The following is a 144,179-nucleotide window of genomic DNA, read 5'->3' as shown; positions in this document are numbered from 1 at the left end:
ATAGATTCCTCTTTGAGTCTAGTTTCTATATAAACAAACGGCATCAGTATTGAAGCCCTGTATAGGGAGATATCCAAGTTCTAATGCGCGAAGGTCAGTGTAGTCGATCCCTGTAACAGGGGAGACTTTAACTAATAAACTGTACTAATTGGCCTGACCAAAAATTCTAGAAAAAAATATATAGATGGAAATATGAGTCTACTCTCAGGAAAAATTTACAAAACTGATTTCTGAGTTTTTAAACTCAAGATATGAATTTTAAGGCGACAGTGATGCAGTAACCAGCTAGTCTGGAAAATTTTTTTAAAGGGACTGTGGAAATAATTAAGTTAAGTCTGTTAGCACCTCGTATTCGACTCCGACCACGGTCGCGGGTACGGGGTGTTACAGATCAGATCGATATTTACGGAGCATTGAAACATGGAATACATTGTGGATCTTTTCTAACTCAGGTGGCAACAATAATCTGTAAGCAACAGGTCTGATACGTTCTATAATCTCATACGACCCAATGAACCTTGAACTTAATTTGCCATTATGACCGAATCTGAGTATTTTCTTCGACGGTGAGACTTTCAAAAACACTCTATCCTCGATCTGAAGCTCTATATCTTTACGTTTCAAGTCCGCATATGATTTCTGATGATATGATGCTGCTTTTAGACTTTCATGAATCACTTCCACTTTCTGTTCAATTTTTCTGATCAAATCAACCTCGTGTATCTTGTTTTCACTGAGTTCAGTCCAATACAATGGTGTACGGCATTTACGGCCGTATAAAGCCTCGTAAAGTGCCATTTTGATACTCGATTGAAAGCTATTATTGTACGTAAATTCAATCAGAGGTAGGTATCATTCCCACGTACCTTCAAACTCGAGAATGCAACATCTCAACATATCCTCAAGTATCTGAATGATTCACTTGGACTGACCATCTGTCTGGGGATGAAAAGTAGTGCTAAAATGCAGTTTAGTACCTAATGCATCTTGCAGTTTCTTCTAAAACCGCGATGTAAACCTCAGATCTATATTCGACAGAATAGAAATAGGTACTCCGTGTAGTCTCACAATCTGAGAAACATATAACTCAGCAATTTTATCAAGTGAATAATCTGTACGAATCAAAACAAAGTGAGCCAAATTAGTCAATCTATCCACAATAACCCAGATTGCATCTTTCTTACTCGGTGCCATTGGTAAACCGGATACAAAACCCATCGTAACTCTATCCTATTTCCATTCAGGTATCATGATCGGCTGTAGCAATCTAGAAAGTACCTGATGCTCGACTTTTACTTGCTGACAGGCTAAACATTTCAATACAAAGTTAGAAATTTCTCATTTCATACTTTGCCACCAATAGTGTTGTTTCAGATCATTATACATCTTCGTACTACCCGGGTGAACAGATAGTCGACTGTTATGAGCTTCGTTCAAAATCATCTGAATCAACTCTGTATTTCTCAGATCACATATTCGGTTTCTAAATCTGAAACAGTCATCAGCATCAACTCGAAACTCTAAATCAGCATTTAAATCACATTGAGCTCGTTTTGTTATCAACTCATTATCAATCTTCTGGGCATCACAAACTTGTTGAACAAATAACAGTCTTGCTTTCAATTCAACTATTATTGAACCATCATCAAACATAGCCATAAGCACATTCATTACATGCAAAGCAAATAGTGATTTTCGGCTTAAAGCATTAGCAACAACATTAGCCTTTCCCGGGTGATAGTCAATCACAAGCTCGTAGTCTTTTAACAATTCTAACCATCGGCGTTGTCTCAAATTCAGATCTTTCTGAGTCATCAAGTATTTCAGACTTTTGTGATCAAAATAGACATGAGATTTCTCACCGAACAGATAGTGGCGCCATATTTTTAATGCAAACACAATAGCTGCCAATTGTAAATCGTGTGTCTGATAGTTTCTTTCATGTGGCTTCAACTGTCTCGAAGCATAAGCTATAACTTTGCCTTCCTAAATCAGTACACAACCCAAACCATTTAAAGATGCATCACTATAGATAACAAATTCTTTACCCGATTCTGGCTAAACTAACATTGGAGCTTCGATCAAAAGGGCTTTCAACTGATCAAAGCTTTTTTGGCACTTTTCTGACCATTTGAATTTAACATCTTTCTATAATAGCTTTGTCATCGGGGTTGCAATCATAGATAAACCTTTCACGAATCGTCTATAGTAACCAGTAAGTCCCAGAAAACTTCGGACTTCAGAAACGTTTCTCGGAGGTTTCCAGTCAAGTATTGCTGAAATTTTACTCGGATCAACCCAAATACCAGATGCTGAAACAACATGTCCTAGAAAGCTAACTTTGTGTAACCAGAACTCATATTTACTAAACTTTGCATACAACTATATTTCTCACAAAGTATGTAACACAAGTCTCAAATGCTCGGCATGTTTGGTTTCATCACGAGAGTAGATCAATATATCATCAATGAACACGACCAAAAACTGATCTAAATACTGCCTGAAGGTCCGATTCATCAAATCCATAAAAACAGCAGGTGCATTAGTAAGTCCGAACGGCATAACAAGAAACTAATAGTGTCTGTACCTTATTCGAAAAGCAGTTTTCGGTACATCGGAGTGTTTCAGTCGCAACTGATAATAGTCAGATCTCAAATCTATCTTTGAAAACACTGTAGCCCCTTTCAACTGATCAAACAAATCATCAATCCGTGGCAATGGATATTTATTCTTTATGGTCACCTTATTGAGCTGTCTATAATCGATGCACATTCTCACAGTTCCGTCTTTCTTTTTCACAAATAGAACAAGAACACCCCATGGACAGAAACTCGGTCGTGCAAAACCTCTATCAGTTAACTCTTGCAACTGTGCTTCCAACTCTTTTAATTCAGTAGGTGCCATCTGGTACGGAGCTATTGAAATCGGAGTCGTCCCTGGTACTAACTCAATACCAATCTCTAACTCTCGGATAGGTGGCAAACCAGGCAATTCTTTAGTAAACACATCCGGATACTCGCACACAACTGGTACAGATTCAATCTTCCTTTCAGTCACTTTACTATCAAGTACATAAGCATAGTAAGCTTCACAACCTTTTCTCACATACTTCCGAGCTAACATTGAAGATATTACTTTTGGTAAACCACTTAAATCATTAGATTCAATCTAAATAATCCTGTTGTTCTGACATCTCAAATCAATAGTCTTTCTTTTGCAATTAGCAACAGCATTATGCAAAGTCAGCCAATCCAATGCCAAAATTATATCGAACTCGTCAAAAGGTAACAACATCAAATCAGTTAAAAAGCATGAATCTCGAATCATCAACGGGCAATTTTTACACACTTTGTCAACTAGAACACACCGGACTAGGGCGTTTGATACTTGAATCACAAACTCAGTAGACTCAACAGGCAATGTCTTACTGGATACTAATGTCTCATACACATATAGCATATGCTCTAGCAGGTGCACAAGCCTCAGATCAAACTACTATATCTTTCGTCCCTCTCTGACTACCACTTACATTACCCAAATGCCTGGGTGGTCTGCCTCGCACTGACATATTACTTGGTCTCGTGTTCTGAACAGTGTTTTGCTTGGCTAACATCTAACAATTTTGAATAAAATGATCCATCGATCCACATTTAAAACAAGACCGATCATGCAATCTGCAATCTCCAGAATGCCATTTACCACAATGCTTGCACTCAACTCTATTCTGTCGAACATTACCAACACTAGCTATCAAAGTGGCTTGTGAACTCACAGGGGGCCGATCTCGATCTCGTTTAGAAAAGCCTATAGTATCCTTAGATCGACAAGAATCATCTCTGAACTTCTTCGATGCTGATTGAAAAGTCTTACCCGATGATCTTTTGCAAAAATCTCTGGCTTCAAAATCAGCTTTTCTTTTCTCTTTCTCGAGTTCTTTGGTTTTGAAAGCTCGCTCAACAAGTACTACGAACTCTTTGATTTCAAGTATACCAACCAGCAATTTAACGTCTTCATTCAAACCGTCTTCGAATCTGTAACACCCCTATCCCGTAACCGTTGTCGGAATAGGAAAGGGGTATTACCAGACTTGTAACTCATGTCAGAACAGTAAAATTTTAAACTTTTTCTTGAAATAAAGATCATTCATTTAGATAAATGCTAAATACATGTGACAGCCTAAAATTGACCCTAGTCGGGATGTGGTTTCGGGACCACAAAACCGAGGCATAAAAATAATTTAAAATTTATTTTGATGCCTATGATATGTGTTAAATTGTGTGTGATATTTTTGATGATTTGATTTAGTGTTATAAATGTGAATTTCACTAGAAAGGGCCTAGTAGTAAACTTTGAAAGTATGATGGGAAGATGTGGGATGACTAGTTGATCATGCATGCAAAAATAAGGGATTTGTATGTCAAATTTCCCCAAAAGAAGCATAGTGGCCGGCCAAGGTAGGTGTTGATGGGCAAGGGAAACATGTTTCCAACATGTTTGGTTAGTGAGTTATGTATGAAGAAATAAAATAAGAATTAGCATTAAAGAAATGAACAAAAAAAAGATGAGCATGGATGCCCCCTTGCCGTGAGTTGTAGAGAAAGAAAGAAAAAATTTTGTTCATCCATTTTTCACTTCTTTGGCCGAAAATACTAAGGAAAAGGGAGGATTTTTGCTCCATTTTTGGTTTAGAAGAGATCTAGAAGGAGATTTGGCTATATTTGCATCAAGATTAAGGTATGTATGAGGTTGTGTCATGAGATTCATGCATGTTTTAGTTGCTAACTTGATGTTCATGCTAGCCATGGTTCAAATCCTTGTTATGCCATAGAAATGGTATTTGGCCAAGGTTGATATTGTGTTGAAGCCATTGCATGCTAAATGTGAAGCTTGCTAATGATGCATGTAATGATGGATTGACTACTCTTGAAATTTCTTTTTAGTATTCTTGAGTAGGGCATTGAGTCCTTTGTTTAACCATGACCAAAAATTTAAAAGGAGTATGGTGTGTGAGGTATTCGCCATGGCATGCTCATGAGCATGGTTTATGTTTCTTGCATGTTAGTTAAAATTTGTGTTTTGGATGGTTATGAACACCTTGAAATTGCCTTGCACCTATATGTGTATATGTGTTTGCACATGATGATTTGGTTATGAAGTAAATGATAAATATGTTTGTTTAAAGAAGAAATGGTTGAAGAATGTTTGTGAAACTTGCATGTATATTCGCCTAGTACTTATATGGTGTGAAAATCTCAAATTTATTGTTGATTTGTGCAAGTATGACTAAGTATAATCGGCCATATGAGTGCTTGATGCTATGTTATAATTATTGAGCTTAAGTATGTGGATGTAAGTGTGCGGCCTTATAAGGGCTAAGTACCTTGGATTCCCCTTTTGATATTCAAAACGATTAAATCAATTTATTTGTTAACATTAAGCTCAAGAGCAAAGGGGAACTAGCTCCAATAAAGGAAAAGAAAAGGTGATTGAATAGCCGTTGGAAGCGCTCGATAATCTCCAAGGTAAGTTTTCGAGTATCGAAACTTAGATTTTGATTCGATTGAACGAAGTAATAAGCAATCGAAATTGTGCCCTTGTATGTGGCCATTGAGCCGAAATGATATTCTTGATTAAGTAAATTGTGCATAAAAGTTTGTTATGAAATTGAAACAAAGATGCGTATGAATGTGCGATTGTGATATCGGGCTAAGCCCAAGGCAATTGTGCGAGTTGTGATATCGGGCTAAGTTCAAGGCAATGGTGCGAGCTATGATATCGGGCTAAGCCCAAGGCAATTGTGCGAGTTGTGATATCCGGGTTAAGTCCCGAAGGCATTTGTGCGGGTTACCATAACCGGGCTATGTCCCGAAGGCGTTTGAACGAGTAGCTATATCCGGTTAAACTCCGAAGGTATGTGATTTGAAAATTATAAGCTTGCTGGAAAATTTTCAGTTAATGCACTTGTGAAATTCCCAACAACAAGGTATGTGTTGTGTGTGCTTTGCACACTAGGAGTAAGTGCGTATGAATATTTGCTCCAATGATAAACGAGTTATCGGCCTTAACTAAGCCGTTATTTGTGTATGAATATAAGAGTTAGGATTGTGAAGTAAGCATGTCATTGAGAAATTGTGCATATGAATTATTGTTTAGCTACTTGAATGCTATGCTTTGGTTGTGTGTAAATTATGGCTCAAACTTACTAAGCATAAATTGCTTACTCCGTTCCTTTGTTTCTCTGTTTTATAGATTTTGCTCGTTAGCGATCGGATTCGGGATCATTGAAGTGAAGTCATCCACACTATCAAACCCCCTTTTTGGTACTCTTTTGGTTGAACTTTGGATATGGCATGTATAGGACTACCCTCGATTGTTTTTAAGTTCTTTATGATGTATATGTGTACAGCCATGCGAAAATGGTTCGTAAAAGTGGAGGATGGAATTTGACCATTTGTGCTTTGTAATTATATTTGGTTTCATGATGTGATTATGGTTTGGAATGAGAGTGTTGGTCACATGATCAGCCATTGGAATGGCTAAATATGATCATATGTGGACCTATGTATGTCAAAATTTCAGTTGGCCCATGGAAACCACAAGATAGGTAAAGTTTACCTTGAAAATAGATGCTGGCAGCAGCAGTGGTGCGGATTTGAAAAATCGCCAAAATTTGTAGGATTGGTATTAAATAGTGAATAAGTTATGTAAACGAACCTTGACGAGTCTATTTTCATATGAAAGTAACGAAATGATCATATGAACAGTATACCGAGAGATATTAAAGTTCTCGTGAGACAGGGCCAGGACGGTTTCTGGGTCCCCTGTCGCAACTTTGAAAATTTACTATAAATTATCCAGAAAGAATTAGAAGTCATGCCTTATATGTGCAGATTCCATTTTGAGTCTAATTGCATTAGAAATAAACGAGACCAGTATTAAAGCCCTGTACAGAGAGATATTCAAGTTGTAATGCGCGAAGGTCAGTGTAGTCGACCCCTGTAACATGGGTGACTTTAACTAATAAACTGTACCAATTGGCCCTACCAAAAATTCTATAAATAAATCCATGGATGGATATATGAGTCTAAATTCAGGGAAAATTTATGGAATCAGTTTCCGAGTTTTGAAACTCGAGATATGATTTTTAAGGCGACAGTGACGCAGTTTTCCAGCCTGTCTGGAAAGGCCAAATTGGTCGGCACTTTAAGAGGATTTGTCTCGTTAACCCCTCGTGTCCGACACCGGCGATGGTCTCGGGTTTGGGGTGTTACAATTTTATTGGTATCATTGGTACGGTTTAGTCGATTCTAGGACTACCGTGATATGTTTGGGGTCTAGCTATACATGCCATTAAGTGATAATTGATAGTGTGGTGATTTCTGACATTCTGAATTTGTGTTTGTTTATAGCAATGGATCCCGATCCCAACCGAGTAATAGCTGATGATGTGGAGAGTGTGGCGCCTGCTCCCGTGCAAGGGATAGCGCCGGTGGACTCTCAACCTATGGCCAGCAATCCGAATGATGAGGCTAGGCAAGCCTTTTATAGCGTGATGAATGATTGGTTCAACCAATACATTCGAACTAACACGGCTGTTCCACAACCTCCATTCCCGACTAACGCAACCCCCGCACCTACAATACCTCCAGTAACTGACCAAATAAGGTCAAGTAAGCCCCCAGTCGACAGGATTCGAAAACATGGGGCCATTGAATTTAAAGCTACGGATGACGACGATGCCGAGCAAGCTGAATTTTGGTTGGACAACACTATCCGGGTGCTCGATGAGCTATCTTGTACACCCGATGAGTGCTTAAAGTGTACTATCTCCTTGCTACGCGATTCCGCCTACTATTGGTGGAGTACTCGACTTCGGTTATGCCTAGGAGCAAGTAACTTGGGAGTTTTTCCAAACCGAGTTCCAAAAGAAGTATATCATCGAGATTCATCGACCAAAACGAAAGGAATTTCTTGATCTTAAGCAAGGCTCTATGTCCGATTATCGACTACGAGCGAAAATTTGTTAGACTCAGAGATACGCCGAATGTGTTTCGTCCGAAGCTATTATGTGTAAACGCTTCGAGGATGGGCTGAATGATGATATAAGGATGTTTGTTGGCATTCTCGAAATACGAGAGTTCGTAGTACTTGTTGAGCGAGCTTGTAAAGCCGAAGAGCTTAGAAAGGAGAATCAAAAAGTTGATGTGGGAACCGGAGAATTTGAAAAGGTCTCGGAAAGTCTCTTCAACAGGCATCGAAGAGATTTTGAGAAGATGTGAGCCGGTCTAGAGGCGCTTCGGGCCTTTTTAGACGAGATCGTGATCGACCCCCTGTGGGTATACGAGGTACTTCGGTCTCCGGTGTTGGGAATGATCGTCGAAACCGAATGGAGTGCCAGCATTGCAGCAAATGGCATTCGGGGAGCTGTAGGTTCCGTGATCGCTCCTGCTATAAGTGTGGATCGGCCGACCACTTTATCAAGGATTGCCCGAGGTTGCTTGAACAAAATGTAAGTCAGAGTGGAAACCCGGGTGCTACCACTGCTCGAAGTAGGCCATCCAGAAATACGGGCAATGCTAGTGGCGGTCAGAGAGGGTCGAGAGATGCTACAACAAGACCCGAGGCTCGTGCTCCTGCTAGGACTATGCCATACGCGCACGCGAGGATGCTGCGTCACCAGATGTCATTACCGGTACTTTCACTCTTTTCGATACTAATGTGATTGCTTTGATTGACCCTGGTTCTACTCATTCTTATATATGCGAAACCTTAGCATCCAAAGAAGACTTTGCCTATTGAGTCTCTCGAGTTTGTAATTCGGTGTCAAACCCTTGGGTCATTACGTGCTTGTCAACAAAGTGTGTAAGAAAAGTCCCTAGTATTTCGAGGTTCTTGTTTTCGGCGGACTTGATGCTTTTACCGTTCGATGAATTGACGTTATTCTTGGTTTGGATTGGTTGACCATGCACGATCTTTGTTGTAAATTGCAAAAGCAAGACTATCGATCGAGGTGCGCGAATAACGAGATAATTCGGGTTGAGTCTACGGACTTAAAGGGGTTGCCGGTGTAATATCGCAATGTTGGCCCGAAATATGTAAGAAAAGGGTGCGGCGTACCTTGCATATGTGCTCGATGACAAGGAGTCGAAAAGAAACCCGAATCTGTGCGCTGGTTTGTGAATACCCGGATGTTTTCCTCGAAGAATTGCGGGTTTACCACTGTTCGGAAATAGAGTTTGGCATCGAATTGGTACTGGTACCACTCCAATTTCGATAGCTCCGTATCGTATGGCACCAACGGAATTAAAGGAGTTGAAAGCTCAGTTGCAAGAATTGGTGGATAGAGGTTTTGCTCGTCCGAGTTTTTTCACCTTGGGGTGCGCCGGTGTGTTTGTGAAAAAGAAGGATGGAACCATGAGGCTGTGCATCGACTATCGTCGACTTAATAAAGCGGCGATAAAGAACAAATATCCGCTATCTGCGATCGACGATTTGTTCGATCAACTGAAGGAGCCTCGGTGTTCTCGAAAATAGATTTGAGATCGGGCTATTATCAGTTGCGAATTCGAGATTCGGACGTACCCAAGACTGCCTTCAGAACGAGATATGGTCACTACGAGTTCCTAGTGATGCCGTTTGGGCTTACTAATGCCCCTGCGGTATTTATGGATTTGATGAATCGGATCTTCAGACCATATTTGGATCGGTTCGTAGTCGTGTTCATTGATGACATCTTGGTCTATTCAAGAAATGAGACCGAACATTTGAACACCGAGGTTAGTCTTGCAAATTTTACGGGATAAGCAATTATATGCTAAGTTCAGCAAGTGTGAGTTCTGGTTAAGAGAGGTTAGCTTCTTGGGGCATGTGGTATCTGCATCGGGTATTCGAGTCGACCCGAACAAAATTTCAGCCATACTTAACTGGAAGCCTCCGAGAAATATTACCGAGGTTCGGAGCTTTTTGGGCTTGCTTAGGTTATTACCGACGATTTGTAAAGGTTTCTCAACGATATCCACGCCAATGACGGCTTACTCCAAAAGGATGTTAAGTTCGAATGGACGGAGAAATGTCGAAAAGTTTCGATCAATCGAAAACTTATTTGATTGAAGCCCCAATTCTAGTGCAACCCGAATCGGCAAAGAGTTTGTCATCTATAGTGACGCCTCCCTACTTGGGTTAGGTTGCGTATTGATGCCGAAGGTCGAGTTGTGGCCTATGCATCGAGGCAATTAAAGCCACATGAGAAAAATTATCCGACCCATGATCTCGAATTGGTCGCCATCGTATTCGCTTTAAAGATATGGCGACAATACTTAGTTGGTGAGAAGTGCCATGTGTATTCGGATCATAAAGTCTCAAATATTTGATGACTCAAAGAGACTTAAATCTGCGACAAAGACGTTGGCTCGAGCTGTTAAAGGATTATGAGCTGGTCATTGACTATCACCGGGAAAGGCGAATGTGGTTGCAGATGCCTTAAGTCGTAAATCATTATTCGCTTACTGAGCGATGAATGTGCACTTGTCCGCTCGATCCGACAATGTGTTAGTAGCTGAATTGAAAGCCAAACCATTATTGATACATCAAATTTGTGAAGCTCAAAAATTGACGATGAGTTGGTTGCAAACGAAATGAGTGTGTTTGAACAAGGAATCGAGTTTCGGATCAATGATGACGATTGTTTGAGGTTCAGGGGTCGTCGGTGTGTTCCAAAGAATTCGGAACTTATTTCGATAATTCTGAACGAAGCCCATTGTAGCCGAATGGCAATCCACCCGGGGAGTACGAAGATGTACAACGATTTGAAACGTCGGTTTTGGTGGCACGGTATGAAACGAGACATCTCTGACTTTGTTTCGAGATGTTTAATATGTCAACAAGTGAAAGCGGAACATCACGTGCCTTCAGGATTACTTCAGCCGATCACGATACCCGAGTGGAAATGGGATCGAGTCACAATGGACTTTGTATCCGGACTGCCATTGTCAGCAAGTAAGAAGGATGCGGTTTGGGTCGTGGTAGATAGATTGACTAAGTCGGCTCACTTTGTCCCCGTACGTACGGATTTTTCAATGGACAAACTAGACTAATTGTACGTTTCTCAGATTGTGAGATTACACGGGGTGCCTATTTCCATCGTGTCGGATAGAGATCCGAGATTTACCTCTCGATTTTGGAAGAAGTTGCAAGAAGCTTTGGGTACCAAGTTGCATTTCAGCATCGCCTTTCACCCCCAAACCGATGGTCAATCCGAGCGGATAATTCAAATACTTGAGGATATGTTGAGATGTTGCATCCTCGAGTTCAGTGGTTCATGGGAACGGTATTTGCCTTTGATTGAATTCGCTTACAACAATAGTTTTCAATCAAGTATTAAGATGGCACCCTACGAGGCTTTGTACGGTCGTAAATGCCGTACACCATTGTTTTGGACTGAGCTCGGTGAAAGCAAAATTTTTGGGGTGGATTTGATTAGAGATCTGAGCAGAAGTGAAAGTAATCCGTGAAAGTCTCGAAGATAGCCTTCGACCGTCGAAGTCGTGACGCGGATCTGAAGCGTAAAGACATCGAGCATCGTGGGGATAAAGTGTTTCTCAAGGTTTCGCCTTGGAAAAGATACTCGATTCGGTACCGTAAGGGCAAGTTGAGCCCGAGGTTCATTGGGCCATATGAGATATCCAAGCGAGTCGGTCCGATTGCATATCGCTTGATTTTGCCCCGAACTCGAAAAGATTCACGATGTCTTTCATGTTTCGATGCTTCGACGCTATAGATCTGATCCATCGCACGTGATTAGTCCATCAGAGGTTGAAATTCAAGCCAATATGAGTTATGAGGAAGAACCAATTCGTATCCTATCACGTGAAGTGAAAGAGTTGCGAAACAAGCGGGTTCCGCTAGTGAAAGTGTTATGGCTCAAACACGGGATAGAAGAAGCTACTTGGGAAACCGAGAACTCTATGAAAGAGCGATACCCAACCCTATTTACCGGTAAGATTTTCGGGGATGAAAATTTCTTAAGTGGGGGAGAGTTGTGACAGCCCAAAATTGACCCTAGTCGGGATGTGGTTTTGGGACCACAAAATCGAGGCATAAAAATAATTTAAAATTTATTTTGATGCCTATGATATGTGTTAAATTGTGTGTGACATTTTTGATGATTTGATTTAGTGTTATAAATGTGAATTTCACTAGAAAGGGCCTAGTAGTAAACTTTGAAAGTACGATGGGAAGATGTGGGATGACTAGTTGATCATGCATGCAAAAAAAGGATTTGCATGTCAAATTTCCCCAAAAGAAGCATAGTGGCCGGCCAAGGTAGGTGTTGATGGGCAAGGAAACATGTTTCCAACATGTTTGGTTAGTGAGTTATGTATGAAGAAATAAAATAAGAATTAGCATTAAAGAAATGAACAAAAAAAAAAGATGAGCATGGATGCCCCCTTGCCGTGAGTTGTAGAGAAAGAAAGAAAAAATTTTGTTCATCCATTTTTCACTTCTTTGGCCGAAAATACTAAGGAAAAGGGAGGATTTTTGCTCCATTTTTGGTTTAGAAGAGATCTAGAAGGAGATTTGGCTATACTTGAATCAAGATTAAGGTATGTATGAGGTTGTGTCATAAGATTCATGCATGTTTTAGTTGCTAACTTGATGTTCATGCTAGCCATGGTTCAAATCCTTGTTATGCCATAGAAATGGTATTTGGCCAAGGTTGATATTGTGTTGAAGCCATTGCATGCTAAATGTGAAGCTTGCTAATGATGCATGTAATGATGGATTGACTACTCTTGAAATTTCTTTTTAGTATTCTTGAGTAGGGCATTGAGTCCTTTGTTTAACCATGACCAAAAATTTAAAAGGAGTATGGTGTGTGAGGTATTCGCCATGGCATGCTCATGAGCATGGTTTATGTTTCTTGCATGTTAGTTAAAATTTGTGTTTTGGATGGTTATGAACACCTTGAAATTGACCTTGCACCTATATGTGTATATGTGTTTGCACATGATGATTTGGTTATGAAGTAAATGATAAATATGTTTGTTTAAAGAAGAAATGGTTGAAGAATGTTTGTGAAACTTGCATGTATATTCGGCCTAGTACTTATATGGTGTGAAAATCTCAAATTTATTGTTGATTTGTGCAAGTATGACTAAGTATAATCGGCCATATGAGTGCTTGATGCTATGTTATAATTATTGAGCTTAAGTATGTGGATGTAAGTGTGTGCGGCCTTATAAGGGCTAAGTACCTTGGATTCCCTTTTGATATTCAAAACGATTAAATCAATTTATTTGTTAACATTAAGCTCAAGAGCAAAGGGAACTAGCTCCAATAAAGGAAAAGAAAAGGTGATTGAATAGCCGTTGGAAGCGCCGATAATCTCCAAGGTAAGTTTTGAGTATCGAAACTTAGATATTGATTCGATTGAACGAAGTAATAAGCAATCGAAATTGTGCCCTTGTATGTGGCCATTGAGCCGAAATGATATTCTTGATTAAGTAAATTGTGCATAAAAGTTTGTTATGAAATTGAAACAAAGATGCGTATGAATGTGCGATTGTGATACGGGCTAAGCCGAAGGCAATTGTGTGAGTTGTGATATCCGGTAAGCCCAAGGCAATGGTGCGAGCTATGATATCGGGCTAAGCCTCAAGGCAATTGTGCGAGTTGTGATATCCGGTTAAGTCCGAAGGCATTTGTGCGGGTTACCATAACGGGCTATGTCCCAAGGCGTTTGAACGAGTAGCTATATCCGGTTAAACTCAAGGTATGTGATTTGAAAATTATAAGCTTGCTGGAAAATTTTCAGTTAATGCACTTGTGAAATTCCCAACAACAAGGTATGTGTTGTGTGTGCTTTGCACACTAGGAGTAAGTGCGTATGAATATTTGCTCCAATGATAAACGAGTTATCGGCCTTAACTAAGCCGTTATTTGTGTATGAATATAAGAGTTGGGATTGTGAAGTAAGCATGTCATTGAGAAATTGTGCATATGAATTATTGTTTAGCTACTTGAATGCTATGCTTTGGTTGTGTGTAAATTATGGCTCAAACTTACTAAGCATAAATTGCTTACTCCGTTCCTTTGTTTCTCTGTTTTATAGATTTTGCTCGTTAGCGATCGGATTCGGGATCATTGAAGTGAAGTCATCCACACTATCAAACCCCTTTTGGTACTCTTTTGGTTGAACTTTGGATATGGCATGTATAGGACTACCTCGATTGTTTTTAAGTTCTTTGTGATGTATATGTGTACGGCCATGCGAAAATGGTACGTAAAAGTGGAGGATGGAATTTGACCATTTGTGCTTTGTAATTATATTTGGTTTCATGATGTGATTATGGTTTGAATGAGAGTGTTGGTCACATGATCAGCCATTGGAATGGCTAAATATGATCATATGTGGACCTATGTATGTCAAAATTTCGGTTGGCCCATGGAAACCACAAGATAGGTAAAGTTTACCTTGAAAATAGATGTTGGCAGAAGAAGTGGTGCGAATTTGAAAAATCGTCAAAATTTGTAGGATTGGTATTAAATAGTGAATAAGTTATGTAAACGAACCTTGACGAGTCTATTTTCATATGAAAGTAACGAAATGATCATATGAACAGTATACCGAGAGATATTAAAGTTCTCGTGAGACAGGACCAGGACAGTTTCGGGTCCCCTGTCGCGACTTTGAAAATTTACTATAAATTATCCGAAAGAATTAGAAGTCATGCCTTATATGTGCAGATTCCATTTTGAGTCTAGTTTCATTACAAACGGGACCAGATTAAAGCCTGCACAGAGAGATATTCAAGTTGTAACGCTGAAGGTCGGTGTAGTCGACCCTCGTAACATGGGTGACTTTAACTAATAAACTGTACCAATTGGCCCGACCAAAAGTTCTAGAAATAAATCCATGGATGGATATATGAGTCTAAATTGTGGAAAATTTACGGAATCGGTTTCGAGTTTTGAAACTTGAGATATGATTTTTAAGGCGACAGTGACGCAGCTTTTCCACTGTCTCGAAAGGCCAAATTGGTCGGCACTTTAAGAGGATTTGTCTCGTTAACCCCTCGTGTCCGACACCGGCGATGGTCTCGGGTTCGGGGTGTTACAATACAGCCAGGGATAAAATTAAACTTCTATAAGTACACATTCAAAAGATGCCATTTTCGCATGGCTTATATACATTAACCAGAATATTATTCCGCTACTAGTCTATTTTAGACATGCCATAAAATAATCCAAAACATAGCAGTACCAAACAGTGGATAGTGATAGTGTGACGAGTTGTTGATGATCCCCGAGCAAAGGCCAAATTTGATAATCTATAAAACAGAGAAACGTAACAACAGAGTAAGCTTTCAAGGCTTAGTAAGTCTTAAGTAAAACAATTAACTTTGCTGGATTAAATACATTTATAACTTACACAAAATCCAAGTGAAGTCTCGATGGGCTTAATAAGCCTACACAAGTACATAATACATACCTGGCCAACTTAATGTGCTGAACATCCGTAATTGTTGATTTATTACTAAGTCGCTTAAGATTAGGCCTTACACAAATCACGTTTTGAAATGTCAAGATATATCACCATTCGGTCAAATAGATTAAACCCTATGTATGCACATGTAATTCATCTATTTCATCCCAATTTAAGAGTATATAACCCTTCGCATTTATAAACATCAATGCTACTTTTAGTTTAATCAGTCGAACTAAAACATAACACTATAATCACATTCGGTTTCCATATTTGGAAGCACATATTCATGTTTTCATCTTACATAAACAATTTGATAGAGTCAATACTCATTGAATATAACTTATAACCATCTCATAAGTGATTCCCCTAGTACATTTGTAATACAAACGAAATCGAGTTCACATAGCAAGTAAGTATCACTTACCATATACTTAACCTTTGTACACTTACCGTTTCCATAGTTACCAATTACCATACCAATTCAATCTTTCAATACCTCTAACAACTTAATCATATGCACTCATTTCGTGCACATACATAAATGTATATATGTATTTAGGAGCTTAGTTCTTTAGTTCATATTCACATTAATATTTCAAATAATCAAATCATGACAAGTATTAAAGTTTCGTATATGTATATAAAGGACCAAACATATTCCTTATCACATATACATAAATGACCAAACGCAATCCATACCTTGTATTTGCACATCCTGCCGAATACAACTCAAATTAGTAAATTTTTATGAAACTAATTAAATCCTTGTCTTAAAGATATACAAATGGTCTTCGGTTTGAAATAATTCAAGGCACTTAGCCATAGTCTGCTAGGTTTAAAAAAAAATCCGAATCTAGTTACCAGTACCAAGCCTGCGGGACTTTAAGCCCAGATATATCATCATAGTTAATTCACAAAGTTGTATACACATCAATTCACATACCTTCGATCTTTCCAACACGGAAACACATTAATAAGGTATCACTTCATTCGAACTTATTCGCATCTCAATATAGCTAGTCTCATTTCACAAGAGCCATTAGGCCACATCACGTAGTCAGCAAGTCTTAACCCGGATACTTTCCAAATTCCATGTATATTTAATCACATGTTACCACATTTCACACAAACTATCACCATTGTAATTCATTAACCTCATTCGAATATAAGCATATAGCATGTACCTTAACTTCATGTCATAATATCATTCGACTTTAATACATATTTATATATATATATATATATATATATATATATATATATATATATCCCTTTCAATAAACTTCCAACTAAATAAGAAAATACACACATGACTTACATTCTTCTCATGACAACCATTCGGCTAAACAACATATAAGTCACTACACCTTCAATTTATAAAACTATCAACACATATTACATATACATTACTTACGTTTATAAAATAGCCATTTGGATAACTTGCACACATTTAAATTTTAGCCATTTTGGCCTCACCACCTATATATTTATCTTGTACATCAATTCAGCAATAGCTTATAAGCAACTCAATTATTTTCATCAATGTTTACAACAAAATCACAGATTCACTACAAGCTGTTTTCTTGAGCAACAATCATTAAATTATTTGTAACTGGAGCTACGAAACTCCAAATGAAGTACCATAAATTTCCCCAAAAATAGACTCATATATCTTCTATCCATAAAATTTTCAGGATTTTTGGCTTGGCCAATCAAAACCAGAATTTTCTTAAAGTTTCCCCTATTTCACTGTTTGACTATACTGACCACTCTTCACTACGAATCAAATTTCTCATTGTGCAGATTTCAAAATATGTTCTTGTTTATTGCATTTGAAACCAGACTCATTAAGGAGTCTAAGAATATAAATTTTATCTTATAAAAATTTTTGTACTATTTATAATGATTTTCTAAAAACAGAACAGGGGATTTTAGATTCATTCCGACACTATCACACACAACTTTAAATATCTCTCTATAGGAAATTCCTTTGCTTGCAGTGTTTATTTTATAAGAAACTAGACTCATTGAGCTTTGATTACATATTTTATTCAGTCTCTAATTCCACTCCAACAATTTATGGTGATTTTCAAAAATCACGCTACTGTTGCTGTCCTAAGCAGATTATTACAATTTGCTCTTAAATTTCCAAGTCCAAACACTTAAGAACTTACCATTTGAGTTTAAAACATATCATCATATATAAGTACTTCTTATTATCACATACAAATCATAATTTAAATATCACTTTTCTAATAACCAATCGGCTAAGGCTCATAGAAGTAACTTATTCCTTATCATTTTACTATAGGTAATTACACCAATTCATAGTCCCATCTTTACCCGTATTCCATATCATTCTTCATTATAACTAAACTTATATGCTAGAAACTTACCTTAAGAGTTGTCGACGACTATAATTCTACGGCTATTTGCTTAGTTTTGCCTTCCCTTTTTCTGACTTTTGTCCTTGATGCTCTTGAGCTAATGATTAACAAATTTACAAATTAAAAAATTCTACCATGACAATTATAGCCGAATAACATAGACTAAGAAATTAATGTACATATAAAATGTATACATATATAATTAGCTCAACCTTCAATAATTCAATTTGCTAATTAAAATATAGAAATTTATAACCAATTCAAAATTCCTTAACAATGGCCAAATATCAAAAGGGCTATCAAAGGACATCATCAACTAACTAACAAGCTTCAATTGTAATTCAAAACTTAAGTTCACATTCGGCCATTATAAGCAAAACAACCATTCAAAGCTCACTTGAATTATTTAACAAATAATAATAATGTTTAATACTATCTCCCAATTTGGTATGAGTTACCGAATGAAATTAAACTCCTAATTCATGCACTAAAATCACATTCGGCACAAGCAAACTTCATTTCAATTATGCCACTCTTAAACTTATCCATAATACCCTAAGTTCATTTAGTAGCTAGGCAACAATTAGACAAAAACAACAAGCATTTAACAACAATGTACTTAACCAATTCCTTAAGCATACATTCGGCAATATATATATATTAATGACTAAAACACTTAGGCCGATTCTAAAACATCCATAAATCTTCATAATAGCACATGTAACTAGCTCAAATCTCAAACCATCTAATATACTATCAAAATATATATAATATTACAACCAATTTACCATTCCTTAATATGATCGAAGGTAAGCTTTACATGAACTTTGAAAATCCTTACAAACATCACTTATTTCTTAAAATTAAAACTCAATTCTACCAATTCAAAACTCCCTTCAGCAATTAAACATGAATTACGAGCTTTAAAAAAAAATTTCCACATTTCTCTTAAATGGTCGAATGCCCTATGATCACTTAATCTAGAATTAAAATCATTTGTTATCTACCACATGTCATTAACAACCAAATTTCATAATCAATTTGACAAAAATCACATTACATACCTTTAGAATTAGATCTATGCATATGGCCGATTATTTGAGCTTCACTCCCTTATTCTTTCTTTACCACGACAATGAAGAAGAAGAATGAACCAAACTTTGTTTTTTTTTTCACCCCAAAATATTTTATTTATCTTTTTCTTTATAAATTAAGGCCATATAATATTAATATACTTACTTAAATTCATTTTCTATGCACCCTAATCATTATGGCCGGCCACTACTTCTCAAAATGGGGTATTTGACATGCAAGTCCCCATTTTGAGAATCATGCACTAATTAGTCTTCAAATTAATTCATCACTTTTTTTTTTGTTTCTCACATAAGCCCTTTGACTAAAATTCACATTCAACTAACAGAACTTAAGCATCAAAATTTCACACATGCACTATCACACATAGTAGATATGAATTTTAATATTTAATAAATTTTATAACTCGATTTTGTGGTCCCAAAACCACATCTCGACTAGGGTCAAATTAGGGATGTCACAGAATCTTTTACACATGATAGCTTAAGTTGAAACACACTCATAGGCATATCGAATGAGTCTCAGAAATTTTCGCTCATACTCTGTCACAGTCATACGACCCTGTTTTAATTCGAGAAATTCCTTGCACTTCTGATCAATAAATCTCTGGCTGATATATTTCTTACGAAACTCAGTCTGAAAGAATTCCTAGGTCATTCGCTCTTTCAGAACCACCGATACTAGTGTATTCCACCAGTGATATACGGTGTCTCGTAGCAGAGATATGGCACATTTTAATCACTCATCCGGGGTACAAGTTAACTCATCAAACACACAAATAGTATTATCAAGCCAGAATTCAGATCGCTCAGCATTATCATCATCAGTAGCTCTGAATCCTTCAACCCTGTGTTTTCTGATTTTATCAACAGGAGGCTTGTTAAATCTCATCGGATCAATCATCGGAGGTACCACATGTATCGGAGATGGATTTTTCGGGGCTGGAGGTTGTTGTGTAGCTGGGTTAGTTCTGATATATTGAGTAAACCAATCGCTCATCATTTGGTAAAAGGCTTGCTTAGCCTTTCCCTCTTTGTTACTCGAGGTCGGTCAAGAATCAATCGGTGCTGTCCCTTATGTGGGAGCAGGCAATATGCTCTTGACATCATCATCTACAGCTCTGTCGGGATCCATATACTATACGAAAACACATTTTCAAATGTTAGAAGTCATCACACTATCGCAGTATATATTATGGCATGTATAGTTAGACTCACACATGCTACTTTAGTCCTAGAATCGACTAAACCGTAGCTCTAATACCAATAAAATATAACACCCCTAACTCGTATCCGTCGACGGAAAGGGGTTACGAGGTATTACCAAACAAAACACAAGTTTCAGACATTTATGGATATACATAGAAATTAATTATCTTAATACATCACATTTGAATAAATACTAAATCAAACTAAATTTTACAGGTTACACATAAATTAAATAACATTCCATCATAATCGTTTTTAAAAGGTCGAATATAAGCAAAGGGATTAAAATATCTCATTAAAAACCTAAGTTACTATTTATATTGTCATTTATTAAAACTATAGCCAAATATATATATATATAGATAGATAGATAACATGCAAAAATACATATGCCTTATTTGATGTCAACTTCCATTATACTCTATCGCTTTACACGCATAAAACATTTCCAAGAACTAAACCAAATAATCACACATATTATTATCACTTATCAATCAAAGTAACAGTAGTAATGTTCCAAAACTAATTCAACATTCACATATTCGGCTAAATATATATATATGTATCCATATATCCAAAATAATCCACTTTTAATATCAAATACATGTTATCCCGATTTATCTAACATCCATCGAAGACTAATTCACCTTATTCTGAATCAAAACATGGTTGTTTCAAATGCTATTCACACACTTAAAGTCATATTTAAAATCAATGATTAAAGACATATATATATATATATATATATCCTTACCTACTTCATCACATAACCAAATATCAATACTTCAAATCATAGCCATTTACCTAATATATCCCATTATTATATATCAAGCATATTATTCAACAAAATATCCAACCACAATTTCACATCAAACCAATTATATCAATCACATATAATTTGGCATAACTTTATCAACATTAACAATATATTAACCATGGTTCACATATAAACACATATAATAACCCCAACATCAAAACCACAATCAAACATGTCCATAGCATATTCAAAACTCAAAACCAAACTTATCATGAATAAACAAGCCATTTTCTCATGGCTTATATACATACAAACCAAAATCCAACATTTAAAAAGTATGTTCCAGCCTATACATGCCATAGTTCAAGTTCAACTATATAAATACCGAAGCAGTGGATAGTGTGATGAACTTTACTAACGATCCCGGAGCTTGTAACTTGAATCCAAAATCTATAAAACAGAGTAAATGAAAATACACAGAGTAAGCTAACTTAGCTTAGTAAGCCTTAAGCAAATTAAACAATTAATGCATAATATCATCTCAATACTAAATCATTTCAATCAAATAATTCAACTTATACATTTGTAATCACATTTAATTTTAAGCTTTTAATTCCATACATATATAACATATAATTTCATGGAACAAATCCTCCTTGACCGAATGCTCATATGATCAAAATAATTAATTATCATCCAACCTTTAGAATCAAGATGTCAATATATAACTAAATATACATACACTCATATACACAAGCTCAGAAATCGTAATATAACATCACGTACACGAACTATTCATATGGTCGAATATACATGGTCTTGTATACACATATTCAAAGACCAAATCCATAATATTCATATCATTCATTATAAGACTGAATACACATACCATAATCACATATATACTTCATTTGCATCACACATGATTTGTAACAAATAATCAAGTTACTTACTTACCTTATTTTAAATAGGTAACAAGTTAATTCATACCCGGCCATTTAGCTCGTTTAACGTATTCAAATACCACATCAGCATGAAGTCTTTTAGGCATAACCTTATAAGTAATCATCGGCATAAAGCCTACTAGGCATAACCTTGTATTTTACACTGGCACAAGGCCTGCTAAACTCAAGGTTTGATTTTATACACTGGCAAGAAGCCTACTAGGCATAAAGCCCGATTTAATTCACTAGCATAAGGCTTGCTAGGCTCAAAGCCCGAATATCACTATTATAAAGTTGTCTCATAAACAATTTATATATAAAAAATTCTAAATATGCTATATAGTTCATACAGACTTTCAAATGTTATAACTAAGTCAAATTAGCTCAAATACATTATTTTCATGCTTAATCGTATTCGACTAACTCTACTATAAATCTATAAATTCCAAATCATTATATTAAATCATACATAATTAGAATTAAAAATATCTATTTGCTTATAGATTTACCTCGGACGATGAAAAATCGGTACGGATTGGCTAGTCGACAACTTTATTTTTTCCCCGATCTAAATCTGATTTTCTCTTTTCTTGATCTAAATTAATATAAATTAAACTTATTAAATCAAATATTCGACCAATTCATCCAAAAACACACAAATGGGCAAATTACACTTTTACCCCTAATATTTCACATTTTTCACAATTTAGTCCCTGTTGCATAAAACACAAAATATGCATAATCTCACAATAACATAGTTAGGCCGAATATTCCTTATACTCATACTAGTTCATATTTTTCATTTATTTCACATTTTGTCTCTCAATTTATTATTTTTACAATTTAGTCCTAATTACTCAAAATCATCAAAAACTCCAATACAAAACATGTTAATCTAAAACATATCTTTAATATTTCATCATCAAACATCACAAAAACAAATATTCATCAATGGCATAACTTAAAACATTCATCAAAATCAGAAATTCTAGCATGGTCGGATAGTATTTGAAGCAATGATCTGAAAATCGTGAAAATTATCAAAAATCGAGTTAAACTCATACCTTAATTTGAACTTCAAGTTGCCGAACTTAAAACCACAACCTAAGCTTTCTTTCCTTTTTCTTTTAGTTTTGACACTAACCAAGAATTATGAAAGCTTATTTTAATTTTTATATTATATAATTACATATATTATTACATGTTTTACTAAATTAACCTTTATAATAATATATAAAACCTTTATAATTCATGGTCATTACTATCCATTCTATAACCATTTAGTCAAATTGCAACATAAATGCTTCAACTTACAAAGCCCATTAACAATTTGGCCCTTATGCTTTTAACTATCAAGTTTTTAATGTACGCAATTAAGTCCATTTATTTAATCGGACACCCAAACAATAAAATTAAATTACGAAAATTTCACGAATATAAATTCACACAAAATAAACATAGAAAATAATTTTTTTAAAAAAATTTTGACTCGGATTCGTGGTCCCGAAACCACTATTCCGATTAGGGTCTAAATCGGGTTGTTACACTTCTAGTCAACCGAGATAAAATAAATTTCATTGCCTACACAAAGACTCAAACACAAGACCTCCAACACTCCAACACTCCACTTAACCACCAGACCTGCAAGCCCATTCTGTTATAAACTTATTAATAATTAAATAAAAGCCTATTGACCAACGATTAGGCTTTATGCATAAAAATACTCAAATTTTCCCAAGTCATGACTTGAACTTGGGACCTCTTACACACACCCAGAACACTTAACCACTAAAGCAGATACAAACTTGTGTCACATTCGTAAAACAACAATTTAAAATTTGGGGCATTACACACTGAGCTCGTGTAGCTCACCCCTTTAGTTTATCCCTTCACAAGTACCCTCATTTTTTGTAGCTGGACTTAGCATGCCGGAGGTCTCGAAGTGATTTGTTTTATGCCGGACTAATACAACGACTTTTCAGATTTATAAATTTGTGATCTGTTTTGAACTATAAACCTCTATAAAGATTGTGGAACAATTTGATTTGGGATTTTCGAAAACAGTTTTGTTTTGAATTCTATAAACTTTGGAACTTTATTTCCGAGAGCTTTCAATGTGACTTGAGTTTTCTATTTTGAATCATAAAAGGGCTAAATGGTTTAGTTCATTTTTAATAATTGTGTTCGAATTCGATGATAAATGTAACCTCCGAGATTCAGTCTAAACTTCTAGGCTGGGTTATGGGGCGTTATAGGAAATGTCTAAATCAATGTGAAGTCTATAATGCCACTAAGTCAATAAATATAATTTTCAAATAACTATATGCAATATGCGCTTCAGGGAATATGTGAAAATCTTCAAATGTAAGGCATTTGGTCTAGTGGTATGATTCTCTCTTTGGATGCGAGAAGTCCCGAGTTCAATTCAAAATACTTTTAAAACCCTTTTAATAAGTGTTTTGCATAATCAATTAACTACCAAAAATAACTACCTAGGTCATGTATAGAAACAAGCCTATACTAAATATATAAATAAATGTCACATCTCAATCATAAAAATATGACATAATGAAAACTAGCATTTTTTTTTCATAATGATCTATGAAATTTAATTTAAAATCCAGCCATTTAAGCTCATAAAACTTTCCATTTACATTTCCTCATCTTATTTCTCTAAATAATTAACATATGGAATAATACTGAACAACTACTACCTTTAACAGTTCTTTGAATTAAATCAAATTTGAATAACCATAAACTTCATTGGTTTGTTAACATAAATTTGCATCTTGAATATGTTTTAATCAAATATATTTCTTAATTATAAAACCTACTATAGCAATATAAATAAATCAATTAATATTAATTTTCATAAACAAATAAGATGCTTAAAACAATATGTAACACATGTAATCAAAACTTAAAAAGAAGATCATCTAAAATATTTAAGTTATATATCAAATTGATTTAATATTTAAAGACGTACCTTTTTTTTGTCCTACATTGAGTCTTGACGATAAAAAGTAACAAATTAAACTTTTGTAATGGACTTTGAATCCAATCAAAATGTATTAATAACAAATTTTAAAAGTGGATCTTATTTTCCAAGTGTGCAATATGTACATAACCAATGACTCTTCATAAATAAATTGTCTCTCTTCTTAAAAAGTTCTCCGAAATTCGCGTTCTTTTCTTACTTTCTTCATTTTTCCACTTTTGGAGGTGAGAAAATTTATTTCAACAATCCCAATTTATTACATATTATTATATTCTCTTCAGGGAATGGTTAGGTTTCGTGGTTAAAAATTTTTGTTCAATCATAAGTAATTTTTTTCATGATATTGCTACTGTAGGAGCACATTTGAATAATGAAAAGTTGAATAAGTTCTCTATTGCAAGGTTCTTATTAGTAATATTTTTTCACGTAATTTAATTGAGAACTTATTCTGAATACTGTAGAGTTATACTCATAGTTTTTAAAAAAACTTGCAACTTCAGGTTCATCCAACCATAACGAGCTTTAGATAGTTTACCATATTCTATTGCTCATAAGTAGATCTTTCACAGTCAAATATTTTGTTTTCAACCCTTTAACGGGGATGATGACAAAAGAAGATCACAAAGATAGTCACGATCAATTAACAAGAGTAATAAATATAAATTAATAACTCAATCCTCTTTTGATTTATATGAAATATAATTTTTTCTCCATTCACAATCCCAATATGATATCCATTATAATGAATATCTTTTAAAACTAATGCATTAACCATGACAAATTTTGTGTTTTTAGATATTGATATATTAGTTCTTTTAGAGCTTTCAACAAATTTTGTACTACCAAATATTGAAATAATATTTGTTTGTTTTAGTACCAAATAAAATAAATATTTTCTATCTGTAATGATAGAATTCATTACTACATTCTCATATCCTTCCTCAAAGAATATTAACAAAAACAAAATATTTGGGCATATCTACATATGTGGCCAATAATCATTCATATTACATTGATAACATATGTTATCTTTACCCTTGGAAGAGTTATCTTGAGAACTCTCTTGTTCTCTTATTTCTTACTATGTTCTCACTTTTAGTGATCCATGATTATATCATTTATTTTCTTTACTTTTGCATTCACTTTAAGAATGCAACAAATCTAGTAGGACAGACTTCTAAATGCCTCCATTGATTGTTTATTTCATAATCACCATCGCAAAACATGATTGAATTTCAAATCAAAATCTATCTATTCATGTTGTCATGATTAGTCTCCAATTATAGTAATCATGATATAATAAATAAATCATAGTAAATTATACCTGAGATTATTTAATGTGATTGTTATCACCCTGGCTATTGTCAAGAACACTATTACAAGTAGTAAAACAACTTTGTTTTCGTAATAACATTTATAATCTAATAGTAAAAATAACCATTTAATAAACAAAATAAAAATTTTTAACCTCTCTAACTTGGCCTAAGCATTATGGCTATATTGAGAAGGCTACATTAGCCATCGAAACGGCTAAACTAACTTACATTACTTTTGAAGACCTTAAGTAAACTCATTTTTAGAGAAAACCATAGTTACACTTTGAGTTAGCTTAAAAGTATTCATTCATTAGGTCGTGTATACTTAGGATTCATTTTATTGTTGATAGTGTTGTTTTAGAAATATTGTTTGCTTGTCGTTATTCTGTAAAAAAAACTCGATGTTAAACTAATGTAGTGGAAAAAACAATTTTTCAAGTCATTTTGGAAACTTAATTACCTTATCGATTTGTTTTTAAAAAATGGTTCATTTGCAATGCAGTAGAAATTAGGGAACAATGTCAAAATTTACTTAAGCCCGATATCATGTATTATTCAGTTATTATACTTGAGTAATCCATGCATGCAAAAATAAAAGTTACCAAGCCATAGACCAGAAGTCATTAAAAACTAAAAACCAAAACCAATAGAGACTGATTAATACTTTTTAAAAATAGTTTGAGGTCCAAGGTGATTCTTTGAATGCCGAGTCTGATCCTAATTTTGAGGTTTACCTAAAAAGTTAAACACTATTGGGGGTGAGCTTATGAAAAGCTCAGTGTGAGTCGAACTATTATTTAAACGGAATCAAATACAGTGAAACATATTAGCATTAACAGAATAACATAGAACCATCATAGGAATTTCATATCATTTCATAGCCATTATCAAATTGATGTCAAACGATGTATGAGCATGGGACATCATTCATTCAAGTAACAATCATTAATTTCAATACCATTCAATACAACACAATATGTAGCACCCCAATCCCGGCTAGGACGTTATGGCTAAATCTGGCAATGTCACATGGAATGGAACTTGAAATTGAATATATCAAGTTAAAACCGTTTCCGTTTATTAGCTTTTATTTATATTTCGTCACTTCCAAAATTATTTTCTCATTAATTTGATTCGTTTAAAAACATATTCTATAGCAGAAGCTTTTAAAATCGTGATATTTAAAGAAAATTGTTCGCATTAGGAAAAACGCTGTATTTAATAAAATTGAGTTTTCGTTGAGTTTGTAGTTTAAATTCCATTTAAACAGTTAAAATCCAAAGTAAGGGCAAACAGTCCAAAAGTCCAACTTACATCATAAATACTCAAAAAATAATAGGAATTAAAAACCTTAAGTGGAATTAAATCAGTTTAATAGTCATGTGGTCACTGTTGAGTCCTCCACAGCACTGATCCGTCTAGGTCTGGGGGTTACTTGTACAGATAAACAAAAAGGGGTGAGTTTACATAAACTCAGTGTGTAATCCCTACAGAAGACATGCATACAGTCAAACAACAGTTATCAGTCAAATGCAGTCTAGGCCTAAGCCCATTACAGATACAGTCTTAGATATAAATTAGGGCCTTAGCCCATCTCAGATATCGTATGCATACAATAACAAAAAAACAGTATCCTACCCACCAGCCTCTACACCCCATCACTGACCATCCCTACACACTATGTGGGGTTTAAAACACCCACCCAGCCCTACACTCCAAGTCATACCGAATGCGGCACTTATTAGTAATATTACAGTTGAGCTACCAGATAATAGGCATGAAAGCGTTTCTGTAACACCCCGTACCCGAGTCCGTTACCGGAGTCGAACACAAGGTGCACACAGACTTAACTTAACTATTTTCACAGTCCATTTAAAATTTTCCAGACAAGCTGGTTACTGCATCACTGTCGCCTTAAAAATCATATCTTGAGTTTCAAAGCTCGAAAATCAGTTTCGTAATTTTTCCCTGAAATTAGACTCATATGTCCATCTACATATTTTTTTCTAGAATTTTTGGTCAGGCCAATTAGTACAGTTTATTAGTTATATTCTCCCCTATTACAGGGATCGACTACACTAACCTTCGCTCATTACGACTTGGATATCTCCCTGTACAGGGCTTCAATACTGATGTCGTTGGTTTCTATAGAAACTAGACTCAAAGAGGAATCTATACATATATAGGAAGACTCCTAATTATCTCTGATTAAGTTATAATGAATTTCCAAAGTTGGAACAGGGGATCCAGAAACCGTTCTGGCCCTGTTTCTCGAGAACTTTAATATCTCTTAACATATAACTCATATGACCGTTTCGTTTCTTCCATATGAAAGTAGATTCATCAAGGTTCATTTAAATAATTTATTCACTATTTAATTTCATTCCTACAATTTTTAGTGATTTTTCAAATCCACACCACTGCTGCTGTCAGCATCTGTTTTCAAGGTAAACTTTACCTATTTCGTGGTTTCCATGGACCAACTAGAGTTTTGTCATACATAGGTCCACATATAATCATATTTAGCCATTCCAATGGCTGATCATTTGCCCAACACTTCCATTCCAGTCCATAGTCACATCATGAAACCATACATATATACATAAACACAAATGGTCTAATGCCATACTCCACTTTTACGAGCCATTTTCGCATGGCTGTACACACATACATCACAAAACATACTTGAAAAAAAAAACAGCAAAGGGTAGTCCTATACATGCCATATCCAGAGTTCAACTAAAAGAGTACCAAAAGGGCTTTGATAGTGTGGATGACTTGACTTGATGATCCCGAATCCGATGGTGACGAACCAAAATCTATAAAAAGAGATTCAAAGAACGGAGTAAGCATTTAATGCTTAGTAAGTTTTAAGCAAAACAAAGTGTTCTCAATCACTATCATTGGTCATTCATTTCATCTGTTCGATGAAGTTAATCTAGAGCTTCATCTCGATCTATAATATCATTAAACGCAACACTTGGCTGCCACATATATACTTTCGAATAATAATGACCTAGATGGTCAAATATTTCCAAAGCACATTCTTCATCGATTTTCAACTTTCAATAATCCATTCCACTTGTTCATAATCACATCCATACTTTTAAGTATTTCAACATGACAAGTACTAAATTACCATAGGCACATAAAGAACCAAACATATTCCTTATCACATATACGTAAGCTTACCAATTATAATCCTTACCTTGTACTGGCACATCTAGCTCAACCCAACCCATACTTAAATCATAAGGCTTTTGGGCAGAATATGCACTAATACATAAGAATATTTCATCGCATACTTTATTATACAAACATACCATTACCAATTAGATCATTCTCATATTTGGAGTTATAATATTAATCACATTTACCTACCTCTTTGATCTCGATAATTCACCTCGAAATCACTCCACCGATGAGTAAGTAATACGTACCTGAACATCTTAAATACATAATACTTACTTGATGGTAACTTAATGCAGATACTCAATATCAAAGTCTTACTTGAATCCTAGCATTTAGCCGTTGGGTCTTTAAAGCTCGATTATAGTACGAGCATGAAGCCTACGGACATTAATCAGGATAATATTCTCGCATAAAGCCTGCGGGGTTTTAACCCGGATATAGTACTGACACAAATGCCCTTCGGGACTTATCACACATATGCACTTTCACATTCATCACATATGCCCTTCGGGACTTATCACACATATGCACTTTCACATTCATCACATCGGCTATTAGGCCTTATCACATATATACACTTTCACATCCATCACATTGGCCGTTCGGCCTTACCACACATATACACTTTCACATTCATCACATGGGCCATTAGGCCTTATCACATATATACACTTTCACATCCATCACATTGGCCGTTCGGCCTTATCACACATATACACTTTCACATTCATCACATGGGCCATTAGGCCTTATCACATATATACACTTTCACATCCATCACATTGGCCGTTCGGCCTTATCACACATATACACTTTCACATTCATCACATGGGCCATTAGGCCTTATCACATATATACACTTTCACATTCATCACATTGGCCATTCGGCCTTATCACACATATATGTATATCATACATATTTCATATTTTCTTGTACCTCAATTTCAGCAATAGCTTGTAAGCAACTCAAATAGTTTCATCAAAGTTTACATCAAAATCACATATTCACTACAAGCAGTTTTCCTGAACAACAGTCACTAAATTGTTTATAACTGGAGCTTCAAAACTCAAAATCAATTGCCGTTAATTTTCCCCGAATGTAGACTCATGTATCTTTCATCCATAAAATTTTCAGAATTTTAGGTGTGGCCAATCAATACCAGATTTTTCTTAAAGTTTTCCCCTGTTTCACTATTCGACTAATCTGACCACTCCTCACTACGAATCAAATTTCTCATTGTACCGAATTCAAAATGTGTTATATTCAATTTGTTTTGAAACTAGACTCATTAAGGAGTCTAAGCATATACATTTTACCTTATAACCATTTTTGTTCAAATCATAACGATTTTCTAAAAAGCGAGCAGGGATTTGAGTCATTCGACACCGTCTCACACAACTTTAAATATCTCTTTATAGGAAATTTCTTTGCTCACACGGCCTCTTTTATAAGGAACTAGACTAATTAGGCTATGATTACATATTTTATTCAGCCTATAATTCCACACCAACAATTTATGGTGATTTTCTAAAATCACGTTACTGCTCTTGTCCTAAGCAAATTATTACAATTTGCTCTTAAATTTCAAGTCCAAACACTTATGAACTTACCATTTGAGTTTTAAACATATCATGACCACATCATATCTTATTAAATCAACTCATTATGTCCTATTTGATTGAATTTACTCAACGTTTGATCACTTAAAACTTACCTCGGAAGTGGTCGACGATTAGGTATCCACGGCTATTCGTTTACATTCTCTTTTTCCCTTATCCGACTTTGATCCTCTTTGCTCTTAAGCTAAAGCCGCAGAGCACTTTCGAACACCATCACTCAGCTTGGATTGAAGCATCGGATACAAAAACTTTAACCTTCATGTACAATTAATTTCGGCATTCAATCCCCTTAAATTTCAGCTTCTAAAGCAAATAAATAGCAGTTTTAGACATCATAGTCTTCACCCATTTAGACAACATTCTTTAACATCTAAATAGCTCATTTATATCATCTACTTAATATTTCATAACTTATCATGCTAGCTGAATATTATTTATTCAAGTTCATCATCTTCATATTCGGCATTAGCATCAAATATAATAGCCCATTTCTTCCCACTTTGAATCTATGCATCCATTTAATCATAGTTTGTTCAAGCACTCATACAACAAAATTCATCCAATTTAACAAGAAACAAAACTTACTTCCTTCATAGCCACAATGGCCGAAAGATCTAGACATCTCAATACCGAAATTTCTAACATGGGTTGCCTAAAGAATTTGGTAGGGAGTTCAAATTTATCCAACATTTCAAGTAACTTAACACATCCACATAGCTAACATGCTAGTAGTATCAAGGCATCAACTAAAATTTTGAAGCCTCTTAGCCGAATCCTAACTCTCCAACAACTCCAATTTCATCCATGAGATAAATAGAAGTAGGCTAACCCTCCAAAGGATGTGTAAACCTCCAAAAGCAACATTGAACATACCTTAATCTCAAGAACCACCTTGGCCGAACTTCCCCTCTTCTTCCTCCTTCAATTCACGGCCAAGAAGAACCAATTTCTTCTTTTCTTTCTTTCTCAAGTCACGGTAATGGGGGAACATGGATGAGACAACTTTGTTCTCATCACCCTCCCTTTTCATTTCTTTATTACTAACCCTTTATTTCATTCTTTCTCCCATAACCCACTAACACAACATGTTTCCAACATGTTTCACCCTATAACATTTTGTCCATTCTCATGCTCATGGCGGCCACTACTAATTAGGGGAAATTGACATGCAAGTCCACCCTTTTATTTCATGCACTAATAGATCCTTATGTTTTGACCTATCACATTTCAAAAGTGTCACACATAAGTCCTATTGACTAAATTCACATGCAATTTACTAAATCAAAGCTTAAAACTTTCACACATTCGTATTCACATATAATAGTCATAAAATATGATGGCTAATTATTTTTATGACTCGATTTTGTGGTACCGAAACCACTTTTCGACTAGGGTCAAATTAGGGGTGTCACAACTCTTCCCCCCCTTTAGGGATTTTCGTCCCCGAAAATTTCTACCGATGCATAGTTTAGGATAACGTCCTCTTATTGAATTATATTCATATAAACATTAGCTCATCGATAGCAATTGTAATTCATTATTGATTTTGCATCGATCTATAAAATCATTTTCTTATCTTAAAACAAATACATAAACATTTCTACAAGTATGCACATATATCTCATTTTCTTGATTTCATAAGCAATAATCACTTAATTTAATTCACAAATGCATTTCAAACACATATTAAGCACATATTAACATGTATAATTCACATCATCAACCCACATATTTGTAACCCACATTTTCATTCATGTATAAGCTGTAACCTGACCGAAAGTACACATATACTCAAACATCCCAATAAATATCCTTTATAACTCCATCATATCTCACTATTCAACTTAACCTATTTCCAACAGAAAATCATCTTCCATATACCTGAACATTGAATTCATTTAGCACATTTAATCACCGTTAACGATACCCGTTGAATCATTCGAAATCATTACGGATACTCATCAAGCACATATAGCTCTTACAATGCCATATCCTAGATATGGTCTTACATATACTCACATATCGAGCAGATGCCATGTCCCAGACATGGTCTTACACACTATCTCAAATCAATGCCTTCGTCCCAGACGAGGTCTTACATGAATTCCACTTCACACACTTAGTGCCCATTGACCGATCTCGCACTCATAGTGCTCGATTAAAGGAATTCGCACACACACAGTGCCTCTAATCATTCACACACATAGTGCTCTTATTCATTCGTTATTACACATTGAAATGACTTAACCAAGTCTATGAACATCATGTATGTACACTTTTAAACATATCATCTCATTTAAATTTGAATTCGTATAGTAATGAATACTTAAACTTTGCTCAAATTACCGGCACGAAGCCTACTAGGCACGAAGGCCCGAATACACGTCACCAGCATGATTGCTCTTCGGGACCTAGCCCGGATATAACACCAGCACGAATGCTCTTCGAGGTTTAGCACGGATATATCACTAGCACGAATGCTCTTCGGGACTTAGCCCGGACACATCACTAGCATGAATGCTCTTCGGGACTTAGCCCGGATACATCACTAGCATGAATGCTCTTCGGGACTTAGCCCGGATATATCACTAGTACGAATGCTCTTCGGGACTTAGCCCGGACACATCACTAGCATGAATGCTCTTCGGGACTTAGCCCGGACACATCACTAGCATGAATGCTCTTCAGGACTTAGCTCGGATATATCACTAGCATGAATGCTCTTCGGGACTTAGCCCGGATACATCACTAGCATGAATGCTCTTCGGGACTTAGCCCGGATATATCACTAGCATGAATGCTCTTCGGGACTTAGCCTGGATACATCGTCAAGACCTTTAGCTCGGATGAAATCTCCACACAAAGCCAGCGAATTTTAATCCGGACATAATCTCTGTACATAGCCATCGGGTCTTTACCCGGTCATAATCTCTTCATATAGTCAGCGGGTCTTTAAACTCGAATTCACATTACTGAGTCTCATACATATTTATTCACATGTTATCATGTTTCACATGGCACAAATCACATTTATAATTTAATCAATTCATTCACATGTAAACATATAACATGATTCTTGACTTTAAGTCGTAAATATCATTCAAATCTAATACATGTATGCTTCTTTTACTAAACTTTCAGCTCAATAAGCAATCACACAAAAGCATATATCCCCAATCTCTTCCTTTGTTCATTTCTCTAATAACCTTATTATGATAAGGACAATGGGACATCATTCATCTATCATACATGTATATCATGGCATTTTAAATTAAATACCAAATTCAATTACTCAAAACTTACTTATGTTATACCCTTCTCAATATTGACACATCATAAGCATGTCTCGATCCTCTCAATACCATCTGCACATTTCGATTGGGATCGAATTCATTACAATAAATAAACACATTTTCAATTGTCGAAATCACCACACTATTAAATAATCACATAATGGCATGTATAGCTAGACCCAAACGTATTACGGTAGTCCTAGAATCGACTAAACCGTAGCTCGATACCAATAAAATTGTAACACCCGTGCACTGAGTCCGTTCATCGAGTCGAACACAAGGTGCACACAGACTTAACTTAACTATTTTCACAGTCCATTTAAAATTTTCCAGACAAGTTGGTTACTGCATCACTGTCGCCTTAAAAATCATATCTTGAGTTTCAAAGCTCGAAAATCAGTTTCGTAATTTTTCCCTGAAATTAGACTCATATGTCCATCTACATATCTTTTCTAGAATTTTTGATCAGGCCAATTAGTACAGTTTATTAGTTAAAGTCTCCCCTGTTACAAGGATCGACTACACTGACCTTCTCTCATTACGACTTGGATATCTCCCTGTACAGGGCTTCAATACTGATACCGTTTGTTTCTATAGAAACTAGACTCAAAGAGGAATCTATACATATATAGTACGACTCCTAATTATCTCTGATTAATTTATAATGAATTTCCAAAGTTGGAACAGGGGATCCAGAAACCGTTCTGGCCCTGTTTCTCGAGAACTTTAATATCTCTTAACATATAACTCATATGACCGTTTCATTTCTTCCATATGAAAGTAGATTCATCAAGGTTCATTTAAATAATTTATTCACTATTTAATTTCATTCCTACAATTTTTAGTGATTTTTCAAAATCACGTTACTGCTGCTATCCTAAGCAAATTATTACAATTTGCTCTTAAATTTCCAAGTCCAAACACTTATGAACTTACCATTTGAGTTTTAAACATATCATGACCACATCATATCTTATTAAATCAACTCATTATGTCCTATTTGATTGAATTTACTCAACGTTTGATCACTTAAAACTTACCTCGGAAGTGGTCGACGATTAGGTATCCACGGCTATTCGTTTACATTCTCTTTTTCCCTTATCCGACTTTGATCCTCTTTGCTCTTAAGCTAAAGCCGCAGAGCACTTTCGAACACCATCACTCAGCTTGGATTAAAGCATCGGATACAAAAACTTTAACCTTCATGTACAATTAATTTGCATTCAATCCCTTAAATTTCAAACTTCTAAAGCAAATAAATAGCGTTTTAGACATCATAGTCTTCACCCATTTAGACAACATTCTTTAACATCTAAATAGCTCATTTATATCATCTACTTAATATTTCATAACTTATCATGCTAGCTGAATATTATTTATTCAAGTTCATCATCTTCATATTCGGCATTAGCATCAAATATAATAGCCCATTTCTTCCCACTTTGAATCTATGCATCCATTTAATCATAGTTTGTTCAAGCACTCATACAACAAAATTCATCCAATTTAACAAGAAACAAAACTTACTTCCTCCATAGCCACAATGGCGAAAGATCTAGACATCTCAATACCGAAATTTCTAACATGGGTTGCCTAAAGAATTTGGTAGGGAGTTCAAATTTATCCAACATTTCAAGTAACTTAACACATCCACATAGCTAACATGCTAGTAGTATCAAGGCATCAACTAAAATTTTGAAGCCTCTTAGCCGAATCCTAACTCTCCAACAACTCCAATTTCATCCATGAGATAAATAAAAGTAGGCTAACCCTCCAAAGGATGTGTAAACCTCCAAAAGCAACATTGAACATACCTTAATCTCAAGAACCACCTTGGCCGAACTTCCCCTCTTCTTCCTCCTTCAATTCACGGCCAAGAAGAACCAATTTCTTCTTTTCTTTCTTTCGAAGTCACGGCAATGGGGGAACATGGATGAGACAACTTTGTTCTCATCACCCTCCCTTTTCATTTCTTTATTACTAACCCTTTATTTCATTCTTTCTCCCATAACCCACTAACACAACATGTTTCCAACATGTTTCACCCCATAACATTTTGTCCATTCTCATGCTCATGGTAGGCCACTACTAATTAGGGGAAATTGACATGCAAGTCCACCCTTTTATTTCATGCACTAATAGATCCTTATGTTTTGACCTATCACAATTCAAAAGTGTCACACATAAGTCCTATTGACTAAATTCACATGCAATTTACTAAATCAAAGCTTAAAACTTTCACACATTCGTATTCACATATAATAGTCATAAAATATGACGGCTAATTATTTTTATGACTCGATTTTGTGGTCCCGAAACCACTTTTTGACTAGGGTCAAATTAGGGGTGTCACAGTTTCAGTACACTTCCTCCAATTATCAACAATCCCACCCCAATGCAAATGCAACTAAACATGCTCAATGTAGATATACAGAAGTACATGCTTACATGCTAATATTCAGTTACCAATCATACATACAAATTAGTAAACATGCATAAATTTAACATGCTCAATACATATATTGTATGCTAAGTTAACATGATTTAGGGTCTAAGTAGCATTTATCGACACTACAGTAGGTTCACAGTCGACTCAGGTGACCCATGCAACCCTAGGAAACATTTTAGCTAAATGGGCCCACACTCCCATGTGGTTTGCTCATGTGGGCCCCTACACCCGTGTGACCCACATGCCCATATTGGTCTTGGCCCGTATGGATCACATGGCCTAGCCCAAATTTTGCATGCCCATGTGGATTACCCGTGTGGACCCATAGGCCCAGTTCGGTTTAGCCCGTGTGGCCCATACGGCCATACCCCGGCCATCACACGGCTGTATCTTGGCACACCCTAATCTTCTTCGATCACACGGCCGTGCTGTCGCACATGGCCTACCACACGGGTGACTACACGCCTGTGTGGTGTCGACAATAGGGTTTTTTGGCTTTTACTGAATCTCGCTTTCTTCATTTTCGAGTATACACCTGGTATCAATTCGATGCGAAATCACTCCTGAGCCTTCTAAAGCCTAAATATTGTCATAATAACACTCAAATTCAGTAACATCTTTGAAACCTTAACGAAAAAATTCCACGAATAGGAACTCACAACATCAATAACGTATTCGTAAACTCACCGGTAATGAACAAAAACCTTTAACGATCAAGTCACTGCAGGAGTCCTCCCAAAATCTTGACTTTCACCTAATCCAAGAGAACCAAACACAAACCACTTTTAGAAAACTATCCACAAAACAAAGAGATAAATGGAAAACAGTTAGTTACCAACGAGCGACACAACTATTGAACAAAGAGGAAACAATTTGGACAACCGAATAAGAAGCGGAAAAAGCATAGAAATTTCAACAGGGAAAGGAGAAGCAAAATGTTAAAAGATGGAGAAAATTCGGGGAAATTGAAAATAAAATTAAAAATAAAAAAATTAAAAGTCTAAATAAAATATGATCACATCCTTTGATTTTCTCCACTAATCCACTCCTCAGACTTTTAGTTGAACCGAAATTTTGTTTGATAATCGAGCAAAAAATACCCACGCTCGTGCAGGGATTCGAACACAAAACCTCTAGCCAACTAACTCTCAACCTAACCACCAGACCAGCAGGCCCATTCTAATATGATTTTACCAATAATTATATATAAGCCTACTCCTTAAACACAAGGCTTAGATAAAAAAATTATCAAGATTTTCCAAAGGCAGGGCTTGAACTTAGGACCGCTGAAACACACCCAGAAGACTTAACCTCTGAAGCAAATACAGATTTGTGTCACATTTTAATAGAAACAAAAATAAAAAATTTGGGGCGTTACAACTCTACCCCCTAAAAGAAAATTTCGGCCTCGAAATTTAATTGATCAGAATAGATGAGGATATTGCTAATGCATTGCAACTTCAAGCTCTCACGTAGCCTCCTCAGTGCTATGATTCCATCACAGCACCATCACTAAAGGGATAGACTTCTTCTGAAGAACCTTTGGATCGTGATCCAGAATCTGAACAGGCTCCTCCTCGAAGGTCAAATCTAGCCTAACCTCAATCTCCTCAATAGGGACAATATGAGTAGGACCAGAGCTGTAACGCCTCAACATCGAGACATGGAATACGTAATGAATATGATCTAGCTCTAGAGGTAACTCCAACTGATAAGCGACCGGTCCCACTCGCTTCTAGATTCGATAAGGCCTAATAAACCTAAGGCTCAACTTGCCCTTGCGACTGAACCTCAAAACCTTCTTTCATGGGGAGACCTTAAGAAACACGAGGTCCCCTACGGAATAATCAATATCACACCTCCTAAGATCAGCATAAGACTTCTGTTTATCAGAAGTAGCCTTCAGACTATCCCGAATTAGTAAAACCTTATCCTCAGTCTCAAAAACCAACCCAGGACCCAAAACTTGACGTTCGCCGAACTCAGTCCGACACAAAGGAGTACGAAACTTACGACCATACAGAGCCTCGTAAGGTGCCATGTACATACTAGACTGGAAACTGTTATTGTAAGTGAACTCGGCTAACAAAAGATAATCCACCCAGCTACCTCGAAAATCGATAACACAACTCCTCAACATATCCTCCAGTTTCTGAATTACCCTTTCAGCTTGACCATCGGTCTGAGGATGAAACACAGTACTGAAGTCCAATCTCAAACCCAGAGCCTCATGTAACTTTTTCCAGAAATGAGACGTGAAACAAGGATCCTTATCAGTAATGATTGAGACTGGTACCCATGCTGTCTCACTATCTCAGAAATGTAAAGCTTCACCAACTTCTGAAAAGAATAGTCGGTCCTAACCGGAATGAAGTATGCAGACTTGGTCAATCGATCCACGATGACCCAAACAGAATTCTTCTTTGTGGGTGTTAAGGGTAACTTACTAACGAAGTCCATCGTTACTTGCTCCCACTTTCACAGCGGAATCTTAACCGGCTGCAGCAAACCCAAAGGTAACTGATGCTCAGCCTTAACCTGCTGGCATGTTAGACATCATGCCACAAAGTTAGTAACCTCTCGTTTCAATCTCGGTCACTAGTACAGTTCTCGATGATCTCGGTACATCTTATTCCCACTGGATGTATAGCATAAGGGCTACTATGCACCTCTCTCAGAATAGACTACCTATGATCAGTATCATTTGGTACACAAATCTGACCATGAAAATATCATTATTCAGCCCAAAGTCCGTAATACTGCCACTCTCAACCTAACAGAATTGAAGACCTAACGATTCATCCTTTAACTACCAATCGCGAATCTGTTCTATCCAAGTCAGTTTAACCTGCAACTCAGCTAACACACTTCCATTGTTGAACAAACTAAGTCAAGTGAACATCACTATCAGATCAGTCCTCACCCTGCTGCTCAACGCATCAGCCACCACATTGGCCTTGCCAGGATGGTACTCAATAGTACAGTCATAATCCTTAAGTAGATCAATCCATCTACGCTGTCTAAGATTCAAATCCTTCTGAGTCAGGAAGTACCTAAGACTTTCGTGATCAGTGTAGATAGTACACTTCTCACTGTACAGGTAGTGCCTCCAGATCTTCAAAACGAAAACTAAGGCTTTTTTTATCAGTGTAGATGGTGCACTTCTCATCGTACAGGTAGTGCCTCCAAATTTTTAAATTGAAAACTACAGCGGCCAATTCCAAATCATGTTTCGGATAGTTTGCCTCATGTGTCTTAAGCTGACGAGACGCATAAGCCACAACCTTACCATCCTGCATCAGAACACAACCCAAACCCATATGCAATGCGTCACTGTAAACCACAAACTCCTTTCTAAGTTCAGGCTGTATCAGAATACGAGCCTCAATCAGAATAGACTTGAGCTTCTCGAAACTCTCCTGCTGCTCATCAGTCCAAACAAATAAAACACCTTTATGTAGCAGCTTAGTTAATGGCGTTGCAATTAGTGAGAAACCTTCCACAAACTGTCGATAATAACCCGCTAGACCCAGAAAACTGTAGATTTTAGAAACATTCTTAGGCTATTTCTAATCTAGTACAGCCTCGATCTTTCAAGGATCAACTTGAATCCAGTCAGCAGAAACTACGTGCCTCTGGAAAGTGACTTCACGAAGCCGGAACTCACACTTACTGAATTTAGCGTAGAGTTGTTTTTTACGTAGAATTTGAAGCACAGCTCTAAGATGCTCATCATGCTCATCTTCAGTCTTAAAGTATACCAGAATATTGTCAATGAAAACGAGGATGAACTGATCCAGATAAGGCTGAAATACTCTGTTCATCAGGTCCATGAATGTAGCTGAAGCATTAGCCAACCCGAAAGGCATGACTAGGAACTCGTAATGTCCATAACAAGTTCTAAATGTCGTCTTATGCATATCCACATCCTTAACCCTCAACTGGTGATACCCTGAACAAAGATCAATCTTAAAGAACACAGAAGCTACTTGGAATTGATCAAATAAGTCATCGATCCTAAGAAGCGAATACTTGTTCTTAATGGTCAGCTTGTTCAACTGGCGATAGTCTATGCACATCATCATGGTCCCATTCTTTTTCTTAATGAACAATACTGGTGCTCTCTACGGAGACACACTCGGACAGATGAAACCACTGTCTAAAAGTTCCTGTAGTTAAGCTTTAAGCCTTGTAAGCTCTTTCGGTGCCATACGATAGGGGGCGATAGACATCGGAGCTGTACTAGGAAGAAGCTCAATCCCAAATTCCATTTCTCGATTCGGAGGTAAACCCGGTAGGTCCTCAGGAAAAAGTTTGAAAAATCCCTTACAGTTCTGATATCCTTTACAGTGAAGTCCTCAAAAATGGAAATGCTAATATAGGCCAAGAACACTTTATATCCCTTACGAACTAGTTTCTCAAGCACCAGCGCAAAGATCATATTAGCCAAATAATTTCGATGTTCTCCAATCATAACTACCTTATTATCCCCCTTAGTTCTCAAGACGACCCTCTTAGTCGTACAGTCCAGACTGACACAGTGCTTGACCAACCAATCCATACCCAGAATTAGGTCGAACTCCCCAAACGGTAGCTCCATCAGATTAGCAAAAAATATCGACCCTTGAACCTCTAGCAAAACATCTCTATACAGTTTGCTAACCTGAACCGATTGCCCCAGTGGACTCAGTACCATCACCTTACTAGAAGTACTCTTAACCAAAATCCCCAAGTTTCCAAACACAGTGCTAGCTACACAGGAATGTGTGAAACCTATGTCTATCAAAGCAAAGTAAGGTAAATCATAAATTAAGGGCGTATCTGTAATGACGTCTGGAGCATTTATGTCCTCTTGGCGAAGAGCAGCATCAACAAGAGCAAGCTGCCTCGCCTCAGTCTATTCAGGACCTCTGCCTGGTGCCCTCTATCCACGGCCCATACCATTACCACCCCTAGCTTGACTACGGCCCCTCGGTGGCTGCTGAACTACCCTCTGTGGCTGTGTAGTACCAGAACCTAGAGCTTGCACTTGATCAGCCCTCAGCAGACACTCTCGAATTTGGTGTTTTAATGACCCACATCTCAAACATGCCACAGTCCTCCTTCAACACTCGTCTTGATGGCGTCTACCACAATCTCCACATGGCTGCAGTCTAGTAGGAGCAACAGTGGGCCCAGCTCTATCTGGACCAACAATCTTGACCTTTTTCTTAGGCCTTTATATTGAGCTCGAGTCCTCCGAATCCCTCTTGTTCTTACCTCACTCACGGTCTCTATTTTGACGCCAGCGCGCTTAACCTCTTCAGTGATCTTCGCCTTTTTTACCAGAACGGAGAACTCTCGCTTCCTCTGAGGAGCTATCAACACCCTCAGATTATCCCTAAGGCCGTCCTCAAAACGGACACATCTCTCATATTCAGACGCCACCATACCTCGCGCATAGTGGCTCAGTCTCAGAAATTCAGCCTCATACTCAACCACTGATCAGTCTTCCTAAGTGAGATTCAGAAACTCATGCCTACGAGCATCGATGTAACTTGCTCCCACATACTTCTCTTGGAAGGTAAACCAAAAGAACTCCCAAGATAGATGATCGAACTGAGTGCCCTCCTTAACGGTCAGCCACCACTAATAAGCCTCATCGCGAAGCAACGAGACTACAGCCTTCAATTTCTGCTCAGGGATATAGTCTAAATCATCTATTATCCTCTCAGTAGCCTCCATCCAGTACTCAGCCACATTAGGGGCGACTCCAGTGACACCCCTAGAAAGTTCAGCTCTATTGGACCGAAGTTGTTCCGTAACCGATCCTCGGCCCCTAGATCTAGTGTTGGACCCAACGAACCTCTCCAGTATCCTTAACATAGCCTGAGACAATGCGTGATCCCCAGCCAAGCGATCTTGAGACTCAGTCTCAGTAGTAGGTGACACTGGTGTCTCACTCGTATCCAGGTTCGGCATGCTTCCTAAAGAAGAGGACTCAAGTCGAGCCCCCCACGGCCTCTACCTCAACCTATAGTACCATGTCCATAAATACCTCGTGCACTCATGTCTATTCGGATTTATCTGTATTACGAATTTTATGAATCACTTACAATTTCAGTATTTATTAACAGATGTTTTATATAAAGCAGTATCATAAATTCAGAGTTGTTTTTCGCAAGTGCAGTCTCTATCAGTTTCAATTTCACTATAGTTTTAGTATACACTAAATAGAATGTTTTCAGGATAGACTACCTATAATACCATAATAGTTTTGTCAGAATACTTACAGGATCAACGCTGGAGACTCCGTATACCACATTCTCAGTCAAATCATTTCAAGTCTTTTGAAAATCAACACTTAAAAACCAAGTTTTAAAAACCCAAAATCCACAGGCGAGTTTTGTAACCTGACTCTAATACCACTAAATGTAACACCCTAAACCCGGCCTAGACGTTATAACCAAATCTGGCGATGTCACATGGAATGAAATTTGAAATTAAGTTTATCAAGTTAAAACCATTATCATTTATTAGCTTTTATTTATCTTTCGTCAATTCCAAAACTATTTTCTCATTAATTTGATTCGTTTAAAAACATATTCTGCAGCGGAAGTTTTTAAAACTGTGATATTTAAAGAAAATCTTTCACATTAGGAAAAACATTGTATTTAATAAAACTGAGTTTTCGTTGAGTTTGCAGTTTAAATTCCATGTAAATAGTTAAAATCCAAAGTAAGGGCAATGTGACAGCCCTAAAGTGCCCTAGTCGGAAAGCGGTTTCGGGACCGCTAAACCGAGTCACTAAATTATTTGAATATGATATTTATTGCCTAAAATATGTGAATATGAATGTGTGAAAGTTTTAAGCTTCGATTTAGTAAATTGCATGTGAATTTAGTCAATAGGACTTATGTGTGACACTTTTGAAATGTGATAGGTTAATCTATAAGGATCAATTAGTGCATGAAATCAAAAGGGTGGACTTGCATGTCAATTTCCCCCCTAATTAGTACTGGCCGACCATGAGCATGAGGGTGGACAAAATGTTATGGCTAAAACATGTCATAAACATGTTGGGTTAATGCTTTATGTTAGGAATAATAAAATAAAGAACGTGGGCAATAAAATATTAGTGTTAGTAGTAGGAGAAACAAAAAAAATTGTGTGTGGTTGTTCCCCCGTTGTGCTGTACCTAGAAGAAAAAAAAAAGAGAAAAAAAAAAGGCTTCATCCTCATTGTCCTTCTTGACCGGAAAATCAAAGGAAGAAGAAAGGAGTCTTCTTGCTTCATGTTCGGTTGGTTGGTGTTTTAGGAGGAGGTATGTTTGATGTTGTTCCATGAGATTCATGCATGTTTTTAGTTGTTAGCTTGAGTTCTACCTAGCCCATGGTTTAAATCTTTGCTATGTGATGAAGATGAGCTAAGTTTCGGCTAAGGTGAATTTGTGTTGATGTCATTTGCATGTTAAATGTGAAGCTTTGTAATGATACAAGTGATAGTGGATTTATGACTCTTGGATTTTCTTTTTAGTATTTTTTTTTTGAGTTAGACATTAAGTTCTTTGTTTAAACCATGACCAAAATTGAAATGGTATGGTGTCTTGATGCATTCGCCATGGTAGGAAGTAGAAGAGAAAATGGTTGTTGCTCATGTTATTTGGATGAGAAATGGTAGTAAGGTGAAGTGCAAATGTTAGTATTTGATTACTAATGCATATATGTGTATAAGCGAGTTTTGAATTTGAAACAAAATGGTATGTAGTCAATACAAGTAACCATATTTGTAGGAAGTATTAAGCATATATTGGCCTCAACATAGACATGCATATTCGCCACATGAGATAGATTGGTGTTGCATGTATTCGGTTAGGGCAAGCATATTGATGCTTTTATCTTGACTTAGATAATCGGCTCAAGGAGAATTTGTTAAGTGCTTAGTTAATTGATATTAGGTCAATGATGTGTGTATTCGGTCATAAAAGTGCACATGAGGAAATGTTAGATTAATTGTATTAAATTGCTCAATGTGATTAAAAATGCGTATGATCATTTTGTATTTGAGCTAAAGGTGGCCATATGACCTATCAAATTCATTGTCATATTCGGCCATAAGCTAGCATAATGAGACTTTAATAAGTTAAATTTGTTTGAATTAGCTCAGGACCAAAGTTGGATAAGGGAAAGGAAAAAGTGATCGAATAGCCGTCGAAATCGTTCGACAACATCCGAGGTAAGTTTTCGAGTAATGAAACTTAGATTATGATTCGATTAGATTATGTTATAAGCAAATCAAAATCATGCCCTTTGTATGTAGCTTTTGAGCTGAAAATGATAATGCTTGATAAGTGACTTGTGTTTAAATTCTAGTTATGAAAATGAAATATCGATGTGTCATGATTTATTGATATGTGCATGGATATTCGGATTGATAACCGGGCTAAGCCCGAAGGCATTTGTGTGAGTTACTATATCCGGGCTAAGTCCCGAAGGCATTTGTGCGAGTTACTATAACCGGGCCAAGTCCCGAAGGCAATTGTGCGAGTTACTATAACCGGCTAAGTCCCAAGGCAATTGTGCGAGTTACTATAACGGGCTAAGTCCCGAAGGCATTTGAGCGAGTAGCTATATCCGGCTAAACCCCGAAGGTACTTGGTTTGGGAATGAGCGATCTTGCTGTAATAATTTCAATTAATACACTCGTAAAATCCCAACGATTTGGTACGTTTCGTATATGCATTGTGTAACACCCCTTACCCGTTACCGTCGCTGGAACAGGATATAAGGTATTACCAGAACATAACACATACCATTAAACATAATCGAGATGTAAATATGTCATCCAATTTGATAGTGCATCGTATAACATATGTCTTGAACAATATTAGCCCACTTTAATGGCTTGTACAAAGTATCTGGTCGAGTACTGTAACTAATATTTCAACCTAGACAAATATGACACGTAACAAAATAATTAAGCCTACTATACATGCCATAATTCAAAACGTTTAGTTCAAATACCCTAAAGTATGATAGTGCGGATAGATCTTCACGATCCTTAACTCCCGAGCAAGTCAAGAACACTATAAGACAAAAGAGAGAAACAAAGTAAGCTTATAGCTTAGTAAGTAAGTATGTAAATACTAATTAAAGAATCTAACATGTTTACACAACAATTCAAGTTTATCTACTTTAACTTCACTATTCATTCCACTTTGATTTAGCTGTCTCTACTGCATCATATTCACTAAATAAATCATAACTCGGGTTACAAAACTCGAAATTCAAATCCGTAAAATTTCCTTGAATCTAGACTCATAAAGCTTTTTGCTAAATTTTTTCTATAATTTTTGGTTCAGCCGATTAGTACAGTTTATTAGTTAAAGTTTCCCCTGTTACACAGCTCGACTGATCTGACCTCTGTTCACTACGAATTAAATATCTCTCAGTACACAATTCAAACAACCCTGAGGTCTGTTTCATTTAAAACTAGTCTCAATAAGGAATTTAGGCATGTAAACTATATTTCTTAATTTTCCTTGTACAATTTTTAATGATTTTTCAAAGTTGGAACAGGGGATCACGTATTCATCCTGAGCAAGTCACATACAATTGTAAATATCTCAAAATATAGGACTCCTTTGCTTGCTCTGTTTCTTTTATATGAAAGTAGACTCATTAAACTTTAATTTCACATCTCATTCAACCTCTAATTATATTCCTCCTATTTTTGGTGATTTTTCAAAATCACGTCACTGCTACCATCTAAAAACAATTTTAATGCTAATTTCACTCTTTCACACATTCTTTATGCTAACCTCATTTTATCTTATATATGTATATACCACAAATCATTTTCACCACATTTCATTCACCATAAGTGTAGGTCCAAACCACAATATCACCACAAAACCATCCCGTTGAACAATTCGGATCAATCCTCGATATTTAATGGTTTCAGCACACAGCTCCACCATCATACTTCGTTTAGTTCGGCTCTCTTGTACACATGGTGAACACTTAGTACCACTCATGCGACCCAACCGATTTGTCTCGTAGCTCTCTTGTGTACATGGTGTCCTTCACTTGGAATCACGCATGCGACCTAGCTACATTTATCTTTCACGTAGCTCTCTTGTCTACATGGGATACATCTCAGATCGCACATGTGACCTAGCTACTACAGGTGTCTCGTAGCTTTCTTGTACACATGATGTGCACTCAAAGATCATACATGTGACACAGCTACGCCCTCTATTTCATTCGATCTCTCCAATGTTCAACCGGATCTCTCTCTATATTTATTTCCATTCTTCCAATAGTCGATTTATATTTTAACATCAGCTAGTATATTTATATAATAGGCTGAAATATAAGAATGTACATGAAATTATTGTAATATTTACATACAAACTTACCTTGGTGCAAAATGTGGAAATTTTGCAATTTAGTCCAAAACTTTTTCCTTCCCTGCTCGAGATCAATTCGCGTCTTTCTTGATCTATAATAACACATTTAGCTCATTTAATACTCATACTATTTATTTCAATCCAAAATCACATCATGGAAAAATTACATTTTGCCCCTAACTTTTCAAAATTACAATTTTGCCCCTAGGCTCGGAATTTAATTTCATCCCTTATTCTTATATTTTATGATATGCTGAACATTTTCTCTTCTACAACAACATCAAATTCTCACTCTATCATATAGTTATGAATAATAGGTATTTTTACCGATTATCTTGCTTTTACTCGTTTTCACTTAAAACCGAGTAGCACAAGTTATTTAACATAATTTAAAACCTCATATTCTATCATAAAACATCAAAATACACAAATTTCACCTATGGGTATTTTTCCAAATGTGAACCCTAGGTTAAATTATTACTAGCATAAGCTTAATCGAGCTTCCGGATTCCAAAAACGTAAAGAACATTAAAAGCGGGCTTGGAATCACTTACTATGGAGCTTGAAAGTTGAAGAAACCCTAGCTATGGAGAGAGGGAGAATTCGGCAGCAACTAAGGAGGATGATGACCAATTTTGTGTTATTTTTCCCATTTTATTTCATTTAATATCCAAATGACCAAAATGCCCTCCTTACTAAACTTTCAAAAATTCCTTCCATGTCCTAATTTTGTCCATGAACTTAAAATTGGTCAAATTGCTATTTAAGACCTCCTAATTAATATTCCAAAACAATTTCATACTAAAACTTCGGGATGCAAATTTTGCAACTTATTCGATTTAGTCCCTACTTTCAATTTAAGCACTTTAGGCATAGAATTTCATTACGAAATTTTCACACAATCATGCAATCATATCATAAACCCCAAAATAATTATAAAACAATTATTTCTATCTCGGATTTGTGGTCACGAAACCACTATTCCGATTAGGCCCTAATTCGGGTTGTCACAATTCTCCCCCTTTTGAGATTTTCGTCCCGAAAATCTTATCGATAAAGAGGTTTGGGTCTTGTTTCCTCATAGCTTCCTCAGTTCCCACGTAGCCTCTTCTATCCCATGTCGTGCCACAATACTTTCACTAAAGCTATACTTTTATTTCTTAACTGTTTAACCTCTCGAGCCAAAATCTTTATTGGTTCCTCCTCATAGGTCATATCCGATCGAATCTCAATTTCGTTGGAGAAATCACATGTGAAGGATCGAACGATAACGCCGCAACATTGATACATGAAACACGTTATGAATTCTTTCTAACTCTGCCGTAAGGCCAACCGATATGCCATCTGGTCCAATTCTCTCAAGAATCTCAGACGCCCAATAAAACGCGGACTCAACTTGCCTTTCCGACTAAATTTCAGAATCTTTTTCCATGGTGACACCTTCAAGAACACTTTATCACCCACCGAAATTCAATCTCTTTTCTTTTTAAATCGATATGACTTTTGTCGATCCAAGCGACTTTTAAGCATTCGAATTACTTTTATTTTCTCTTCGGTTTCTTTAACTAGATCAACTCCATGAATCTGCTTTCTCACTAAGCTCGGTCCAATATAAATGAGTCCGACACTTACGACCATACAAGGCTTCAGACGGTGCCATTTGTATACTTGATTGATAACTGTTATTGTAGGCAAACTCAATCAAAGATAGATATTTCTCCCAACTACCTCCAAATTCTAAAACACAAGATCTAAGCATATCTTCGAGTACCGGATTACTCTTTCTGTTTGACCATCTGTTTGTGGATGAAATGCGGTACTAAAGTTCAATTTTGTACCCAAAGCTTCTTGTAACTTTTTCCAAAATCTCGAGGTAAATCTTGGATCTCTATCGATATTATAGACATAGGTACTCGTGCAACTTCACAATTTCAGCAACATATAATTCGCTAATTTATCAAGTGAGTAATCAGACGTCATTGGTATAAAGTGGGCTGACTTTGTTAATCTATCAACCACTACCCAAACAAAGCATCCTTCTTTTTAGGAGTTAAAGGCAAACCGGTTACAAAATCCATGGTAATCTTGTCCCATTTCCACTCGTGCACCATTCTTGGTTGAAGTAATCTCAAGGCACTTGATGTTCAGCTTTTACTTGTTGATGATCAAACACTTGGTTACAAATTCGAAATGTCCTTTTCATACCGCCACCAATCTGACTTCTTTAAATCATTATACATTTTGTGCTACCAGATGAACTGATAAACAGCCATTGTGCGCCTCATGTAATATTTTCGAATCAATTTATCGCTTTTTCGGACACATATCCCGTCTCGAAACATCAAACAATCATCCGGTCCAACTCGAAAATCTGAGTCGTAACTCGATTCGCATTGAGTTCTCTTGATCCGCAACTCACTATCATTCTTTTGAGCATCACAAATTAATCGGAGAAATAACGGTTTAGCTCTCATTTTCGCTAAGATTGACCCATCATCGACAATGCTAACCCCGCTCATGGCTCTCAAAGTAAAATAAATTTTTCGCTTCAAGGCGCCAAGAACTACATTTGCTTTTCCGGATGATAATCAATCACTAGATCATAATCCTTTAATAATTCAAGCCATCTTCGCCGTCGCAGATTCAGATCCTTTTGATTCATCAAGTACTTCAAACTTTTGTGATCAAGAAAATTCGGCATTTTTCACCGTACAAATAATGTCGCCAAATCTTCAAGGCAAAAACAACAATGCCGCCCAAATCATGTGTAGGATAGTTCTTCTCATGCGGTTTTAACTGTCTCAAGCATAAGCTACCACTTTACCCTCTTGCATCAACACACATCCAAGGCACATCAATGATGCATCACTATAAATTACGAACTCCTTTCCGACTCAAAAGTTGTACTAAAATTGGTGCTTGATCAATCGTGCTTTCAATTTTTCAAAACTTTGTTGACATTTATCAGTCCATTCAAACTTAACATTCTTTTGCAACAACTTAGTCATAGGAGAGGCAATCATCGAAAATCCTTCGACAAAACGTCTATAATACCGGCTAAGCCTAAAAGCTTCTAACCTCGGATACATTCTTGGCGGTTTCAATCAACGATCGCAGAAATCTTGCTTGGATCCACCGAATACCATCACCGAGACTATATGCCCCAAAAATCCGACTTCACGAAGCCGAACTCACTTTTACTAAACTTGGCAAACAGTTTCTTTTCTCTCAAGATTTGCAATATAGTTCTCAAGTGTTCGCATGTTCAGACTCATCTCGAGAATAAATTAAAATGTCATCTATAAACACTACTACAAACTTATCCAAATATGGCTGGAAGATCCGATTCATTAAGTCCATAAATATAGTGGAGCATTTGTTAAGTCGAAAGGCATCACAAGAAACTCATAATGTCCATACCTTGTCCTAAAGGCGGTTTTCGACATCGACTCCTTAACTCTCAATGGTAGTAACAGACCTCAAATCAATCTTTGAAAACACTGTGGCCCCTTTAACCGATCGAATAAATCATCAATCCTCGAACGGGTACTTGTTCTTTATAGTCACCTTATTAAGTCGACGGTAATCAATGCAAAGTCTCATTGAACCATCCTTCTTCTTTACGAATAATACAGAGCACCCAGGAGAGAAACTCGGTCTCACAAATCCCTTGTCCGTTAACTCCTGAATCGAGCCTTCAATTCTTTTAATTCAATGAGCCATTCTACATGGAGCAATCGAGATCGGTGCAAAGGTTCGGCAACAAATCAATGGCAAAATCTATCTCTCTTCGGAGGCAACCTGTGCAATTCCTCAGAAATACATCCGAAACTCACAGACTATCAGATCGATTCAAATTTCAGTTGAGGCAACTCAATATTCATTACATAAGCGAGATAAGCTTCACACCCTTTTCTCATGTATTTACGTGCGGACATGTGCGAAATCACCATAGGCAATTTATTTGATTCATCTGTTTCAACCCACGTAATTTCTCCATTTTCACATTTCAACTCTAGTGTCTTTTGTTTACAATCTACCTTAGCATCATACAATGTTAACGGTCCATTCCCAAGATAACGTCAAACTCACCAAATGGTAACAAAGATCAAGTTGGCGGAAAACAAGTGACCTTGAATCATTAATGGGCAATTCTTGCAAACCTTGTCAACTAGCACATATTGGCCTAAGGGTTCGACACTTTAATCGTAAACTCAAGAAATTCAACAGCAACTTTTTATTGGATACTAAATTCATGCAAATATAGGAATGAGTGGACCCGGATCAATCAATGCAATAACAATAGTATCATAGAGAAAATGTACCGAGAATAACATCGGAGATGATGCATCTTCTCGCACGATAGCATAAGCTCTAGAAGGTGCTCTAGCTTCGATCTTGCCGTTAAATCTTTCATCACGCTTTTACTACTAGTCCCACCTCTAGTATTTCTCGGTGGTCTACCTCTACTAGCGGTGGTATTCATCTAGCACTCAAATCTTTCTTCTTTAACTTTCTCCGACAATCTCTAATAAAATGCTCATGAGAACAAGACTTTTGAAACAAGCTCGCTCGGTCCCCCAACACTCACCATAATGTTGCTCGCCACATTGTCGACACTCGGGCTTTCTAGGTCGCACATTACCCACACTTGCCACCAAGTAGCTTGAGCTTTAGACCCGAATATGCTCTATCACGATCTCTGTGTGAATCCCCAATTGAAACTGCTCATTCGAGGGTTTGTCTCTTTGGACCTCTTTGGTTGAGATTGAAATGGCTTGCTTATCTGTCTTTTTCGACATCTCGGGCCTCAATAGCGACTTTTCTTCTTTCTTTGTTCAATTCTTGACTTTAAGAGCTCGATCAACCAATACTACAAATTCTTTCAACTCCAAAATTCCTACAAGCACTTTAATGTCCTCATTCAGCCCATCTTCAAATCTTCTACACATAATGGCCTCGGTGGACACACATTCTCGGGCATACTTGTTGAGTCTTACAAATTCGCGTTCATACTCTGCTATGAGACATTTTCCCCGCTTCAATTCAAGGAACTCCTTCCGCTTTTGATCAATAAATCGCCGACTTATGTATTTCTTTCTAAATTCTTCTGGAAGAAATCCCAAGTAACTTTTTCTTTTGGCACCACTTGCAACCAAAGTCTTCCACCGGTGGTAAGTCAATCTCTCAAAAGTGATACAAAGACACTTTAAGCATTCCTCGGGTGTACATGAGAGCTCATCAAATACACGGGTAGAATTTTCAAGCCGTAATTCCGCTTTCCGGGATCATCATCGACCTTTGCTCTAAACTCTTCTACCCTTGTTTTCGAATCTTGTCAACCGGAGGCTTGTTCATTCTTACCAAATCTATACCTTGAGCGACTACAGAATCGCTCGAGGTATAGGAGGGGTGGAGGAGGTTGAGCATTTGGATTTGCTCGAATAAAGTCAAGATACCAATTGTTCATCATTTGGAGAAAGGCATCCCGAGCCTCATCTCCTTGTCTCAATGTCTCGTGTCTATTTTCCACAGTAGCGGTCCTCAAAGGGAGCGGCGCATTACTAAAGATCATTAGTCATAGTTCCTTCGGGATCCATTACTATATTAAAACAAGACACGCTTTAGAATAATCAGAGTCACCACACTATCACAATATTTTTATGGCATGTATAGCTAGACCTTTACACACACTTTATTAGTCCGAGAACCGAATAAACCATAGCTCGATACCACTAAATGTAACACCCTTACCCGTTATCGTCATTTAACAGATATAAGGTATTACCGAACATAACACATACCATTAAACATAATCGAGATGTAAATATGTCATCCAATTTGATAGTGCATCGTATAACATATGTCTTGAACAATATTAGCCCACTTTAATGGCTTGTACAAAGTATCCGGTCGAAATCAGAACTAATATTTCAACCTAGACAAATATGACACGTAACAAAATAATTAAGCCTACTATACATGCCATAATTCAAAACGTTTAGTTCAAATACCCTAAAGTATGATAGTGCGGATAGATCTTCACGATCCTTAACTCCCGAGCAAGTCAAGAACACTATAAGACAAAAGAGAGAAACAAAGTAAGCTTATAGCTTAGTAAGTAAGTATGTAAATACTAATTAAAGAATCTAACATGTTTACACAACAATTCAAGTTTATCTACTTTAACTTCACTATTCATTCCACTTTGATTTAGCTGTCTCTACTGCATCATATTCACTAAATAAATCATAACTCGGGTTACAAAACTCGAAATTCAAATCCGTAAAATTTCCCTGAATCTAGACTCATAAAGCTTTTTGCTAAATGTTTTCTATAATTTTTGGTTCAGCAGATTAGTACAGTTTATTAGTTAAAGTTTCCCCTGTTACACAGCTCGACTGATCTGACCTCTGTTCACTACGAATTAAATATCTCTCAGTACACAATTCAAACAACCCTGAGGTCTGTTTCATTTAAAACTAGTCTCAATAAGGAATTTAGGCATGTAAACTATATTTCTTAATTTTCCTTGTACAATTTTTAATGATTTTTCAAAGTTGGAACAGGGGATCACGTATTCATCCTGAGCAAGTCACATACAATTGTAAATATCTCAAAATATAGGACTCCTTTGCTTGCTCTGTTTCTTTTATATGAAAGTAGACTCATTAAACTTTAATTTCACATCTCATTCAACCTCTAATTATATTCCTCCTATTTTGGTGATTTTTCAAAATCACGTCACTACTACCATCTAAAAACAGTTTTAATGCTAATTTCACTCTTTCACACATTCTTTATGCTAACCTCATTTTATCTTATATATGTATATACCACAAATCATTTTCACCACATTTCATTCACCATAAGTGTAGGTCCAAACCACAATATCACCACAAAACCATCCCGTTGAACAATTCGGATCAATCCTCGATATTTAATGGTTTCAAAGACACAGCTCCACCATCATACTTCGCTTAGTTCGGCTCTCTTGTACACATGGTGAACACTTAGTACCACTCATGCGACCCAACCGATTTGTCTCGTAGCTCTCTTGTCTACATGGTGTCCTTCACTTGGAATCACGCATGCACCTAGCTACATTTATCTTTCACGTAGCTCTCTTGTCTACATGGTGTCCTTCACTTGGAATCACGCATGCGACCTAGCTACATTTATCTTTCACATAGCTCTCTTGTCTACATGGGATACATCTCGTATCACACATGTGACCTAGCTACTACAGGTGTCTCGTAGCTTTCTTGTACACATGATGTGCACTCAAGATCATACATGTGACCTAGCTACGTTCCTCTATTTCATTCGATCTCCAGAATGTTCAACCGGATCTCTCTATATTTATTTCCATTCTTCCAATAGTCGATTTATATTTTAACATCAGCTAGTATATTTATATAATAGGCTGAAATATAAGAATGTACATGAAATTATTGTAATATTTACATACAAACTTACCTTGGTGCAAAATGTGGAAATTTTGCAATTTAGTCCAAAACTTTTCCTTCCCTGCTCGAGATCAATTCGCCTTTCTTGATCTATAATAACACATTTAGCTCATTTAATACTCATACTATTTATTTCAATCCAAAAATCACATCATGGAAAAATTACATTTTTGCCCCTAACTTTTCAAAATTACAATTTTGCCCCTAGGCTCTGGAATTTAATTTCAGCCCTTATTCTTATATTTTATGATATGCTGAACATTTTCTCTTCTAAAACAACATCAAATTCTCACTCTATCATATAGTTATGAACAATAGGTATTTTTACCGATTATCTTGCTTTTACTGCTTTTCACTTAAAACCGAGTAGCACAAGTTATTTAACATAATTTAAAACCTCATATTCTATCATAAAACATCAAAATACACAAATTTCACCTATGGGTATTTTTCCAAATGTGAACCCTAGGTTAAATTATTACTAGCATAAGCTTAATCGAGCTTCCGGATTCCAAAAACGTAAAGAACATTAAAACGGGCTTGGAATCACTTACTATGGAGCTTGAAAGTTGAAGAAACCCTAGCTATGGAGAGAGGGAGAATTCGCAGCAACTAAGGAGGATGATGACCAATTTTGTGTTATTTTTCCCATTTTATTTCATTTAATATCCAAATGACCAAAATGCCCTCCTTACTAAACTTTCAAAATTCCTTCCATGTCCTAATTTTGTCCATGAACTTAAAATTGGTCAAATTGCTATTTAAGACCTCCTAATTAATATTCCAAAACAATTTCATACTAAAACTTCGGGATGCAAATTTTGCAACTTATTCGATTTAGTCCCTACTTTCAATTTAAGCACTTTAGGCATAGAATTTCATCACGAAATTTTCACACAATCATGCAATCATATCATAAACCCCAAAATAATTATAAAACAATTATTTCTATCTCGGATTTGTGGTCACGAAACCACTATTCCGATTAGGCCCTAATTCGGGTTGTCACACATTGGAGTAGTGATTTCGTTTAAATATTATCCGCTCAGTCGATTAGTGAGCTTTCAGGCCTTTGGTTAAGTTGATCCCTTATGTATGAATATAAGGGTTGGAAATGTGAAGTAGGACTGATTTTTGAGAATATGTGTATATGAAATTATCCGTTTAGTTATATGAATGCTATACTTCAGTTGTGCCAAATTTTATTGCTCAAAACTTACTAAGCATTAAATGCTTACTCCGTTCTTTGAATCTCTGCTTTATAGATTTTGTTTCGTCACCATCGGACTCGGGATTATCGAATTCAAGTCGTCCACACTATCAAAGCCCTTTTGGTACACTTTTGGTTGAACTCGAAAATGGCATGTATAGGACTACCCTTTTGTTGTTGGTCATGTACCCTTTGGTTTTGTATAAATTTGGATAGCCATGCGAAAATGGCTTATATACACTTTGAGCATAGCATTATAATCATCTTGTATGTTGCTCATTGAGAGGTATGGAAATGTTTGGTAACGATTAGCCATTGGGAATGGTTAATTATGATTATTTTGATGCTATGTATGACAAACTCTAGTTGATTCATGGAAAACCATGAAATAGGTAAGGTTTACCTTAAAAACAGATGCTAACAGCAGCAGTGGTGTGGATTTGAAAAATCACTAAAAATAGTAAGAATGGAATTAAATAGTGAATAAATTATGTAATTTAACCTTGATGAATCTATTTTCATAGGGAAGTAATGAAACGATCATATGAATAGTATTTTATGAGATTTTAAAGTTTTCGTGAAACAGGGCCAGAGCAATTTCTGGATTCCCTGTTCGGACTTAGGAAATTCATTATAAATTAACCAGAGATAGTTATAAGTCATGCCATATATTTATAGATTTCTTTTCAAGTCTAGTTTCTTTAGAAACAAACGGCATAAGTACTGAAGCCCTGTACAGGGAGATATATAAGTCGTAATGCATGAAGGTCAGAGCAGTCAAACCCTGAAATAGGGGAGACTTTAACTAATAAACTGTACTAATTGGCCCAACTAAAAATTCTAGAAAACAATTTTTAGATGTATACATGAGTCTAGTTTCAGGGAAAATTTACGAAACTGATTTTCGAGTTTTGGAACTCAAGATATGATTTTTAAAGTGACAGTGACGCAGTTAACCAGCTAGTCTGGAAATTTTTAAAATGGACTGTAAAAATAAGGGAATTAAGTCTGTTAACCCCTCGTGTCCGACTCCGGAAACGGTCTTGCACGGGTGTTACAATTTTATTGGTATCGAGCTACGGTTTAGTCGATTCTAGGACTACCGTAATACGTTTGGGTCTAGCTATACATGCCATTTTGTGATTATTTGATAGTATGGTGATTTCGACATTTGCAAATGTGTTTATTTATAGTAATGGATCCCGATCCCGACCGAAGCGGTAGTGATGATCTTGAGAGTGTAGCGCTGCTCCAAGACAAGGGACAATGGCCGGCGGACTCTCAACCTATTGCTAGCAATCCGAATGATGAGGCTAGGCAAGCTTTTTATAGCGTGATGAATGATTGGTTTAACCAATACATTCGAACTAATACTACTGTTCCACAACCTCCATTCCCGACTAATACCACCCCTCAAGACCTACAATACCTCCCAGAATCGACCAAATAAGGTCAAATAAGCCCCAGTTGATGAATCGAAAACACAGACGCATGCGAGAATGCATTTCTTTAGAAGCTGTGATGTGTAAACGTTTCGAAGATGGACTGAATGATGATATAAAGCTGTATGTTGGCATTCTAGAAATCTTAGAATTTATGGTACTTTTCGAGCGAGCTTGCAAAGCCGAGGAGCTCAGTAAGGAGAAAAGGAAAGCTGATATGGGAGTAAAGGAGTTTCGTAAGAGATATTCGGGAAAGCCCTTCCAACAGTCATCGAAGAAATTTAGAGATGACTTAGGCCGGTCTAGAGACGCTTCGGGTTTTGCTAGACGAGATCGTGACCGACCCCCTGTGAGTACACGAGTCACTTCGGTCGCCAGTATTGGAAACGATCGTCGAGACAGAACGGAGTGCCAGTATTGTGGTAAATGGCATTCGGGGAGTTGTAGATTCCATGACCGCTCTTGTTATAAATGCGAATCAGCTGACCATTTTATCAAAGATTGCCCGAGACTGTCTGAGCAAAATGTAAATCAGAGTGGGAAACCAGGGGCTACTACTGCTCGGGGTAGACCGTCTAGAAACACGGGCAATGCTAGTGGCGGTCAGAGAGGATCTAGAGATGCTACAACCAGATCTGAGGCTCGTGTGCCTGCTAGAGCTTATGCTATACGTGCACGCGAGGATGCTTCTTCGCCTGATGTTATTACCAGTACTTTTACTCTCTTTGATACTAGTGTGATTGCTTTGATTGACCCTGGCTCTACTCATTCTTATATATGTGAAACCTTAGCAACCAAGAAGACTTTACCGTTGAGTCTCATCGAGTTCGTAATTCGGTGTCAAATCCTTGGGTCGTTATGTGCTTGTCGACAAAGTATGTAAGAAATGTCCCTTAGAAATCGAGGTTCCTACTTTCGTGCCAATTTGATGCTTTTACCGCTTGATGAATTTAATGTTATCCTCGGTATGGATTGGCTAACCGCTCACGATGCGATTGTGAATTGCAAAAGAAAAACTATCGATTTGAGGTGTGCAAATAATGAGATGATTCGAGTTGAGTCTCATCGACTTGAAGGGTCGCCATTGTAATATCATCGATGTTGGCTCGTAAATATGTAAGAAAGGGGTGCGAAGCATACCTTGCGTATGTACTTGATGACAAAGAGTTAGAAAAGAAGCCTGAATCGTGCTGTGGTTTGTGAATACCGGATGTTTTTCCGATGAATTACTGGGTTTACCACTGCTCGGAGGTAGAGTTTGGTATCGAGCTTGTACCAGGACTACACCGATTTCGATAGCTCCGTATCGTATGGCACCAACGAATTAAAGGAATTGAAAGCTCGGTTGCAAGAGTTGACGGATAGAGGTTTCGCTCGACCAAGTTTCTCACCTTGGGTGCACCAAAGATTGTTTGTGAAAAGAAGGACGGAACCATGAGGTTGTGCATCGACTATCGTCGGTGAATAAGGTGACAATAAAGAATAAATATCCGATACCGCGCATTGATGATTTGTTTGATCAACTAAAGGGAGCCTCAGTGTTTTCAAAGATAGGTTTGAGATCGGGTTATTATCAGTTGCGAATTCGAGATTCGGATATACCCAAAACTGCTTTCAGAATGAGATACGGTCACTACAAGTTCTTAGTGATGCCGTTTGGGCTCACTAATGCCCCTGCGGTATTTATGGATTTGATGAATCGGATCTTTAGACTGTATTTGGATCGGTTTGTAGTTGTGTTTATTGATGACATCTTGGTCTACTCAAGAGACGAAACCGAGCATGCTGAGCACCTGAGATTAGTGTTGCAGATTTTACGAGATAAGCAATTATATGCTAAGTTCAGTAAGTGTGAGTTCTGGTTAAGAGAGGTGAGCTTCTTGGGTCATGTGGTATCCGCATCGGGTATTCGAGTTGATCCGAACAAAATTTCGGCCATACTTAACTAGAAGCCTCCGAGAAATATTACTGAAGTTTGGAGCTTTTTGGGACTTACCGATTACTACCGACGGTTTGTAAAAGGTTTCTCGATGATAGACACACCAATGACGAAACTACTTCAGGAAGATGTTAAGTTTGAATGGACAGAAAAGTGTTAGAAAAGTTTCGATCAATTGAAAACTCATTTGACGGAAGCTCCAAGAGTGCGGCCGAATCGTGCAAGGAGTTCGTCATTTACAAGTGATGCATCCTTACTTGGGTTGGGTTGTGTATTGATGCAAGAAGGTCGAGTTGTAGCTTATGCGTCGAGGCAACTGAAGCCACATGAGAAAAATTATCCAACCCATGATCTCGAATTAGCTGCCATCGTATTCGCTTTGAAAATATGGCGACATTACTTATTTGGTGAGAAGTGCCATGTATTTTCGGATCACAAAAGTCTCAAATATTTGATGACTCAAAGAGACTTGAATCTGCGACAAAGGCGTTGGCTTGAGTTGTTGAAAGATTATGAGCTTGTCATTGATTATCACCCGGGAAAGGCTAATGTGGTTGCGGATGCCTTAAGTCGTAAATCACTGTTTGCTTTACGAGCGATGAATGTACACTTGTCTGTTCTACCCGACAATGTGTTAGTAGCTGAATTGAAGGCCAAACCGTTATTGATTCATTAAATTCGTGAAGCTTAGAAAGTCGATGATGAATTGGTTGCAAAACGGGCTGAATGTGTTTCGAACATGGAATCAGAGTTTCAAATTGACGATGACGATTGTTTGAGGTTCAGAAGTCGTTTGTGTGTCCCAAGAAATTCAGAACTTATTATGATGATTCTGAACGAATCTCATTGTAGCCGAATGACAATTCACCCGGGGAGTACGAAAATGTACAACGACCTGAGACGTCAGTTTTGGTGGCATGGTATGAAACGAGACATTTTCGATTTTGTTTCGAAGTGTTTAATATGTCAGCAAGTGAAGGCGGAACATCAAGTGCCTACGGGTTTACTCCAGCCGATCATGGTACCTGAATGGAAATAGGATCGAGTCACGATGGATTTTGTGTCTGGGTTGCCATTGTCGACAAGTAAGAAAGATGCGATTTGGGTTATTGTCGATAGACTGACTAAGTCGTCTCATTTTATTCCCGTGCGTATGGATTTTTCATTGGATAAACTAGCTAAATTGTATGTTTCTCAGATTGTGAGATTACACGGGGTGCCCATTTCTATTGTGTCGAATAGAGATCCGAGATTCACCTCGCGATTTTGAAAGAAATTGCAAGAAGCTTTGGGTACCAAGTTGCATTTTAGCACCGCTTTTCATCCCCAAACCGATGGTCAATCCGAGCGGATAATTCGGATACTCAAGATATGTTGAGATGTTGCATCCTTGAGTTTAGTGGTTCATGGGAACGGTATCTACCTTTGATTGAGTTCGCCACAATAATAGTTTTCAATCAAGCATTAAGATGGCGCCTTACGAGGCTTTGTACGGTCGAAAATGCCGTACACCATTGTTTTGGACCGAGCTCGGTGAAAGAAAAAATTTCGGAGTTGATTTGATTAAAGATGATGAGCAGAAAGTAAAAATAATTCGTGAAAGTCTGAAGGCAAGATCGATCGTCAAGAAGTCGTACGCGGATTTGAAACAAAAGGACATTGAGTATCAGGTGGGAGATAAAGTGTTTCTTAAAGTTTCACCTTGGAAAAAGATACTCGATTTGGGCGTAAGGGCAAGTTGAGTCCGAGATTCATTGGGCGTATGAAATCTCCGAACGAGTTGGTCCATTGCATATAGGTTGCTTTACCCCCGAACAGATTTTCGGGACGAAAATTTCTTAAGTGGGAGAAAGTTGTGACAACCCTAAAGTGACCCTAGTCGGAAAACGGTTTGGACCGCTAAACCGAGTCACCAAATTATTTGAATATGATATTTATTGTCTAAAATATGTGAATATGAATGTGTGAAAGTTTTAAGCTTCGATTTAGTAAATTGCATGTGAATTTAGTCAATAGGACTTATGTGTGACACTTTTGAAATGTGATAGGTTAATCTATAAGGATCAATTAGTGCATGAAATCAAAAGGGTGGACTTGCATGTCAATTTCCCCTAATTAGTAGTGGCGGCCATGAGCATGAGGGTGGACAAAATGTTATGGCTAAAAAACATGTCATGAACATGTTGGGTTAATGCTTTATGTTAGGAAAAATAACGTGGGCAATAAAATATTAGTGTTAGTAGTAGGAGAAAAAAAAAAATGTGTGGTTGGTAAATGATGATCTAGAAGAAAAAAAAAACTAAAAAAAAGGCTTCATCCTGTTGTCCTCTTTGACCGAAAAATCAAAGGAAGAAGAAAGGAGTCTTTTACTTCATGTCAGCTTGGTTGGTTTTTTAGGAGGAGGTATGTTTGATTTTGTTCCATGAGATTCATGCATGTTTTAGTTGTTAGCTTGAGTTCTACCTAGCCCATGGTTTAAATCTTTGCTATGTGATGAAGATGAGCTAATTTGGCTAAGGTGAATTTGTGTTGATGTCATTTGCATGCTAAATGTGAAGCTTTGTAATGATACATGTGATAGTGGATTTATGACTCTTGGATTTTCTTTTTAGCATTTTTTTTGAGTTAGACATTAAGTTCTTTGTTTAAACCATGACCAAAATTGAAATGGTATGGTGTCTTAATGCATTCGCCATGGTAGGAAGTAGAAGAGAAAAATGGTTGTTGCTCATGTTATTTGGATGAGAAATGGTAGTAAGGTGAAGTGCAAATGTTAGTGTTTGATTACTAATGCATATAGTTGTACTAACCGAGTTTTGAATTTGAAAACAAAATGGTATGTAGTCAATACAAGTAACCATATTCATAGTCAGTTATATGATATATTGGCCTCAACATATACATGCATGAATAAGATGCCACATGAATAGATAGATTGGTGTTGCATGTATTCGGTTATAGGTAAGCATGATGATGAATCTATCTTGACTTAGATAATAGGCTCAAGGAGAATTTGTTAAGTGCTTAGTTAATTGATATTAGGTTAATGATGTGTGTATTCGGTCATAAAGGTGCACATGAGGAAATATTAGATTAATTGTATTAAAATACTCAATGTGATTAAAATGCGTATGATCATTTTGTATTTGAGCTAAAGGTGGCCATATGACCTATCAAACTCATTGTCATATTCGCCATAAGCTAGCATAATGAGACTTTAATAAGTTAAATTTGTTTGAATTTCAAGAGCTAGAGGACCAAAGTTGGATAAGGGAAAGGAAAAAGTGATCGAATAGCCGTCAAATCGCTCGACAACATCCGAGGTAAGTTTTCGAGTAATGAAACTTAGATTATGATTCGATTAGATTATGTTATAAGCAAATCAAAATCATGCCCTTTGTATGTAGCTTTTGAGCTGAAAATGTTAATGCTTGATAAGTGACTTGTGTTTGAATTCTAGTTATGAAAATGAAATATCGATGTGTCATGATTTATTGATATGTGCATGGATATTCGGATTGATAACGGGCTAAGCCCAAGGCATTTGTGTGAGTTACTATATCCGGGCTAAGTCCCAAGGCATTTGTGCGAAGTTACTATAACGGGCCAAGTCCCAAGGCAATTGTGCGAGTTACTATAACCGGCTAAGTCCCAAGGCAATTGTGGAGTTACTATAACCGGCTAAGTCCCAAGGCAAGAATTGTGCGAAGGCTATAACCGGCTAAGTCCCAAGGCATTTGAGCGAGTAGCTATATCCGCTAAACCTCAAGGTACTTGGTTTGGGAATGAGCGATCTTGCTGTAATAATTTCAATTAATACGCTCGTAAAATCCCAACGATAAGGTACGTTTCAGATATGCATTGGAGTAGTGATTTCGTTTAAATATTATCCGCCAATCGATTAGTGAGCTTTGGCCTTTGGTTAAGTTGATCCTTTATGTATGAATATAAGGGTTGGAAATGTGAAGTAGGACTGATTTTTGAGAATACGTGTATATGAAATTATCCGCTTAGTTATATGAATGCTATACTTGATTGTGCCAAATTTTATTGCTCAAAACTTACTAAGCATTAAATGCTTACTCCGTTATTTGAATCTCATTTTATAGATTTTAGTTCGTTAGCTATCGGACTCGGGATTGTCAAGTCGAAGTCGTCCACACTATCAAAGACCTTTTGGTACACTTTTGGTTGAACTCGAAAATGGCATGTATAGGACTACCCTTTTGTTGTTGGTCATGTACCCTTTGGTTTTGTATAAATTTGGATAGCCATGCGAAAATGGCTTATATACACTTTGAGCATAGCATTATAATCGTCTTGTATGTTGTTCATTGAGAGGTATGGAAATGTTTGGTAACGATTAGCCATTGGGAATGGTTAATTATGATTATTTTGATGCTATGTATGACAAACTCTAGTTGATTCATGGAAAACCTTGAAATAGGTAAGGTTTACCTTAAAAACAGATCTTGACAAAGCAGCAGTGGTGTGGATTTGAAAAATCACTAAAAATAGTAAGAATGGAATTAAATAGTGAATAAATTATGTAATTGAACCTTGATGAATCTATTTTCATAGGGAAGTAATGAAACGATCATATGAACAGTATTTTATGAGATTTTAAAGTTTTCGTGAAACAGGGCCAGAGCGGTTTCTGAATTCCCTATTTGAACTTAGGAAATTCATTATAAATTAACCAGAGATATTTAGAAGTCATGCCATATATGTATAGATTCCTTTTCGAGTGTAGTTTCTTTAGAAATAAACTTCATAAGTATTGAAGCCCTGTACAGGGAGATATATAAGTCGTAATGCATGAAGGTCAGAGCAGTTGAACCCTGAAATAGGGGAGACTTTAACTAATAACTGTACTAATTGACCTGACCAAAAATTCTAGAAAAAAATTTGAGATGGATACATGAGTCTAGTTTCAGGAAAAATTTATGAAACTGATTTTCGAGTTTTGGAACTCAAGATATGATTTTTAAGGTGACAAGTGATGCAGCTTAGCCACTAGTCTGGAAATTTTTAAATGGACTGTAAAAATAAGAGAATTAAGTCTGTTAACCCTCGTGTCCGACTCCAAGCAATGGTCTCTGCACGGGGTGTTACAATTTTATTGGTATCAGAGCTACGGTTTAGTCAATTCTAGGACTACCGTAATACGTTTGGGTCTAGCTATACATGCCATTTTGTGATTATTTGATAGTGTGATGATTTCTGACATTTGCAAATGTGTTTATTTATAGTAATGGATCCCGATCCCGACCGAAGCGGTAGTGATGATCTTGAGAGTGTAGCGCGCTCCCAAGACAAGGGACAGCCACGGCGGACTCTCAACCTATTGCTAGCAATCCGAATGATGAGGCTAGGCAAGCTTTTTATAGCGTGATGAATGATTGGTTTAACCAATACATTCGAACTAATACGGCTGTTCCACAACCTCCATTCCCGACTAATGCCACCCCCACACCTACAATACCTCCGGCAACCGACCAAATAAGGTCAAATAAGCCCCAGTTGACAAAATCCAAAAACACGGCTATCAATTTAAAGCTACGACAATGATGATGCCGAGCAAGCTAAATTTTGGTTGGACAACACTATTCGCACTCGATGAGCTATCTTGCACACCGATGAGTGCCTAAAGTGTACTATCTCCTTGCTACGTGATTTCGCCTACTATTGGTGGAACACGTTGATTTCACAGCCCAAAGATCAAGTAACTTGGGAGTTTTTCCAAACCGAGTTTCAAAAAGTATATCATCGAGATTCATGGATCAAAAACGGAAGGAATTTCTTGAACTTAAACAAGGTTCCATGTCGGTACATCGACTATGAACGAAAGTTTGTAAGGCTTAGCCGGTACGCTTGAGAATGCATTTCTTCAAAAGCCGTAATGTGTAAACGTTTGAGGATGGATGAATGATGATATAAAGTCAGTATGTTGGCATTTTAGAAATCCAAGAATTTGTGGTACTTGTCGAGTGAGCTTGCAAAGCCGAGGAGCTCAAGATGGAGAAAAGGAAAGGCGATATGGGAGCAAAGGAGTTTCAGAAGAGATCTTGGAAAGCCCTTCCAACATCATCGAAGAAATTTAGAGATGATTTGGGCCGATCTAGAGATACTTTGGGTTTTGCTAGACGAGATCGTGATCGACCCCTATGAGTGCACGAGTCACTTTGATCGCCGATGTTGGAAATGATCGTCGAGACGAACGAGTGTCCGATTGTGGTAAATGGCATTCGGGAGTTGTAGATTCCATGATCGCTCTTGTTATAAATACGGATCGTTGACCACTTTATTAAAGATTGCCCGAGGTTGTCTCGAACAAAATGTAAATCGAGTGGGAAACCGGGGCTACTATTGCTCGGGTAGACCATCTAGGAATACGAGCAATGCTAGTGGCGGTCGAGAGGATCTAGAGATGCTACAACCAGATCTCGAGGCTCGTGCTCTGCTAGAGCTTATGCTATACGTGCACGCGAGGATGCTTCCTCTCCGATGTTATTATCGGTACTTTTACTCTCTTTGATACTAATGTGATTGCTTTGATTGACCCCGGTTCTACTCATTCTTATATATGTGAAACCTTAGCAACCAAGAAGACTTTACCGTTGAGTCTATCGAGTTCATAATTTGGGTGTCAAATCCTTGGGTCGTTATGTGCTTGTCGACAAAGTGTGTAAGAAATGTCCCTTAGAAATCGAGGTTCTCGCTTCGCCAATTTGATGCTTTTACCGCTTGATGAATTTGATATTATCCTCGGTATGGATTGGCTAATCGCTCACGATGCGATTGTGAATTGCAAAAGAAAAACTATCGATTTGAGGTGTGCAAATAATGAGATGATTCGAGTTGAGTCTCATCGACTTGAAGGGTTGCCACCGTAATATCATCGATGTTGGCTCGTAAATATGTAAGAAAGGGTGCGAAGCATACCTTGCGTATGTACTTGATGACAAAGAGTTAGAAAAGAAGCTCGAATCGTGCGGTGGTTTGTGAATACCGGATGTTTTTCCGAAGAATTACCGGGTTTACCACTGCTTGGGAGGTAGAGTTTGGCATCGAGCTTGTACAGGACTACACCGATTTTGATAGCTCCGTATCGTATGGCACCAACGAAATTAAAGGAATTGAAAGCTCGGTTGCAAGAGTTGACGGATAGAGGTTTCGCCGACCAAGTTTCTCACCTTGGGTGCACCAAGATTGTTTGTGAAAAGAAGGACGGAACCATGAGGTTGTGCATCGACTATCGTCAGCTGAATAAGGTGACAATAAAAAATAAATATCCGATACCGCGCATTGATGATTTGTTTGATCAACTAAAGGGAGCCTCAGTGTTTTCAAAGATAGATTTGAGATCGGGTTATTATCAGTTGCAAATTCGAGATTCGGATATACCCAAAACTACTTTCAAAACGAGATACGGTCATTACGAGTTCTTAATGATGCCGTTTGGGCTCACTGATGCCCCTGCGGTATTTATGGATTTGATGAATCGGATCTTTAGACTGTATTTGGACCGGTTTGTAGTTGTGTTTATTGATGACATCTTGGTCTACTCAAGAGACGAAACCGAGCATGCTGAGCACCTGAGATTAGTGTTGCGATTTTACGAGATAAGCAATTATATGCTAAGTTCAAGAAGTGTGAGTTCGGTAAGAGAGGTGAGCTTCTTGGGTCATGTGGTATCCGTGATCGGTATTCGAGTTGATCCAAACAAAATTTCGCCATACTTAACTGGAAGCCTCCGAGAAATATTATCGAGGTTCGAGCTTTTTGGGACTTACGGTTACATTACCGACGATTTGTAAAAGGTTTCTCGATGATAGCCACACCAATGACAAAACTACTTCAGAAAGATGTTAAGTTTGAATAGACAGAAAAGTGTCAGAAAAGTTTTGATCAATTGAAAGCTCATTTGACGGAAACTCCAGTACTAGTGCAGCCCGAATCAGGCAAGGAGTTCGTCATTTACAGTGATGCATCCTTACTTGGGTTGGGTTGTGTATTGATGAAAGAAGGTCGAGTTGTTGCTTATGCGTCGAGGCAACTGAAGCCACATGAGAAAAATTATCCAACCCATGATCTCGAATTAGCTGCCATCGTATTCGCTTTGAAAATATGGCGACATTACTTATTTGGTGAGAAGTGCCATGTATTTTCGGATTACAAAAGTCTCAAATATTTGATGACTCAAAGACACTTGAATCTGCGACAAAGGCGTTGGCTTGAGTTGTTGAAAGATTATGAGCTTGTCATTGATAATGTGGTTGCGGATGCCTTAAGTCGTAAATCACTGTTTGCTTTACGAGCGATGAATGTACACTTGTCTGTTCTATCCGACAATGTGTTAGTGGCAGAATTAAAGACCAAACCATTATTGATTCATCAAATTCATGAAGCCCAGAAAGTCGATGATGAATTGGCTGCAAAACAGGCTGAATGTGTTCCGAATATGGAATCAGAGTTTCAAATTGATGATGACGATTGTTTGAGGTTCAGAAGTCGGTTGTGTGTTCCAAGAAATTCAGGACTCATTTCGATGATTCTGAGCGAAGCACATTGTAGCCGAATGTCAATTCACCCGGGGAGTACGAAAATGTACAATGATCTGAGACGTCAGTTTTGGTGGCATGGTATGAAACGAGACATTTCTGATTTTGTTTCGAAGTGTTTAATATGTCAGCAAATGAAGGAGGAACATCAAGTGCCTACGGGTTTACTTCAGCCGATTATGATACCTGAATGGAAATGGGATCGAGTCACGATGGATTTTGTATCTGGGTTGCCATTGTCGGCAAGTAAGAAAGATGCAATTTAGGTTGTCGTGGATAGACTGACTAAGTCGACTCACTTTATCCCCGTACGCACGGATTTTTCATTGGATAAACTAGCTGAATTGTATGTTTCTCAGATTGTGAGATTACACGGGGTGCCCATTTCTATTGTGTCGGATAGAGATCCGAGATTCACCTCGCGATTTTGGAAGAAATTACAATAAGCTTTGGGTACCAAGTTGCATTTTAGCACCGCTTTTCATCCCCAAACTGATGGTCAATCCGAGCGGATAATTCAGATACTCGAGGATATGTTGAGATGCTGCATCCTTGAGTTTAGTGGTTCGTGGGAACGGTATCTACCTTTGATTGAGTTTGCTTACAACAATAGTTTTCAGTCAAGCATTAAGATGGCGCCTTACGAGGCTTTGTACGGTCGAAAATGCCGTACACCATTGTTTTGGACCGAGCTCGGTGAAAGAAAAATTTTCGGAGTTGACTTGATTAAAGATGTTGAGCAAAAAGTAAAAATAATTCGTGAAAGTCTGAAGGCAACATCAGATCGTCAGAAGTCGTAAGCGGATTTGAAACGAAAGGACATTGAGTATCAAGTGGGAGATAAAGTGTTTCTTAAAGTTTCACCTTGGAAAAAGATACTCAGATTTGGGCGTAAGGGCAAGTTGAGTCCGAGATTCATTGAGCCGTATGAAATCTCCGAACGAGTTGGTCCAGTTGCATATAGGTTGCTTTTACCCCCTGAACTCGAAAGGATCCACAACATTTTTCATGTTTCGATGCTTCGACGTTACAGATCTAATCCTTCGCACATAATAAGTCCCTCCGAGGTTGAAATTCAAGCCGATATGAGTTATGAAGAAGAACCAATTCGTATCCTAGCTCGTGAAGTGAAAGAGTTGCAAAACAAAAAGGTTCCTTTAGTAAAAGTGTTATGGCTCAAACACGGGATGGAAGAAGCTACTTGGGAACCCGAGAACTCTATGAAAGAACGATACCCAAACTCTTTTACGGTAAGATTTTCGGGATGAAAATTTCTTAAGTGGGGAGAGTTGTGATGACCCTAAAGTGACCCTAGTCGAAAGTGGTTTCGGACCGCTAAATCGAGTCACCAAATTATTTGAATATGATATTTATTGTCTAAAATATGTGAATATGAATGTGTGAAAGTTTTAAGCTTCGATTTAGTAAATTGCATGTGAATTTAGTCAATAGGACTTATGTGTGACACTTTTGAAATGTGATAGGTTAATCTATAAGGATCAATTAGTGCATGAAATCAAAAGGGTGGACTTGATGTCAATTTCCCCCCCTAAATAGTAGTGGCCGCCATGAGCATGAGGGTGGACAAAATGTTATGGCTAAAACATGTCATGAACATGTTGGGTTAATGTTAGGAATAATAAAATAAAGAGTATGGGCAATAAAATAATAGTAGTTAGTAAATGATGATGAAAAAGAAAAAAAAATGTGTGTCTCATGTTGTTCATTGTGCCGAATAGAAGAAAAAAAAGAAAGAAAGAAAAAAAGCTCTCATGTTGTTCTTCTTGAATAGAAGATCAAAGGAAGGAAAAGAGCTTTGAGGAAATCAGCTATGGTGGTTTGCTAGACTAAGGTATGTTTGATGATGTTCCATGAGATGCATGCATGTTTTAGTTGTTAGCTTGAGTTCTACCTAGCCCATGGTTCAAATCTTTGCTATGTCATGGAGATGATATTCGGCTAAGGTGGATTAGTGTTGATGTCATTTGCATGCTAAAAGTGAAGCTTTGTAAGGATACATGTGATAGTGGATTGATGACTTTTGAATTTTCTTTTTAGCATTTTTTTTGAGTGAGACACTAAGTTCTTTGTTTAACCATGACCAAAATTGAAATGGTATGGTGTTTTGATGCATTCGCCATGGTAGGAAGTAGAAGAGAAATATGGTTGTTGTTCACGTTATTTGGATGAGAAATGGTAGTAAGGTGAAGTGCAATTGTTAGTGTTTGATTTACTAGTGCATATAGTTGTACTAGCCGAGTTTTGAAATTGAAAGGGCTTGAGCAAATGGTATGTAGTCAATTTGAGTAAACATAGTCATTTATATGATGAATTGGTTGTATATATACATGCTTGACATAACATGCACGCATGAATGAATAGATGGATTGGTGTTGCATGTGTTCGGTTATAGGTAAGCATGATGATGAATTTATCTTGACTTAGATAATAGGCTCAAGGAGAATTTGCTAAAGTGCTTAGTTAATTGATATTAGGTCAATGATGTGTGTATTCGGTCATAAAAGTGCACATGAGGAAATGTTAGATTAATTGTATTAAATTGCTCAATGTGATTAAAATGCGTATGACCATTTTGTATTTGAGCTAAAAGTGGCCATATGACCTATCAAATTCATTGTCATATTCGCCATAAGCTAGCATAATGAGACTTTAATAAGTTAAATTTGTTTGAATTAGCTCAAGAGCTTAGAGGACCAAAGTTGGATAAGGAAAGGAAAAAGTGATCGAATAGTCGAAATCGCTCAACAACATCCGAGGTAAGTTTTCGAGTAATGAAACTTAGATTATGATTCGATTAGATTATGTTATAAGCAAATCAAAATCATGCCCTTTGTATGTAGCTTTTGAGCTGAAAATGTTAATGCTTGATAAGTGACTTGTGTTTGAATTCTAGTTACGAAAATGAAATATCGATGTGTCATGATTTATTGATATGTGCATGGATATTCGGATTGATAATCGGGCTAAGCCGAAGGCATTTGTGCGAGTTACTATATCCGGCTAAGTCTCAAGGCATTTGTGCAAGTTACTATAATCGGGCCAAGTCCCAAGGCAATTGTGGAGTTACTATAACCGGCTAAGTCCCAAGGCAATTGTGCGAGTTACTATAACCGGCTAAGTCCCAAGGCATTTGAGCGAGTAGCTATATCCGCTAAACCTCAAGGTACTTGGTTTGGGAATGAGCGATCTTGTTGTAATAATTTCAATTAATACGCTCGTAAAATCCCAACGACAAGGTTCGTTTCAGAAATGCATTGGAGTAGTGATTTCGTTTAAATATTATCCGCTCAATCGATTAGTGAGCTTTGGCCTTTGGTTGTTGATCCTTATGTATGAATATAAGGGTTGGAAATGTGAAGTAGGACTGATTTTTGAGAATATGTGTATATGAAATTATCCGCTTAGTTATATGAATGCTATACTTGCTTGTGCCAAATTTTATTGCTCAAAACTTACTAAGCATTAAATGCTTACTCCATTCTTTGAATCTCTTTTATAGATTTTGGTTCATCAGCTATCGGACTCTGGATTGTCAAGTCAAGTCGTCCACACTATCAAAGCCCTTTTGGTACACTTTTGGTTGAACTCGAAAATGGCATGTATAGGACTACCCTTTTGTTGTTGGTCATGTACCCTTTGGTTTTGTATAAATTTGGATAGTCATGGCTTATATACACTTTGAGCATAGCATTATAATACACTTTGAGAGGTATGGAAATGTTTGGTAACGATTAGCCATTGGGAATGGTTAATTATGATTATTTTGATGCTATGTATGACAAACTCTAGTTGATTCATGGAAAACCATGAAATAGGTAAGGTTTACCTTAAAACAGATGCTGACAGTAGCAGTGGTGTGGATTTGAAAAATCACTAAAATAGTAAGAATGGAATTAAATAGTGAATAAATTATTTAATTTAACCTTGATGAATCTATTTTCATAGGGAAGTAATGAAACGATCATATGGACAGTATTTTATGAGATTTTAAAGTTTTCGTGAAACAGGGCCAGAGCAGTTTCTGGATTCCCTGTTCGGACTTAGGAAATTCATTATAAATTAACCAGAGATAGTTATAAGTCATGCCATATATGTATAGATTCCTTTTCGAGTATAGTTTCTTTAGCAACAAACGGAATAAGTATTGAAGCCCTGTATAGGGAGATATATAAGTCGTAATGCATGAAGGTCAGAGCAGTCGAACCCTAAAATAGGGTAGACTTTAACTAATTATCTGTACTAATTGGCCCAACAAAAAATTCTAGAAGAGCATTTGCAGATGGATACATGAGTCTAGTTTCAAGGAAAATTTACAAAACTGATTTTCAAGTTTTGGAACTCAAGATATGATTTTTAAGGTGACAGTGATGCAGTTAGCCAACTAGTCTGGAAATTTTTAGAATGGACTGTAAAAATAAGGGAATTAAGTCTGTTAACCCCTCGTGTCCGACTCCGGCAACGGTCTCGTGTACGGGGTGTTACAGGAAAACAGTCCAAATGTCCAACTTACATCATAAATACCCCAAAAATAATAGGAATGAAAAACCTTAAATGGAATTAAATTAGCTCAATAGTCATGTGGTCACCGTTGAGTCCTCTGCCGCATCGATCCGTCAGGTCTAGGGGTTACATGTACAGAAATGTGACAGCCCAAAATTTACCCTAGTCGGAAGGTGGTCTCGGGACCACAAAACCGAGGCATAAAAATAATTAAAAATTTATTTTGATGCCTATAATATGTGTGTGCTCATGTATGACATTTTATGATGATTGATTTAGTGTTATAAGGGTGAATTCCACAAGAAAGGACTTAGTAATGAACTTTGAAAGTATGATAGGAAATGTGTGATGACTAATTAAAGCATGCATGCAAAATAATGGACTTGCATGTCAAATTCCCCTTTATAGGTGGTGGCGGCCATGACAAGGAGGATGGGCTAAACATGTCATGAAACATGTTTTGTTGGTGCATTAGGGTGAAATAATAAACAAAGGTGTATGGGTGATAAAAAATGAAAAAAAAAATGTGTGTGAGTGTGGTAATCCCCCCATTGCCGTGAGTTGTAGAGAAGGAAAGAAAAATTTTGTTCATCCTTTCTTTGAGCCAAAACTAAGGAAGAAGGAGGATTTTTGCTTCATGCTTGGTTTGGAAGAGATCTAGAAGGAGATTTGGCTAAGTTTGCATCAAGATTAAGGTATGTATGAGGTTGTGTTAGGAGTTTCATGCATGTTTTGGTTGCTAACTTGATGTGCATGTTAGCCATGGCTCAAATCTTTGTTAAGCCATGGAAATGGTATTTGGCCAAAGTTGTTATGGTGATAAAGCCATTGCATGCTAAGTGTGAAGCTTGATGATGATGCATGCAATGATGGATTGTCTACTCTTGAGTAAGATTTTGAGCTTTCTTTTGTTTTATCATGATTGAAGTTGAAAAGGAGCATGATTGTCATATTCGCCATGATGCATTCATGAGCATGGTTCATGCTTCTTGCATGTTAGTTAAAATTTGTGTTTTGGATGGTATGGACACCTTGAAATTCGCCATGCTCATATATGTATATATATGTTTGCACATGATGTTTTGGTTATGAAGGAAGTGATGAATAAGTTTGTTTAAAGAAGAAGATGTTGAAGAATAATTGTGAAATTGTAAGCACATTCGGCCTAGCACACATATGAGTGCTTGATGCTATATTGTAAGTTTTGAGCTACAATATGCAAAGCATTAACTAGTAAAATGCATGCTGTTTTGTGTGGTATTAATGCATAATTGGCCTCAACATGGACAAGTATATTCGGCCTTGGGTAGCCTATTGAAGGCCTTAGCTTTTCCTTGATGCTCGAATAAATTGTATTGAATTGCTTGATGTAGTATAAAATGTGCATGACCATTGTGTATTCAAGCTAAAGGGTGGCCATATGACCATTTAAATTCCTTGTCATATTCGCCATAAGCTAGCACAATGAGGTTTTGATAAATTGAATTTGTTTGAATTAGCTCAAGAGCTAAGAGGGCCACAATTGGACAAGGGAAGGGAAAAGTAATCGAATAGCCGTAAAAGCCGCTCGACAACATCCGAGGTAAGTCCTCAAGAAGTGACCTTACTTGAATTATGTGGAATGAAATATGGATGTATTGATTATTGATTTATGTGTGTATGAGTATTCGAATGATACCCGGGCTAAGTCCCGAAGGCGATTATGTTAGTGATTATAATTGTGTTTGAGCCTTAGTAACGAAAATAAATATGTATGTCCAATGATTATTGATGTATGTGTGCATGAGAAATTGAATGATATCCGGGCTAAGCCTCAAGACAATTATGCTGGAAATTATAACCGGTTAAGACCAAGGCAATTGTGCTAGTGGCTACATCCGGCTAAGACCAAGGCATTCGTGCGAAGTCATTCTATCCGAGCTAAGACCAAGGCATTTGTGCAAATCGTGATATCCGGTTAAGTCCCGTAGGCCTTGGTGCGGGTTACCATAACAGGGCTATGTCCCAAGGCGATTGATCGAGTAGCGACATCCGGTTAAACTCAAGGTATGTGATTTGAAAATTATAAGCTTGCTGGAAAATTTCAGCTAATGCACTTGTGAAATTTCCCAATGACAAGGTAAGTGCGGTGTGTGCTTTATGCGCTAGGAGTAAGCGTGTGAATATCCGCTCCTATGATGGAACGAGTTATCGGCCTTAATGAAGCCGTTATTTGTGTATGAACATAAGAGTTGGGATGGTGAAGTAAGTATGATTATGTGAATGTGCATTAATGAAATGATGCATTTAACTATGTGAATGTATTGCTGTAATTAGAGTTGATTATATTCCTTGAGACTTACTAAGCACAAAAATGCTTACTCCGCTACTTTGGCTCTCAGTTTTCTAGATTTCGCTCGATAGCAATCGGATTCGGGATCGTTGAAGTCGAAGCCATCCACACTATCAAGCCCCCATTTTGGTATAAATTCTTGGTTGAACTTGAAATGGCATGTATAGGACTACCCCTTGTTGGTTTAAATATGTTATGATGTATATGTGTACGGCCATGCGAAAATGGCTCGTAATAGTGAAGTATCAACTTAAACTATTTGCGGTTTGTATATATATATGGTGTCATGATGTGACTATGAATTGAAATGGAATGTTGGTCACATGATCAGCCATTGGCATGGTTAAAATGATCATATGTGGACCTATGTAAGGCAAGACTAGTTGGTTCATGGAGACTACAAAATAGGTAAGACCTACCTTAAAAACAGATGCTGCCAGCTGCAGTAACGTGAATGTGAAAAATCACCAAAATTTGTAGGAATGGTATTAAATAGTGAATCAGCTATGTAAATTAACATTGATGAGTCTATTTTCATATGGAAGAAACGAAATGGTCATAGGAGTTACATGTTAAGAGATATTAAAGCTATTGTAAGACAGGGCCAGAACGGTTTCTGGGTTCCCTATTGCAACTTTAAAAAATTTACTATAAATTATCCAGAAAGAATTAGGAGACATACCTTATATGTACAGATTCCATTTTGAGTCTAGTTTCATTAGAAACAAACGGCACCAGCATTAAAGCTCTGTACAGAGAGATATTCAAGTTATACCGCGCGAAGGTCAGAGCAGTCGATCCCTGTAACATGGGTGACTTTAACTAATAAACTGTACCAATTGGCCCGACCAAAATTCTAGAAATAAATCCATGGATGGATATATGAGTCTAAATTCAGGAAAATTTACGAAACCAGTTTCCGAGTTTTGAAACTCGAGATATGATTTTAAGGCGACAGTGACGCAACATTTCCAGCCTGACCGAAATGTCCAATGGATGGGCAAAACAAGTGAACTTGGCTTGCTAACCCTCGTGTCCGACAACGGCGATGGTCTCGGGTTCGGGTGTTACAATTTTATTGGTATCGAGCCACGGTTTAGTCGATTCTAGGACTACCGTGAGGTGTTTGGGGTCTAGCTATACATGCCATTAAATGATGAATCGATAGTGTGGTGATTTCGACAATTTGACTTTGAGTTTGTTTATAGCAATGGATCCCGATCCCAACCGAGCAATAGCTGATGATGTGGAGAGTGTGGCGCTGCTCCCGACAAGGGACAGCGCCGGTGGACTCTCAACCTATGGCCAACAATCCGAATGATGAGGCTAGGCAAGCCTTTTATAGTGTGATGAACGAATGGTTTAATCAATACATTCGAACTAACACTACTGTCCCACAACCTCCATTCCCGACAAATGCAACCCCGCACCTACAATACCTCCGTAACCGACCAAATAAGGTCAAGTAAGCCCCCATCGATAGGATTCAAAACATGGGGCCACTAAATTTAAAGCTACGGATGATGATGATGCCGAACGAGCTGAATTATGGTTGGACAACACTATCCCGGTGCTCGATGAGCTATCTTGTACACCCGATGAGTGCTTAAAGTGTACCATCTCCTTGCTACGTGATTCCACCTACTATTGGTGGAGTACTCTGACTTCTGTGGTACCTAGAGAGCAAGTGACTTGGGAATTCTTTCAAACCAAGTTCGAAAAAAAAAAAGTATATCAGTCAGAGATTCATCGACCAAAAGCGAAGGGAATTTCTTGATCTTAAGCAAGGTTCTATGTCGGTTACCGACTATGAATGAAAATTTGTGAGGCTTAGCCGATACACGCGAGAATGCATTTCGTCCGAAGCTATTATGTGTAAACGCTCGAGGATGGGCTGAATGATGATATAAGGATGTTCGTTGGCATTCTCGAAATACGAGATCGTAGTACTTGTTGAGCGAGCTTGTAAAGTCGAAGAGCTTAGAAAGGAGAAACAAAAAGCTGATGTGGGAACCGGAGAATTCGAAGAGGTCCTCGAGAAAGTCTCTTCAACAGCAATCAAGAGATTTCGAGATGATGTGAACCTGTCTAGAGGCGCTTTGGGCTTTTCTAGACGAGGACGCGATCGACCCTGTGACCACACGAGTCACTTCGATCGCATGATGGTGGAAATGATCGCGAGAGAGAGGGCGGAGTGTCAACATTGTGGCAAATGGCATTCGGGAGCTGTTGGTTTCGTGATCGCTCTCGCTATAAGTGTGGATCGGCCGACCACTTTAGGAAGGATTGCCCGAGGATGCTTGAGCAGAATGTGAGTCGAGTGGAAACTCGGGTGCTACCATCGCCGAGGTAGGCCACCTAGAAATATGGGCAATGTCATTGGCGGTCGAGAGGATCTAGAGATGCTACCATCGATCCGAGGCTCGTGCTCCTGCGAGGACTTATGCCATACGCGCACGCCGAGGATGCCGCCTCTCCGGATGTCATTACGGTGCTTTCACTCTTTTCAATACTAATGTGATTGCTTTGATTGACCCCGGTTCTACTCAATCTTATATATGTGAAACCTTAGCATCCAAAGAAGACTTTGCCTATTGAGTCTCTCGAGTTTGTAATTCGGTGTCAAACCCTTGGGTCATTACGTGCTTGTCAACAAAGTGTGTAAGAAAAGTCCCCTAGTGTTCCGAGGTTCTTGTTTCCGGCGGACTTGATGCTTTTGCCGTTCGATGAATTGACGTTATTCTTGGTTTGGATGGGTTGACCATGCACGATGCGGTCGTAAATTGCAAAAGCAAGACTATCGATTTGAGGTGCACGAATAACGAGATAATTCGGGTTAAGTCTACGGACTTAAAGGGGTTGGCGGTGTAATATCGCAATGTTGGCCCGAAAATATGTAAGAAAAGAGTGCGAAGCGTACCTTGCGACGTGCTTTCGATGACAAGGAATTAGAAAAGAAACCCGAATCTGTGCGTGGTTTGTGAATACCCGGATGTTTTCCTCAAGAATTGCGGGTTTACCATTGTTCGGAAATAGAATTTGGCATCGAATTGGTACCGGTAACACTCCAATTTCGATAGCTCCGTGATCGTATGGCACCAACGGAATTAAAGGAGTTGGAAGCTCAGTTGCAAGAATTGGTGGATAGAGGTTTTGCTCGCCCGAGTTTTTCGCCTTAGGGTGCGCCAGTGTTGTTCGTGAAAAAGAAGGATGGAACCATGCGGCTGTGCATCGATTATCGTCAGCTTAATAAAGCGACAATAAAGAACAAATATCCGCTGCCACGATCGATGACTTGTTCGATCAACTAAAGGAGCCTCGGTGTTCTCGAAAATAGATTTGAGATCGGGCTATTATCAATTGCGAATCCGAGATTCGGACGTACCCAAGACTGCCTTCAGAACGAGATATGGTCACTATGAGTTCCTAGTGATGCCGTTTGGGCTCACTAATGCCCTGCGGTATTTATGGATTTAATGAATCGGATCTTTAGACCATATTTGGATCGATTCAGTAGTCGTGTTCATTGATGACATCTTGGTCTATTCAAGAAATGAGACCGAACATCTTGAACACCTGCGGTTAGTCTTTGCAAATTTTACGGATAAGCAATTATATGCTAAGTTCAGCAAGTGTGAGTTCGTTAAGAGAGGTTAGCTTCTTGGGTCATGTGGTATTCAGATCGGTATTCGAGTCGGCCGAATAAAATTTCAGCCATACTTAATTGGAAGCCTCGAGAAATATTACTGAGGTTCGAGCTTTTGGGGCTTGCTTATTACCGACGATTTGTAAAGGCTTCTCAACGATAGCCACGCCGATGACGGCTACTCCAAAAGGATGTTAAGTTCGAATGGACGGAGAAATGCCAAAAAGTTTCGATCAACGAAAACTTATTTGACTGAAGCCCCAATTCTAGTGCAACCCGAGTCCCAAGAAAGAGCTTGTCATCTATAGCGACGCCTCTCTACTTGGGTTAGGTTATGATTAATGCAAGAAGGTCGAGTTGTGGCCTGCGCGTCGAGGCAATTAAAGCCACATGAGAAAAATTATCCGACTCATGATCTCGAATTGCCGCCATCGTATTCGCCTTTAAAGATTTGGCGACATTACTTATTTGGTGAAAGGTGCCATGTATACTCGGATCACAAAAGTCTCAAATATTTGATGATCCAAAGAGACTTAAATCTGCGACAAAGACGTTGGCTCGAGCTGTTAAAGGATTACGAGCTGGTCATTGACTATCACCCGGGAAAGGCGAATGTGGTTGCGGATGCCTTGAGTCGTAAATCATTATTCGCTTTACGAGCGATGAAGCGTGCACTTGTGCATTCGATCCGATAGTGTGTTAGTAGCTGAATTGAAAGCCAAACCACTATTGATACATCAAATTCGAGAAGCTCGTAAAGTCGACGACGAGTTGGGCGCAAAACGGGCCGAGTGTGTTCCAAACAAGGATTCGAGTTTCAAATCGATGATGACGATTGTTTGAGGTTCAAAAGTCGTCTGTGTGTTCCAAAGAATTCAAACTCATTTCGATAATTCAATGAAGCCCATTGTAGCGAATGGCAATCCACCCGGGGAGTACGAAGATGTACAATGATTTGAAACGTCGGTTTTGGTGGCATGGTATGAAGCGAGACATCTCCGACTTTGTTTCGAGATGTTTAATATGTCAACAAGTGAAAGCGGAACATCAGGTGCCTTCAGGATTACTTCAGCCAATCACGATACCCGAGTGGAAATGGGATCGAGTCACAATGGACTTTGTATCCGGACTGCCATTGTCGCAAGTAAGAAGGATGCGGTTTGGGTCGTGGTAGATCGATTGACTAAGTCGGCCCACTTTTGTCCCCGTACGTACGGATTTTTCAATTGACAAATTAGCTGAATTGTACGTTTTCAGATTGTGAGATTACACGGGGTGCCTATTTCCATCGTGTCGGATAGAGATCCGAGATTTACCTCGCGATTTTGGAAAAAGTTGCAAGAAGCTTTGGGTACCAAGTTGCATTTCAGCACCGCCTTTCACCCCCAAACCGATGGTCAATCCGAGCGGATAATTCAGATACTTGAGGATATGTTAAGATGTTGCGTCCTCGAGTTTAGTGGTTTATGGGAACGGTATTTGCCGTTGATTGAATTCGCCACAACAACAAATTTTCAATCAAGTATTAAGATGGCACCCTACGAGGCCTTGTACGGTCGTAAATGCCGTACACCATTGTTTTGACCGAGCTCGGTGAAAGCAAGATTTTCGGTGGATTTGATTAGGGATGCTGAATGAAAGTGAAAGTAATCCGTGAAAGTCTCAAGATAGCCTCCGATCGCCGAAGTCGACGCGGACTGAAGCGTAAGGATATCGAGTATCGTGGGTGATAAAGTGTTTCTCAAGGTATCGCCTTGGAAAAAGATACTCGATTCTACCGTAAGGGCAAGTTGAGCCCGAGGTTCGTTGGGCCATATGAGATATCCGAAGCGAGTCGATCCAAGGGCATATCGCTTGATTTTGCCCCGAACTCGAAAAGGTTCACGATGTCTTTCACGCTTCAATGCTTCGACGCTATAGATCCGATCCATCGCACGTGATTAGTCCATCAGAAATTGAAATTCAAGCTAATATGAGTTATGAGGAAGAATCAATTCGTATCCTATCACGAGAAGTGAAAGAGTTGTGAAACAAGCGGGTTCCGCTAGTAAAAGTGTTATGGCTCAAGCACGGGATAGAAGAAGCTACTTGAGAGACCGAGAACTCTATGAAAGAGTGATATCCAAACCTATTTACCGGTAAGATTTTCGGGGACGAAAATTTCTTAAGTGGGGGAGAGTTGTGACAGCCCAAAATTGACCCTAGTCGGAAGGTGGTCTCGGGACCACAAAACCGAGGCATAAAAATAATTAAAAATTTATTTTGATGCCTATAATATGTGTGTGCTCATGTATGACATTTTATGATGATTGATTTAGTGTTATAAGGGTGAATTCCACAAGAAAGGACTTAGTAATGAACTTTGAAAGTATGATAGGAAATGTGTGATGACTAATTAAAGCATGCATGCAAAATAATGGACTTGCATGTCAAATTCCCCTTTATAGGTGGTGGCGGCCATGACAAGGAGGATGGGCTAAACATGTCATGAAACATGTTTTGTTGGTGCATTAGGGTGAAATAATAAACAAAGGTGTATGGGTGATAAAAAATGAAAAAAAAAATGTGTGTGAGTGTGGTAATCCCCCATTGCCGTGAGTTGTAGAGAAGGAAAGAAAAATTTTGTTCATCCTTTCTTTGAGCCAAAACTAAGGAAGAAGGAGGATTTTTGCTTCATGCTTGGTTTGGAAGAGATCTAGAAGGAGATTTGGCTAAGTTTGCATCAAGATTAAGGTATGTATGAGGTTGTGTTAGGAGTTTCATGCATGTTTTGGTTGCTAACTTGATGTGCATGTTAGCCATGGCTCAAATCTTTGTTAAGCCATGGAAATGGTATTTGGCCAAAGTTGTTATGGTGATAAAGCCATTGCATGCTAAGTGTGAAGCTTGATGATGATGCATGCAATGATGGATTGTCTACTCTTGAGTAAGATTTTGAGCTTTCTTTTGTTTTATCATGATTGAAGTTGAAAAGGAGCATGATTGTCATATTCGCCATGATGCATTCATGAGCATGGTTCATGCTTCTTGCATGTTAGTTAAAATTTGTGTTTTGGATGGTATGGACACCTTGAAATTCGCCATGCTCATATATGTATATATATGTTTGCACATGATGTTTTGGTTATGAAGGAAGTGATGAATAAGTTTGTTTAAAGAAGAAGATGTTGAAGAATAATTGTGAAATTGTAAGCACATTCGGCCTAGCACACATATGAGTGCTTGATGCTATATTGTAAGTTTTGAGCTACAATATGCAAAGCATTAACTAGTAAAATGCATGCTGTTTTGTGTGGTATTAAGTGCATAATTGGCCTCAACATGGACAAGTATATTCGGCCTTGGGTAGCCTATTGAAGGCCTTAGCTTTTCCTTGATGCTCGAATAAATTGTATTGAATTGCTTGATGTAGTATAAAATGTGCATGACCATTGTGTATTCAAGCTAAAGGGTGGCCATATGACCATTTAAATTCCTTGTCATATTCGCCATAAGCTAGCACAATGAGGTTTTGATAAATTGAATTTGTTTGAATTAGCTCAAGAGCTAAGAGGGCCACAATTGGACAAGGGAAGGAAAAGTAATCGAATAGCCGTAAAAGCCGCTCGACAACATCCGAGGTAAGTCCTCAAGAAGTGACCTTACTTGAATTATGTGGAATGAAATATGGATGTATTGATTATTGATTTATGTGTGTATGAGTATTCGAATGATACCCGGCTAAGTCCCAAGGCGATTATGTTAGTGATTATAATTGTGTTTGAGCCTTAGTAACGAAAATAAATATGTATGTCCAATGATTATTGATGTATGTGTGCATGAGAAATTGAATGATATCCGGGCTAAGCCCCAAGACAATTATGCTGGAAATTATAACCGGTTAAGACCAAGGCAATTGTGCTAGTGGCTACATCCGGCTAAGACCAAGGCATTCGTGCGAGTCATTCTATCCGAGCTAAGACCAAGGCATTTGTGCAAATCGTGATATCCGGTTAAGTCCCGTAGGCCTTGGTGCGGGTTACCATAACCGGGCTATGTCCCAAGGCGATTGATCGAGTAGCGACATCCGGTTAAACTCAAGGTATGTGATTTGAAAATTATAAGCTTGCTGGAAAATTTCAGCTAATGCACTTGTGAAATTTCCCAATGACAAGGTAAGTGCGTGTGTGTTTGCTGCGCTAGGAGTAAGAGCGTGTGAATATCCGCTCCTATGATGGAACGAGTTATCGGCCTTAATGAAGCCGTTATTTGTGTATGAACATAAGAGTTGGGATGGTGAAGTAAGTATGATTATGTGAATGTGCATTAATGAAATGATGCATTTAACTATGTGAATGTATTGCTGTAATTAGAGTTGATTATATTCCTTGAGACTTACTAAGCACAAAAATGCTTACTCCGCCGCTTTGGCTCTCGTTTTCTAGATTTCGCCGATAGCAATCGGATTCGGGATCGTTGAAGTCGAAGCCATCCACACTATCAAGCCCCCATTTTGGTATAAATTCTTGGTTGAACTTGAAATGGCATGTATAGGACTACCCCTTGTTGGTTTAAATATGTTATGATGTATATGTGTACGGCCATGCGAAAATGGCTCGTAATAGTGAAGTATCAACTTAAACTATTTGCGGTTTGTATATATATATGGTGTCATGATGTGACTATGAATTGAAATGGGAATGTTGGTCACATGATCAGCCATTGGCATGGTTAAAATGATCATATGTGGACCTATGTAAGGCAAGACTAGTTGGTTCATGGAGACTACAAAATAGGTAAGACCTACCTTAAAAACAGATGCTGCCAGCTGCAGTAACGTGAATGTGAAAAATCACCAAAATTTGTAGGAATGGTATTAAATAGTGAATCAGCTATGTAAATTAACATTGATGAGTCTATTTTCATATGGAAGAAACGAAATGGTCATAGGAGTTACATGTTAAGAGATATTAAAGCTATTGTAAGACAGGGCCAGAACGGTTTCTGGGTTCCCTATTGCAACTTTAAAAATTTACTATAAATTATCCAGAAAGAATTAGGAGACATACCTTATATGTACAGATTCCATTTTGAGTCTAGTTTCATTAGAAACAAACGGCACCAGCATTAAAGCTCTGTACAGAGAGATATTCAAGTTATACCGCGCGAAGGTCAGAGCAGTCGATCCCTGTAACATGGGTGACTTTAACTAATAAACTGTACCAATTGGCCCGACCAAAAATTCTAGAAATAAATCCATGGATGGATATATGAGTCTAAATTCAGGGAAAATTTACGAAACCAGTTTCCGAGTTTTGAAACTCGAGATATGATTTTTAAGGCGACAGTGACGCAGTTTTTCCAGCCTGACTGGAAATGTCCAATGGATGGGCAAAACAAGTGAACTTGGCTTGCTAACCCCTCGTGTCCGACACCGGCGATGGTCTCGGGTTCGGGGTGTTACAAGAAAAATGAAAAAGGGTGAGTTTACGTAAACTCAGTGTGGAATCCCTACAGAAGACATGCATACAGTCAAACAACAGTTATCAATTAAATGTAGTCTAGGCCTAAGCTCATTACAGATACAGTCTCAGATATAAATTAGGGCCTTAGCCCATCTCAGATACAGTATGCATACAGTAATAGAAAACAATATCCTACCTACCAGCCTCTACACACCATCTCTGACCATCCCTACACACCATGTGGGGTTTGAAACACCCACCCAGCCCTACAGTCCAAGTCGTACCGAATGCAGCACTTATCAGTAATATTGCAGCTAAGCTGCCAGATAATAGGCATAAAAGCCTTTCAGTACACTTCCTCCAATAATCAACTATCCCACCTCAATGCAGATGCAACTAAACATGCTTAATGCAGATATAAAGAAGTACATGCTTACATGCTAATAATTAGTAATTAGTCATACATACAGAGCAGTAAACATGCATAAATTTAACATGCTCAATACATACATTGTATGTTCAGTTCACACGATTTAAGGTCTAACTAGCCTTTACTGACCCTACAGTAGGTTCACAGTCGACTTGGGTGACCCATGCAACCCTACGAAAAATTTTAGCTAAATGGGCTCACATGCCTATGTGGTTTGCCTGTATTGGCCCACACGCCCAGATTGGCCTTGGGCCGTGTGGATTACATGGCCTGGCCCAAATTTCACACACTTGTGTGGGCCCACATGCCTAGTTCGATTTCGCTCGTGTGGCCCACACGGCCACAACCCGACTATCACATGGTTGTGTCTTGCGCACAGCCTGGCCTTCATTGATCACAATGCTGTGTTGTCGCACACAACCTACCACACGGGCGACCACATGCCAGTGACAATGGGGCTTTTTTAACATTCGTCAAATCTTGTTTTCTGTGTTTTCGGGTGCACACCTGGTATCGATTCGATATGAAATTACTCCCGAGCCTTCCAAAGCCTAAATATTGTCATAATAACACTCAATTTCAGTAACATCTTTGAAACCTTAACAGAAAAATTCCACGAATGGGAACTTACAACATCAATAAAGTATTTGTAAACTTACCGATAATGAACAGAAACCTTTAACGCTCAAATTACTGTAGGAGTACCCCCGTAATCTTGACCTTCGCCTAATCCAAGAGAACCAAACACACACCCCTTTTAGAAAACTATCCATGAAACAAAGATAGAGATGGAAAATAGTTACTTACCAACGGGTGCACACATCCATTGAATAATGAGGAAACAATTTGGACAACCGAAGAAGAGGGGAAAAAGCATAGAAATTTTGGCAGGGAAAGGAGAAGAAAAACCTCAAAAGATGGAGAAAATTCTGAAAATAAAAAATAAAAGTCTAAATAAAATATGATCACATCCCTTGATTTTCTCCCACTAATCCACTCCTCAAACTTTTAGTTCAACCGAAATTTTGTTTGATAACCAAGCAAAAATAATAATCACGCTCTTGTAGGGATTCGAACACAGGACCTCCAGCCAACTAACACTCAAAGCAGGCCTATTCTAATATGATTCTACCAATAATTAAATATAAGCCTACTCCCTAAACATAAGGCTTAGATCAAAAAATTATCAATATTTGCCAAAGGCAGGGCTTGAACTTGGGACCTCTCACACAAACCCAGAACACTTAATCACTGAAGTAGATACAGATTTGTGTTGCATTTTAACAGAAACAAAAATAAAAATTTTGTGGCGTTACAACTCTACCCCCTAGAAGAAAATTTCGGCCTTGAAATTTACCTGATAAGAATAGATGAGGATACTGATGACGCATCAAATCCTTAGGCTCCCATGTGGCCTCCTCAGTACTATGATTCGACCACAACACCTTCACTAAAGGGATAGAATTCTTTCGAAGAACCTTTATATAGCGATCCAGAATCTGAACCGGCCCCTCCTCGAAGGTCAAATCTAGCCTAACCTCAATCTTTTCAATAGGGACAATATGAGTAGGATCAGAGCGGAACGCTTCAACATCGAGAAATGGAATACTTCATGAATAAAATCTAGCTCTGGATGTAACTCCAACTGATAAGCAACCAGCCCCGCTCACTTTAGAATTCGGTAAGGCCTAATAAACCTAGGGCTCAACTTGCCCTTGCGACCGAACCTCAGAACCTTTTTCCATGGTGAGACCTTAAAAAACACGAGGTCCCTCACAGAATACTCAATATGACGCCTCCTTAGATTAGCATAAGACTTCTGTCTATTAGAAGCAGCCTTCAGACGATCCTGAATTAGTCAAACCTTATCCCTAGTCTCAGAAACCAACTAATACATAATCATATGCAATAAGTCACACAATCTAATACATAATCATATCTCAATACTTTTCACATTCATTTGACATTCTCAGCATGTCCTCAATAATCATATACTTTCAGTAAAAGGAAATAGTATTCCAATATTTCAAATTACCATTGTTTTGGTATCAATCAATATCGTTCAATTTCACGTACTTTACGGATTTTCATTATGCATAAATAACACCCTTTTCAGTACACAATATAACAAATATCTCAAGCATTTAAATCATATATAAGCTTATATAATTCAGTCAAACATTCTTATATCTCATAACTCAAATATGCAATTACAAACTCAATCAAACATTCAGACTATCAAATTAGCAATTTTTCTGACATGTCAATCTTTTAAGGCTCAACACATACCTGGTTCGACCAATCACAAAATCAATAATCTTGCTATGAAGTCAATCTAATCAGCAAGCTAATTTATCAAATAAAACTTGATATTTAATATTTTGAAAATTTTTTATGAGTTTAGGACCCACACCTTATTTGTCGCTTCCTTGTAGCACACTAGCGAATCTTCCAGTTTTCCTTAACAATTCCTTAAACGAACCGAAACCAAAATTAATATAAATTCAATAAATTTACCATTAAACCATCCCCCAAACACCACTTATGAGTTCAAACCAATCATTGGAATTATAACTATTTTACGAATCCAAACTAGTTGGATTCCTTACACTATATCAATGCGAACCGTACGTACAATCGTTCTTTGCCTTTACGGATGATTTAGGTCGATTGGGTCAGTACATAATTCAATAACATACTGGAAAATCAGTAGCTAATTAATGATTAAATTCCTTCATTTAATCAATTCATAGCCTTTACCTAACAACTATGTCGAAATAACAAACTAGTTATCCTTAATTGTACTTACGCTTCACGATTTGTGGAATTCGATTGGCTAATTGATCAAGAACGTCTCTCCCTAATTAAAATGTGATTAAAGGGTGATTAGGAGGGCTTAATAACACAATTTAATGCTGAAAAAATATGGGCAAGACCCGAGAAACAAAACAACCCCCTTTCTTGCACATAGGCGCATGCACCACCATCCATGGTGGCCAAAATTGAAACTGAATTTTAAAACTGTTTAAGATCTCATTAAAATCTGGAAAAATACCTTTGAAATTTTTTAAAATCCAAAAAATTCCAGATCTGGAAATTTTGGTTTCTAATTGACAAGATTAATCAAGAAATTGAAGAGAAAAAAGATCTTACCCAAGTTAGTTTACAGAAATGACAATGACACTTTCTTGGCAATGTTCGAGATCGATCTAGGGGTTCAAGATTTCAAATTTGGGGCTGATTTAGATGAGGATAAATGGAATCAATAGAATAAAGGATATGGTACACAATCTTGATGCAAAAAGAAGAAGAAAGAGATGGTAAAATGAGAGGTGTAGGCAACAACAACAATGGGATATAGAAGGAAAATTGAAGAGAAAAGAGGAGAGGAAGATGGAGAATGGCTAGGGTAGGGAAAAAATTGAATTGAAGTATGAAAAATATAATAAAAATTTGCATTTATACTTAGGGTTCAAGGGTATGGATGGCATATACATTAAAAAAAAAGGATTTTGTAAAATTTAATTATTTCGCAAGGGAAATGATTCAAACTTAGGACCTCATTTAATTTCCATGCTTTCTCATATTTCTTTTAACCATTTTGTTTTTTCCTCATTCTTGTAATAATTTTAAAATATTTATTTTAAAAACGATGCATATCACATATTAGGGTTTAAGGCAAAATTTGCAAAATAATAAAAATGGTGAGAGAGAAGGGATTTGAACTTAGGTTTCAAGGAATGTTCAACTAACACTTAACCAACAAACCAACACCTCATTTATTTCCTAAAAGTGCATAGAAAATCTCAAAAATTAAGGCATGACCACTCTCTCTTGATTCACAAACCCAATTCTACTAACCCCCGATTTTGGAGATGTTATAAAATTTTTGTGTACGATGCTTGAAAATTATCTGATACATATTGTACCAAATTTCAATACCACATATATGTTATAAAATCTTATGATGCTCTAATAAAATATTTATAAATTCAATTTAAAAGATATAATACAATAATTTCAAGCATATTTAATAACAATAACTTAATCATCAAAAATTTTAATCATCCAAATATCATACATACTATAAATTAATAAAAGAAACTTAGTTTAAAAGAAACCTTAAAGTAATAATATTTTTTTCATACCAAAAATTAATCAATAAAGGAGAAAAACATGCCACGTAAGGATAATACAAATTTCTTTTCATAATGATTACCCATAATACGCAGGCCTCAATTGAAGAATAAAATAGCAGTAGCTCTAGAAGGCAATCAAGAACAACTTGGGTAGCAAATTTTAGTGACCGACTATTGCATTGGTTGTTGCTTGAAAGGGGTAAGGCTTGGTGAAAGGGAAAATTTTTGTGACTTATGGAGAAAAACAATTAAAAGAGAATCGTGCCGATAACATGTTATGAAATAAATAGACGAAGAGTAAAGTACAAAGTAAATATGGGAAGCAATAGAGAATCTATTTTATTGATCAATGGGGATATTTACAAACCTTTTCCAAAATCTCTATTTATAGGCATAAGAAGTATAAATGAAGTAGATATCTACTTCTAATGACTATTAGGATTTAAAGTATATCAAAACTTATCTTAATCTTGATGGGAATCCACTTAATAAGATATTCATAATAAAAATGATATTTTTGCTTAATTATATTGGTCAAATTAACTACTAACCCTTTGAAATAACATGTTGTAATGCTCCAAAATTTCTAAGGTTTTGAATTGTTGGAAATTATCAAGTGATTGAATTTGGTTTAGTGGTTAAGGGTTGTTCTTATGTTTGAAAGGTTTTGGGTTTGAATCTTGTTCATTGAATTTTTGTTATATTTGTCTAAACCCCTCTCTGTGAAAATTTGGATTATATGTTATTTTCGCTCAACTAATGATAGAATAAGTTTGCTGGTTTAGTGGTAAGGTGTTAGCTTGCCCTTTAGTCCTGTGTTTGAATCTTTTGTACGCAAACGAGAATAATTTTTGCTAAGTGTGCCACCCATGTGGTTAGTGTTTGACAATAAGTTTTAAAACTTTATTTTTATTTTATTTGATTTTTGAGAAAAAAACCTCCCTAATTCTCTCTTCATGTTTTCATGTTTTTCCCCTCTTCCTTTGTTGTTTCATTCGGCTCTAGTCTTTCTTTTGCATTAGTTTCTTTTCTTTTCTTTCTTTATTTTTACTCTATTTTCACTCTTTTTCCTTCAAGTTTGTTTCTTTTGCTATTGTTTTGGTTTTGTGATTGTTGTTCTGGGTGCGATTGGTTGTGCGATATTAAAAGAGATTGACTATAAGCAAATCTTGGCGTAAGTATCGTTGTTTCCAATAATATGGTTTAGTAAGTTTCCTGCACGGAATTAACTTATTAGTTTGTTATGAATCTCATTTTTAATCGTGTTTGTAACACCCCGTACCAGTATCCAATGCCAGAATAGGGTACGAGGCATTACCGGACTTATACACAAGCAATTATACAAAATCGTGACGTAAATTTCCATCCAAATTTAAAAATTTTCATATACATTCATATCGTCCCTAAAATGAGCCTACAATGCCCAAAACATACATTGGAAGTGGTTCAGGACTAAACCAAGAACTTTAGAAAATTTTACAACACTTGGAAAATTTTTCATTAAACAGGGGTCACACGCCCGTGTGGCTTTGGGACATGCCCGTGTCCCTAACCCCATGTAACTCTCTGTTTGTCACCCAAGAACAAATTGAAGTCACACGGCCAAGACACATGCCCGTTCAAAGGCCATTTCCTTCACACAGCTGAGACACACTACCATGTCTCATGCCCGAGTGCTCGATACTGAGCATTCTGTTTTGCAACAATTTAGGTGCAGGGGAAACACGGCTGGATCACACGCCCATGGGTCTGACCGTGTGTCATACACGTACTAGACACATGCCTGTGTGTCTACCCGTGTGGACAATAATAAGGCCATTTACTAAGCCATTTGCCACCCTTATTCACACATACACTTACCCCAATTCAAAGGCACAAAACAGTACATACTTAGGCAACTAAAACATCCACATTCATGGTTAAAACATATCAACTTTATATCTTTGTCTAACATATTCACTACATTTATTATGCCCTAAATCAAACATATAAATCTCACATTCATTAAGCTTCATTCAATTACTATCTAGTTACCAAATTATACTCAAATTCCTCATCTTATCAATAGGTCACAATTCCAAACAATACACAATCATGCCATAAATCACATTTCCAAATATTTCACATTTACCAAGCATACCATGATCATATCACCATACACATTGACACATATATGAATATACTTAGGCTTACAACTATATTGCCACTATAAGGCAACTTACATGGCCAAATAGCAAAACAAGTCTTTGACAATTACAAGCCATTACATTGGCTAAAATCATATGATGCATATAACAAAATGACCAAGTCCCTATACATGCCATAACTCAAAATACTTGAATTCATCAATACCCAAAATGATAGCTTGATAGTGCAATAGGATCTCTGAAGATCTCCAACTCAAGCTAGCTTGACAGCACTATAAAACATGGGAAAGGAAAGGGGTAAGCTATATAGCTTAGTAAGTCCGTATGAACATAATAAGCAACTTTTATTAATTATTTACCAAGTCTACAATATAAACACAAAACAAAATAGTATAAATTGCTATAAACCTCGTAGTTATAAATTATTCAGTCACATTGTTTGCTATATCAATTTGCAAGCATAATTTAACATGTCTTGACTTTATCCTAACAACCGTAATCTCTCCATTATAATTGATTACCACAATCAACCAATCATTTCAAACCTTATAATAAACATACACATTAATTATGAGCATTCACTTTTCAAGCATATATTTTAACATCTTTCTATTGTTAAAGCTCATATCTTCCCATACTTTCATAATCATTTTAATTGGAAATTATGCCAATCATTCCTTTTTCTCATATTCGATAAATCAAAATTTTTGTGAATAAAACATGCTATATCATAACTCAATTTGGCCCTGAAGCCAATCATATGATCCTCAACCAAATTTATCATGCATTTCATGCATCACAAGTATAAGCCAAAAATCACAAGGTTTTCACAAAATCATTCTCGTGGAAATCATGAACTCACAATTTCATGAAGCCAATGCATATAGACTTTACGTACATACCCATACCAATCCGTAATACTTACATACTTTTTCTCTTCTTTGACATACCCGTTGAATTTTTTGTTGAATCACTTGGAATACTAAAGGATACTTGGGAATCTCGTACACACAGTACCATATCAATGCCATATCCCAGATATGGACTTACACGTAATCTTAGTAACCCTAATGTCATGACATTTGTATCCTATCTATTCCAAGGTTCAACCAAGACTTTCTCTGTATCGAATCTCTGTCGTCATTTCTGTAGTATCGTACTTAATAGAATTCATATTTCATTCCAATAATATAGCATTTACCACAATTATATCAATTAAGCATCTATGCATATATAAGTTAATGCTTATTAAACATATGAACTAACCTCGGCATAAAAATGGCGAAAAGGGCCAAATCGTCAAATATTTGTTTTTCCCTGTTCTATTTTCGAACCTCATTTTTCTTGATCTATATTATCACATTTAACTTATTTAATCATTATAATATTCAAATCAGCCCAAAATCACATTATGGAAAAATTACATTTTTTCCCCTAAAGTTTCACATTTAATATTTTAGTCCTTAGGCTCGTAAAATGAAATGTACTCAATTTCTTCAATACCCAATCCTAGAAAAACCTTATACATGCTTATAGAAGCCCATATTTTTCTTTTATTCACATTTTAACACCCATTTTATAACTTTTTACAAATAAGTCCTTTTTAGGCATTTTCATCTAAAATCACTTAGCAAAAGTCGTTTATCAAACAACTAACATGCATTTTCTACCATTAAACATCAAAATACATAAATATCCATCATGGATAAAATTTTAGACTTTGATCATGTCTTAAATTAGTGGTAGAAATTTTTAGATCATGTTACAAGGATTTCAAAAACATAAAAATCATTAAAAACAGGGCTAGAACGAACTTACAATTGAGATTGGAAGCTTGAAAAACCCTAGACATGGTTTCCCCTTATGAATTTCGGCCATGGGAGGAAGATGAACAAAAATTGGCTTTTAATTTGGCTTTTTAATTCATTTAATTACCAAATTACTAAAATGCCCTTAATGAAAAACTTTAGAAACATACCTAACCATGTCCATTTTTTTCCACCAACTTAACCAATGGTCTAATTACCATTTAAGGACCTCTAATTTAAAATTTCATAACAATTAGACACGTCTAGCTTATAGAACTCAAGTTTTGCACTTTTTGCAATTTAGTCATTTTGACCAAATTGAGTGCCCAAACGTTAAAATTTTTGAACAAAATTTTCATGAAATCATTCCATAAAGTTGTAGACCATAAAAATATAATAAAAATATAATAAAAATAAATTTTTCTACGTCAGATTTGTGGTCCCAAAACCACTGTTCCGACTAGACCCAAAATCGGGCTGTTATAGTGTGGGTTTTCTAGGTGAAGTTCATGAGATGATTAGTCCTTATGATTTAGAATCTGTTGGTGGGATACTTTCTTCGCGAGGGTAAGTGGTTATTCGCTGTGTATGGGTTGATTTTTTCTGTAGTAAGTGCGATTGTCGATGATTTTGTTGTATGAGTGAATCGGGTTTGGTAAAAATTGTGGTAATTAATTTGTTTCTAATTGTTTCTTAGGAGTCTGGAAGTGTGTTGTAGTGTTGTGTATCAAAAATGACTAGGTGTGTAACGAAAAACAGTGAATGGCATGATGCTGAAAAGGGGACTGTCGACGTTACACAACTGTGTGACAGGCCGGTGGACCACACGGGCTAGGTTAGTTGGGCCGTATGGGTGACACGGGTGTGTGGACCCATCTTCTGAAAACTTAGGCTCATATTGTTGTGTGATTTGTGCTTAGTTACTCTGTAGGATCTATACTATATAAATAGGATTTGAAAAACATGATATCTGATAGTATGCTACTGTATGTAATGTGGTATGGTATGTGAAATGTGAATAAAAATGATTTGTATTCTGATAATTTTGAAAGCATGACTTATGTGAAAAATATGCATGACCTATGTGCATATGATATATGTTAGTATCTGCATGAGCATTGGGGTGAGAATATGATTTGATGGAGGAAGTGTGGGCAGTTTAATAATCTGTCTTATCTAGTGGTTTAAACCACATATATTTGTTCTAGTGGCTTGACTACGTATCTATTCTAGTAGTTTGATTGCATATTTCTGAAAAGTGACATACGCTCACTTATTGGTGTGTGGGGTTGGAGGAGTATTTAATACCCTATTTGGTGTGTAGGGATGGAAGGAGATGCTGTGTAGTGGATAGGCGTATGATCTGATTATGTATCTTAATTTGTACCTGATTATGCATCTGCATCTGATTATGAAAATACATCTAATTCTGTATCTGATCATGTATCTGAAAACATATCTGTAAATATATGTGTATCTGATCTATTGATTGAGATGTGTTACACACTGAGCTCGTAAGCTCACTTTCTGTTTGTTTTCTTCTCAGGTAACCAACAAACTTAAGATGAGTCAGCGTAGTAGGAGCTCGGGTTAAATTTCTGTTTTTAAATTTGATTAAGTTAAAGGTTTATTTTCAATTGGATTGTCTTGGACTTTTTGGGGACTGTTAATTGTTTTGGATTTTATTTTTCGTTTTGAATTGCTTTATCGTATTTAGAATATTTATTCCAAATTGCAATACGTTGAATTTCAAAATTAAATTACATTTTAAAATAAATTAAATTAATAAGGTGTTTTTTCCTAAAACTAGAAATATCTTCACCAATTTTTGTTTTATGTTATATTTCTCAATTTTAATTTTGATTTTAAAATGAGTGTATATAATTTTTAAAATTTGACCATAATATCGAAGTCGATTATAATATATTGTGTCATTTCCTAATGAAAGTTAAAAACGAGTTAACAAAATGTAGCAATTCAAGTTGGATAACAAAATTTAATTTTAAATAAAGTTTAGAGGTAGTTTACCTTTATTTTATTTTATTTTAGTTTAGTTTAGTAATTTCAACTCATGATTACTAAGAAAGCTTAAGCATAGTACCATTGTTAATGCTGTCAGTTAATCTTAAATATCTTCATCACCACCTTGAAAGCACATACGTTGTAAGATTTTAATTGGTTGTATTGGAACGATTACAGTCAATCATACTGAGTTTCAGTTCATATATATATATATATGGTCCATTCAAATTATTGCTACATCATGATTTCGGGAGCTTTCACGCCCACGAAGTCAATATCAAGAACAAAGTGGACCAAGTTTCAATCCTAGCTAAAGTCCTCTCTTTATACGTTTACTTGATGTGCCTTACATTGATTATTTGTTTATATTTATAACATAAAAAAATTAATAATTTAAATTCAGTTGTTATCATTATTAATTTTTTTATTAAATTTAAGAGTATAATATTTTGAAATTAAAAATAAAAATAACTTGATAGCTATATAAAATAAAAGTAATGCTGAAACTATTGATTATATTTTTCTTAAAAACACATATTCGTAAAAATTCACTTGATGATTATGTAATTCTTAAGAAAATTAACATCAACATTTTAGTTAAAATAGTTAATAATATTAACTATTTAGATATTATAAAAGTGGAGAAAATAACTAAATAAAAATCAGAATATATAAATTAAATATTAAATTTTAGCAAAATATAAGGACTAAAATTAAAATTTGAGCATTACCTTATAATATTAAAAGAAGGGCAAACCCAAGAAAAGAAAAAAACCCAAGTGGGGAATTCGAGTTCAACCTTCATCAATGAACTTACTAAATTAAACACAGCTGGTTTAAACTTTGGGATTCTTTCTTTTTATGAGCAAAATTTTTGTTTAGTCCCATGAGCTGAAAAAGATTGTGGCAAAGAACAAAAGGTGTGTGAGCCCCAAAGAATAAGTAGTGGAGTGAGTCACCAGCTTCACTCACCTAAAAGGAAAGATATTATCCACAAGATCAATGGGCCACAATTTGTTTGAAGCGTCAAAAACCCATTACGCTTTGCACTTTTCGGATTCTCACTTTTCTCTTTCCTTCGTATATTTGTAGGATCTAACTCCACCCTCCCTTACTCCGATGGATCGTGCTTTCCAATTATTTTTTTTTGTCAAGTTTTGTTCTTACTCCCTATACTCTCCATAAGTTATGGATTTAGTTCTTATATTTTAATTTAATCAATTTTATGTGTAATTTGACTAATTTTAATTCTTTTACTTTTCGAATCAGTCAATTCTAGTCCCTATACTTCTCGAATTTTAAAACTTAGTCTTGACCAAATTGTGGCAGTGAAATCTAATTGGTTAAATTCCGCTATTAGTTGTATTGTTGATTTAGTAAATGTTTTTCAATTAGATCATTCTTATTTGCTAGATTTTTCGAATTTTAAAATTTTAGTCTTAATTCAAATTATAGTTGTTAAATTAATTAACTAAATTTTTTTATTAGTAATAGGTGCAAATAATAAGCTGACATGACATGACACATGTGATAATATGTTTTCTCATCAAATTTTGAAAATAATATAACTTAATAAATTTAATACCAAGCATTTGGTCAGGACTAACATTTGAAAAGTACATGAATTGAAAATAATCAAATTAAAATACAAGGACTAAATTTATAAATTATGTATAGTAAAGAGACTAATAGTAGAATTTATCCTTTATTTTTGGTTGACTAAGGATGGAGATTTGTCAAAACCCATATATAATTCCTTCAAAAGTGCTCATTTTTACTTAAAATCTCCTTTATACATTTAGGAACGGAAATGTTATAATTTGAGTTAGATTTAGTAAAGTATTTTTTTAAAAAAAGTTTAATTTGGAAAAAATACATTTTAAAAGAAGTGCGTTTTAAAATTTCAAGTATTTTAATATAACTATAAAAAGTGATGTTGATTTTACATATGATAAGTAGAAGATAAAGAATGAATTAACTTAAATTTGTTAATATTGTAATATATAACATATAAATTTTAATAATATAAATTGTTTGTAAAAGTTAATTCAAATATATAAATCATATTTTAGATATTAAATTCAGTTGTGAATATAATTTTAATATTTAATAAATAATTATAATTGATGAAATAATTGACTCAAAATGTAAAGTATGTTTTATTTCAAATATCTTTATTAATAGGTGTATAAGTTAACGGGTATCATGGTGTCATCTTAATATTATTTTGGTATTAATAAATATTCAATTTACATTAAGAAAAATAAAAAATTTCTCTCTTGGATTTTCTAAAATTTAGGTTTAGTTTAAAAGCTAATTTAATATGTTGAAAAATATGGACATCACATATATATAATAATGATAATTACATGTTATTATTTACAATCATAAAAGATTAGACCAAATTAAAAGTGACCTAATTTGGTTAAAGTATAATGGGTTTTAGTTGTTAAATAAAGTATGAGCTAAATATGTGTAGATACTCTAGTAACTAAATTCTAATTGATGATAGGTTGATTAGAAATTAGGGTTAGTGTGCAAAAGTTATATATTAGGGTTATGGTTCCCAAATTACACATGTAACTTTTCTAATATTCATCTTTAGAAAAGAGAAAGTTACATTCCTTGGATTACTTGTGTGCTAATTTGGAAGATCAAAACCATAATATCCAAAGATTTCAAGAAATCTGTAACACTCCTAACCCGTATCCGTCACCCAAATAGGGTTTCAGAGCATTACCGGACTTATCATTTAAACAATCATATGATTTTCATATCCAAACAAATATCATTCAAATATAATTATATAGTCCCTAATACGAGCCCTTGAGGCCTAAAAAAAGCATTAGAAACGGTTTGAAACTATACTGAGAACTTAGGGAAATTTTTGGAAAACATAGAAAATTTTCAAAATACAGGGGACACACGCCCGTGTGGCCCGGCCGTGTGTCTCACACAGCCAAAGACACACCCGTGTCATAGGCCGTATGGACATTCGAAATGGGATCACATGGCTGTGTCCCAGCCCATGTCCGACCCTGTGTAATTTATTGACTTGGGTCACACTGTAACACCCTAAATTTGGGCCTAGAAGTTTTGGGCCTTGAGCATGGGAGCGGTTGAAGGCAGCTTATAATATTCTGTTGTGCGTGAAAATTTCGTTAATGAAGGCTTGTTTTAGTGGTTAAGTGTCTTTGAAGTGTTGGAGAAGTCCCGGTTCAAACCTGGACTCTAGCAAAAATTTTGGTTTAAGGTGAATCAACCCTAGGTGTAGTAGGTAGCCCTTAAGAATATTGTTGGAGAAATTGTGACACAAAAAGCCTTGTGGCTTAGTGGCAAGTAGCGTGTGGAGCATTTAAGAGGAGGCATGGGTTCGAATCCCATGGCAAGCAAAGCACATTTATTTTGCTAATGGGGTGTAAGAGTTGGTGTTGAATTTAAACTCGATGATGGAGGATCCCACATCGAGAAGCTAACATAAGAGTGGATCTGGTCGGCTTTAAATAGAGAGAACCATGAGGAGAGTAAGGTACCTTTCTTGGTGATCCTTTCGCTTTATGGCGTGCTTTCGTTTGGGTTGGCGTCGGCTAAGAGTGCTCGGAGCGTGGATTAACTCTAGTCTCCAATCGTGTGTATTTATCACTACTCTTATTGTTGGATGGCTACTTGAGCCGCGATGGTAGAAAGGGGCCATATGGGCCCAATGGGCCTCTGGCCCAATTGGATAAGTTGTTTGATTGTGTAGTAAATATTGGACTAGGCTAGGTGAATCGCATATCTGTGGCTAGGTTTAGGCTAAAAGGGCCACACGAGCGTGTGGGCCCATCTGGGCCGAGAATAGGCTTTAGGCCCATTCGTATTGTTATCCATGTTTAGAATACTTTAGTTTACCAATTACTGAAATGCCCTCGACTTGTAAAATTACCAAAGTACTCCCGATTTACAGAATTACCATTTTACCCTCGATTTACAGAATTACCATTTTACCCTCAATTTACAGAATTACTATTTTACCCTCGATTTACAGAATTACGTTTTACCCTCAATTTGTAAAATTACTGTTTTACCCTTGATTTACAGAATTACTATTTTACCCTCAATTGTGAAATTACTAAAATACCCCTGTAGGGTAGAATTACCGAAATACCCCTATAGGGTAGAATTACTAAAATACCCTTATAGGGTAGAATTACCGAAATACCCCCGTAGGGTAGAATTATCGAAATACCCTTGTAGGGTAGAAATACCGAAATACCCCTGTAGGGTAGAATTACCGAGATACCTTTGTGGGGTAAAATTACCATTTTGCCCCTAGGGTGTTAAATGACTGTTTTGCCCTTGTGGGCAAGTGGTGACTTGGATTTGTGTGGTTGTGGATTTGATTGTGAATATATGTTGGTGATATGAATGACTTGACTGTGATTGTTTGATTCAAATATGGGCATGACATTCGCATACATGACGAGTTGCATGGGTTGGGATTTTGTATGAGGAAGCGTTCGGTGGCTATGCCACAAATATCTGATACCGTGGCTCGCCACAATATTCAGATCCGTGACTCTGTCACAATATCATTGACCGATCGATGGTCGAGTGCCGATCACGTTACGAAGGTCGTGTGCCGTTGTTGTGGGCTTCGTGCCGATTATAGACCCGTTATTAATGGCTCGTGCCAACCTAAATATGGCTTTGTGCCATCTTGACTATGGCCGTGCCACACGTATTTACCTGTAGCTATGTGTCTAACATATTTGTTAATGACTCTGTGTCGATCATATTTACCGAAGGTCAGGCGCGATTTTATTACAATCACCGATGGCTATGTGCCGAAGTTATTACGATTATCTATGGCTTTGTGCCCACGATACGTTAGGTGGGTTTGCCACATTATCGATTCGGTGGCTCTACCACAATATCTGTGATCTGGTGACTCTGTCACGATATTCGCTCGCGACCATCTTGCAAATTTTATGGTGTGTAGCGGATGGGTGGGTCGAGTTGTCTCCCACATGGTGTAAGGTTGGTACGAGGTGTATACTGGTGGATTGGGTTGGGATTGCATTCACATTCGATTCGATTCGTCACCTAATTCGATTCGATTTTGATTACATTACTAATATTGATTTTGATTCGATTACATTACTAATATTGATTACGATTCGATTCGATTCATCGATTACGATTCGATTCTCATTTTGGTTCCAATTCGATAATGTTTCTTATTCGTAATGGGCTAAGGTCCATCTCGTCTTGTGTGTTGTAACGGGCTAAGGCCCGATTAGTCTTGAAATTGTAAGTAAGGTTGGGGCGGACTTTTAATTCTTTTATATGGTGATTGTTCCTTTTATAGCGAGGATTTCACATCGAGTTTTCGTAAACTCACCCCTTTATTAACTTTTTCGTAATTTCCACCTTAGACGGATCGGGGCTGCGAGAGGCTCGGAGGAAGCCACATACTGTTTATGTTACAATTTTGATTATTACTTTTAAATGTTTTATGTGGGTTGTAGTAAAGCCGTTGCAGTTGTTTGGATTTCAAATTTGGAATTTTATTTATTGTTCTTATAATTTCTAGTATTAGAACACGGTTTTCCAAAGCAACTAGTGTTGTTCAAAACATCACGTAACCGCAATTATTTTTAAATTAAGCTTCTGCATCTGCCAAGATTTTTACAAAGTTGTTAAGAATGTTATTCAATTGAGGTTTTCTAACAAGGTTTAAAAAGGGTATAAGTTTTTAATTATTAAGAAGGGTTTTTAATGGAAACATGGTTTTCGAAAAACTTTTCAATGTGACACGCTAGATTCGAGCCAAACTTCCAGGCCGGGTTTGGGGTGTTACATTTAGTGGTATCAGAGCCTTGGTTGCAACAACTCGGCTGTGGATTAGGTTTTCAAAGGTTGAATTTCAGAAAATTATTTTCAACCACGTGGTCAGTTTAAAGTATTTCTTTTAAAAAGTGTGGCACACCGAGTCTCCGGCGCCGAATCCGTAAGTCTTCTAAATACTTTTGCCTGTTTAGAAATTGAAATACTATGGATTCCTTAGATATTGGTCTGAATTTAAATTTGGTATTTATTTTATGTGGATGTGATGTTTGGATATAGAAATTGTATACATGTGTGATAAATATGTGGCTGCTTCTGTGAATAAGTGTTGTATGTATGAGATGTTTCAAGTTCTAGTTGAACTGTGATAGTGATAGTAGGATCGAGTGCTTGTTGATAGCGTAGTGGGGTAGATGTTACACGACTACCCTATTAGACGAAAATTCGGGGACGAAATTTCTTTAAGGGAGGTAGAGTTGTAACACCCTGAATTTGGACCTAGAAGTTTTGGGCCTTGAGCATGGGAGCGGTTGAAGGCAACTTATAATATTCTCATTGCGTGAAAATTTCGTTAATGAAGGCTTGTTTTAGTGGTTAAGTGTCTTTGAGAAGTGTTGGAGAAGTCCCGGTTCAAACCTGGACTCTAGCAAAAATTTTGGTTTAAGGTGAATCAACCCTAGGTGTAGTAGGTAGGCCTTAAGAATATTGTTTGAGAAATTGTGACACAAAAAGCCTTGTGGCTTAGTGGCAAGTAGCGTGTGGAGCATTTAAGGGGAGGCATGGGTTCGAATCCCATGGCAAGCAAAGAGCATTTATTTTGCTAATAGGGGGCGGCAAGAGTTGGTGTTGAATTTAAACTCTGATGATGGAGGGATCCCACATCGAGAAGCTAACATAAGAGTGGATGCGAAGCTGGCTTTAAATAGAGAGAACCATGAGGAAAGTAAGGTACCTTTCTTGGCTGATCCCTTTCACTTTATGGCGTGCTCGTTTGGGTTGGGCGTCGGCTAAGAGTGCTCGGAGTGTGGATTAACTCCAGTCTCCAATTAGGTGTGTATTTATCACTACTCTTGTTGTTGGATGGCTACTTCGGGCCGCGATGGGCCGAAAGGGGCCATGTGGGCCCAATGGGATAAGTTGTTTGATTGTGTAGTAAATATTGGACTAGGCTAGGTGAATCGCATATCTGTGGCTAGGTTTGGGCTAAAAGGGCCACATGAGCGTGTGGGCTCATTTGGGCCGAGAATAGGCTTTAGGCCTATTCGTATTGTTATCCATGTTTAGAATACTTTAGTTTACCAATTATTGAAATGCCCTCGACTTGTAAAATTACCAAAGTACTCCCGATTTACAGAATTACCATTTTACCCTCGATTTACAGAATTACCATTTTACCCTCAGTTTACAGAATTACTATTTTACCCTCGATTTACAGAATTACGTTTTACCCTCACTTTATAGAATTACTATTTTACCCTCAATTTTGAAATTACTAAAATACCCCTGTAGGGTAGAATTACCGAAATACCCTTATAGGGTAGAATTACTAAAATACCCTTATAGGGTAGAATTACCGAAATACCCCCGTAGGGTAGAATTATCGAAATACCCTTGTAGGGTAGAAATACTGAAATACCCCTGTAGGGTAGAATTACCGAGATACCTTTGTGGGGTAAAATTACCATTTTGCCCCTAGGGTGTTAAATGACCTGCTTTTGCCCTTGTGGGCAAGTGTGACTTGATTTGTGTGGTTGTGGATTTGATTGTGAATATATGTTGGTGATATGAATGACTTGACTGTGATTGTTTGATTCAAATATGGGCATGACATTCTGCATACATGACATGTTGCATGGGTTGGGATTTTGTACGGAGGAAGCGTTCTGGTGGCTATGCCACAAATATCTGTTCTGGTGGCTCTGCCACAATATCTGTTGATCGATCGATGGCTGAGTGCCGATCACGTTACCGAAGGCTGTGTGCCGTTGTTGTGGGCTTCGTGCCGATTATAGACCCGTTATTAATGGCTCTGTGCCAACCTAAATATGGCTTTGTGCCATCTAGACTATGGCTTCGTGCCAAACGTATTTACCTGTAGCTATGTGTCTAACATATTTGTTGATGACTCTGTGTCGATCATATTTACCGAAGGCTGTGCGCCAGTTATATTACCGTCACTGATGGCTATGTGCCGAAGTTATTACAGTTATCTATGGCTTTGTGCCACGTATTCTGTTAGGTGGGTTTGCCACATTATTCGATTCTCGTGGCTCGCCACAATATTCAGATCTGGTGACTCATCACGATATCTCGCTTCGGAAGCCATGCTGCAAATTTTATGGTGTGTAACGGATGGGTGGGTTGAGTTGTCTCCCCACATGGTGTAAGGTTAGTACGAGGGTGTATACGGCTGGATTGGGTTGGGATTGCATTCACATTCTGATTCTGATTCTGTCACCTAATTCTGATTCTGTTACTAATATTGATTCGATTCGATTACATTACTAATATTGATTTCGATTTCGATTACTCACATCGATTTCGATTCGATTCTCATTTTGGTTCCAATTCTGATAATGTTTCTTATTCTGTAATGGGCTAAGGTCCATCTAGTACTGTCTGTTGTAACGGCCTAAGGCCCGATTTGTAACACCCCATACCCGAGACCGTCGCCAGAGTCGGACACGAGGGGTTAACGGGCTTAATCCACTTACTTGCACAGTTCATTTTAAAAATTTCCAGACAGCCGGCTAACTGTGTCACTGTCACCTTAAAAATCATATCCTGAGTTCCACAACTTGAAAATCAGGTTTGTGATTTTTCCCTGAAACTAGACTCATATACGCATCTACAAATTTTTTTCTATAATTTTTGGTCTGGCCAATTAGTACAGTTTATTAGTTAAATTCTCCCCTGTTACAGGGTGTGACTACACTGACCTTCCTGCATTACGATTTGGATATCTCCCTGTACAGGGCTTCAATACTGATTTTGTTTGTTTCTACGGAAACTAGACTTGAAAAGGAATCTGTACATATATGGCTTGACTTCTAATTATCTCTGGTCAATTTATAATGAATTTCTGAAATCGGAACAGGGACCCCAGAAATCGTTCTGGCCCTGTCTCACGAAAACTTAAATATCTCTTAACATACTATTCATATGATTGTTTTGTTATTTTCCTATGAAAATAGACTCGTCAAGGTTCGTTTACATAATTTATTCACTATTTAATTCCATTTCTACTATTTTTAGTGATTTTTCACATCCACGTCACTGCAGCTGTCAGCATCTGTCTTTAAGGTAGGCTTTACCTATTTCATAGTTTCCATGATTCAACTAGCCCTTTAACATGAATAGCACAAAATATGATCATGATTAACCATCCCAATGGCTAATCATTTCCAAACATTTCCATACCTCTTAATGAACAACATACAATGATTATAATACCATGCCCAAAGTATACTTAAGCCATTTTCGCATGGCTATCCAAATTTACACAAAACCGAAAGGTACATGACCTACAACAAAAGGGTAGTCCTATACATGCCATTTCAAAGTTCAACCAAAAATATACCAAAAGGAGCTTTGATAGTGTGGGCGACTTCGACTTCAAAAATCCCGAGTCCCATAGCTGAAGAACCAAAATCTATAAAACAGAGAATCAAAGAAACGGAGTAAGCATTTAATGCTTAGTAAGTTCGAGTCATGAATTTAGACACAACCAAAGTATAGCATTCATGTAGCTAAACAGATAATTTCATATGCACAAATTCTCAATATCATACTTCACATTACCAACCCTTATATTCATACACAAAGATCAACTTAGCCAAAGGCCGGTAGCTCATTTATCAACTGAGCGAATACTTATTTGTAAGGGCTTGACTAATTCAAAGCACATACTGAAACATACCTCATTGTTGGGATTTCAAGCGTATTAACTGAAATTTTACAGCAAGATCATTCATTCCCGAATCACGTACCTTCGGAGTTTAACCGGATATAGCTACTCGTTCAAATGCCTTCGGGACATAGCCCGGTTATAGTAACTCGCACAAATGCCTTCGGGACTTAACCCGGATTTAATAACTCGCACAATGCCTTCGGGCTTAGCCCGGAATCAGTAACTCGCACAAATGCCTTCGGACTTAGCCCGGAATTAGTAACTCGCACAAATGCCTTTGGATCTTAGTCCGGATTTAGTCACTAAGCACAAAGCCTTCGGGACTTAGCCCAGACATCATTCGAATAACCATGCACATTTATCAATAAATCATGACACATTCGTATTTCATTTTCGTTAGCAAAACTCTAACACGAGGCACTTATCACACGTGCAATTTCGGCTCAATAGCCACACACAAAGAGCATGATTTTGATTTGCTTAAAACGTGATCTAATCAAATCATAATCTAAGTTCCATTACTCGAAAACTTACCTCGGAAGTTGTCGAACGGCTTCAACGGCTATTCGATCACTTTTTCCTTTCCCTTATCCAACTGTGGTCCTCTAAGCTCTTAAGCTAATTCAAACAAATTTAACTTATTAAAGTCTCATTTTGCTAGCTTATAGCCGAATATGACAAGGAGTTTGATAGGTCATATGGCCACCTTTTAGCTCAAATACACAATGATCATACGCATTTTTAATCACATCAAGTAATTTAATACAATTTATTCGAACATCAAAAGAGAAGCTCAAGGTACTTAGCCCATATATACATTAGACATTAGAGTCACATATGTACGAAATCACGAATCGAATTCAACATACTAGCTAATATTTCCCCTTAGCCGAATTTTCTAAGTCAAGCTAAAGCCATCAATAGGCTACCTATGGCCGAACATACACATCAACTCATGTACTCATTCATGTGGCCGAACATACACATCTATGCTAAGGCCGATTGCAACACTTAATACATTCTACAAGTATGGTCACTTGTATTGACTAAACACCATTTGTTTCAAGTTCAAAACTTGGCTAATACACATATATACACTATTAAAGCATCCTCTCCTTTCCATTAATTCAACACATGCATTACCCATAATATACAAAATTATATTCGCCTTAGCACACAACTTGCTAGCCGATTCTTCTCCATCTAGCAACTAATGCACATACGAGCTCATTTGTTAGACTCTACTTCATCTAACAACAACCTTATTTCTCTTCTATTTCCTACCATGGCCGAATGCTCAAGATACCTCAATATCAAAACTTTTAACTTGGGTTGCTTAAAGAGCTTGGTGATGAGTTCAAATTTATCTAACACCTCAAGCAACATAACACATCCCTTAATCTAGTGAACCACTATAACATCAAACACCAACCAAGAAAACAACACCCAAGGCCGAGTATCATCTTCATCACATAGCAAGATTTAGACCATGGGCTAAGTAGAACTCAAGCTAACAACTAAAACATGCATGCATCTCATGGACAACATCAAACATACCTTAGTCTAGCAAATCACCATAGCCGATTTTCTCAAGCTCTTCCCCTTCCTTTCTTTCCTCTATTCGGCCAAGGATGAACCAAAGGATGAACACTTGTTTTTTTGTTTTTCTCTCCTTCAACTCACGGCAATGGGGGCATGGATGAGACCATTTTTTTTTCATCACTCCTCCCTTTCATTATTTAATTACCATGCTCATTATTTTATTTTTCCTTACATAATGCATTAAGCCAACATGTCTATGACATGTTTCTTTTTAGCCATAACACCTTGTCCACCCATGCTCATGGCCGGCCACTATATATTAGGGGGGAAAATTGACATGCAAGTCCCCCCTTTTGATTACATGCACTATTAGGTCCTTATAGATTAGCCTATCACATTTCAAAAATGTCACCCATAAGCCTTTTTGACTAAATTCACATGCAATTTACTAAATCGAAGCCTAAAACTTTCACACATTCATAATCACATATTTTAGACAGTAAATATCACATTCAAATAATTTGGTGACTCGGTTTAGTGGTCCCGAAACCGCTTCCGACTAGGGTCACTTTAGGGTCATTACGATTGGTAATTGAAATTGTAAGTAAGGTGGGCCGGACTTTTAATTCTTTTATATGACCTGATTGTTCCTTTTATAGTAGGGATTTCACATCGAGTTTTCGTAAACTCACCCCTTTATTAACTTTTAGGTAATTTCCACCTTAGACGGATCGGGGTGCAAGGGCTCGGAGGAAGCCACACACTGTTTATGTTACAATTTTGATTATTACTTTTAAATGTTTTATGTGGGTTGTAGTAAAGCCGTTGCAGTTTTTTGGATTTCAAATTTGGAATTTTATTTATTGTTCTTATAATTTCTAGTATTAGAACACGGTTTTCCAAAGCAACTACTATTGTTCAAAACATCACCTAACTGCAATTATTTTTAAATTAAGCTTCCGCATCTGCCAGGATTTTTACAAAGTTTTTAAGAATGTTATTCAGCTGAGGTTTTCTAACAAGGTTTAAAAAGGGTATAAGTTTTTAATTATTAAGAAGGATTTTTAATGGAAACATGGTTTTCGAAAAACACTTCAATGTGACACGCTAGATTCGAGCCAAACTTCCAGGTCAGGTTTGGGGTGTTACATTTAGTGGTATCAGAGCCTGGGTTGCAACAACTCGGCTGTGGATTAGGTTTTCAAAGGTTGAATTTCAAAAAATTATTTTCAACCACGTGGTCAGTTTAAAGTATTTCTTTTAAAAAGTGTGGCACACCGTGTCTCCGGCGCCGAATCCGTAAGCCTTCTGAATACTTTTGTCTGTTTAGAAATTGAAATACTATAGATTCCTTAGATATTGGTCTGAATTTAAATTTGGTATTTATTTTATGTGGATGTGATGTTTGGATATAGAAATTGTATATATGTGTGATAAATATGTGGCTGCTTCTGTGAATAAGTGTTGTATGTATGAGATGTTTCAAGTTCTAGTTGAACTGTGATAGTGATAGTAGGATCAGAGTACGCAGCGGTAGCGTAGTGGGGTAGATGTTACACGACTACCCTATTAGACGAAAATTTCGGGGACGAAATTTCTTTAAGGGAGGTAGAGTTGTAACACCCTGAATTTGGGCCTAGAAGTTTTGGGCCTTGAGCATGGGAGCGGTTGAAAGCAGCTTATAATATTCTGTTGTGCGTGAAAATTTCGTTAATGAAGGCTTGTTTTAGTGGTTAAGTGTGCTGAGAAGTGTTGGAGAAGTCCTGGGTTCAAACCTGGACTCTAGAAAAAATTTTGGTTTAAGGTGAATCAACCCTAGGTGTAGTAGGTAGGCCTTAAGAATGTTGTTGGAGAAATTGTGACACAAAAAGCCTTGTGGCTTAGTAGCAAGTAGCTTGTGGAGGATTTAAGGGGAGGCATGGGTTCGAATCCCATGGCAAGCAAAGAGCATTTATTTTGCTAACAGGGGGCGGCAAGAGTTGGTGTTGAATTTAAACTCTGATGATGGAGGGATCCCACATCGAGAAGCTAACATAAGAGTGGATGCGAAGTTGACTTTAAATAGAGAGAACCATGAGGAGAGTAAGGTACCTTTCTTGGCTGATCCCTTTCGCTTTATGGGGTGCTCGTTTGGGTTGGGCGTCGGCTAAGAGTGCTCGGAGTGTGGATTAACTCCAGTCTCCAATTAGGTGTGTATTTATCACTACTCTTGTTGTTGGATGGCTACTTCGGGCCGCGATGGGCCGAAAGGGGCCATGTGGGCCCAATGGGCCTACGGCCCCAATTGGATAAGTTGTTTGATTGTGTAGTAAATATTAGACTAGGCTAGGTGAATTGCATATCTGTGGCTAGGTTTGGGCTAAAAGGGCCACACGAGCGTGTGGGCCCATTTGGGCCGAGAATAGGCTTTAGGGCCATTCGTATTGTTATCCATGTTTAGAATACTTTAGTTTACCAATTACTGAAATGCCCTCGACTTGTAAAATTACCAAAGTACTCCCGATTTATAGAATTACCATTTTACCCTCGATTTACAGAATTACCATTTTACCCTTAGTTTATAGAATTACTATTTTACCCTCGATTTACAGAATTACGTTTTACCCTCAATTTGTAAAATTACTGTTTTACCCTCGATTTACAAAATTAGTGTTTTACCCTCAATTGTGAAATTACTAAAATACCCCTGTAGGGTAGAATTACCGAAATACCCCTATAGGGTAGAATTACTAAAATACCATTGTAGGGTAGAAATACCAAAATACCCCCGTAGGGTAGAATTATCGAAATACCCTTGTAGGGTAGAAATACCAAAATACCCCTGTAGGGTAGAATTACCAAGATACCTTTGTGGGGTAAAATTACCATTTTGCCCCTAGGGTGTTAAATAATTGTTTTGCCCTTGTGGGCAAGTGACTGACTTGGACTGTGTGGTTGACGGATTTGATTGTGAATATATGTTGGTGATATGAATGACTTGACTGTGATTGTTTGATTCAAATATGGGCATGACATTCTGCATACATGACAGGTTGCATGGGTTGGGATTTTGTACGGAGGAAGCGTTCTGGTGGCTATGCCACAAATATCTGTTCTGGTGGCTCTGCCACAATATCTGTATCTAGTGACTCTGTCACAATATCTGTTGACCGATCGATGGCTGAGTGCCGATCACGTTACCGAAGGCTGTGTGCCGTTGTTGTGGGCTTCGTGCCGATTATAGACCCGTTATTAATGGCTCTGTGCCAACCTAAATATGGCTTTGTGCCATCTTGACTATGGCTTCGTGCCAAACGTATTTACCTGTAGCTATGTGTCTAACATATTTGTTGATGACTCGGTGTCGATCATATTTACCAAAGGCTGTGCGCTAGTTATATTACCGTCACTGATGGCTATGTGCTGAAGTTATTACAGTTATCTATGGCTTTGTGCCACGTATTCTGTTAGGTGGGTTTGCCACATTATCTGATTTTGGTGGCTCTGCCACAATATCTCAGATCTGGTGACTCATTACGATATATTGCTCGCGACCATTTGTAAATTTTATGGTGTGTAGTGGATGGGTGGGTCGAGTTGTCTCCCCACATGGTGTAAGGTTGGTACGAGGGTGTATACGGCTGGATTGGGTTGGGATTGCATTCACATTCGATTCGATTCGTCACCTAATTCGATTCGATTCGATTACATTACTAATATTGATTCGATTCGATTACATTACTAATATTGATTCGATTCGATTACACATCGATTTCGATTCGATTCTCATTTTGGTTCCAATTCGATAATGTTTCTTATTCTGTAATGGGCTAAGGTCCATCTCATACTGTCTGTTGTAACGGGCTAAGGCCCGATTGGTACTGAAATTGTAAGTAAGGCTGGGGCCAGACTTTTAATTCTTTTATATGACTGACTGTTCCTTTTATAGTAGGGGATTTCACACTAAGTTTTCGTAAACTCACCCCCTTTATTAACTTTTCAGGTAATTTCCAGCCTTAGATGGATCGGGGCTGCGAGGGGCTCGGAGGAAGCCACACACTGTTTATGTTACAATTTTGATTATTACTTTTAAATGTTTTATGTGGGTTGTAGTAAAGCCGTTGCAGTTGTTTGGATTTCAAATTTGGAAATTTATTTATTGTTCTTATAATTTCTAGTATTAGAACACGGTTTTCCAAAGCAACTACTGTTGTTCAAAACATCACGTAACCGCAATTATTTTTAAATTAAGCTTCCGCATCTGCCAAGACTTTTACAAAGTTGTTAAGAATGTTATTCAGCTGAGGTTTTCTAACAAGGTTTAAAAAGGGTATAAGTTTTTAATTATTAAGAAGGGTTTTTAATGGAAACATGGTTTTCGAAAAACACTTCAATGTGACACGTTAGATTCGAGCCAAACTTCCAAGCCGAGTTTGGGGTGTTATACACACGGCCAACCACACGCCCATGTGGACAAAAATAGGCCATTTTCCAATCCTTATTTCTCACCCAAAGTAGTTTTAACCTACACATACCAAATAGCATATGACCATATCATCAAAAGGCATTCAAAACAACCACAACCAAGTCTAATTCATACCATTCCAATACCAACAACAACATTACCCAAAAACCTCACAATTGGCCATTCACATTCATACTAATCTGATATCCAAAAATCACCTAAATTGTCAACTGTATATATGCATTTTCTTACCCAATATTTAGCATGCTAATACATTCTCAAATTCAACCATTTTGCACTCAAAATACCAATTCACAACAAGGCTTTCACATAGCAATTATAAACCAAATATCAAAGGCCATTTACAGATATATACATAATCAAGTATACCAAAATAAGCCAAGTCACATGGCTAAACACATAACCAAAAACATATATCATTTACAAGCTAAATCAATTAACTATCAACACTACAAACATATAGACCATATTAACAACAACTCCTATACATGTCATATAACCAAGTACACAAGTTCAAAATTACCATAACAACGGCTGGGTAGTGTGATGAGATCTCCGACAACTTCCAATCTGAGCAAGCTTCGAAATCACTATAAAACACGTAAAAGTAAACAGAGTAAGCTATTAAGCTTAGTAAGTTCGTATGGCTAATAAGTATAACTTACCATTCATTCACAATTTAAGTAATTTAAACATAATATACTACAACTCAACTTAATCACAAGGCTAACATATTTTCGTCCACATAGTAAATCATGAAACTCACAAATTTCATGGATTCAATGCTTATATGGTTTATGTACATACTTGCACTGATACGTATCAATCTCTTACCCTTTCATATCATTAATATATTCATTGAACCATTGGAATAATATTAGATTCTCGAGAATCTCACACCCTAAGTGCCAATACATGGTCGAAACCATTTCAATCTCATATCTCATATGTAAATGCTTATCCCGAGCTATTGTCGGGTCTACTTACACAAGCTGACGGTCAAAACACAGCTACATGGTACTGTTCACACAAGCTGATGAGTAACCGCAACACATGCTGGAAAACTCAGCCACCGGTAGAACGTAAAGACCAGCACCCAAAACACAATAACCCTTAATGACATGTCATTTGTATCCTATCTATTCCTAAGGTTCAACAGAGATTTCACACGTCGCCAAATCTTTGTCGAATATTTCCTTGAAGTCGTATTCATCAATAATGCAATAATAAAGTATTTAAAACACAATTATATTAATACATATTAACATATGAACTTTGTGACAGCCCAAAATTGACCCTAGTCGGAAGGTGGTCTCGGGACCACAAAACCGAGGCATAAAAATAATTAAAAATCTATTTTGATGCCTATAATATGTGTGTGCTCATGTATGACATTTTATGATGATTGATTTAGTGTTATAAGGGTGAATTCCACAAGAAAGGACTTAGTAATGAACTTTGAAAGTATGATAGGAAATGTGTGATGACTAATTAAAGCATGCATGCAAAATAATGGACTTGCATGTCAAATTCCCCTTTTATAGGTGGTGGCCGGCCATGACAAGGAGGATGGGCTAAACATGTCATGAAACATGTTTTGTTGGTGCATTAGGGTGAAATAATAAACAAAGGTGTATGGGTGATAAAAAATGAAAAAAATGTGTGTGAGTGTGGTAATCCCCCATTGCCGTGAGTTGTAGAGAAGGAAAGAAAAAAATTTGTTCATCCTTTCTTTGAGCCAAAACTAAGGAAGAAGGAGGATTTTTGCTTCATGCTTGGTTTGGAAGAGATCTAGAAGGAGATTTGGCCAAGTTTGCATCAAGATTAAGGTATGTATGAGGTTGTGTTAGGAGTTTCATGCATGTTTTGGTTGCTAACTTGATGTGCATGTTAGCCATGGCTCAAATCTTTGTTAAGCCATGGAAATGGTATTTGGCCAAAGTTGTTATGGTGATAAAGCCATTGCATGCTAAGTGTGAAGCTTGATGATGATGCATGCAATGATGGATTTTCTACTCATGAGTAAGATTTTGAGTTTTCTCTTTGTTTTATCATGATTAAAGTTGAAAAGGAGCATGATTGTCATACTTGGCCATGATGCATTCTTGAGCATGATTCATGCTTCTTGCATGTTAGTTAAAAGTTTGTGTTTTGGATGGCTATGGACACCTTGAAAATTCGCCATGCTCATATATGCATATATATGATTGCACATTATGTTTGGTTATGAACTAAGTGATGAATATATTGATTTAAAGAAGAAAATGTGGAAGAATGCTTGTGAAATTGCAAGCACAATTCGCCTAGCACACATATAAGTGCTTGATGCTATATTATAAGTTTTGGGCCACAATGTGCAAAGCATAAATTAGTAGATTGCATGCTGTTTTTGTGAGGTATTAGTGCAAAATTGACCTCAACATGTACATGAATATTCGGCCTTGGGTAGCCTATTGAAGGCCTTAGCATTTCCTTGATGCTCAAATAAATTGTATTGAATTGCTTGATGTAGTATAAAATGTGCATGACCATTGTGTATTCAAGCTAAAGAGTGGCCATATGACCATTTAAAATCCTTGTCATATTCGGCCATAAGCAAGCACAATGAGGTTTTAATAAATTGAATTTGTTTGAATTAGCTCAAGAGCTAAGAGGGCCACAATTGGACAAGGGAAGGAAAAGGTGATCGAATAGCCGAAAAAGCCGTTCGACAACATCCGAGGTAAGTCCTCAAGAAGTGACCTTACTTGAATTATGTGAGATGAAATATGGATGTGTATGATTATTGATTATGTGTGTATGAGTATTTGAATTCCACCGGGCTAAGTCCCAAGGCGAATATGCTAATGATTATAATTGTGTTTGAGCCTTAGTAAGGAAAATGAAATATGTATGTCCAATGATTATTGATGTATGTGTGCATGAGAAATTGAATGATATCCGGCTAAGCCTCAAGACAATTATGCTGAAATTTATATCCGGTTAAGACCAAGGCAATTGTGCTAGTAGCTATATCCGGGCTAAGACCAAGGCATTCGTGCAAGTTGTTAAATCCGGGCTAAGACCAAGGCATTTGTGCAAATCGTGATATCCGGTAAAGTCCCGTTGGCCTTGGTGCGGGTTACCATAACCGGGCTATGTCCCAAGGCGATTGAACGAGTACCGACATCCGGATAAACTCAAGGTATGTGATTTGAAAATTATGAGCTTGCTGGAAAATTTCAGCTAATGCACTTGTGAAATTTCCCAATGATAAGGTAAGTGCGGTGTGTGCTTATGCGCTAGGAGTAAGAGCGATGAATATCCGCTCCTATGATGGAGCGAGTTATCGGCCTTAATGAAGCCGCTATTTGTGTATGAACATAAGAGTTGGGATGGTAAAGTAAGTATGATTATGTGAATGCGCATTAATGAAATGATGCATTTAACTATGTGAATGTATTGCTGTAATTAGAGTTGATTATATTCCTTGAGACTTACTAAGCATAAAAATGCTTACTCCGCCGCTTTGGCTCTTAGTTTTCTAGATTTCGCCGAGGCAATCGGATTTGGGATCGTTGAAGTCAAGTCATCCACACTATCAAGCCTCCATTTTGGTATAAATTTTGGTTGAACTTGAGATGGCATGTATAGGACTACCCTTGTTTGTTAAATATGTGGTGATGTAAGTATGTACGGCCATGCGAAAATGGCTCGAAAAGGAACATGAACTTAGAATAATTGTGGTTTGTATGTATATATTTGGTGTCATGATGTGGCTATGGCTTGAAATGGGATTGTTGGTCATATGATCAGCCATTGGCATGGTTAAAATGATCATATATGAACCTATGTATGGCAAAGACTAGTTGGTTCATGGAGACTACCAAATAGGTAAGACCTACCTTAAAACAGATGCTGCCAGCTGCAGTGACGTGAATGTGAAAAATCACCATAATTCATAGGAATGGAATCAAATATTGAATAAGCTATGTAAATGAACCTTGATGAGCCTATTTTCATATGGAAGAAACGAAACGGTCATAGGAGTTACAGGTTAAGAGATATTAAAGCTATTGTGAGACAGGGCCAGAATGGTTTCTGGGTTCCCTGTCGCAACTTTAAAATTCACTATAAATTATCCAAAAAGAATTAGGAGATATACCTTATATGTAAAGATTCCATTTTGAGTCTAGTTTCATTAGAAACAAACGACACCAGCATTAAAGCCCTGTGCAGAGAGATATTCAAGTTATACCGCGCGAAGGTCAGAGCAGTCGATCCCTGTAACTTGGGTAACTTTAACTAATAAACTGTACCAATTGGCCCGACCAAAAATCCTAGAAATAAATCCATGGATGTATATATGAGTCTAAATTCAGGAAAATTTACGAAACCAGTTTCCGAGTTTTGAAACTCGAGATATGATTTTAAGGCGACAGTGACGCAGTTTTCCAGCCTGACTGGAAATGTCAAATTGGTGGGCAAAACATGTGAACTTGGTTTGTTAACCTCGGGTCCGACTAACGCGATGGTCTCGGGTTTGGGGTGTTACAATTTTATTGGTATCGAGCCACGGTTTAGTCGATTCTAGGACTACCGTGAGGTGTTTGGGGTCTAGCTATACATGCCATTAAATGATGAATCGATAGTGTGGTGAATTCGACAATTTGACTTCATGTTTGTTTATAGCAATGGATCCCGATCCCAACCGAGCGATAGTGATGATGTGGAGAGTGTGGCGCCTGCTCCCGCAAGAAGGGACAGCGCCAAGGACTCTCAACCTATGGCCAGCAATCCTAATGACGAGGCTAAGTAAGCCTTTTATAGTGTGATGAACGAATGGTTTAATCAATACATTCGAACTAACACGGCTGTCCCACGACCTCCATTCCCGATTTAATGCAACCCAAGACCTACAATACCTCCGGTGATCGACCCAAAGGTCGGGTAAGCCCCTCATCGATAGGATTCGAAAACATGGGGCCACTGAATTTAAAGCTACGGATGATGGTGATGCCGAACGAGCTGAATTTCGGTTGGACAACACTATCCGGTGCTCGATGAGCTATCTTGTACACCGATGAATGCTTAAAGTGTACCATCTCCTTGCTACGTGATTCCACCTACTATTGGTGGAGTACTCGACTTTGTGGTACCTAGAGAGCAAGTGACTTGGGAATTTCTTGATCTTAAGCAAGGTTCTATGTCGGTTACCGACTATGAACGAAAATTTGTGAGGCTTAGCCGATACACGCGAGAATGCATTTCGTCCAAGCTATTATGTGTAAATGCTTCGAGGATGGGCTGAATGATGATATAAGGATGTTCGTTGGCATTCTCGAAATACGAGAGATCGTAGTACTTGTTGAGCAAGCTTGTAAAGTCGAAGAGCTTAGAAAGGAGAAACAAAAAGTGATGTGGGAACTGGAGAATTCGAAGAGGTCCTCGGAAAGTCTCTTCAACAGCAATCAAGAGATTTCGAGATGATGTGAACCGGTCTAGAGGCGCTTTGGGCTTTTTAGACGAGGACGCGATCGACCCTGTGACACACGAGTCACTTCGATCGCCATGGTGGAAATGATCGCCGAGAGAGGGCGGAGTGTCAACATTGTGGCAAATGGCATTCGGGAGCTGTTGGTTTCGTGATCACTCCTCGCTATAAGTGTGGATCGGCCGACCACTTTAGGAAGGATTGCCCGAGGAAGCTTGAGCAGAATGTGAGTCGAGTGGAAACTCGGTGCTACCATCGCCGAGGTAGGCCACCTAGAAATATGGGCAATGTCATGGCGGTCGAGAGGATCTAGAGATGCTACCATCGGATCGAGGCTCGTGCTCCTGCGAGGACTTATGCCATACGCCAGACGCCGAGGATGCCGCCTCTCCGGATGTCATTACGGTGCTTTCACCCTTTTCAATACTAAAGTGATTGCGTTGATTGACCCTGGTTCTACTCAATCTTATATATGTGAAACCTTAGCATCCAAAGAAGACTTTGCCTATTGAGTCTCATCGAGTTTGTAATTGGTGTCAAACCCTTGGGTCATTACGTGCTTGTCAACAAAGTGTGCAAGAAAAGTCTCCTAGTGTTCCGAGGTTCTTGTTTCCGCGGACTTGATGCTTTTGCCGCTCGATGAATTCGACGCTATTCTTGGTTTGGATGGGTTGACCATGCACGATGCGGTCGTAAATTGCAAAAGCAAGACTATCGATTTGAGGTGCGCGAATAACGAGATAATTCGGGTTAAGTCTACGGACTTAAAGGGTTGCCACCGTAATATCGCAATGTTGGCCCGAAAATATGTAAGAAAAGAGTGCGGCGTACAGCGACGTGCTTTCGATGACAAGGAATCGTAAAAGAAACCCGAATCGTGCGCTCGTGGTTTGTGAATACCCGGATGTTTTCCCAAGAATTGCCGGTTTACCACTGCTCGGAAATAGAATTTGGCATCGAATTGGTACCGGTACCACTCCAATTTCGATAGCTCCGATCGTATGGCACCAACGGAATTAAAGGAGTTGGAAGCTCATTGCAAGAATTGGTGGATAGAGGTTTTGCTCGCCCGAGTTTTTCGCCTTAGGTGCGCCGGTGTTGTTCGTGAAAAGAAGGATGGAACCATGCGGTTGCAGATCGACTATCGCCGCCTTAATAAAGCGACGATAAAGAACAAATATCCGCTGCCACGTATTGACGACTTGTTCGATCAATCTGAAGGGAGCCTCGGTGTTCTCGAAAATAGATTTGAGATCGGGCTACTATCAATTGCGAATCCGAGATTTGGACGTGCCCAAGACCGCCTTTAAGCGAGATATGGTCACTATGAGTTCCTAGTGATGCCGCTTGGGCTCACTAATGCCCTCGCGGTATTTATGGATTTAATGAATCGGATCTTTAGACCATATTTGGATCGATTCAGTAGTCGTGTTCATTGATGACATCTTGGTCTATTCAAGAAATGAGACCGAACATCTTTGAACACCTGCGGTTAGTGCTGCAAATTTTACGGGACAAGCAATTATATGCTAAGTTCAGCAAGTGTGAGTTTCGTTAAGAGAGGTTAGCTTCTTGGGTCATGTGGTATCAGATCGGGTATTCGAGTCGACCGAATAAAATTTCAGCCATACTTAATTGGAAGCCTCAGAAATATTACCGAGGTTCGAGCTTTTTGGGGCTTGCGGTTATTACCGACGATTTGTAAAGGCTTCTCAACGATAGCCACGCCGATGACGGCTTACTCCAAAAGGACGTTAAGTTCGAATGGACGGAGAAATGCCAAAAAGTTTCGATCAATCGAAAACTTATTTGATGAAGCCCCAATTCTAGTGCAACCCGAGTCCGCAAGGAGTTTGTCATCTATAGCGACGCCTCTCTACTTGGGTTAGGTTGCGATTAATGCAAGAAGGTCGAGTTGTGGCCTGCGCGTCGAGGCAATTAAAGCCACATGAGAAAAATTATCCGACTCATGATCTCGAGTGGCCGCCATCGTATTCGCTTTAAAGATTTGGCGACATTACTTATTTGGTGAAAGGTGCCATGTATACTCGGATCACAAAAGTCTCAAATATTTGATGACCCAAAGAGACTTAAATCTGCGACAAAGACGTTGGCTCGAGTTGTTAAAGGATTATGAGTGATCATTGACTATCACCCGGAAAGGCGAATATGGTTGCGGATGCCTTGAGTCGTAAATCGTTATTCACTTTACTGAGCGATGAATGTGCACTTGTCCGTCCGATCCGACAAAGGTGTTAGTGGCTGAATTGAAAGCCAAACCATTATTGACACACCAAATTCGAGAAGCTCGAGAAAGTCGACGACGAGTTGGTTGCAAAACGGGCTGCGTGTGTTCGAACAAGGACTCGGAGTTTCAAATCGACGATGACGATTGTTTGAGGTTCAAAAGTCGTCGGTGTGTCCCAAAGAATTGAACTCATTTCGATAATTCGAATGAAGCCCATTGTAGCGAATGGCAATCCACCCGGGAGTACGAAGATGTACAATGATTTGAAACGTCGGTTTTGGTGGCATGGTATGAAGCGAGACATCTCCGACTTTGTTTCAAGATGTTTAATATGTCAACAAGTGAAAGCGGAACATCGGTGCCTTGAGATTACTTCACCAATCACAATACCCGAGTGGAAATGGGATCGAGTCACAATGGACTTTGTATCCGGACCGCCATTGTCGCAAGTAAGAAGGATGCGGTTTGGGTCGTGGTAGATCGATTGACTAAGTCGGCCCACTTTGTCCCCGTCGACGCACGGATTTTTCAATGGACAAATTAGCGGAATTGTACGTTTCTCGATTGTGAAATTACACGGGTGCCTATTTCTATCGTGTCGGATAGAGATCCAAGATTTACCTCGCGGTTTTGGAAAAAGTTGCAAGAAGCTTTGGGTACCAAGTTGCATTTCAAAGACCGCCTTTCACCCCCAAACCGATGGTCAATCCGAGCGGGTAATTCGGATACTTGAGGATATGTTAAGATGTTGCGTCCTCGAGTTTAGTGGTTCATGGGAACGGTATTTGCCGTTGATTGAATTCGCCACAACAACAAACTTTCAATCGAGTATTAAGATGGCACCTACGAGGCTTTGTACGGGCGTAAATGCCGTACACCATTGTTTTGGACTGAGCTTGGTGAAAGCAAGATTTTCGGGGTGGATTTGATTAGGGATGCCGAACAGAAAGTGAAAGTAATCCGTGAAAGTTTGAAGATAGCCTTCGATCGTCAGAAGTCGTACGCGGATATGAAGCGTAAGGATATCGAGTATCAGGTGGGTGATAAAGTGTTCCTCAAGGTATCGCCTTGGAAAAAAATACTCAGGTTCGGCCGTAAGGGCAAGTTGAGCCCGAGGTTCGTTGGGCCATATGAGATATCCGAGCGAGTCGATCCAGTGGCATATCGTTTGACTTTGCCCCCTGAACTCGAAAAGGTTCACGATGTCTTTCACGTTTCGATGCTTCGACGCTATAGATCCGATCCATCGCACGTGATTAGTCCATCAGAAATTGAAATTCAAGCTAATATGAGTTATGAGGAAGAACCGATTCGTATCCTATCACGAGAAGTGAAAGAGTTGTGAAACAAGCGGGTTCCGCTAGTAAAAGTGTTATGGCTCAAGCACGGGATAGAAGAAGCTACTTGGGAGACCGAGAACTCTATGAAAGAGCGATATCCAAACCTATTTACGGTAAGATTTTCGGGACGAAAATTTCTTAAGTGGGGAGAGTTGTGACACCCAAAATTGACCCTAGTCGGAAGGTGGTCTCGGGACCACAAAACCGAGGCATAAAAATAATTAAAAATCTATTTTGATGCCTATAATATGTGTGTGCTCATGTATGACATTTTATGATGATTGATTTAGTGTTATAAGGGTGAATTCCACAAGAAAGGACTTAGTAATGAACTTTGAAAGTATGATAGGAAATGTGTGATGACTAATTAAAGCATGCATGCAAAATAATGGACTTGCATGTCAAATTCCCTTTTATAGGTGGTGGCCGGCCATGACAAGGAGGATGGGCTAAACATGTCATGAAACATGTTTTGTTGGTGCATTAGGGTGAAATAATAAACAAAGGTGTATGGGTGATAAAAAATGAAAAAAATGTGTGTGAGTGTGGTAATCCCCCATTGCCGTGAGTTGTAGAGAAGGAAAGAAAAAAATTTGTTCATCCTTTCTTTGAGCCAAAACTAAGGAAGAAGGAGGATTTTTGCTTCATGCTTGGTTTGGAAGAGATCTAGAAGGAGATTTGGCCAAGTTTGCATCAAGATTAAGGTATGTATGAGGTTGTGTTAGGAGTTTCATGCATGTTTTGGTTGCTAACTTGATGTGCATGTTAGCCATGGCTCAAATCTTTGTTAAGCCATGGAAATGGTATTTGGCCAAAGTTGTTATGGTGATAAAGCCATTGCATGCTAAGTGTGAAGCTTGATGATGATGCATGCAATGATGGATTTTCTACTCATGAGTAAGATTTTGAGTTTCTCTTTGTTTTATCATGATTAAAGTTGAAAAGGAGCATGATTGTCATACTTGGCCATGATGCATTCTTGAGCATGATTCATGCTTCTTGCATGTTAGTTAAAAGTTTGTGTTTTGGATGGCTATGGACACCTTGAAAATTGGCCATGCTCATATATGCATATATATGATTGCACATTATGTTTGGTTATGAACTAAGTGATGAATATATTGATTTAAAGAAGAAAATGTGGAAGAATGCTTGTGAAATTGCAAGCACAATTCGCCTAGCACACATATAAGTGCTTGATGCTATATTATAAGTTTTGGGCCACAATGTGCAAAGCATAAATTAGTAGATTGCATGCTGTTTTTGTGAGGTATTAAGTGCAAAATTGACCTCAACATGTACATGAATATTCGCCTTGGGTAGCCTATTGAAGGCCTTAGCATTTCCTTGATGCTCAAATAAATTGTATTGAATTGCTTGATGTAGTATAAAATGTGCATGACCATTGTGTATTCAAGCTAAAGAGTGGCCATATGACCATTTAAAATCCTTGTCATATTCGCCATAAGCAAGCACAATGAGGTTTTAATAAATTGAATTTGTTTGAATTAGCTCAAGAGCTAAGAGGGCCACAATTGGACAAGGGAAGGAAAAGGTGATCGAATAGCCGAAAAAGCCGCTCGACAACATCCGAGGTAAGTCCTCAAGAAGTGACCTTACTTGAATTATGTGAGATGAAATATGGATGTGTATGATTATTGATTATGTGTGTATGAGTATTTGAATTCCACCCGGGCTAAGTCCCAAGGCGAATATGCTAATGATTATAATTGTGTTTGAGCCTTAGTAAGGAAAATGAAATATGTATGTCCAATGATTATTGATGTATGTGTGCATGAGAAATTGAATGATATCCGGCTAAGCCTCAAGACAATTATGCTGAAATTTATATCCGGTTAAGACCAAGGCAATTGTGCTAGTAGCTATATCCGGGCTAAGACCAAGGCATTCGTGTAAGTTGTTAAATCCGGGCTAAGACCAAGGCATTTGTGCAAATCGTGATATCCGGGTAAAGTCCGCTGGCCTTGGTGCGGGTTACCATAACCGGCTATGTCCCAAGGCGATTGAACGAGTACCGACATCCGGATAAACTCGAAGGTATGTGATTTGAAAATTATGAGCTTGCTGGAAAATTTCAGCTAATGCACTTGTGAAATTTCCCAATGATAAGGTAAGTGCGGTGTGTGCTTTATGCGCTAGGAGTAAGAGCGATGAATATCCGCTCCTATGATGGAGCGAGTTATCGGCCTTAATGAAGCCGCTATTTGTGTATGAACATAAGAGTTGGGATGGTAAAGTAAGTATGATTATGTGAATGCGCATTAATGAAATGATGCATTTAACTATGTGAATGTATTGCTGTAATTAGAGTTGATTATATTCCTTGAGACTTACTAAGCATAAAAATGCTTACTCCGCCGCTTTGGCTCTTAGTTTTCTAGATTTCGCCGAGGCAATCGGATTTGGGATCGTTGAAGTCGAAGTCATCCACACTATCAAGCCTCCATTTTGGTATAAATTTTGGTTGAACTTGAGATGGCATGTATAGGACTACCCCTTGTTTGTTAAATATGTGGTGATGTAAGTATGTACGGCCATGCGAAAATGGCTCAAAAGGAACATGAACTTAGAATAATTGTGGTTTGTATGTATATATTTGGTGTCATGATGTGGCTATGGCTTGGAAATGGGATTGTTGGTCATATGATCAGCCATTGGCATGGTTAAAATGATCATATATGAACCTATGTATGGCAAAGACTAGTTGGTTCATGGAGACTACCAAATAGGTAAGACCTACCTTAAAAACAGATGCTGCCAGCTGCAGTGACGTGAATGTGAAAATCACCATAATTCATAGGAATGGAATCAAATATTGAATAAGCTATGTAAATGAACCTTGATGAGCCTATTTTCATATGGAAGAAACGAAACGGTCATAGGAGTTACAGGTTAAGAGATATTAAAGCTATTGTGAGACAGGGCCAGAATGGTTTCTGGGTTCCCTGTCGCAACTTTAAAATTCACTATAAATTATCCAAAAGAATTAGGAGATATACCTTATATGTAAAGATTCCATTTTGAGTCTAGTTTCATTAGAAACAAACGACACCAGCATTAAAGCCCTGTGCAGAGAGATATTCAAGTTATACCGCGCGAAGGTCAGAGCAGTCGATCCCTGTAACTTGGGTAACTTTAACTAATAAACTGTACCAATTGGCCCGACCAAAATCCTAGAAATAAATCCATGGATGTATATATGAGTCTAAATTCAGGGAAAATTTACGAAACCAGTTTCCGAGTTTTGAAACTCGAGATATGATTTTTAAGGCGACAGTGACGCAGTTTTCCAGCCTGACTGGAAATGTCAAATTGGTGGGCAAAAACATGTGAACTTGGTTTGTTAACCCTCGGGTCCGACACCGGCGATGGTCTCGGGTTTGGGGTGTTACAAACTTGCCTCGAATTTACACGGAGAGAACGAGGTATCAATCCATTATTTTGTTTTTCCCCCGATCAAAATCCGAACGTTGCTTTTCTTGATCTATATATAATCAAATTTAACTTATATAAATATCATTCTATTCAATTTAACCCAAAAATCATATTATGGCAAAATTATACTTTTGCCCCTTAAATTTTAAATTTTTTACAATTTAGTCCTTAGCTCATAAAATGAAAAATTCATGCAATTCCATTTCACACATTTCATCATGAATTTTATACATTTTACAAATAAATCCCTAATTTGCAATTTCAACCAAAATCACTTAACAAATATTGTTTATCTAACAATAACCATCCATTTTCTACTGTTAAACTTCAAAACACATACATATTCATCAATGGTAAAACCCTAGGCTTTTAACAATTTTGCAAACTAGTCCCTGGTCTAGTTAGATTAAGCTACAATGACTTCAAAAACAAAGAAATCATTAAAAACGAGCTAAAAAATCACTTACATGTTAACCCTTGTTGTAGCCAAATGAAAAAACCCTAAAATGGTTTTGTTTTCTCCTTAGAAAATCGGCAAGAGGAAGAAGATGGACAAAAAAAATTTGGTTTTGTTTTACTTATTTTAGTTTTTATTTATTAATTTACTTATATAACCTTTACTAATCACATTAATGATGTCCATATTTGTCCATTACCTTTATGAATGGTCTAATTACCATTTAAGGCCATTCATAGTCCAATTTCATAGCAAAATGATACCTTTTACTTATAAAACCCAAATTTTGCACCTTATACAATTTAGTCATTTTTACCAAATTAAGCATGCAAATGTTAAAATTTCTTAACGAAATTTTTATACAATCTTACTATCATGCTGTAGACATTAAATTAATAATAAAATAAATATTATGACCATAGATTTGTGATTCCAAAACCACTGTTTTGATTTGACTAAAAATGGGTTGTTATAAAATTGATGGATTTAGATACGCTTCAGCATCTTACTTTGTTATTGATTTATTCTTGATGATTTGACATGGCAGATTTTAATTTATGGTTTGTTAAATTTTATATTAGATCTTGTTTTATGATAAAACAAGTGGCATCGGAGCCTCGTCATGTTGAATCATTGTGAATTGATATTAAGGTTATTGATAATTTTGTATGGATTAAGTTATGATTTTTTTTATCAAATTGGTTCAATGGACATTCATCAAAGTTGTTATCTTTCTTATATGGATATATACTCAATTTTTGGATTTCTTGATGCAAATTGATATCTATCATAATACGAATTTGGTTTTAACGTTGGCTCTATAAAATTTTGTTATGAATTTCATTGTAAAAATTTCAAGGATGCTTGTTTAAGATATTAAAATCAGTCAAAAAATATTAGTTTTGACCTTTAACTGTTATGAAAAATTTTAAATTTGAATATTGGTATAGTTATATATATATTTTAAAATAACTTAATTGAAATAATAAGTTGCTAAAGTGACCTTTGTTATTGAAATTATTTTATTTTAAAATATAAAATATTGTGTGCATGTAACTTAAGCTACGTTAATATTGATCTGCCTAAAGGAATGTTAATATTTAAAAATTTACATGTGCAACTGTGGTAATAAACATGTTAAAATTAAATGACCTGAACCCTTATTTAAATAAAATATAAGTGGTAAAATAAAATAAAAGTAAAATTCATATAGAACTACACTTCTTTTATTTTATTTTTGAATAAGATTTTTAGACCTTATTAAAATCCATCTCTTTTATATTGATTAGAGTAAGGTGTTTCAATCTTATTAGAATATGGCTTTACAAGCCTATATATAAACATAGTCTACTCCTCTTGTAATTATTCGAATTCGACATAGTGAATTTTCTTCTCCTTTGCCTGCAGTTTTTTCCCCGAAAGGGTTTCCACGTAAAATCTGTGTGTTCTTTATTTTATTTTATTTTATTTTCACAAATTGTTATCAGAGCTTTCGGGTAGTTCATCTCGATCACGGTAATGGAGTCTTTGAAGTATGAAATTTCGCTATTGGATCGTAACACCAGATTTGCGTTGTGGCAGATTAAGATGCAATCAGTTCTTGCGCAGATGGATCTGGAGGATGCCCTACTAGGGATAGATAAGATGCCTTCGACATTAACAGATGAAGAGAAGAAGCGTAAGGATCAAAAGGCATTAACACAATTATATCTGCATTTGTCCAACAAAATTTTACAGGATGTGATGAAGGAGAAGACCGTCGCTGCATTATGGAAAAGGCTGAAACAGATATGTATGTCGAAAACTCTAACAAGCAAGTTGCATATGAAATAATGTCTTTTTACTCATCGTTTGAAGAAAGGTGCTTCTGTACACGAACACTTAAAAATGTTTAAAGAAATTCTTTCAAACTTAGAGGCCATGGAGGTTCAATATGATAAGAAGATCTAAGGTTGATTCTACTTTGTTCGTTGCCCCCGTCTTATTCAACCTTTAGAGACACGATTTTATATAGCCGTGGGTCTCTCACGGTTGATGAGGTTTATAATTCTTTGACCTCGTATGATAAGATGAAACATCTTGTGGTTAAACCCGACTCTTTGGGAGAGGATCTCATTGTTCGTGGGAGACAAGATCAGAATGTTAATGATGATCGTGGAAGGACACAGGAATGGAATCCTCGCGGTAAATCTTAGGGTAGATCAAAGTCTTCAAACTGAGGTAAAACTTGTAACTTCTGCAAGAAGAAAGGGCACATTAAATCTGAGTGCTATAAGCTATAGAATAAGATTAAAAGGGAGGCTGCGAATTAAAAGGGAAAACAACTAGAAAATTCTAGTGAAACTGATGTTGCAGAAGACTATAGCGATGGTGAACTTCTAGTCGCTTCTGTCAACAATTCTAAAGTGAACAAGAAGTGGATACCTGATTCAGGTTGCTCCTTCCATATGAGTCCCAATCGAGATTGGTTTATAACTTACGAAACAGTGTCTGAAAGTGTTATTTTGATGGGAAATAATGCTTCATGTAAAATCGTAGGTTTTGGAACAATTAAAGTTAATATGTTTGATAAAGTTGTCAGAACACTTAGTGACATACGACATGTTCCATAATTGAAGAGAAATTTAATTTCGTTGAGTACTCTTGATTCAAAAGGGTACATATACACAGTTGAAAGTGGAGTTTTAAATATTTCCAAAGGTTCCCTTGTTGTGATGAAAGGGTAGAGAAAGACTACCAAGTTATATGTTTTGCAGGGTTCTACTGTTACTGGTGATGTAGCTGTCGCTTCCTCTTCCTTATCAGATGATGATATTACTAAGCTTTAGCATATGTGCCTAGGGCATATGAGTGAGAATAGCATGGTAGAATTGAGCAAAAGAGGATTTCTTGATGGGCAAGGAATTTGCAAACTGAAGTTTTGTAAGCATTGTGTTTTTGGGAAGCAAAATAGAGTTCAATTCACGAAAGGAATGTTAGAGTATATTCATTCTGATCTGTGGGAGCCATCTAGAGTGCCTTCGAGAGGTGGAGCTAATTATATGCTAACTTTTATTGATGACTTTTCCAGAAAAGTTTGGGTGTTCTTCTTGAAGCAGAAAAGCAATGTGTTTTCCTTATTTAAGTCTTGGAAAATTATGATTGAAAAATAGATGGGAAAACAAATAAAATACCTCAGCACAGACAATGACTTAGAGTTCTGTTCTAATGAGTTTAATAGACAGTGCAAGTCAGAAAGGATCGTGAGACACTTGACAGTTCGTCATATTCCATAGCAAAACGGCATTGCAGAACGAATGAATAAAATGATCATAGAGAAGGTTCAATGTACGTTGTCAAATGCCAACTTACCAAAGTCATTTTGAGCAGAAGTAGCCTTTACTACATGTTTTTTGATCAACTAATCTCCATCCATTCCATTGAGAAAAAGACTCCACAAGAGGTATGGTCTAGTAATCCTGTTAATTATTCTAACTTAAAGATCTTTGGGTGTCATACGTATGCTCATGTTGATAATGGAAAATTGGAACTGAGATCCATTAAATGTGTTTTTCTTGGTTATAAAGCCGATGTAAAAGGGTATAAGTTATGGTGTCCTAAAAATAGAAAAGTTGTGATTAGCAGAGATGCCGTTTTTGATGAAACTGTTATGCTACCTAACTTATCTCTTAAAGAATCTTCCAATAAAGAAAATCAAAAGCAGGTGGAGCAGCAGATTAATACAAAGTCAACTCCTCAAGCTGGTACAAAAATTGAGAATAGAGTTGTTTTTTCATTACAATACTCTATTGCCAAAAATAGAACTAGAAGAGAAATTAAACCTCCAAAGAAGTATGCCGAGGTTGATCTAGTTGCTTATGCTTTAAATGTGGCTAAAGATACAGATTCAAACCAAGAGCCATCTAACTATGCTGAGGCAATTAGCTGTGAAGACTCAGAAAAGTGGATGTTTGATATGCAAGAGGAGATGGGATCACTTCACAAAAATGGAACTTGAGATCTTATGAAACTTCCTAAAGGTAAAAAGGCTGTTAGTTGTAAATGAGTATTTAAAAAGAAAGAAGGGACTCCAGGAGTTGAAGAACCTAGATATAAAGTAAGGCTTGTTGCAAAGGGTTACAGTCAAATTCCAGGAGTGGACTTCACAGATGTGTTCTCCCTAGTTGTGAAGCATAGTTTGATTCGAGCTTTGCTTGGTATTGTGGCCATACATGATTTGGAGCTTGAGCAGTTAGATGTAAAAACTACATTTTTGCATGGAGAACTTGAGGAGGACATTTACATGCAACAATCAGAGGGTTTTACAGTCTTAGAAAAAGAAGACTATGTTTGCTTGCTAAAAAGTCCCTTTACAGTTTGAAACAGTTACCAAGACAATGGTATAAGAGGTTTGATTCTTTTATGACTTCTCATGATTTCAAAAGAAGTAGTTTTGATAGTTTTGTTTACTTTAAGAAAAACAATGATGGTTCTTTCGTATATCTACTTCTTTATGTTGATGACATGTTGATAGCAACAAAAGATAAATGAGAGATAAGAAAGGTCAAAGCCCAACTAAGTGAAGAATTTGAGATGAAAGATTTGGGACTAGCAAAGAAGATACTTGGTATGGAGATTCTCAGAGATAGAAAAGCAAGTAAATTGTACCTAAGTCAGAAGGGGTACTTAAAGAAAGTTCTTTGCAGGTTCAATATGCAGAGTGCTAAGCCTATTAGTACTCCTTTAGGAGCCCGTTTTAGACTTTCATCGGCTTTGTCTCCACAATCAGATAATGAGATTGAGTACATGTCACATGTTCCATACTCTAGTGCAGTGGGATCTCTCATGTATGCTATGGTTTGTTCACGTCCAGATTTATCATATGCAGTCAGTGCAATTAGCAAATACATGGTGAATCCCGGTAAATAACACTGGAAAGCAGTTTAGTGGATTTTAAGATACTTAAGAGGTACTACTGATGTCTGCTTACAGTTTGGAAGAACTAGAGATGGAGTCATTGGGTATGTTGATGCTAATTTTTCTAGAGACCTTGATAGAAGAAGATCTCTCACAGGTTATGTCTTTACAATCGGAGGTTGTGCAATCAGTTGGAAAGCCACTTGGAAAACTACAGTCACTTTGTCTACCACTGAAGCTGAGTACATGGCGATTACTGAGGCTTGTAAAGAAGCAATTTGGTTGAAGGGACTCTTTAGTGAACACAATGAAGACCTTCAAATCAGTACAGTATTTTGTGACAGTCAGATTGCAATCTTCCTTACAAAAGATCAAATGTTTCATGAGAGAACAAAACACATTGATGTTTGGTATCATTTAGTTCGTGATATTATTACTCGTGGTGATATTGTTGTGAGCAAAATTAGTACTCATGAAAATCTTGCAGATATGATGACTAAGTCACTTCCTATAACCAAGTTTGAGCATTGGTGTTCATTGTTGAAGTTAAACCCTTAAGGGGTTTTATGGAAGAGGTGGAGAACTTGTTCGTTGAGAGTTCGCGATGAAGAACTTGTTCATTGAGAATTCATGTCATGGTGGAGATTGTTAGAATTAAATGACCTGAATCCTTATTTAAATAAAATACAGTGGTAAAATAAAATAAAAGTAAAATTCATATAGAACGACACTTCTTTTATTTTATTTTAGAATAAGATTTTTTAAACCTTATTAAACTCCATCTATTTTATATTGATTAGAATAAGATGTTTCAGTCTGACTAGAATATGGCTTTACAAGCCTATAAATAGACATAGTCTATTCCTCTTGTAATTATTCAAATTCGACATAGTGAATTTTCTTCTCCTTTGCCCGTGGTTTTTTTCTCGAAAGGGTTTCCATATAAAATCCGTGTGTTCTTTATTTTATTTTATTTTCACAAAACATTTGACGATTATTCGATTTTACATGTGAGTAATAAATCGACCTAAAGGAAGATTTATTTTTCAACATGTTTTTATTGTCAGTCTTTGATTACTACAATAAGATATCACTTACAAATTAATATTTTTGTCCAAAGATGAAATATTAATGGAGTTCTGATATCTTGATATGAAATTTACCTTAATTAAAATTATTTTAGTTTAAATTTGAAATGTTTTGAAACAAATAAATTCAGATTTTAGCTTTGAGATTTAATTAAGGATGCCTAATATTTTAAATAAATTTGTTGAAACAAAATGCCACCAAAGGGACCTCTTTTGTGTAGATTAGTTTATTTAAAATATCAAGATGATTATATGTTTTTGTGATTCATGTATTTATTAACTGACCCAAAGATAAGTTAATATTTGACAAAATTTCAATGACATCTGTGCTGATAAATGTGACAATTATAAGGTACTTTATGTGAGCAATAAGTTAGTCCAAAGATTGATTCATTATTTTACATAATTTATTGTCAATGTTTGATTGCTACAACAAAAGTATCGCTTACTATTAATATTACTGCCCAAAGACTTGATGTTAATGTTATGTTTAGTATCTTGAGATGATATTAACCACTATTTTGAATTTATTGTTTACTTATGAATATTCATGTGAGCTTGTTTTTATCTATTTTTTTTATATTCAGCTAGTTTACTTTCTTCTTCCACAATATCTGCTAGTATAAATTCTATAGCCAAACTTAATGAGACTAATTTAAAGGAATGGAAAAGACAATTACTTATAGTGCTTGGCTATATGGACATAGACTTTGCACTAAGGGAAGAAAAACCTACATATTTCACTACGGCAAGCACCCCTAATGCTAAATGAGATTTTGAGAGGTCGGATTGTTCAAACCGCATGAGTCTAATGATCATGAGCACTACATTCCAAAAGCCTTTAGGGGCACATAATCTGAAGAGATTACTTAGGCCAAGGGTTTCCTTGAAGAAATTGAGAAATGTTTTGCCAAAAACGATAAGTTTGAGATAATATTACTTTTGACTTCTTTGATGTCAGTAAAGTATAAGGGTTAAGGAAACTTGAGGGAGTACATTATAGAAATGTTCCATGTTGCTTCAAGACTGAAGGAACTTAAGGTCGAGCTTTCTGAGTAATTGATTGTTCTTATGGTTTTGTATCACTTCCTGCACAATTTAACCAATTTAAAATTGGTTAAAATTGTTAAAATGAGAAATGGACTATAAATGAGCTTATTTATCCTTGTGTGCAAGAGGATGAAATGTTGAAATATGATAAGTCTGAAAGTGCTCATTTGACCAGTGCCTTTAAAGATAACAACTTACATTCTGAATAAAGTATCCATTAAAGCAGTTGCAAAACATCTTATGAGCTTTGGACAAGTCAAAAGCCTAGTCTAAAGCACTTTCACATTTAGGGATGTCTAGCTGAGGCAAGGCCTTATAGGCCACAAAAAAAGAAATTGGACTCCAAAACAATAAGCATCTACTTTATTTGTTATTCTAAATGATTTATGGGCTATAAGTTTTATGATCCTACAAATAGAAATATTTATTTTAGATGGAAACTGCAACATTTTTGAGGATGTTGAGTTTGGAGGGAGAAATAAGGTTAGATACATTTTTTTTGAGGAGGAATTGGATTCTAACTCAGTTTCTACTATCACTTTTGATGATGTTCAAGTTCTCATAACTATTATTGATAATAAATGAATCCAAAACCTCAACAAGACAATGTTGAACAACTCCTTATTCAAGATGAAGTAATTGTTCTAGAAGAACAAACTCAACAACCTCAAGAGAAAGTGTCATTAAGGAGGTCCACGAGAGAGACGAGAAATTCTATTTCAGATGATTATGTTGTATTTCTCCAAGAACATGAGGATGAAAATGAAATGATGGAAGATGATCCAATCAACTTTCGTCAAGCCATGAAAAGTTCTAATTTTCTACAGTGGATTGATGCCATGCAAGAATATTATAAGTCTATGCAAGACAATAAAGTCTGGAAACTTGTCTTATTAGTTGAAGGTACAATACCTATTGGTTGTAAATGGATATTTAAAACCAAGAGAAATGAAAATGGTAATGTGGAGAGGTATAAGGTGCATCTTATAGCTAAAAGATATACCCAAAAAGAAGACATTGATTTTGCAAAGATTTTCTCTCCAATTTCATCGAAAGACTCTTTTAGGACAATCATGACACTTGTTGCTCGTCTTGATCTTGAGTTACACTAGATGGATGTTAAGATTGTATTTTTCAATGAAGACATTGAAAAAACAATTTATATGGTACAACTAGAAAACTTTGAATGGTGAGAACCAAAGAATATAGTTTTCAAATTAACAAAATCCATTTATGGACTCAAACAAGCTTCCCGTCAATGGTACCACAAGTTTCATCAAGAAATTGTCTCGTTCGATTTTGAGATGAATATTGTTGATGGTTGTGTATATCACAAACTCAGTGGGAGTAAGTATATATTTCTAGTTCTATATATTTCTAGTTCTATATGTCAATGGCATATTACTTGCCACTAATGATATAGACTTATTGCATGAACCAAGAGGTTTTTATCTAAGAATTTTGGGATGAAAGATGTTGGGGACGCAGATGTTAGGGACGCCTATTTTTTTTAGGAATTTAGAAACATCAAGACCGATCTTGGGGTGTTCTTGATTTATCACAAAAGTTCTATATCAATAAAGTATTAAAAATGGTTGGTATGCAAGGTTGTTGACTAGGTGACACCCCTATTGCTAAAGGAGAAAAATTTAATCTTACTAAATTCCCTAAAAGTAACCTTGAGATTCAAAAAAATGCAAAAGATTCCCTAAGTATTTGTTGTTGGGAGTCTAATGTATGCTCAGGTATGTACGCGTCCGAATATTGCATACATTGTTGTGATATTTGTCAAACATTTAACCAACTCTGGTATGGACCATTGGATAACAACCAAGAGGGTTATGAAGTATCTTCAGAGAATAAAATATTACTTGCTTACATATCAGAGGTTTGATAAGTTATAGATAATCAAGTATACAAACTTTGATTTTGATGCAATATTGATGCAAAATTTTGTCACCAGGGTGCAAATTGTGACAGTAATTGGTAGTCCTTTATTCCAATAACAACAGGAGCACATTAAAGTCAAAGCACATTGAATTTAAGTTCCTGATTGTTAAAGCAAAATTTCAGAGTGGTTAGGTGTTTATAAAGCATATTGGGACAAACTCTATGATTCCAGACCCTTTTACTAAGGGACTACACCCAAGGTTTTATAAGAGCACACTACTCTTATAGGTGTAATGTCATTCCAGGATATTCGGTTTTAGTGGGAGTTTGTAATTTTAAATGCTTTTCTGTTATAGACATATTGTCAGTTATTTCAACTTAAGGTTTTTTTTGGTTTATTCACACTCTAATTTTCTGCGTGGTTGGTTCGTATTGCATCCATACTTAATCTATGTCATTTGATTATGTTAATATACGTGATTAGGGATGGATTTAGTTACGATATATGTAACGAATGTTACCTTGGTTCTATGTTAACATAATTAATGGACGAGATTGTTCGGAATTCCTGTTGGATATGATAGTAAAGTTTTGAGCTCATAAGGTTATATAATGACATGTAATTATAAAGTAATTAATATATATATATATGTGGTCTAAGTATGAAATTATTGGAAAATATGGACACCATATATATAATGATAGTAATTACATGTTATTATTTACAATATAAAATATTAGCCCAAATTAAAAGTAATCTAATTTGGTTAAGGTTTATAGGGTTTTAGTTATGGGCCAAATATGTGTAGATACTCTAGTAACTAATTTCTTATTGATGATAGGCTGATTAGAAATTAAGGTTAATGTGCAAAGTTTATATATATTAGGGTTAAGATCCTCAAATTACACATCTATAACTTTTCTAATATTCATCTTTATAAAAGATAGAGCCACCTTCTTTGAATTACTAGTGTGTTAATTTGGAAGATCAAAGGCATAAGATCTGAAGATTTCAAGAAATTGATGGATTTAGGTACGCTACCACATCTAGTTTTGTTCTTGATTTATTCTTATGATTTGACATGATAGATCCTAGTTTATGGTTTGTTAAGTTTTTTTTATCAAATCTTGTTTTACGATTAAACATAATAATCCAATTTAAAGGTAAAAATTAATTGTTTAAGATTGCTTTTAGTTCAAAAACTGGTTTGGCTTGAATATAAGTTTCAAAAGTTAATGTTACAACCTTATCTTAGTAAAGAAAAAGACTCAATTGGAAATTGGTAATTAAACTTGAGAATTGATTTTCGAATACAATCTCCTTCATATGAAGATCATTTAAATTTACAAATGAAAGCTTTTTATTTTTACTTGTTAAATATTTGTTCAGTTGCAACTAGATGATGTTGCTTCTAGTTTTAAAAACAACTGTGGATGATAGAAAATTGTTCACATAGTTTGAAAAATTCTTATGTTTTGCGAGATCTTGCATAGAGAGTAATTCGCTATGACCAAGTTAAAGTTGTGATTTAAGTTCAACTCACTCATCAAATTGCAACCTCACTCTTATATTTAGAACTAGATTGTTCTTCCTTAATGATTTTCCCCATAAAAGCTTATATGTAAACCGATGAACACAACTCGATTTACTTACAAATTTTTGCAAAAAAAAAAAAGGTTCCTAATTGAACAAATAAAGCTCTCTCTTTCTCGTAGATATAACCTACTTAAGTCATCAATATAGAAATATAAGGCTTGTTTAGTTACAATCAATACCAATATTTAATTCCATTAAAATAGGCACTAAAAAGTCCTTAATAAAGTGTACATTTGAAAGAGACATATTCAAAAGAGATCTTCTACTTACCAAACTTATTTGAAGATTAAATATTTGTTTAAAGGAACTTCAAATGTTTTGAAAGATTGAATCCAGTCTTTACTTGGCTTAATTATTGTACGTAATGTCTTCATTGATGAGTTACTAAAAATGTAATGCCCTAAGTTTTTAAATATATTTCTTTAATTCATTGACACAATTGAGTATCTGCTTCAGTGGTTAAATCTTCTAGGTGTGTGTGAAAGGTCCCAAGTTCAAGCCTTAGTTTGGGTAAATTTTGGCATTTTTATTGTTTCAAGTCTAACCTTTGGTTATTATGCTTAAAAGTATTTATTTGTCAAAATGTGTCAGAATGGGCCTGCTGGTTTGGTGGTTAAGTGGAGAGTTGTAGTGCTTGAGATCTTATGTTCAAATCTCTGTGTGGGATATAGGGTATAAATTTTTGTTATCTGTTCAGCAAGAGTTGGTTTTGTCTAGGTTTCTGAGTAGTGGTGTGGTGAGGGAGTGTTGGAGCGATTTTAGGAGGAAAATAAGGGATTTGAGATATCCCAATTTTTGGTGTAGCGAATTTCGGCCTTTTCTTCCCACTTTCTGAATTTCTGACGATTTTCCTCTTCTATTCTTTTACTCTTCTCTGTCAAAATTCTCCTAATTCATCCCTTTTTCTTTTTGTCCTTTTTCCATTCTTGAGTATTGATTTCCTCTTGCATTGAGGAGTGCATTGGTGCGATTTCGGTAGGTGATTCCCTTTCTTTTTCTTGTGATTGCTTATCATTAGAATAGGAATCTAAACCTTTTTTTCTGGAATTACTGGTTTAGGCGATAATATTTGAGTAGTGGATTCACATTGTGGATCAAGAAGTGGTTGGAAAAGTTATTCTGTTAGCAGTAAGGCGAGTTTTGGCAAAATCTTTAATGGTGAATTCGCTAGTCTCAATTTCTAATTTGCTAAACCGATGTGGTATACATCGATTTTAGGTTTTAGAGTGCTCGAGTTGTTTTAGCTTTGTATTGTAACTAGGTGTGTACCCAAAATCACAGAAAACGAGGGTCGATGAAAGCCAAAAAAAGATTCTTTCGATGCCACACGGGCTTATGGTCTCCCGTGTGGTAGGCTGTGTGGCAGTACATGGGCGTGTGAGCAACAAGCCATACCGTATGCGAGATATGGGCTCTACCAATTGTGCCGTATGGGCCTACACGGGTGAACCACACGAGCTTGTGGGATTTTTGGGCCAGGCCATGTGATCCACATGGCCAAGGCCAATTTGGGCCGTGTGGGCACACACGAACGAACCACATAGGCGTGTGAGCCCATTTTTCTGAAATAATCTGTAAGGTTGCACGGGTCGCCCAAGTCGACTGTGACCTACCGTAGGGCCTATAAGCATTACTTAGACCCCTAATTCTGTGATATGATTATGTGACGTATGTATTAAGCATGTTACTCTTAGCATGTGTATCTGACCAATTGTATGATCTATTAAATTGCATTATAGCATGCCATACTTGTATGATGCATTGTATTGGGGTGGGGTTGGTGTTTTGATGGAGGAAGTATTCTGAAGGGCTTTTAGGCCTATTATTTGGAAACTCAGCTGCAATTATCTGATTATGTGTTGCATTTTGATACAACAAGGTGTGTTGGGATGGGTGGGTCGATTTTATCCCCACATGATGTGTTGGGTTGGAAGGAGTTGGTGTGCAGAGTTGGTGGGCATGATTCTGTTATTTTGTTCTGTTATGCATGTCATATCTAAGATGGGCTAAGGCCCATTTCGTATCTAATTTTGTATCTGAGTGGACTAAGGTCCACACCGATTCTGTAAAGGGCTCAGGCCCGAATTATCTGTTATTTGGATATATGACTGACTTTTGCTACTCTGTGTATTTTCTATAGGAATTACACATTGAGTTTGAGAAAACTCACATTTTTCCTGTTTAATCTCTGTAGGTAATCCCCAGGCTTGATGGATCGGTGCAACAGAGGGTTTAACGGTGACCACCACTACCAAACTGCTTAGTTACGATTTTGGCGGTTACATTGCTTATTTCTTGTTGGTATTTTATGTATGATGGACTTTGGAACTATTTGGTTTTAATTTGGGATTTTGAACTGTTGATTATGGATTAATAATCTGCAATGTAATTAAGTAACGTTTTCCTAAAATAAACTAAGATTTTTTTGTAAATGAAACAGTTTTCAAAAATTATTTAGGTTTCAAAGGCTTCCGCATAAAAGAAATGTTTTAAAGCAAATCAATTAGTCCACATTTTCCTGAACTACGTAAAAGGGAATAACTGGAACGGTTTAAGGGCAGGGCATTTTCAAAAATATTCTTATATGACATCGCCAGATTCGACCATAATATGCAGGCCAGGTTTGGGGTGTTACATTTAGTGGTATCAGAGCTAGGTTACAAAACTCGACTATGGATTTGGGTTTTAAAGATTGGTTTTAAAGAAATGATTTGTAAATAATTTAAAATCTTTTTGGAATAAGTATGTGGTACACTGAATCTCCAACGCCGATCTTGTAAGTTTCTGAAACTCTGTTTAGAATTGTCTGAAAGTATGATTAGAATATACTTAAACTACTTTAGGTAGTATATTACACTGAAAACACCCTAGGTAGTGTAAACTGAAAACTGTAGTGAGACTACTACTCGCGATAACTGACTTTGAACATTCTGATACTGTACTGCATAAATTATTCGTTAATAAGATATCGAAACTATTAACTAATGCATAAAACTGTTAATAAAGATAAATTTTGAAATTTACGATGAACGCACGTGGTACTCGTGGACGAGGTACTAGAGGCCGTAGCAGAGGCCATAGAGGGGCTCAAGCGGGGTCCTCATCATTTGGGAATCTGCCTAACTTGGATTCTAGTGAGACACCAGTATCACCTGTGATAGAGACTGGGTTTGTGTCTCATGATCATGCGGTTAGGGACAACGCACTGTCCCAAACCATGCTACAGAATTTGGAGAGAGTCACTGGGCCCAACACCGAAACTGAGGGCCGAGGGTCGATTACGGAATGGCTCCGGTTTAATGGAGCTGAGTTATTTAGAGGTGTTACTGGAGTCGACCCTAGTGTGGTCGAGTATTGGGTGGAGGCCACAGAGAGAATTATGGATGACTTGGATTTTACTACTGAGCAAAAGCTTAAGGGGGCTGTATTTCTGTTTCATGATGAGGCGTACCAATAGTGGTTGACAGTTAAGGAAGGCACCCAGCCCGATCGACTGACATGGGATTTCTTTAAGACGGCCTTCCAGGATAAATATAGGAGGGCAAGTTATATTGACGCTAGGAGGTGGGAGTTCTTTAATCTCACTCAGGGGGATCATTTAGTAGCCGAGTATGAGGCTGAGTTCTTGAGATTAAGCCTTTATGTGCGAGCCATGGTGGCGACCGAGTATGAACGCTGTGTTTGATTTGAGGATGGTCTCAGGGATAGTTTGCGGGTCCTGATAGCTTTACAAAGGGAGCGTGATTTCTCTGTTCTAGTTGAGAAGGTAAATATCGCCGAAGAGGTAAAGCGCGCTGAGTGCCAAAGCTGAGAGAGAGGAAATAATAGGAGGGATTCGGAGCCCTCAAGCTCTAGGGTTAGGCTTAAGAAAAAGGCCAGGCCTGACGGGCCAGTAAGGGTTGGGCCTCCTGTTGTACCTACTACGGTGGCGCTTTGTGGGCACTATGGTAGATGCCATCCGGTGAGTGTTGGAGGACTACTGGGGCATGTCTGAGATGTAGGTCGACTGAGCATCGTGTTAGACACTATCCATTGGGAACTAGTTAGATGCAAGCTATGGTTATTGAGACCGCACAGCCGCCGAGAGTAGTTTAGTAGCCATCTAGGGGCCGAGGCCAGGCTAGGGGTGATAACAGCATGGGCTGATAATAGCATGGGCCGAGGACAGAGAGCACCGGGTAGAGGTGCTAGACTAATTGAGGCGAGGCAGCCTGCTTTGGTCTATACTGCTCGTGGTCATGAGGACAGAGATGTTCAGAACATCATTACGGTTACGTTTTTAATATTTGAGATACCTTAACTTGCATTAATAGACATAGGCTCTACCCACTCATATGTAGCTAGTACTGTGTCTGAAACCTTGGGGATTCCAGTCGAGAGTACTGATAGTGAGGTAATTGTGTTAAGTCCTTTGAGGCAATCTGTTCGGGTTAGTAGATTGTATAGAGACGTTCCGCTAGAGGTCTAAGGGACAGTATTTTTGGCTGATCTAATGGAGCTTCTATTTGGGGAGTTCGATCTGATTCTGGGGATAGACTGACAGGTTAAACACCAGGTGAATCTGGATTATGCAACGAAAAGGGTTATCTTGAAGACCGAGGAGGACAATGAGGTAGTCGTGATTGGGGAACGAAGTGACTATTTGACTAATGTGATTTCTGCGTTGGCAACAGAAAAGTCAGTAAGGAAAGGGTGTGAGGCATTCTTAGCCTACATCAGTATTTCTGATTCTGGGGACTCTTCGATTAAGGATATTAAAACCGTGAGGGACTTTCCAGATGTTTTTCCTATGTAACTACAGGGGTTGCCTCCAAGCCGAGAGGTAGAGTTTAGGATTGAGTTGATACCTAGTACAAGTTCAGTGTCTATTGCCCCTTACCGAATGGCACCGAAAGAGCTTACAGAGCTTAAGGCTCAGATTCAGGAACTGTTAGATCGTGGGTTCATTCATACCAGTGTGTCTCCGTAGGGAGCACCTATTCTATTTGTAAAGAAGAAAAATGGGACAATAAGGATATGTATCGATTATCAACAGTTAACAATCAAGAATAATTACCCACTTCTGAGAATAAATGACTTGTTCGATCAATTCAGAGGGGCTTCTGTGTTTTCTAAGATCAATCTATGATCGGGACATCATCAGTTGAGAGTAAAGGAGGCTGACATGCATAAGATGACATTTAGGACTCGATATCGACATTACGAGTTCCTAATTATGCCCTTTGGTTTGACTAATGCATTGCGACATTTATGAACTTGATGAACCGTGTGTTTCAGCCTTACCTAGACCAATTTTTGGTGGTATTTATTGACGACATTTTGGTGTATTCTAAGACAGAGGATGAGTACGATGACCATCTCAGAATGGTTCTACAGACTCCCTATGAGAAACAGTTATTTCTGAAGTTCAGTAAGTGTGAATTCTGGCTCCAAGAAGTGACCTTTTTGGTACATGTGGTTTCGACTGAGGGGATTCATGTTGATCCTCATAAGATTGAAGCTGTGTTGAGTTGGAAACAGCTGAGGAATGTGTCAGAAATCCGTAGCTTTCTGGGGCTGGTAGGATATTATCAACGTTTCGTAGAAGGGTTTTCCTTGATCGCAGCTCCATTAACTAAGCTTCTGCGTAAGGGAGTTCCTTTCGTTTGGACTGATGCATAGCAGGAGAGCTTTGATAAGCTCAAGACTATTTTAACTCAAGCTCCTGTTCTGATATAGCTTGAGCCCGATAGGGACTTTGTGGTATACAGTGATGTGTCACATGTAGGTTTGGGTTGCGTTCTGATGCAAGACGGTAAGGTGGTTGCTTATGCGTCTCGTTAGCTTAAGACTCATGAGGCTGATTATCTGAAGCATTATCTAGAGTTGGCAGCGGTAGTCTTTGTTTTAACAATCTGGAGGCACTATTAGTTCGGTAAGAAGTTTACTATCTACACTGATCACAAAAGCCTCAAATATATCCACACTCAGAAGGAGTTAAACCTTAGGCAGCGTAGATGGGTTGAACTGCTTAAGGATTATGACTGTACTATCGAGTACCATCTTGTAAGGCCAATGTGGTGGCCGATGCGCTAAGCCGTAGGACTATGATCGATTTGAGAGTGATGTTCGCTCGACTTAGTTTATTCGACGTGTGAGTCTGTTGGTAGAACTTTAGGTAAAACCATCATTTATTGATCAGATCAGAGGTAAACAGATGGGGGATAAGTCTCTTGAGTTACGTTTCCGTCAGGTTAAGAGTGGTGTTACTACTGATTTTGGGATTAACAGTAATGGGGTATTATGTTTTCGTAGTCAAATTTGTGTGCCGAATGATGGGGATTTAATGCAGTCGATTCTGAGGGAAGCGCATAGTAGCCCATATGCTATGCATCCCGATGAGAACAAGATGTACCAAGATCTGCAAGGGTTATACTAGTGGCCAGGGTTGAAACGTAAGGTTACTAGCTTCGTTGCTCACTGTTTGACTTGTCAGTAAGTTAAGGCTGAACATCAGTTACCTTCGGGTTTGCTGCAGTAGGTTAAGATACCAACGTGGGAATGAGAGTGAATAATGATGGACTTCGTTAGTGGGTTCCCTCTAACACCTACTAAGAAGGATTCTGTTTGGGTCATCGTTGATCGATTAACCAAGTCTGCTCACTTCATTCCGGTCAGGATAGACTTTTCTCTATAAAAGTTGGCCAAACTCTACATTTCTGAAATAGTGAGGCTACATGGGGTACCTGTCTTGATCATCTCTAATAGGGATCCTCGTTTCACATCTCAGTTCTGGAAGAAACTACATGAGTCTTTGGGCTCGAGATTAGACTTCAGTGCTGCTTACCATCCTCAGATAGATGGTCAGTCGGAAAGGGTGATTCAAATACTAGAGGACATGTTGAGGGGCTATATTATTGATTTTCGAGGCAGTTGGGAGGAGTACCTGCCATTAGCAGAGTTCACTTACAATAATAGCTACCAGTCTAGTATACAGATGACAACTTACAAGGTGTTGTATGGTCGTAAGTGTCGCACTCTCTTATGCTGGACTGAGTTGGGTGAACGACGTATTCTGGGTCCAAAGTTGGTTTTTGAGACTGAGGACAAGGTTCGTTGGATTCGAGATCAACTAAAAGCGGCTTCAGATAGGAAGAAGTCATATGCAGATCTGAAATATCAAGAGATAGAGTATTCTGTAGGGAACTTAATTTTTCTCAAGGTCTCACCATGAAAGAAGGTTCTGACGCTCGGTCACAAAGGTAAGTTGATCCCTCAGTTTATTAGGCCGTATCAAATTTTGAGATGAGTGGGACTAGTTGCATATCAGTTAGAGCTACCTCCAGAGTTAGAACATATTCATGATGTGCTCCACATCTCGATGTTAAGGCGCTACTGCTCTAATCCCACGCACATTGTTCCTAAGGAGGAGATTGAGGTTAGGCCAGATCTAACATTTGAGGAGGAGTCAGTTCAGATTTTAGATCGTGACATTAAGGTTTTATGAAGGAAGTCTATTCCCTTAGTGAAGATGCTGTGGCGGAATCATAGCACTGAGGAGGCCACTTGGGAGTCGGAGGATTCGATGTGTAAGTAGTATCCTCACCTTTTCTGACCAGGTAAAATTTCTAGGCCAAAATTTCTTTTAGGGGGTAGAGTTGTAACTCCCCAAGTTCTTAAATATATTTCTGTAATTCATTGACACAATTGAGTATCTTCTTTAGTGGTTAAGTGCTCTGGGTGTGTGTGACAGGTTCCAAGTTCAAGCCTTAGTTTGGGCAAATTTTGGCATTTTTATTGTTTAAAGCCTGACCTTTGGTTATTAGGCTTAAAAGTATTTATTTGTCAGAATGTGTCAGAATGGGGCTGCTGGTTTGGTGGTTAAGTGGAGAGTTGTAGTGCTTGAGATCTTGTGTTCAAATCTCTGTGTGGAAAAAAGGGGATAAATTTTTGTTATTTGTTCGGTAAGAGTTGGTTTTGTCTAGGTTTCTGAGTAGTGGTGTGGTGGGGGAGTGTTGGAGCGATTTTAGAAGGAAAATAAGGCATTTGAGATATCCCAATTTTTGGTGTAGCGAATTTTGACCTTTCCTTCCCACTCTTTGAATTTTTGACAATTTTCCTCTTCTATTCCTTTGCTCTTCTCTGTCGAAATTCTCCTAATTCCTCCCTTTTACTTTTTGTCCTTTTCCATTCTTGAGTATTTATTTCCTTTTGCATCGAGGAGTGCGTTGGTGCAGTTTCGATAGGTGATTCTCTTCCTTTTTCTTGTGATTGCTTATCATTAGAATAGGAATCTAAACCTTTTTTTCCTGGAATTACTAGTATAGGCGATAATCTTTGAGCAGTGGATTAATGTTGTGGATCGAAAAGTGGTTGCAAAAGTTCTCCGTTAGCGGTAAGGTGAGTTTTGGGAATTTTTTAATGATGAATTCGCTAGTCTCAATTTCTAATTTGCTAAATCGATGTGGTATACACTGATTTTAGGTTCTGAAGTGCTCAGGGTTGTTTTAGCTTCGTTTTGTAACCAGGTGTGTACCCGAAATCACAGAAAGCGAGGGTTGACGAAAGCCGAAAAATGATTCTATCAATGCCACACGGGCGTGTGGCAGTACACGAGCGTGTGATTGACAAGCCAGGCCGTGTGTGAGACACGAGCTCGACCAATTGGGCCATGTAGGCCCACACGGGTGAACTACACAGTGTGTGGGATTTTTGGGCCAGGCCGTGTGATCCATACGGCAAAGGCCAATTTGGCCCGTGTGGGCCACACGGGCGTGTAGGCCCACACCGGTGGGCCACATGGGTGTGTGAGCCCATTTTTTTGAAATAATCTATAAGGTTGTACGGGTCATCCAAGTCGACTGTGACCTACTGCAAGGTCGATAAACATTACATAGACCCCTGATTCTGTGATCTGATTATGTGACGTATGTATTAAGAATGTTACTCTTAACATGTGTATCTAACTGATTGTATGATTTTTTAAATTGCATTATAGCATGCCATACTTGTATGATGCATTGCATCGGGGTGGGGTTGGTGTTATGATGGAGGAAGTAACCTGAAGGGATCTTAGGCCTATTATTTGGCAACTCAGTTGCAATTATCTGAATATATGCCGCATTTCGGTACAACATGGTGTGTTGGGATGGGTGGGTTGATTTTACCCCTACATGGTTTGTGGGGTTGGACGGAGTTGGTGTGCAGGGCTGGTGGGCATGATTCTGTTATTCTGTTCTATTATGCTTGACATATCTGAGAAGGGCTAAGGCCCAGTTCGTATCTGATTCCGTATCTGAGTGGACTAAGGTCTACACCGATTCTGTAAAGGGCTCCAGCCCGAATTATCTGTTATTTGGATATATGACTGACTTCTGCTACTATACATATTTTATGTGGGGATTACACCCTGAGTTTGTGAAACTCACCCTTTTTCTATTTAATCTATTTAGGTAATCCCCAAACTTGATGGATCGGTGCAGCAGAGGGCTCAACGGTGACCACCACTACCAAATTGCTTAGTTACGATTTTGGTGGTTACATCGCTTATTTCTTGTTAGTATTTTATGTATGATGGACTTTGGGACTACCTGGTTTTAATTTGGGATTTCGAACTGTTGATTATGGATTTATAAACTGCAACATAATTAAGTATGGTTTTCCTAAAATAAACTAAGATTTTTCGTAAATGAAACAATTTTAAAAAATTATTTGGGTTTCAAAGGCTTCCGTGTAAAAGAAATGTTTTGAAGCAAATCAACTAGTCCACATTTTCCTGAACTACGTAAAAGAGAATAACTGGAACGCTTTAAAGGCAGGGCATTTTCAAAAACACTCTCATAAGACATCGCCAGATTCGGCCACAACGTCCAGGCCGAGTTTGGGGTGCTACAAAAAATACTCAAAGATCAAGAATTAAATGTTTAAAAAGATTTGGTCAAAACATGCCAATCATATAAGGAAAATTATAATGCTTGGCCAGATTTTTTTAAATTGCAATTAATGCTGGAGCTGATGGTTATAGTTAGAATTAGCAATCTGTCCCTTTGGCATTTTTGAACAAAAAGATAGTAGCATATCAAACAAGGATAACTAACTCCACACTCCCTCTTAATCCATACTCTTAATTATTTATTTTAAACATGGAATCAATAATTAATACAAGATAGAAAAAAATATTAACAATTAAACACATAATATTAAAAATATTAGGGAAATGTCAAGAGATAATTAACAATCCATCATTAAAAAGACTTCGTCAACAACAAATGAAAAATTCTTACCAGAAACCTTCAGTATCACTACACTAACTTCCTAGCAACAAAAAAATTCATCAATTAGACCATCAAAAGAACAATATTCTCATCTTTCACCCTTCACACTCTATTCTCTCTTTTGTTTTTTTTTTTGCTTTGAATATTCAAAAAGTTTGAGCAAAAAGATCCAACTTATAGCATTGAGCTTGGTTTCATTGTTGCTGAAGAATCTTTAGTTGCTACTCATGATTACAATCTAGCCTGGGCAACACTCGTAGGTTTAGTAGATGTTAAGCCAATTGCAATTAGATTTGTGGTTGGCAGGATACTTTAATAAGGATTTGAAAGATGAGGGATGGAAAATGCAATAAATGCATTGTGTTCTAGGTTTCTTCATGTTTAATTATCCCACCAAAAATTAATTGACTAAGACTAAAAGGAATGAATGATACTAAAC

The sequence above is a fragment of the Gossypium arboreum genome, chromosome 1, assembly GCF_025698485.1.
Source record: "Gossypium arboreum isolate Shixiya-1 chromosome 1, ASM2569848v2, whole genome shotgun sequence".
In the NCBI taxonomy this organism is placed as follows: Eukaryota; Viridiplantae; Streptophyta; class Magnoliopsida; order Malvales; family Malvaceae; genus Gossypium; species Gossypium arboreum.
Note: the sequence above shows the minus strand (reverse complement) of the source record.